Source organism: Bactrocera oleae, chromosome 2, assembly GCF_042242935.1.
Source record: "Bactrocera oleae isolate idBacOlea1 chromosome 2, idBacOlea1, whole genome shotgun sequence".
Classification (NCBI taxonomy): Eukaryota; Metazoa; Arthropoda; class Insecta; order Diptera; family Tephritidae; genus Bactrocera; species Bactrocera oleae.
This window is the reverse complement of record NC_091536.1, coordinates 81,406,363-81,550,541: the sequence shown is the minus strand read 5'-3', so window position 1 is coordinate 81,550,541 and position 144,179 is coordinate 81,406,363. Positions and strand designations below refer to the sequence as shown.

The 144,179-nt window shown below is 34.7% G+C and overlaps 11 protein-coding genes and 3 long non-coding RNA genes across 31 annotated transcripts in view; 5 read left to right on the top strand and 9 right to left on the bottom strand.

Moving 5' to 3' along the window:
- The window catches only part of amon (prohormone processing protease amontillado), a 57,530-nt gene extending 27,284 nt beyond the window's left edge, over nucleotides 1–30,246 (bottom strand). The window contains exon 1 of the mRNA XM_036371831.2: nucleotides 29,348–30,246. Coding sequence (XP_036227724.2) covers nucleotides 29,348–29,590 — 243 coding nt within the window. The 5' untranslated portion in view covers nucleotides 29,591–30,246. The remainder of the gene's footprint in view (nucleotides 1–29,347) is intronic.
- A 5,105-nt stretch (nucleotides 30,247–35,351) lies between these two features.
- On the bottom strand, nucleotides 35,352–41,416 carry LOC106619203 (epidermal growth factor receptor substrate 15 homolog). Of its 3 annotated transcripts, none has more exons than XM_036370750.2 (3): nucleotides 41,221–41,416; nucleotides 39,883–41,130; nucleotides 35,352–35,910 (listed from the first exon to the last, which is right to left on the bottom strand). In XM_036370750.2, exons 1-3 carry the CDS (start codon nucleotides 41,291–41,293, stop codon nucleotides 35,795–35,797), a joined length of 1,437 nt encoding a protein of 478 aa, XP_036226643.2. In that variant the 5' UTR covers nucleotides 41,294–41,416; the 3' UTR covers nucleotides 35,352–35,794. The 3 variants fall into 3 exon arrangements, with proteins under 3 accessions (XP_036226643.2, XP_014092682.3, XP_036226651.2); XM_014237207.3 differs by lacking the exon at nucleotides 35,352–35,910 and adding an exon at nucleotides 38,662–39,642 and having other exon boundaries at nucleotides 41,221–41,414; XM_036370758.2 differs by lacking the exon at nucleotides 35,352–35,910 and adding an exon at nucleotides 39,649–39,793 and having other exon boundaries at nucleotides 41,221–41,415.
- Nucleotides 41,417–41,950: 534 nt separating this feature from the next.
- On the top strand, nucleotides 41,951–43,200 carry Chchd3 (Coiled-coil-helix-coiled-coil-helix domain containing 3). 2 transcript variants are annotated; one of them, XM_014237204.3, is made up of 3 exons: nucleotides 41,951–42,057; nucleotides 42,135–42,286; nucleotides 42,484–43,200. In XM_014237204.3, exons 2-3 carry the CDS (start codon nucleotides 42,169–42,171, stop codon nucleotides 42,999–43,001), a joined length of 636 nt encoding a protein of 211 aa, XP_014092679.2. In that variant the 5' UTR covers nucleotides 41,951–42,057; nucleotides 42,135–42,168; the 3' UTR covers nucleotides 43,002–43,200. The 2 variants fall into 2 exon arrangements, with proteins under 2 accessions (XP_014092679.2, XP_014092680.2); XM_014237205.3 differs by having other exon boundaries at nucleotides 41,966–42,068.
- Nucleotides 43,201–43,255: 55 nt separating this feature from the next.
- Nucleotides 43,256–52,064, bottom strand: Alp4 (Alkaline phosphatase 4). The gene is made up of 4 exons (XM_014237206.3): nucleotides 51,422–52,064; nucleotides 44,942–45,177; nucleotides 44,206–44,886; nucleotides 43,256–44,146 (listed from the first exon to the last, which is right to left on the bottom strand). Exons 1-4 carry the CDS (start codon nucleotides 51,618–51,620, stop codon nucleotides 43,487–43,489), a joined length of 1,776 nt encoding a protein of 591 aa, XP_014092681.3. The 5' UTR covers nucleotides 51,621–52,064; the 3' UTR covers nucleotides 43,256–43,486.
- Nucleotides 52,065–58,633: 6,569 nt separating this feature from the next.
- On the bottom strand, nucleotides 58,634–73,689 carry CanA1 (Calcineurin A1). 2 transcript variants are annotated; one of them, XM_014237189.3, is made up of 14 exons: nucleotides 73,337–73,689; nucleotides 71,867–72,166; nucleotides 65,660–65,988; nucleotides 65,212–65,323; nucleotides 64,993–65,138; nucleotides 63,681–63,820; nucleotides 62,930–63,007; nucleotides 62,703–62,796; nucleotides 62,395–62,520; nucleotides 62,198–62,279; nucleotides 61,099–61,167; nucleotides 59,450–59,537; nucleotides 59,247–59,344; nucleotides 58,634–59,162 (listed from the first exon to the last, which is right to left on the bottom strand). In XM_014237189.3, the coding sequence occupies exons 2-14, from the start codon at nucleotides 72,003–72,005 to the stop codon at nucleotides 58,897–58,899; spliced, it is 1,767 nt and encodes a 588-aa protein (XP_014092664.3). In that variant the 5' UTR covers nucleotides 72,006–72,166; nucleotides 73,337–73,689; the 3' UTR covers nucleotides 58,634–58,896. The 2 variants fall into 2 exon arrangements, with proteins under 2 accessions (XP_014092664.3, XP_036226347.2); XM_036370454.2 differs by lacking the exon at nucleotides 61,099–61,167.
- Nucleotides 73,690–81,370: 7,681 nt separating this feature from the next.
- On the bottom strand, nucleotides 81,371–89,163 carry LOC106619188 (solute carrier family 23 member 1). The gene is made up of 8 exons (XM_070105830.1): nucleotides 88,964–89,163; nucleotides 83,006–83,619; nucleotides 82,829–82,949; nucleotides 82,513–82,768; nucleotides 82,297–82,436; nucleotides 81,861–82,230; nucleotides 81,673–81,793; nucleotides 81,371–81,608 (listed from the first exon to the last, which is right to left on the bottom strand). Exons 1-8 carry the CDS (start codon nucleotides 88,997–88,999, stop codon nucleotides 81,548–81,550), a joined length of 1,719 nt encoding a protein of 572 aa, XP_069961931.1. The 5' UTR covers nucleotides 89,000–89,163; the 3' UTR covers nucleotides 81,371–81,547.
- Nucleotides 85,045–87,230, top strand: LOC138855805 (uncharacterized). Its single transcript, XR_011394925.1, has 2 exons — nucleotides 85,045–85,263; nucleotides 85,336–87,230. It is a non-coding gene; the product is annotated as an uncharacterized lncRNA (long non-coding RNA).
- Nucleotides 89,164–92,985: 3,822 nt separating the features above from the next.
- Nucleotides 92,986–114,552, bottom strand: Bruce (BIR repeat containing ubiquitin-conjugating enzyme). Of its 6 annotated transcripts, none has more exons than XM_014237192.3 (41): nucleotides 114,199–114,552; nucleotides 113,419–113,732; nucleotides 112,294–113,350; nucleotides 111,453–112,235; nucleotides 110,391–111,393; nucleotides 110,097–110,329; nucleotides 109,815–110,036; nucleotides 109,363–109,536; nucleotides 108,792–109,206; nucleotides 108,464–108,724; nucleotides 108,209–108,375; nucleotides 107,900–108,132; nucleotides 107,727–107,832; nucleotides 106,314–107,407; nucleotides 105,987–106,220; nucleotides 105,703–105,914; nucleotides 105,357–105,640; nucleotides 105,114–105,292; nucleotides 104,816–105,049; nucleotides 104,592–104,741; nucleotides 104,411–104,525; nucleotides 104,267–104,335; nucleotides 103,770–104,200; nucleotides 103,335–103,694; nucleotides 102,998–103,265; nucleotides 102,700–102,920; nucleotides 101,435–101,552; nucleotides 101,152–101,364; nucleotides 100,896–101,077; nucleotides 100,318–100,832; nucleotides 99,798–100,246; nucleotides 98,249–99,727; nucleotides 97,100–97,402; nucleotides 96,853–97,031; nucleotides 96,358–96,790; nucleotides 96,059–96,273; nucleotides 95,793–95,987; nucleotides 95,361–95,725; nucleotides 94,782–95,268; nucleotides 94,226–94,654; nucleotides 92,986–94,157 (listed from the first exon to the last, which is right to left on the bottom strand). In XM_014237192.3, exons 1-41 carry the CDS (start codon nucleotides 114,383–114,385, stop codon nucleotides 93,276–93,278), a joined length of 15,450 nt encoding a protein of 5,149 aa, XP_014092667.3. In that variant the 5' UTR covers nucleotides 114,386–114,552; the 3' UTR covers nucleotides 92,986–93,275. The 6 variants fall into 6 exon arrangements, with proteins under 6 accessions (XP_014092667.3, XP_014092668.3, XP_036224894.2 ...); XM_014237193.3 differs by having other exon boundaries at nucleotides 97,100–97,369; XM_036369001.2 differs by having other exon boundaries at nucleotides 106,314–107,404.
- Nucleotides 114,553–114,849: 297 nt separating this feature from the next.
- LOC106619198 (leukocyte receptor cluster member 1 homolog) lies at nucleotides 114,850–116,220 on the top strand. Its single transcript, XM_014237200.3, has 3 exons — nucleotides 114,850–115,115; nucleotides 115,170–115,269; nucleotides 115,323–116,220. Exons 1-3 carry the CDS (start codon nucleotides 115,093–115,095, stop codon nucleotides 116,172–116,174), a joined length of 975 nt encoding a protein of 324 aa, XP_014092675.3. The 5' UTR covers nucleotides 114,850–115,092; the 3' UTR covers nucleotides 116,175–116,220.
- Nucleotides 116,170–118,305, bottom strand: LOC106619197 (formylglycine-generating enzyme). The gene is made up of 3 exons (XM_014237199.3): nucleotides 117,648–118,305; nucleotides 116,670–116,841; nucleotides 116,170–116,612 (listed from the first exon to the last, which is right to left on the bottom strand). The coding sequence occupies exons 1-3, from the start codon at nucleotides 118,177–118,179 to the stop codon at nucleotides 116,303–116,305; spliced, it is 1,014 nt and encodes a 337-aa protein (XP_014092674.2). The 5' UTR covers nucleotides 118,180–118,305; the 3' UTR covers nucleotides 116,170–116,302.
- Nucleotides 118,306–119,142: 837 nt separating this feature from the next.
- On the top strand, nucleotides 119,143–124,774 carry sle (slender lobes). Its single transcript, XM_014237198.3, has 7 exons — nucleotides 119,143–119,337; nucleotides 119,486–119,587; nucleotides 119,646–123,550; nucleotides 123,610–123,721; nucleotides 123,778–123,875; nucleotides 123,936–124,026; nucleotides 124,094–124,774. The coding sequence occupies exons 1-7, from the start codon at nucleotides 119,301–119,303 to the stop codon at nucleotides 124,648–124,650; spliced, it is 4,902 nt and encodes a 1,633-aa protein (XP_014092673.3). The 5' UTR covers nucleotides 119,143–119,300; the 3' UTR covers nucleotides 124,651–124,774.
- Nucleotides 124,775–125,264: 490 nt separating this feature from the next.
- jumu (jumeau) lies at nucleotides 125,265–143,052 on the top strand. 8 transcript variants are annotated; one of them, XM_014237195.3, is made up of 3 exons: nucleotides 125,265–126,210; nucleotides 136,442–138,514; nucleotides 139,209–143,052. In XM_014237195.3, exons 1-3 carry the CDS (start codon nucleotides 126,133–126,135, stop codon nucleotides 139,692–139,694), a joined length of 2,637 nt encoding a protein of 878 aa, XP_014092670.3. In that variant the 5' UTR covers nucleotides 125,265–126,132; the 3' UTR covers nucleotides 139,695–143,052. The 8 variants fall into 8 exon arrangements, with proteins under 8 accessions (XP_014092670.3, XP_014092671.3, XP_069961929.1 ...); XM_014237196.3 differs by having other exon boundaries at nucleotides 125,266–126,210; nucleotides 136,442–138,442; XM_070105828.1 differs by lacking the exon at nucleotides 125,265–126,210 and adding an exon at nucleotides 126,972–126,989.
- Nucleotides 130,346–131,565, bottom strand: LOC138855804 (uncharacterized). Of its 2 annotated transcripts, XR_011394923.1 has the most exons (3): nucleotides 131,271–131,565; nucleotides 130,976–131,122; nucleotides 130,346–130,909 (listed from the first exon to the last, which is right to left on the bottom strand). It is a non-coding gene; the product is annotated as an uncharacterized lncRNA (long non-coding RNA). The 2 variants fall into 2 exon arrangements; XR_011394922.1 differs by having other exon boundaries at nucleotides 130,346–131,122.
- Nucleotides 131,971–135,089, bottom strand: LOC106619194 (uncharacterized). The gene is made up of 3 exons (XR_011394924.1): nucleotides 134,659–135,089; nucleotides 134,399–134,493; nucleotides 131,971–132,610 (listed from the first exon to the last, which is right to left on the bottom strand). It is a non-coding gene; the product is annotated as an uncharacterized lncRNA (long non-coding RNA).
- Nucleotides 143,053–144,179: the final 1,127 nt, after the last annotated feature.

Here is a 144,179-nt window from a genome sequence, read left to right as displayed (position 1 = left end):
CGAGCGCACTGCTGCCGCTATGTGTGCTTTCACGCTTTGACGCTTTCGTCATATCATTCCATATGTTGCGTTTATAAAGAGTAATGTTAGAATTATTCTGAGCGAAACCAAGCTATGATGGAAAGCAATAACAATAACAAAAGTCCGCACAAAGTTTTATCTCATTGCGTAAACAAATACACACGCATACACAGAATTATCTATGTATGTATGCTTAAATACTATGCGTTGAAGTCAATGTTGTTGCTAATAAAGTCCTTGCCATTATTATTTCGGCATCCAAAGGGATAAACTAATATTTTTATTAGCACGTCTACACTTCATTTTGATGCGATAAACTGGCTTTAACGGTATCAAATAGCTTTACTATTTACCCAACCGTTGACGACTGCAACTTTGAGACACAATTGAATGTTATAGCCTGAGCTTGTGTATGTGTGTTTAGTAAGCATATCCCCATAAGCCTTTGGCTTAAAAGGGTATTCTAGTCGAGAAATTTTAAAAAATCGAAAATTTTTGTCATATTTGATAGTTTAGATATTTAAAACTATTCTCCTGTGATTTGTGTGAGTGATTTTTGAAAATTTATGATTATTTTTAAAGTTATTGTCGTTTAAGTGGCATGGCAACTCGGCGGGTTTAGTGTTAAAACTTTAAACACGTTTTTCTCGAAACTACTTTTTTGGTGCGCTCATCACGATATATCAAGTTCTAGTCCCTCGATTTTCTCGAAATTTTGATTAAATATTGAAAATTTCTAGCTTTTAATACGTGTAGAAGTCGTTACGAAGAAGACTCGTCCTTTTTTTTGAGATGTATATAAACAATATACTCTAAATTGAAATTTATGTTAGCATTTGTCGTTTGGTTACTCATACGCACCGGAGGTTCTTATTATTCTTGCTAAATTTGATATCACAATATTCTTCAAACGTAAACATTCCAGGAAGCACAACTGTTTGTACTTTTGATACATGAATAAACTTGAAAAACTTATAGTCAAATATAAATTGCTTTTTTTACTAATAACCAAAAAAAACCGAAATTCTGATCTCTACACTAGAATACCCACTTAACAAGTTTAGCTCTTTCTAAAGCTATAAAATATTCAAATTTAACCTGTGTTAGACAGTACAAAAATTTTGCTTGTTTGTTATTGAAAATATGGCATTGAATTATCTCTTAAATATTCAAAAATAATTCTTTATATGCATTGTATGATAAGGCATCAGAACCAATTTAGTTGACTCACCGGATATTTTAATGTCTTTAAGACTAACACTTAAACCACCTACTGTGCTGGTGAGAACCATTTTCCAGTCGCTATTCATTTTCTTTTCTTTGAATTCACTTTTTGTATGACGTATATAATCATCTCTTGAGATAAATGACAAACTTATGTGACAAGCAAAATATTGTATATAATCGAATGCCGCCAACCACGCACTATATAGACTCGATAATGACAGCAAAAGAGCATCACGCACCAAAGTCATTCTGTCCGCAGGCAAAAAAAGTAAAAGAAATCGAACGTAGCAAAACAGAGAGTAGTTAAGCCTTTATAAACGAGCATTTGTGCCGCTCATATTTCCCTCGTCATTAGCATCGACGTCACTACAAATTCAAGCGTCGATTTTAGTGGACAGCCATCGCACTTAGGTTGCATTCGTCAACATTCAGGTAATCACTCATTCATCATTACACCTTCGCACTGTATCCTTGTCTTTTTCGCTCTCTCTCTACATCGCTCTTGATTACAAGAGTGTAGAAGTATATGTATTTTGTAACGAACTCTGCCAGCAAGCTAGTGCAATAAATCAGCGGAATCAGGCTCCTGTTTCTCATTTTATTATTGTATGAAAATATTAAAAATACTTTCGTAGTGCTATGTTTTTTCTAAAAATTAGTTTATATAATAAGTATATTATAACCAAAATGTGTGGATGCTTAACAAGTTTTTTCAAAGCAAAGCTTAAATTATGCCACGACTACATTTTAGTATTTCAATAATAGTGTTTCGAAATTGTCACTTTCATATTTAAAATGCTTTAAAATCAGTGTGTATTTAACTTTATATATTAGATTTTGCCGTTAGGTTACTCATACGCACCGTCGCTCATAATTCTTTTTGTCGCTAAATTAGTTTTTTTTTAAAGCATATCTTTCAGCGGTTAGTAAGTTATTCGATTTAAATATTCAACAAAATTAATCAATGTATTAATATGGGTATCCATGAATAATAATAATTACAGAAAAATTTTGTTTTATTCAGATAATGAGGAGAAGTGCAGAACAATCTCGATTTGATAAAACTTATTGTATTGCTGAACTTCAAAAAAGCCATCAAATTGAATCTTCGGATTCCAACAAAATAAACGACGATCTCAATAATACAAGCGAGCTGAGATTACAAACAATTTTACAAAGTTAATCTTTACTATATTTTTCGATTACTAATATTAATTAAAGACAAATTTGATTTTCTATAGAATTCAGGAGATTTTCGTTCAAAACTTTTTACATTGTTTTTAGTGGACTTTAAATGAAATTAAGCATAGTATAAATATACAAGTTATATAAACAGTGTGATAGCTAAAAAAATCGTTGAATTGAATTTTCTGGTTAGTGGAATAACTTCCAATTTTGTTACTCATACGCACCGGTAGTCTTTATTACGAAAGTATTGTAAGTAATCTAAAGAGTCTACACTCGCACGAGCGTTATTAAAAAAGTCGAAAAGTGCAATATTTTCATTACTGGAAGTATCCAAGAATAACTCGGATTATAGCTCACGTTTTCACTAAACCTTCTGAAGAGGCACACCTAGTGTGAAATTAAGAAAAAATTTATTTTGTTTCATATTTCGATATTTTAAATAGTTTTTGAATTAGAGCCTGCTAAAGTGTAACCGCTCAGTTCAATCAGCACCATTAGTTTATTTTTAAGCGCGTTCTTCTCGAAACAGCATTTTTAGAATTTGCTAATGTAATTACTCGGAGGCAAATGATCCGATCACTATCAAAAATTTTCTGCATGTTCTATTTATAGTTATTATTCTCTATACAATGACCTACCAGGTTTTTTTAACTGAGCCAAAATCGAGTTTTGACAGACAAAAAATTGGTTAATAATCAACTTCTTTTTTTTATATAAACATGCGCATTTTGTCAATTTTTGATTACACTAGTTTACAGTCATTTTGCGACTGTGAATTTGCTGATTTTGGGTTGCTCAAACCGAAAATGTTAGTAAAAATTTCGACCACCATTTACTAAAATGACAAAAATAGCTGGCAAATTTTTGAATTCAAATTCGTATTCAGGACACCTCAAACACCCTCACAGACCTTATCAGTCGCAAATTTTTCCTTCAGATTTGTTAAGTAGTGTTATTTGGCTCGGCCCAAGTTCATTGAATAATTTTTTTATTAAGTTGCATCCATAGAGGAGCTGGAATCACTGCAGCAGTGGAGGACCTTTTTTGGGACGATTAGCGATCGCGTGTAACTCCATCAATATTAAATACATATTTTTCTTCAAAAATTTTTCAGTGTATCCTTAAAATATGTTTAAATTATTAAAATTTCAAAACAATTTATACTGTAAATTTCGTTTTTAATTCCCGAAAATCACCTTTTTTTAGTCTGTCACGCTAATTTTAATTTCTTAAATCAAATTCGCTTACCTTATCTTCATTCTATCAGAAGGCATTCATCAATATAATCGTGCTACCTTAATAACTTCTGCTGCGCAATAATTACAGCTGACAACACTTGTAAATATGGCAACACACTGAGTTGTTTACTTGATTATTTCATTTGTGAGTGGCGCATAAATAACTAGCGATAACTACAGGTAAATAGCAGATTAGCAATAATAACAGTTATTGCATTGATTAATAGGTAATTTAGGATCGAATTATGGTAGCATATTAATTATGCGTCATGCACACACACATACATGTATATACCACATATATTAAGCAATAAGTGTTAACTAATTTGCTGCATTCAGTTTATAAAAGTGAAGCAATTAAATAATTATTTAATATGGCTTGAAGAAAATTATTTTAAATCTTATTTATCTTTAGGTCAGCAAACGGATTTATATACCTTATTGAGCAATCAGGCAGACTCTATGCGCTTAAATGAAGTTTCATTGTACCTTAAAATGTTTGAAAACAATTTCGTAAGTTTTCGAAAACATAGCATTTTTTATTAAAGGATTCATTTCGAAAATTAAAAAAAAATCTTAAAATTATATTTTTCAATAAAATATTGCTCTAAGCTCATATAAGCTTTTATGCAGTTATTACCTCTTTGAATAACACTGATCCAAAAATAAAAATTTTCAAGCGTCCACCTTCAACATTTTTTTTCTCTACACACACATCTTCCATTTGAATGCGTTCAAGGTGTGTGGGTATGTAATCTGTAGAAAAAACAGTGAACTCGTACATATTTTCAAGAACTGTGCCAATTTGAAGTTTGCAATTGCAGCAAAATAAGCTAATTTGTCGACGCGTTTTAAAAATGTTTACAATCATAGAAAATAGACACGGATTCACATTTGAATGCATTGAAATATATTTTTAAAACGCCCATATATAAGCAACGGTAAATTCACTTTCAGCTTGTGCACCACGCGGCTTCATTGGTGTCAGTGGGCGCACACATCACTTTCAGTTGAGTTCACGCTCAAATGCCAGCGTGTCAATGCCACTCTACATATTATACACCTACATTCATTAAGTGTTCACATTGTATTCACCGTTAGTAATTATTCGGTATTGGTGAGAAGCGCGAATGTTAAGCGTGAAGGCGCCAAACTGACACGAAATTTATTTGTTCTAAATAACAAAGAATTTCAACATTTATTTTTAAATTTATTTTTAATTTTTATTTTTCGTACTGTATATGTTTGTGAGCGTGTATCTAATGGTATATGGCTTACGTTGACCTAAAAACAATAGTCAATTTATGTAGTTATGTCGATTTGCAGGTTTATGTAAAACTATTTGTTGATACAACGGCTGCTTATACTAATGAAAAGGTGTGAAAAATAAATATTTGTAGTAGAAATTTTTTGTAGATATACTGAAGTTGCAATGATGGCTTTAAAATGTATGTATGTATGTATGTATTTGTATAAAATCCAGTCAGAAAAAAAGCCATTTGCAAGTGGTCTTTTGATATCTTTGTGCCGACTTTGACACCATATACCAAATGAGTTTTGTTGTTTTTGTTCAAAAATTGATACATATCTCCAACAAAGTTTAATCATTTTTGTATAATCATACCAAAGTAATAGTTCGAAATACCTAGTTTAATTTTATATTAGGAACAAAAATATTCGAAATTTTTGCAAAAAAAATCAAAAAATAATAATTTAGTTAATTTTTACCACTTTTGAACTAATTTTTAAATTTTCTAACAAGCAAATATCGATTTCCTATAATTTTATCTCTCATTGAAAAAAATTGTATCATAATCGCAAAGATACCCCCACACTAAGAAACTATAGAAATTCAAGCATATACTTGTATGTGTATGTTTATATAGTTTATAAAAAGTAAGCATACAAATTTACACAATCGAGCTTATTTTTCAAAAAAATATATTTTTGAGAACACACTAATCTTTCAGATTCCTATAAAATGTTTCTTTTTCAATAAAGGTGCAAAGAACTTACCGCATAAATATTTAAAAGGAGTTAAAGCGCACCGCAAAAATATTTTATATTATCTCCTACTATGCTATATAGTAAGTCACTGAATAATGCAAAGCTTGAAACTTCACCCACAGGGATGCAGTCTCGGTTTTCTTGAAGTTTTGTTGCTTTTTTTTTATATTGTATCGCTTTTGCCTCGTCGTTTTGCATATGTTTCTTAAGAATTCAAGTCATAAATATTTAAAGTTACGATTCTTTTTACATTTTTGGCTTTGTTTACAACTAAAAATGACATTTTTACATACAGTATCTAATTTGTAAAAATTTAATTTGTTCCAGTTGACCGAACACAAAAGCGCACGCATACATACATACAGATATTCTTACATATATATTCGCAAATATATTATATATACTTTATACTAACCGAGCAACCAGCGTTAAAGGCAAATAATGAGAAATGCAAATTGCCAGCCTTCGCCAACTTGTGTTGTGAATAATTTAACAGCTCAACCTGTCAATACGTAAAACGTCGCATCGCACCAGCAGTTCGATTGTACTCAAAGACGAGCATTCATACCAAACATATTGTGGATAATTTATTTATTTTTAACTTTATAAGCAGACGCATGTTTAAGTGTTTTTTAAAAAATGTACGGTTTTTTCCTTAACACAGCCGCCATAACACACACGCACATAGACAAACAGACGTTTAAGGGATTAATGAAACATCGATAGCATATTGAGTGGTGTATAGTCGTACATACAATTCTCAAAGATAAAGACATACAGTTTGCCAATCAAGTGTCCTTTTCATTAATCACTTCAATCCGGTCGGCCCATTTGCTATACAATCAGTAAAAATTTAATGTGAATTAGATATACACATATAAATGATAGTATATTGTATATTCACAAAAAAATATCCAATATGAAGAGCTTTTTCAATTTCGAGGACTCAAACAAAAAAATTGTTGCAGATTTGTCGACATTCGAACGAAATACGTTCTTCGCGAACAAATCATAGCAATGAACTATTTGGTTTCGGTTTCCGATATTTTCTCATAAAGTTGCGCGGCATTTGCTACTACGAAGTAATTATTGGATTAGGTCACATATCACTCTATATAGAGTAAGTAAAAAAATACCGAGATTTCTTAGTCAGAACCTGTTGCCTATAATTGACTGTACACGCTTGAGAACGCAAACATATTTTACATTTTTATACTCGTATTATTATCATAATTGTAAAAAACTCGACAAACTCTCAAAATTTCCTTTAAGCACCAAGAGTTTGTTTATAAAATGATATTATATCGGGGACTATTGGTTCGTCAAAAGCGGTTAATTTATTTTGAAATAATGTGAATTCAGAGAACAGAAAATGGTTTCATAAAAGTACATATTGATACCTTGTCTATATCTTAATTGAAAATTGCAAAATATATTATACTTCAACTTTTACATAATTATTAATTTTTCATGGAATCTAATTTTTTTTTAGTTTTATACTTTTTGCTTCTGAATAGGTTATTAATGGGGTGAATAAATATATTGCAAGTTTTGCACCTAGTAGAGCTATGGTTGTCATGCATTTATTATAAACCAATTAATCTCTACTTCTCCGTAAGTCGAGAAATAAATTAATATTAATCTTTACTTGTTTTTTTACAATACTTTTTCAATTAGATTCGGTTGATTATCTGAGGCTTTTTCAAGCCTCGGCGTAATTTCAATTCCCTATTTAATTAATCATAAAACATGTCCTTACAATTTTCATACTAATTTACTCATTACACCATGCTCCTAATCGCAGGCGTTCCTCTGGGTAATAAAGTTACGTCAGGCTTTTGCTCGTGTACTCGTCAACGTCTTACAATACTTTAATCCAATTTTAGCTGAGTACAAATAAATTAAAAAAATTTGTCATTAAATATTAATTTTATCAACATGTGTCGACACCAATCAAAAGCTGATAGGTGAAAGTATACGCAACTGTCAATTAACTGTAGCATACTTACCCCTTCGGAAATTGCACTGAACAAATATACACATTACATATATACATACCTACCCACATACATATATACTATACTTGTAATATACAAATATATATTGTTATTAACTCTGTTTTGGTTCAATCCGGTATAACTACAAGTAAGTTACTGATATAGCCGAAATATGTGTGAGAGCGAGGTACCGTTAAATTGTTTACATAAATATTTCGCTAATGAATTGTAAACTTTGAGTGTGCATAACAGTATATTTTGAGAACATATTAAGTCGAAAAGCCAGACCAAGTGCAGTAATAAAACGTGCCTTATTATGGTTGCCATAATTAACATTGTTATTACAGTTATCGATGAATGTTGACAAGCATTGGTTAAGCAATAATTTCTCCAAAAAACTTTTCTTATACTCGTGGCAGGATAGTATTTGTTTTTTATGTTTTGGTGCTAGAAATCAGTAGTTAAACGAGAATTAGTGCTTTTTGAAGACTTGTAGCCACTGGGACACTTCGGCAGTCGTACGAACCGAACGTAAATAAGTAGTTAGTAATTAGTTAGGAATTGTTTAATTGGACATATGCCAATTTCGAAGACTTTAATGAAGCTTAATGATTGGGAAAATTCTAAAGAGGAAAAAAGTTTGTAACAGCCAGATATTATTAGACATAGATAAGGTTTAATTTGTACATATATTCCGAGACAGAAATAGCTCAGTAAATAACAATTTTTATACCCTCGTAACATGTTGCACAGAGTATAATAGTTTTGTTCACTTAACGGTTGTTTGTATCACCCAAAACTAAACGAGATTAATATGGAGTTATATAGTTATATTATATATAAATGATCAGGATGACGATACGAGTTGAAATCCGAGGTCTGTCTGACTGTGAAAGCGATAACTTGAGTAAAAATTTAATTATATCGGTTTTGCAGATGGGCATAATCGAACCACTGCCACGCCCACAAAACGCTATTAAACGAAAACCCAAAAAGTGCCACAACTAAGCACAAAATAAAAATTTAAAACAGTAATTTGGTACAGAGGATCACAGTAGCAAGGAGCATCTGTAGGGTAGACATTTTTTTTACAGTGGGCGTGGCCCCGCCCTCTAAATGTATATATTTTTCAAACCGCTAAAGCTAACTCAACTTATTATGCCATACAGAAGTTCTCATATACTGTAAAAATAGGTGAAATCGGACGTTTATGTTGAAAACTAATAAAACATCGATAACTCACTGAATAAATGCGCCACAAGCTTTTAATTTCCCAACCAGAATGGTAGGGAAGGATTTTGTGGTAGTCGGTGTAAAAATTGAACAATAGGCGTGGTTCCGTTCACTTTTAGAGGAAATCCTATATGTCAGGAACTGCTTGACATATATGAAGTTATCCCAGCATTTCTATCACACACTATGAAAACTATGAAATCGGATGACAACCACGCCTACCTACGATGTAACAAACTTTTAAATTCCATCTTATCCTTCTTATGCCCTAAAATTGTCGAAATCGGACTATAACTGTTCAAGGACCCAGTTATTGGCCAATATGTAAGAAATCTTAATGAATTTCAGAAAGAATCTCTTTCTAATAATAGTGCATATTCTTGGCTGTGATTATAAATAATGATTGCAACACTTTCTACTTTTAATTAAAATATATACGCAATCGTATATCACTTTACCTTGCGAGAGTATAAAATTTTCGGTTGCACCCGAACTTAGCCTTCTTTACTTTTTTAATTTTTTTTTTAATTCTATTCGATAATATCTCCCCAAAACTTTAATTAACTCATTTTTCCATCGAACTCAAAAGCAACATTTTTCAAAATGTTGAAAATTTTATACGCTGATAAATTCGAATATGTATTCTTAAACTCAAATGCGACTAACAAAAATTATCAGCACTGCAAAATTACCAAAAACGCCGAAGAAAAAAGTCAGAATATTGCCGACGGCAGTCAGCACCAGCTGGCTACACTCACTGATTGCTCGTTTACAAAACCTAATAGCGTTGTTATTATTTACTTATCACAAAATTTTTTATTATTCGTGTGAATGTACAAAGACCACAAAGTTAGTGGCGAGCGAGAGTACAGTTGGCGAAAGTAAGGAGAAATAAGTTGATTATTTACACCCAGCTTAGCGAAATGGCAAACCACATGAAGACCTAATGGCAAGTGTCAAACTCACATTGTCAATTTATGTAATTTGGGCGACGGAGCAGTTGCCATATTATTAAATTATTCAATGTTGATCTAAAATTTAAAAGTGAAAACAATATTCTCACTACAAATAAACGGTTGATAGGTAAGTTTTCAAAAACTTTTGGAAAGTATAGTTTGCCTTTAAACTGCTTTACAATTGTTATTGTTTTGGTTTTTTTTTTCTTATTGTATAAGTTATTGGTTTGCGTGAGCGTGGTTAACTGTCAAATTATAAAAGTATGGACCTTAGCAACCAGTTTCAATGCGCAGGGTATATTCTTCATTTAATTTATTCAATGCATTTTTTTTTTTTTTTTTGCTATTGCACTCGATATAATATTTATTTAGTTACCATAGTTCTATTAGCAATTTTTTTCGTGTATGTGTATAACCTATGAAACGCCAATTGTATAGTGTCTCACAACTATAGTTGTTGACCTTTTTAGTTGTTGGCACGTAAATTGAATAAAAGTCACCGTTTATTTTCCACTCAAATCGAGTTAAAAAGCTTTAAAATATACAGGAAAAGACAAATGTGGCTTAATACAGTTACTACAGAGTATGTTGCTACAGAGTATAATAGTTTCATTTACCTAATGGACATGACACTGCCCACTTTTAAGTAAAATCACATATTTCCGGAGCAAAATTCAATATTCGGACTTCGAACACGTCCACTTTCCATATAACCCAATTTAAAATTCCATATGATTCTTTCACTTTCCAGTACACAAATTAAACACTAATTAATATTATATATCGGGATAAACATTTGCACGAATATTTCCCTTAAGGTATGCCATATCAGGTCTAAAAATTGTCAAAATCGGACCATAACTCTTCAAGCCACCCAGATTACGGAAATGTGGACCCCGAAGCCCCGGACTTTTTCCAAAAAATATCGATCAATCTGTAAGATACGTTATTGAAATTCGGGGAAAAAGTTTCTTTGATAATAATATACTCTTATGTCAAAAAATGTTTGAATCTGAATATACCTAATATAAACTTCCAGTTGACTATATACGACATATGTGCTAGTTATTTTAATGAAATTGAGAAAGCGTATTTTTTTCTAATAACAGTGTATCTTTGTGCCCAAAATGGATAAAATCGAGCGAAAACTTGCCTTAGCCCCATATACTGATATTCCCGTTTTTGAAATATCCAGCTGACGTTACTTCATCTATATGTTTATATTGAAAATAAGCTCTCAAGTATGCCTGAGCAATTTCAAAAATTAAAGCCATCAGCCCTTTTATTTCTATGCCCCTAATTACTTTAGTATAATTTTAGCTGACGAGAAGTAAAATATAGTAATAAAACTAAGTGAGTCTATAACATTCTAAATAAGCTAATATGATCCAAATTTGATTAAAATCCATTCACCATTTCATCTAACAATGAAATTTAAACTTTTCACTACATTTATTAATATAAAGTTTTGCGAGCAGCTGAAGGTATTTCCCTAGTATTGATCCTTGCATTTTAAATGATGACAAGGATTGTTCCGTTTGGCCTCAGTATCAAACTTTTGAATATGGTTGCCACCTTGTAAATTGTTTTTTTTTTCAACAGAATAAATATATGTAGCATAAAACTAAACAGATTTAAAAATATATTTCCAACGATATATCTTCGATGAGAATTCGATATATTAAAAAACATACAAATAAATTATTTTCTAACTTTCAATAGAATTATCAATAATAAAACGCAGGTGCATAAACAATTAATTGAGAAATATTACTGCTGAAAAGAAAATATTCTTCCTGAAGCATTTTTTCGTTTTAAATTAAACAAATTTTCACTGTTAATCGGTGCGAATATTTATTAAACAAGAAAAAATGTTAACTTCGGATGCACCGAAGCTCTAATACCCTTCACAAATACAAACGATTCTTTATAAGAACTTGATTTTGATATGTCAGTTTGTATGGCAGCTATATAATTCGATCTGAACAATTTCATTAGTTTTAGTGAAGATATCTCGTCAAATGAAAAAGTTTGCCATACAAGCACTTGATTCCCATCGTTCAGTTTGTATGGCAGCTGTATGAGAGTAGTCTGATAACGGTGGCAGATCGATATCTCCAAAACTGAGGGACTAGTTCGCGTATACGGACAGATGGACAGACATGGCTAAATCGACTCAGCTCATGATGCTGATTATTTATATATAATATTATATATATATTTTATGGGGTCTCCAACGTTTCCTTCTGCTTGTTACAAACTTTGTGGCAAACTTAATATACCCGTATAAATATGGAATTACTGTTAATTATATTAAAAGAAAAGTATGCACATACCTAATTTTTGAGGACTACCCTAACATACGTATTATTCTGTATGCATACATATGTGCATGTGTGTTCATTTTAAATTCATTTTGCGCTTTGTTTACTCAATTCCATTGTAGCATGGTTCCCGTGCGTATTTACAAAGCGTTATGTGAATGTAATTCTAATTGAAAAAGGAGCATGGTTTTAGGCCATTGTTTGCCGAATAAAACGTGACTAAATCGACATTTGTAATATTAGTTGCTTTTAATGAACGGCCATTGGCGATTTGTGATTGCATGACTGCTTGCGTATTCACATAGACAAACAAATACATATAGGATGTACAGGAAAGCATGTATGGGGAAGTGTGTAAAGGGGCAACATATTTGTTGGTGCAGAGTAATTTTGAAATACATATTGCAAAAGCATATTAATCTAAAGTCTAAAGTTTTTCATATGAAAGTGGAATTTGCCAAGTGTGATTGTAACTCTCTTGTTCTCAAAGCCCTTGAATCCATATATCTAGATAGGAACCACATCACCGCAATAGCGCACAGCAAATTCCTAGAATTCATCAGATTGCTGGGCCTTTTTAAAAAGGTATATCTGATAGCGGAGAGGACACAATAGACCTTAGGCCGCGGTGCAAACCTCAATTGAATTCTATTCTATTCTAACTCGCTTGTGCCGCAAAAAATCACATGTAATTGAACAATTACAACACCAATAGCAAACAATATTTACAATTTAATATTCTAACAAGTTTGTTTGCCTAATTGAAAAATAGAATCATATGAGAATTTAATATGCGCAGTTGTAATAAGACTCCTTTGCTGCTATTGTAGGGCAGCCTTTCATATAATATTACCACGCTGTCACGTTTATGTTGCTACTATGTATATACATATGTACATATGCATGTGTATGAGTGCACATCTTGCAGCTAAAATCAATTTGCATTCATGTAATGGAAAACTCACAGATTAAAATAGAAGGAAATGAGAAAGGGTATTATGCAACAAAAGCAATCGATTAATATTTTTTCCATATTCAAAAGCAAAAATAAAATAGCAAAAAAATAAACGTTTATAGCGCTAATAAGAACGTGGAGGTGATAAAATAATTTATTAGCTATAAAGAAGAGATTTTGCACATAGAGGTGCCAGCGTCATAAATGAATCTGCGTTCGATATGTCGCAAAAATTTAATTCAATATTGTACTTCTCACGAATTTTTAAAAAAAATTTTGATTACAATTTCACAAACACATGGCAACCCTTCTCGAAAGTATCTTCGGTAGATAGCTTTCTTAAATCTGTTTAGTTAGGTGCAGCCACACATTTTTTTATCAATTTGTAAATTTCGAACAGATGACAAGCCTACTCAAAAATATTTTCAACATTGAGCTTTCTTAAACATTTTCAATTCGTAAAATTTTGTAGTCTATAATTTATATCGAGTTATAATTTTAATATGTACATATATGTGGCTAATTTTGTCGAGCTACATAATTTTGTTGAAACCAAACTGTTTTAAGCAACTCAACTGTTTCAAGAAGAGGAAACATATGAAAACATACAGAATAATGCTCCCAGAAAAATTTTGGGCTAAGTACTGTTATATTAGTTAAGTACTAATATATGAAGTACTAATATATAAGTTAAAAGTTTCATTGAGAAAATAAGTAATTTCAAATGACGATTCATTATCATTATATACTGAATATACTCTCTATAAAATATATATCTAAATGATCAGTGTGACGATGCGAGTCGTTTTAGCCATGACCGTCTGTCTGTACGTGCGTCCGTTCGTCTGTCTGTATATACGCGAACAAGTCCTTCAGTTTTTGAGATGTCGTTATGAAATTTGCACAAGTTCTTTTCTGCCTAAAAACCTGCGCATTTTTCGAAACCACCGATATCGGACCACTATAACATATAACTGCTAAACAATCGGAATTAAGTGCGTGGACGGAAAATTTTTTATTTTAAGAGATATTTAGCATGGATTATTATCTAAGGCAATAATGCAATATCCAAATATGGTCAGATATACAAGCTGAACGTTTGGAATCAAGTTCTTGTAATGAATTTTCACAAATGGGTATTATAACTTTTTAACTTCCCGCTAAGAAAATTTAAAATTTTCTAAAAATCGGAAAGATATTGGTTTCACCCCATTTGCAAAAATCGAGTTCTCAACAGATCTCGACGTTCTGAGAGTATGTCTGTATGTATGTGTGGATGTATGTGTGTGTGTGTGGATGTTTGTGAACCTCTTATAACTTTTAAACGGCTCAACCGATTTGAATAAACTAAACGGCATTCCAAAGGGTTTCATTGCACTTGAATTTCGTGTAAGTTTGGTCCAATCGGACCAGTAGATTTCGAGAAATCTCAAAAATAAAAATTTTGAAAAATCGTTTTTTTTCGAATTTCTTCCAAACGAATTGACCGATCGACACCAAAAACTAATCATTTTGACGCAAACCGGGTCGAAATCGGTTGATTTACTTGCGAGATATCGAAAACGAAAAATTTTTGCCTGCACTAATTTAACTTATCTGGTAATTTTTCGTATGGCAAAAGAAGCATTTTTAGGAAAATATATGAGTACAAACAAGCTTAATAAACTATTTATGCTCATTTTACTCTCAGAAAGTAAATTAATAAGCAAAAAATATTTACGGTGAACAGTGATGTCGATAGCTGAACATATTTTCTTTACTTCTTTAAATTCATGTTATAAATATATATATACATACTTACTAGCAGATACTATAGTTATTATAGATATATAAGTATACTACTACTTTAAATCCGTTAGATAGACAGAAATTAAATGAGGACTTTTAATACTACTGTAATAACAGAAACTTGTGCAACAAAAACTGATTGCAAACACGAGTAACAGAAATATAAATATGTATGTAGTTATATGGTAAATGTACGTAATTGTATTACCGTATTATCGCAGCAACTGCCGCCAGCTGCTTAAAACAACTCCAACAAATCCAACAGGTAAGTTTGTTACATCAGTAACTTTCAACGCCGCTCAAAGGATTACCAGCATCGCACCTACCTATATTGTCACAGCAGTATTTATAACAATGCTTAGACAAGCAGCACAAACTCACAAGCATATCCAAACACACACACACTCACACACACAGAGACAATGGAAGAACAGTATTAAGTTTCACACAAGCCAATTGAAACAATGTAAGCGCCTGTCGTTAAACAAACGACGACCGAGCCAAACAATGCGACAAAGTGACTGCAGTGACTAAAACTTGGACGTGAAGCGACGGCGCTTGGGCGAACTGCACGCAAATGCGCTTAGCGAGATTAGAAAGCATTCAAAGTAAAGAAGCTGATTTATAGAATATAATAAAAAAGTGTTTTTTTGATGCTTAAGTACTTATGGCATAAAGCATGTAGCAAATGTACACACACACACACACCACTACATACACACAATTTCATAGAGCAGATTGTTTGGAGGAAAATGATGGCAAATGGTTATCGCGCACGCACTTATGGTGATAAGGAAATCAATGTCATGTATGCGTCAGCGTGGGCTGACATTGATTGTAAATATTGCATATCTTCAACACCTATTTTGGTATGAAGAATTTGATTTACATAACTCTATGCATACACACACATATACACAAATATCTATAAACGCACATGCGGGCACCTCTGCAGGTTTAATCAGCAATGCATTGGGCAGCACTTAAGTACAAATTTATTAGCATTCATAAAATATTCACGTATGTGCAGGTGTAGGTATGTTTGTATTGTATATCTACATATGTAGAAAGCCATAATTCATTTAAGAGTTCAAATATTTTGTGTCGATACATCAAACCGTCAATGTGTTCACCTCTTAAAATTTGTGGTTATGCTGCATTAAAATACGTAAATACATAAAAGTATATGCATATATAAAGCTCTAATGACGAGCAGACAGACGGACATGGCTAAATCGACCCAACTCATCGCACTGTTCATTTATATGTATACTTTATAGCCTCTTCGACGTTTTCTTCTGGGTGTTACAAACTTCGTGACCAACTTAATATAACCTGCTAAGGGTAAGAGCATAACTAAAACCAAAAAAACTAAACGTTAACTTCGGTTACACCGAAGCTGCAATATCCTTCACAAATAAAAAAGATCAGTTCCATGCCAAATGTGGTAAAGATAGTTGTCCATACAAGCGCTTGACTCCGATCGTGCAGTTTGTATGGCAGCTGTATGCTATAGCAATCATATCTACACAATTTCTTCAGAGATTACAACGGCCTTGCCCTTCTGGACATAATTAAAAAGTAATTTATATAAGATCGTGTCGAAATTTTAGAACTAATATATGGCGACAACTCCAGGTTGTATAAAAACTGAGGCGAAAGAATCCCATATTAAAGTGGTTTATATAAAAGCGTGTTCTTTAAGCAACAAATGAAACTGCAAAATAATTATTAAAAGTTATAAGCTCGAAGTTGCTGTCAAGCTGCCGCTACTTGGCGTCTCACATAAAACCAAAATAGATGGCCACTATATATATCTAAACTATCAAGGCAATCTAAACTAAAACAATACAATACTATTTCACGGTTGTCTCTAAAGTCTCCAGTTTAGAATTAATGAAAGCGAAACAACTAACCAAGATATTTTCAATATCCATAGATTAAGATCGACATTATTATAATATATTTTCAAAAAGCAATTTCACTAAATCTCTAAAATGAGATCTTTCTTTTGATATCTTGTATGGTAAAACCATTTTTGAGAAATGACGTAGAGGCACATTACCTAATCAAAAATAATAAAATTATATTTCATTAAGTCTCATTTTTTTTTTTGATTATACGATTATGGAAAAAATCGTTATTGAAATAACAACAGTAAGTCAAAGTTACAGCAAAACAAGTCAAATGCAATTCACTGCAAATATAATATATAATATTAAAACTTCAAGAATTTCTAAAATTTTGAACCTCTTATACAGCGCTTTCATAATTATATATTATATGTGTTTCTATATTGACAATGAATTCAAAGAAAAATGAAAGCAAAGTCAAAAATAAAGATTGCAGCAAATTACGAGCATACAAGAAATTCTAATAGACTTAAGTTCATTAAAAACTTTACTACTGATATAAAGACACTATTTATATTATACCGTATTTGGCATTATGTTCACATGTCGATGGAAATTCCAACACGTATCTATAAAATCTTCAATTCTAAAGGTATTTCCTAAATGGTTTATTACCAATCATTTTATTACGCAAACAAATAAAGAAAACAACAACAGCAATAATAGTTAGACACATTAGACACATATTTTTACAGACGATGATTGCTCTTATCGTGTTGCGTTGACGATGGAGATTCTTATCTACACCACGCGTATGCCGTGAAGAAGACATGAATATTAAATGAATGTGTTAATCTGGATATTAATCAGGAATTCATATAGAAACTCTACTCATCACTTGGGACTCTATATTAAACAGCGATATGATTTCTTCAACATTACTGGTTTTCCCGTTTGTTATGATTATTTCTATTACTATTGATTCGAAGAAATGTTTCGCTTTCTGTTTAAGCACCATTTTATTAACTGGCTATTTAGCTGCAAAACCAAATGATTATTCTCATCGCTTCAACGCCCAAATTTAATGCGACTATATTTACCTATGTACTACCGCTGTTAATTTTTAAAAACATTTATGACCTCGATTTGTTTACGCCGATGATAATACGAAGACTTACCGACGTTGCCAATCAGTCAACTTTGTGGAAATGGCTTGATATATTCGATAATATTTGATGCTCTCAACTTAACTCGCAGCTAATCAAGTACATACGTATGTTAAGTTTTAGAAATGTTCTCTTGATTTTACCACTGTTTGTTGATAGATACATACTTATGTATGTTTATAGCTATGTTTCTTCATAGTTTAATCAGCATATTAGCCCTTCAAAGGCAAATAACTCGGTACGAGAATAAAGGAGTAAGACAGATCGTCTTTAAATTTTGATAATGCCTGCGGCTATCTTACAAATTGAAAGCGTTAATTAGAATTGTCTACCAATTTATTTACTCCATATTTTCCCAAGACTAAAAGAAAAAGCTGGTCAGAGTAACGATCCATTGGCTTACAGCAACACGAGCCTCAATTGTGTCCAGGTTCCTTTACAACACAAACACAACAATATTTGAAGAAAACTATTGCAGAGATCACAACAGCAATTGACTTCATTTAGCACAAACTCGAGTTTAAGTGTCGTTTTGCCCTTTAGCTTTAAACACTACTTACATGGACGGAGTTTACCATAAAAAAATCATGTAACTCATCTTAAAGGCCACATTTGTGATTTTGAACAAGAATTCTTCTGTTATATGTATATTGGTTCTATAACTATAACAGTATTTTCCAATGTTGGACGTTTATTGAAGAAAAACATATACAATAGTATTGTTCAAAGTACACACGAACTGTGCCGGTTTGGCGGCCAAGAATGAATCAAGCCAATTTTTGATATTTCATAGATGACGTGAACCGTATTCCTGTGAGGGCGTTTTGCATCGACCGGAGCAAGTTGTAGTCAGAAAGGTTAAAGTCTGAGCTATAAGGCGGATGAGACAAAACTTCCCAGCCGCTGTTTTCCAAATAGTTTTTAACCGGTCTTGCAACAGGAGATCGAGTGTTGTTATGATAAAAAATGTTTACCTCGTATCTAGTAGCGAATTCCGGTGGTTTTCGGCAATCGCTCGCTTCAATTTGATGAGTCGGTAGCATTTTCCATTAATAGTTTCATTACTTTGCCGCTATGGATATTCGGCTTTGCCGTTAATTTGACTGGTTGACCAGGATTCACATATGATATTTTGCGTTTGCGGTTGTCGTAATAAATTTTATTTATTATATTTTTTTATACGTCTTTCAACATCTCTTTGCTTTATTTCATATGACATTTAATTTCCTTGCTCTTGAATATATCCTACTGCTTTAAACGTTTAAAAATGTCTGCTTGTCTGACTCCCAATGATCCTGCGAGCTCTTCTTGTGTTTTTCAACAACTTTTATCGAGTAATGCTTTCAGTTCCACATCTACAAACATTTTAGCCGTTCAGGATGTTCTTCACTAAATCGTGCGCACCACGGGCATGTTTGCTCAGCAAAAGCATGTTCACCATAAACTTCCACAAAAATATGATGACTTTCGGCAGAGGTAATATTTTTTCAGGCACAAACTTCGACATATTTGAGTGAAAAAAAAATTGTTATTTACTTTGAAGCGAAGGACATATATTGAAAAAAAGCACAAGGACAGAAGCTTTCGAACGCATATTCGAAATGTTGGAACAATGGAGTAACAAACAAATAAGGTCATCTCTTGGCAAATATTTTGATTTAAACTCTGACTTTCCTAAACTTGTATTTAGAGAGCTTATGTAGAACGAGGCAACCAAGAGTACGGAGCTTTACCTATGCTATTCTTTACTAACATTTTAAATTTAAATAATCTTTACCACCGATTCATAATTTAAAAAAAATTATAGTGAAGGATTTCTTTTTGGATTTACTTTCTTTATTCGGGCTATAAATGTGCACGCACTATGGAAAACTTCCGAATAGCTACAAAGTATAACCAAGTTCTTCTTCTGCACTGCTGCCTAAACAGTATTAACACTGCTTCAAATATTGTAAAATGCATGCCCACAAATTCGGTGACTCTTTGCTTTTGAAAAATACCGTTTTGCGAAATGTGTACAACTACATTGTTCGATTGCGATAATTTTCAGCGAGTCTGTACTCTGACAGTAATAAATTGTACCGAGCTTCAAGAAGATATCTGATCTCTAACTCAGGTGAACAGTTACATGGACAAATTGAAAGACTGACTCGTTCTCTATTTAAATGAATTAAGGCATGCGTTACAGCTGCTATGGGAACAAAACTAACAGAAGGCTTGTGCAACACGTACCTCGGGCATAGAATTGAACTAAAGGAGGTTAATAAAAAGGTTTAAAATGTTATTTGCAATATACTTTTAGACATATCAATATCAGCAAGTATAACACAATGAAATTTAATCAATTGAAAGGACGACGATAAAGCAAGTAAGTCTTTACAGCAAGTAGATGTAAGGAAATTCAGGACACTTTACAAAACAAAAAAAAAGCGCATCTTATTGTTAATATCACAGTTAATCAGAGAAGCGACCACACAAATACTTTTATTGTTATTGCAAAGACTGGTTCCTTAAAGCTCATGTAGCTTTCCCCTCTCACCTTTCCGAGGCCTGCCTTTGTTGGCGCTGCCATTGGCAGAAACCGCGTAGGACTCCTCGAGAGCTGACAGAACAACGCAAAGAAAGCAGAGACGCACTCATGCTGTTCTGCGGAATGCGGATGATGAGGCTGCCAGCTCTTACCGAGCCAAGTCGACACTGCGGTGCTGCTCATATTCCCATTGCCATTACCGACTTAACTTTTATGGATGCTTTTTTTATATAAAACTATATATATATGTGTGTGTGTTTGCGTGTGTGAGCAGATATATTTTCTTCATGCATTCAATGGCGAGCGAAGATTTTCACATTTAATTAAAAGTAAAACTGCAAAAAAGAAATCTCAAAGAAATGTCGCAAAGAAAGGAAACCAAGCACCAACACAAGCTAACAAGTACTCGTATAAACATATGTATGTGTGTGTGTGTTTGTATGCGAAAGCAGAAGAGGCAAATTAAACTTTGGTTGGTGTATGCCAGCTCAGCGCCGCTATAAAGCGACAGCGGGGATTATGGCAAAGGCTTGGCAGTACTTACGCGCATATTACACTACCGCAGTGTTGTTGTTGTACTTGTTGAAACAAAAACATTGCAATAAAGTTCTGTTAAAAGACAAATGTTGACACAAATGTTGCTTACCGTCAGCAAGGGGCGTAGAGGACAAGAGGTTTGTGATCAACACGAGTGCAGAATGAAAACACTGCGGGGACTTCGCTGAACTACAGAGCCAAGGTTGACCTATTTGTGTCATTGCTTCTGCTGCGTAGCTACAGAACTGATTAGGGTGCAAATATGTTTGTATGTATGTAAGTAGGTGCGAGTGCGTTAAGTATTGCATCGATGACGATAACTAACGAAGAGGCGACGTCAAAACCAACAAAACACAACAACACATTTATAGGTGTACGGTATGCATCTGTTGAACCTCTATCGATTGGCAGCACACCACACCGGCGTTGAAACAGCACGGACGCTGACAGCACAAAAAACTGCGGCGGAAATCAACGTCCGGCGATCCGGTAATAGAAGAGCAGAAACGAATCTAATTAACGGTAAGTGTAGTGCAAAAAAACAACAAACATTTCTTTCAGCTGAGTGAATTGTTGTTCCAGCTGAGTTTTCCATTTCAGAATACGCAGTTAGAAAGGCAAAAACGTTACATGGTTTGGTCAGAAAGGCAGGCGTTGTGTAACTTCATACAAATCGAAGAGATATCGATGCAAAATAGATAGGAAAGGTATATGGAAATCGGTCAATTCAAAGTTGGAAAAATCATATTGGCCTAATTACTAGTATAAACAAGAATTTTATGCCGCAGAGCACGTTTCGTATATATTAAAATTAATGTAGTAGTACACATAAATAGCGCAGAGCAATATCTGCATCGTAAACATTCAGAATCAGAAGCTCAAATACTATGGTTGTATTAATATTGTAATTCCTTTTTGTACCCAGCACGGGGTATATTCAGTCTTCCATGAAGTTTGTAACACTTAGAAAAAAACGTGAGAAACTATACTAAATATACATATGTATATATAAATAATAAAATAGCATGACAAGCTGAGTCGATTTAGCCATGTTCGTCTTACTAAGTATATAAACGCGAACTAGTTTTCTGAGTTTTCGAGATATCGGTCTGAAATTGTGCACATGTCCTTTTTTCTTCAAAAGCTGCTCATATGTCGGAACTGATATCGGATCACTATAGCATATAGCCATCATACAAACTAAACGATCGGAGTAAAGTACTTACATGGAAAACTTTTTTATTTTACAAGATATCTTTCCGAAATTTGGCATGCTTTTTTGTCCTAGGCAATGTTCGCACAAATTGTGCTGATCGGATATCTATAGCATATACAGGTGTAGCTTCTTAATTCGACGAAATTTCAGGGTTCTGAAGAAATGGTAATCGCTGGGAGCCAAACCTGGTGAATACGATGGATGCTCAAGCAATTCGTACTTTAATGCGTTGAATTTTGTCATTGTTAAAACTTCTTTTTGAGCCGCTGCAATGTCTTGTTGAAAAATTATTTTTTTCGGCTGCAAAACAGATTTTTTTTTTACGAATTTTTTCATCCAGCTGATCCAAAAGACTACAATAATATTCAGAGTTGATTGTTTTACCATTCAATCACGATAATCAATCAACAAAATTCCTTTTGCATCCCAAAAAGCTGATGCCATAACCTTCTTTGCTGATCATTGTGACTTCACCTGCTTTGGAGCTGAATAACTAGCTTCAGTCCACTGCAACGACGCAAGAAATCGGTTTTATTATGCTTAAAACGCTCAAAAGTATGCTAAGAAATTTGTGTTCGATCCAGTTTTTGTTGAATTGTTAATGTGTGGAGCACTAACTTTCCAAACAGATTTCATATGTAATTCCCCATGTAAAATTTGAAGTACTCGTTTGTCTGAGATGCATATGGCATTAGCAATTTCACGCTTAGTCAAACTTGGATCTTCACTATAAATATTATAAACTTGTTCAATAATTTCTGGCGTGGTTACGGTTAAATTTCCTTTGCTTTCAAACCTTTCAAAATAAAGAATCTAATCCCTGCGCGATATACAATTTTTTTCATATTAAAAAAGTACTTTGACACGTCAACTTCAAATGTCTTGTAAACAAAAAATTAATTGACACGATGACTTGTAACTTTGCATGTATTCTCACGACAGATGTACCAAAAAAATTTGGTGCTAGTAGTGCTATTTCTTTGTGAAAATAGAAACTTTTCAACCAACCTGAAGTTGTCATACAAAATGATAGATCCTGACCAAGATTTTGTAAGAAAACGTTTTTATTTGTTTTTTGGTGCAACCGAAGTTAATGTTTTTTCCTATTTTTCATTTAATTTGAAAACATGTTCTCGACTTTGTTCGAGTGAATTAATGCCGAAGCAAACAAAAACTGTTTGTGTAATGATTTCAAAACTGTATATTTTGCGTGGCTTTTTCCATTACATATGGAGTAACTTTTAAGGGGTTAATTTTGAAACATTTTCCAGTCTAACTGCTTTATTTAGTGATTTGAAGACACTTTTTTGAAAGATAATTAAAATAAAACTACAATAAAATCTCGTCAATAACAGTTTCAACACCCTTGTAACATGTTGCTACAGAGTATAAGTTACCTAACGGTTATTTGTATTACCTAAAAATATTAGAGATAGATATGGAGCTATGTATATATATAAATGATCAGGATAATGAAACGAATTGAATTCCGAGTGACCGTCCGTCCGTGCAAGTGACAACATGAGTAAAAATTAACATAACTTGATGAAACTTGGTACACATGTTCCTTGGCACCCAATCGGGCCAATACCACGCCCACAAAACGCCATTAGTCGAAAACATATACAAGTAAAGTGCCATAACTAAGCTACTAAAAGTGCGATAAATCTATAACTAAATTTTACAACCGAGATTGTACAAAAGCACTTTATAGGAGTCGGTGTCAAATTTAGACAGTGAGCGTGTCACCGCCCACAGTTAAATGAAAACCCATATCTCGGGACATACTTGAGCGATTTCAACCAAATTTGGTAGATAATATTGTCTTAGCATTCCTATGTTCCGGTGCGAAATAGTGCAAAATCGAACCACAATCACGCCTACTTCCCATATAACAAAACTTTAATTTCCATTTGATTCTTTTTTTTCCAGTATAAGAACCAAACAATGTACCCAGATAAAATATTATAAAACGTTAGCGTCCACAAAGTTTATTGATCTATGACGGTATGTATTTGTCATTATGGTGGTATTAAAAAACGTTGACGAATGGATTAGAGTGATATTCAAGTGAGATTTGTAAACACCTGTAGTTCCAAGTGGACCAACCACCGATCTTCAGAGTATCAATGTTGGAAAAAATAATACGACCAAGAGACCAAACCGCTAAACCAAGATGTTAGTTCCTTTTTCTCTTAATTGTACGAGGTGTGTTCAAAGGAAAAGGTGAATTTTGATTTTTCGCAAGCTGTGTGCATTCGGTTAACGATATTTTGTTTTTGTTATAATCGGACACATATGTTTATCATGTAATGCTTGCATTAGGAGACAATTTCGATTAGTAGTTTGTTTTTGACAACAGAAATGGTTAGTCACGTTTTTGTGTGCTCTTCGATTTTAGACTGTTGAAAGAAATAAATCAGAAAATATGTATTGAATTTTGCATTAAAAATGTGCTCCAAGGCACTCGAAATATTGACTGTGGCATTCGGTGAGTCCACTTTGTCTGAAAAAAGTGTTTATAGGTGGTCTGATCGCTTTACAGAAGGCCGAGAATATGTTGATGACGATGAGCATGCTGGAGGTGCGACCACGTCAACAAGCGAAGAAAACATGGAAACAGTGCAAAAAAATTGTTGAATCACTATTAGGGAAGTTGCCAAGGATGTTGGCATATCAAACGGCTCATGCCATTCAATTTTTCCGGAAGGTTTGGGCATGAGACGTGTGGCACCGAAGTTTGTTCCGAATTTGCTAAATTTTGAACAACAGCAATGTCGCATTAGTATCGCTCAGGAGTTGTCGAATGACGTCAACAACGATCTGGGCTTACTTAAACGGCGCAATTTTGCTATTCCCAAAACTGAAGAAACCACTGAAAGGAACAATTGAGGAGATCAAGTGAAGAATCGAGGAAAGAGCTGATGGCCAAACCGAAAAGCGCTTCGAGGATTGGAAAAAGCGTTGGCACAAGCGTATTATATCCAAGGGGATTACTTTGAATGAGACAAAATAGATATTGTTAAATAAAAAAGTACTTTACGAAAAAATTCAAAATTCACTTTTTCTTTTGAACACACCTCGTATAATGAAGAAAAGCAAAATAAGACTTGCAATTAATTGAATTTTGTCTGTAAATCTTAATTACGTGGTTTCTTTGTTTCATTTCACTTAACATAAAATATCTAAGAAACTGTAGTAGATTAATTTCGCTAAAGATCTCACAAATCTTCCCAAAAATATCCTAATCATTAAAATCCCAGCGACGGAGAAACAGACCTATGCCGTTTGAACGAAGAGATATAGCAGTAGATTGTGTTTCCTTTCATAATAGCTGCAATTTTATGTAGAGTACCGTCGGTTTAATGTGAGCAAAGACCTGTAAAAGACTACTGTGACTGATGGCAGACTCCATTTTATATGATTTTTGGGGCCTTTCCAGAGAATAATAACAAAATTTGTTGTTAGGTATACCTAAATATAAGCAGCAGCGCCAGGAATTCTAGAAGCTGCCACCATATGTTAGAGCTACATTTTTGTTAAGGCATATAAGTACTATAACAACATATAAATAATAATGAATATTATCTATACATAGCAGCAAAATCGATGTCAATGAACGAAAAACATTCCCATATAGAAAAAATATATGAATATGCGAGTATGTATCCATGTACACAGTGTAAACAAATGCCACTCTGGCATTGTCAAAGTTGTGATGGATAAGTTTCCACTTTGTCAGAAACATGCAAAAGCAATCATAACCAGTTCATTGTGTCATAATCCTGCTCAGCTTAGGATAACTGCATATTGATAATCGTCGGGCATTCGGTACGCGGAATTCACAAAACCGTATAAAAAAGTGAGGTTTAGAGCTTTATGGGGAGCTTTATATAGGTATGTAAATAATACCATTACCAAAGCATAACGGCACCCACGGTTGATTGTGGCCATTTTACTTTCTCGTAATAGGCGCCCGTTGTCAGTTAATTGGCATGCGCTCGTAATTTGTTTACAGGTTACAATTTTTAAGCGACATTTACGTAAAGCAAGCGTACTAAAATCGTAACATTTCACTGAATTGTAAATAAAAACAGAAATAAAAAATTTTATATTTTAATATTAAAATGCGTTGCGTGTTTCACCGGGCTTATGCTTCTAACCAATGTCATCTTTCATAAGATATTTCTTCATTGTTTCTTAAAGAAAGTATTGTCTGTGAACGCGTTATTTTTATAGTCGTATTATTTAGTAGCTGTTAAAAAGAAAAATCTATACTTAGATGTTAATTACGAATATACTATCAACAGATCTATTACTAATTAATTTTAAAACTTTGAAAAGGATTTACAAAAAGTAGAGTAATACATATAATATTTTTTGAAATTCATAAACCTTTTCAATTACAAAATGTAGTTAAAAACCATATTTTGACAGGATTGAACTTTAGATCTTTCTGGATTTGTATTATAAAATTAAATTCAATGTTTTTGAGCAATAAAGAAGAAGAAGAAGAACTTACATAATTTACATATGCTAAATAATTTTCAAAATACTCCCGATGGAGGTGTAGAAGGTATTAATTCAAAGCAGATTCATTAAACAACAAAGGTTAAATCTTTTATGGTAGCATTCCAAGAAATTTTTCTTCAAAAATAGTATTTAACAGTCTTGCCATCTGACTTGAAATAAAAAAAAAATTTCCAAATTTCAAACAAACTTAAAATTTACAAAACAATGTGCCTAAAAAGCTTTAGAAACTTGAACTGCACTTGTTGTCACGTTATTCAAAATATTAATAATAATATATATTGATTATATCTTACTACAAAAGCATGATTGTGGAAAACAATTACATGAAATGGTGCAAAACATATGGTTACAGAAAGGAAAATGATTTGAAAGTGACGATTAAGTAAGACAAAAAAATCATTTATTTTTCTTTGAAAAAACATTCAGGATTTACAAACACATTTCTTTTTTTTTTTTGCTCTATATAAGAAACATAAAACCATGTTATATTTAATATCTACTTGTACATAGATACAACTTTGCACTTCTTAAACAAAAAGACTGCCAATATAGGTGGAATGGTCAGCCATTAAATGTAAAAATTATGGATTTATATGGAAAACCCTAGCGATTTTACATGAAAAATTCAACGTTTTCAACTGCCACTCAGTAAGTTATTTGGTTCGAATCTCAATTGTGGCAAAATCGTAAAATATAGAAAAAGTTTTATCCAAAAGCGACCGACCATCGGCGACGAGAAATTGCATATTTCTGTGCCTACTATAAGTTATTATGGGAAATAGTTATAAAATGTATTTTTACAAAATGTATTTATTTATAGTTGTAGAATGTGTGCCATTTTTAACATTTACGACTTAAAACAGTTTTTCCCTAATAGACATTTTTCCGCAGAGCAATATGTTGCAACAAAATCTAAGTGGATGTTTAGACTACTACTACACATACATATTTCGAACATATCCTAAATTCTGGTGAGAAATAAAATAAACAAAAAACAAGAAAAAAACGTTAACTTCGCTTGCACCGAAGCTAAAATACCCTACACAAATACAAAGGCTTCTTACAAGAACTTGATTCCGATCCTTCAGTTTATATGGCAGCTATATGATATAGTTATCTGATCTGAACAATTTCTGCGGAAATTGGATTATTGCCTTAAGCAACAATCCATGCGAAATTTCGTGAAAATATTACGGCAAATGAAAGAGTTTTTCATACAAGCACTTGATTCCGATTGTTCAGTTTGATTGGCCGTTCCGACAAGTGAGCAGCTTCTTAGTGAGAAAAGGACAGGTGCAAAATTTTAAATCTATAGCTTAAAAACTGAGGGACTAGTTTGTATATATACAGACATACGAACAGACGGACATGCCGAAATCAACTCAGCTCATCATGCTGCTCATTTATATACTTGTATACATTTTTTAGGGTCTCCGACGTTTTCTTCTAGGTGTTACAAACTTCGTGGCAAACTTTATTTAACCTGTTCAGGGTATAAAAATTAAAAAATTTGCACAGACAGACAGATTTGCGTGGGTTTTTGATATATAATTCCATGCATATACCATACAGAATATGCGGAAAATTTTCTTTTCATCTCGACTTCAATGAAACTGCATGGCTAGAGCGATGACTTTGTGGCTTATTAAAAACAATTTGGCTGATACACAAAACGTACACAGCTCGTCAGATGGAGGCTCAAACTTTGAAATCATTTTTTTTTTTCTGCTCTGGTCTTGCTCTTGTGGTTGTTTTATTATGAGAATAACTGCCGAAAAGTATGCTCAGCAATTCATTGCACACGCACAAAGCAATTTAAATGCAAAACCAATTCTCCAAAGCTATGAAAGCGCTGAAAATCACAAAAATACTCCAAACAACATCACATACGTGCCCGCCTGCCCCTCAGAGCTGTATACGCCACAAACACACACATACAGGCACATTGTATGAAGGCAAAGTGCAAAGTTTCGAATAGACATATATGGAAGTACATATGTATTTATACATATCGTTATATACATATGTACCGCAATGTGGTACTGCACGTACGCACACACATACAATATATATAAATATATATACATATTTATATATTTGTATGTATGGTTTCATGTAGACTACTCTTTAAACGCACTGAGGGGGAAGTGAAGTGCTTGACGCTTTTGAACTTTATTCATTTTTTTTTACACTTTTTCGTTACTTATTTGTTTTGTGCCTGTTGTTTTCTTTTATTTGCTTTATTGGCTTCCATTCGCTGCGTCGTTGTGTCGTCCGGCATTTCAAGGGTTAAATATGACGTTGTCATGTTGCAAGTGTGTGGAACCGAATTGATTTTTCCCACAGGCAAGGGACAAGGAAAGTTACAGCAACACCAAAAACAACAAAACACACATATGAGAGCAGTGATTTGAACGCATGAATGCACATTTTATGTTTAGAAGTTGCAACACAAAATTTTTGCACAGAAGAAATTTCCTTCGCACTTGCTTTTTCTAATCGATTTGCCAAGCAAACTTGCTCATGTGGAACTAATAGAGTTTGCTTTTCTATTTATTGGGCTCTATTGGATACTTACTGGTCCAATATTATCGAATCCGTAGCGCGCAGCCACATCGCCTGCTAGCTCATTGTCGACGCTGCGTTTAAAGCGCACCAGGAACGAGCTGGTGAATACGTCATTCTTCCCGTTAAACGCGGCCGGAGCAACGCTTCCGCCTGTGGCCACAGCGCTGGGCACATTAGTGACGAACACCACGACCAGCGCGCATACCAGGAACATTAGCAGGCCCGAAGGATTGGCCCATGCAGCAAAGACCATTGCACACTTATCGGACACCCTATTTATACTTTTGCGGCGCTTGTCACCGCTGCTGCTGCGTGCGTAGAAAAACTCACTATTTTACTTATTGTTGTGGCTACTTTTAATCTTTACCGTTATCGTTTGTGCTGACGTCGTTGAAATCACAAAATTTAATTACTATTTTGTTTTTATTAGCTTTTCGTGCTGAATTCTTTGCGTCCACTGCTCGTAAATTGTGCGCTTATACTGATTTATTTTCACCACGGGCAATTTTGCACTTTACACTCGCGAGTAGGCAACACTGCGCCCAAATTTGTACCAAGCAATATTTTGACACTTGCCAAATTTAGCTGAGACTAACATGTACACTGGAGCCAAACGCTTTCAATCACTTTGCAAGCACAGCTGATATTCTCTAATGCACAAAATGCTTCCACGCCAAAAAGTATGCTACTAATGTTTTCTATTCTCCTCAATTACTTTTCGTACTTAAGTTTATAACAATAATTCGGCTTACGGCTTGAATTGCACTACAATTTGCACAATATTTTTTGGCAGTTAATTTGTGCTCACACTGAGTTCTACTCAATTGTGAAAACGGTAAACTGTGTAGTGCCGTATTTAGCCGCTTATACGAACTTAACTGCTACACTAACCGAACGAAACTGTTCAGCATTTGCTGAAGCAACGCCATAATGAATACCAAACAATCGAAGCAGCAGCTGTAAAGCAGACGAAGCGACATGTCTGCAAATGCAGCAAAAAAGCTTTCGAAAGCTCACGTTACAACAATACGCCTGCTGCGTCCGCCCATCAAACCGGCTGGCCGAGATGCTAGACATGCACACACACATACATGAAGGTGTGTGTGTGTTAACGCTCATTCAACCCCACTTGTTGTGCCGTGCAGTTTGTTTCGTGTTGTTTGGTTGGTGGACTTCATTCACAGCATTGACAGGCAATCATCTGCTCAGCAGCTTAACGCCCGCTGCCTCCCCACGCACCGCGCTCCATTGTCGCGTCGTTTCGTCAAAGACTGCGAGTGTGAGTTGTGTTGTTTGAATGGCGCGCGCAGTGTAGACGTGGCCACGCAATTTGCTCTTGCGGTAGGTGGTGCGCCTAAATATATGCCTGACTGTAGCAGAACGCGCCAAAGCATATGAAAAGCAGCCGAGCAGCTATGATGTGTATACTAAATATAAATAGTCGTCGAAATATGTATGTTATGTAAATGAATAATAAATTCATGCGTATGTATGTGTAGATATGTAGCAGTTTTGGAGTGCAAGCACACATACACGTATACATGCATAAGCGTATATACATATGTATATATGTTTGTATTTACTTAACTGGCGTCGTTTTCATTATCAGCACGATTGTGTGGCTGCCTTTTTGTGGTGTTCGCTTTTGGCACCGTCAAGAGAGTTTGCTGACGAAGACGTCACCAATTTTTGCGTACACACCCCTACAACCCGCCCCTGTAGCGCATAGTATATTCTGCTGTTGTTCGCTTTCGTTCTCTTGTTGCCGCGTGCGATTATTTGGCAGTAAAACGCTTTTGCACACACCAACACTCACACGCACAAACACATCCTAAATTCGCTTCAAGCAAAAGTTGCCGGTTAAAATTCGCCACTCTTGTTGCTTTGATGTACTTAAACACCCCTTCGGCTGATTTATAACAATAAGTCAAAGTAATACTCTCAGCTTTATACAGTTTTTTAGTGACTAACTTCCGGTTAATCAAAAGCTGATGATACTTGAAATTAAACTTCCTGATATTTTGCACTTTTTAAAGGAAATATACCGCCTTATGGAAGCTGGGGGCGCCTATGCGCTCACTTTTGTTGAAATTTTTATTTAAAAACCTTTCACATATTTTTGTTATTTTTTAAGAGGTTATATTCACTTGCAAATCAGAAAAAAACGGTCTTTTTTGTGAATTTTTTTAAGGGGGTCTAGTTCTAGTCTAGTCTAGAGCATACCCATGATTTCAAGTCTCCTAGTCATCTGAAATGAAAAAAAAGATAATCAATCTGCAATGATGGCGCAATTGTATGAACTAGCGATATTTAAAAAAAAAATTTTAACCAAAGTGCGACTGTTTGAAAAAAAACGATTTTTTTTACCATTTTTTTATTTTTATTTTATTGTATTTTTTAAAAATAGTAAAAATTGAAATTTGGGAATGAGGCTAGTTCTACACTAGAATACTCCTTTAAGAGACATTTAATTTAATAAAACAAAAATTCAATGTACTTTAATAATCAGTGATACACTTTGAAAATTGTGGACCCCTTGATCCCGTAGCCGATCTCCAGGAAAACCCCCAAAAAAGAAGGTGTCTGGCGTTAGGGTATTTTTCTACTTAGAAATACCTGAAATCGAAAAGCAAAAAAGAAAAACCTATTATTACTGCAGAAGAAATCATGTAATGATCAATGGGCTAGTCAAAATTTTAATTTTTTATCAAAATGCGGCTTTACAAAAACAAGTCGTTTTTAGTGCAAAATTTACACTTTAGAGTGCTTTAATAAATGCAGATTATTATCAAAAATTTTGTTCCCTTCGTAATTACGTGAAAAATATATCTAAGAAGATCGTGCGAAAATTTCAAGTCGAGAAATTTCGCTCATCGACTCTGAAAACAGCTACTCGAGAAAAACGCGTTTAAAGTTTAAGGAACCGATTACACTAAGTTAAAAAATTCTTACAAATACATATCATATTTGCGAAACTACATATTTGACGAATCAAATTCAATTTTTCGGAGAATATTCTCAAACAGAAGTATGTACATTCACTATATATGAAAAACTAAAAATCTTTTTTTTTAATTCATATTTGCATAACTACCTGAGTGAAATCTGAATTAACAAACTCAAATTATTATCTATTTGATTTGCTGGCCAAGTGATCTGTGAGATATAGAGCTCAGATAGGAGGACATTTAGAGCCCAAGCTGCCATTTCCACTAACGTAATGTCAACAGCTGATCTTTAAGCAAGTTGTAGAAAAAAGTACATATTTAGAAAATTTATTTTAAAATATGGAAAAGTTGGGATTGTTCTTTTTAGACTTTCTCATATGTATTGTGATTATGATAATTCTAATATTTATGCCCTAAAACATCCTCTTTGTCGATAAAAAAACAAACGATAATATTGTGACTCAGAAAGTATTATCTCTTGCTAACAACCACTTTCGTGTATCATTCTGGCAAAATACGGTTAGCAATTCGGAAAAACTTGCCACCTATGATTAGTTTTAGACAGTGATGACATCGAAATGTCATCATAGCTGATTGGGTTTAACCCTTATGTTAGTAACCGGGTACCCACCGCGGTGTATTTGTGTGAATAGCTTAAAAAAAAATTCAATATTTCATTTTAAGCTCTCAAATCGTCGTTTTTTAATTTAAAAGAAAGGTATTTGTGAGTTTATTTTTTTTTTTTTCTACGTTGTTATTTTTTTTTTCCTTTAAATTGTCACTGACTATTAATATTTGAAGAAAAAAAAAATATTTTTTTTTTAAATTTTTAGAAAAAAAATTGTTTAATAAAATAAAAAAACGTCGGTAAAATTGGTTACTAACATAAGGGTTAAGAGGGCATGCAAAGAGGGGGTTAGAGTAATGGAGTCACATTCTTTAATTTTTAGATTATTTCTAACACACTCACCTTTCATTTCTAACATAACCGGTCTCAAAGTGGTCTCAGTTCATAATCGACAATCAACCTTCAACCACCTAGGATGCTCTAAAACTACTTGAAAATTTGCTTATACTGTTACAACAGCGCTTTCAACGGCGATTGTCGTTAAGAATTCTTCATGGATCGCGAGAGCTATGTCCAAAGGTATTCAAATCTTATATGCAGTACATAATATAGATAAAATCTGGTTGAAGGTTTATTTAGCATAGTTAGAATGATCCTATTTAAGTCAAATATGCAGCGTTTTGTGCGATAAATTGTTGCCATTTTTAGGGTATTTTCATTGTGCCACTCTCTTAGTAACCTTTGTGCCTTTCGATAAAAAGCCACTTCCTAGCCTCGCTTGTGGCGAATTTTTCACCAGCAAATCAATTCGCTTCATTCACTTGATTCCTAGGCTATAAAGTCGATGCATAAGAACCTCCAAATTAAGCTCCCGGACCCTCTGGCGAGCAACTATCGATGTCTGTGACCTGGTGTTGTCCTGATGGAACATAATTTCTTTCTATTTGCCCAAAGCTAACGCATTGAGAGTTTGGCCGTAGAGCAACTGATAGTAGATGATTTCCTACCAATCTCGCCAAACACATCCGACTAGATTGTCTATTCTGGCTTGGACAACTCACTGCGATTCAACCACGACCATTTTCAGTTGACGTTCAGACTTAACGGTTTTCATTATTTAATCAATATTTTCAACAGTTAGTCTTCCAGAGCGTAGTGCATCTTTCACATCAAAATTACTGATGATTAGCTGTTACAGGACCATAAACACTATTTACTTTTTCAGCGGCCAAGCTGGAGTTTTCGCTTTTAACGAAGAAAAACTGTGAAATATGGCGAATTTTCTCTTTGCTAGTGTCCATCTTTGACACAAGCAAACAAACAAATAACTGTCTAGGAATTAGTTTTCGTACGAAATCTTATCTTTCTAACGTCATATAGTGTAACCCGATCGGACTTATGCAACGGAGATATAGATTACTAAAATCATCTATTAGAAAAATAATGGATTTCTTTTTACTGGACCTAACATTAGTTGCAATGGATTTTTTTTATCCTGTTTTCTATAAATAGATACAAAGGCGTCTAACAATTGATAGAAAACTTTTCTTCTCAAACGGTTAACAAACGAGCATCATTGATTATTGATTTTACTACTATAATATTATTAGAATTCATTGAGCTTACGAACAAAAGGGTCAAAGTATTTTCAATTGCCGCTCTCCGATCTCCGCTCATTCATTTTGATTGTGTATCCTTCATTGAATGGATTACAGAATCCATACAACAGCTTCTTTGACATTAAAATCGAAACATATGCTGGCTTTCTTCGATGATAGTGAGGCGAGCTAAAGCGAACCCCAACAGACACACACAAACACAGCGAGGCTTATTTAATGTGTATACAATTAAATGGGGAAACAAGACACATACTTGCTGTGGAGCAGAGTGACGTCAAATGGACAGCAGACAAAAAATGAACACAAAACATCCACTTACCGACGGCCGCCGCACAACGCACTAACTCAGCAGGTTAAGAGGTTGCCAAATAACACACACACACACACACACACACAAACAAACACGGACTTAGGACAAACAAATTAAATGACAAATGCGGGAAAATAGCAGCACATGGAGCGAACTATCAACACAGCGGGTTGTGTAAGTATAAATATTACTCTACACACACGCACACATGCATTTGTAAATACATATATACAGTAGCAAATGGCTTTATGGCCAGCATTTCCCATAATTTGCGCAATCACAATTAAAATAAATGATTTGCGATAAAAGAAGCACCAACTTTATTGACGGCGCTGATTTGTGCTTATCAGTGAAATAATACCAGCGTATGTGTGTGGGCGTGTGTGCTTTAATAACAACGTGTGCACGAAGAAAATGTGAACATATGGCAGTGGCGAGCGACTTCAATGCATGGCCAATGATGGAGTACACAACAACAAACAATAATAAAACAATAATAGGGCATGCGCAGTGCGCTCCGTTATTTAGCGACAGCCAGCTACAAATAAACTTCCAACGAAACAAACCAATTTATGGATAATTAACAGTTTATTTTAACGGTGATTAGAGAGCAAAAATAATAAAAGCATTAACATAATGATGGAGCAAGATGAATATGACATGCGGTAAAAAAAAAACAAAAACAACAAAATTAATACGACGTACTGTAAAAACAAAAATAAACAAGGCGAATACAATTTACATACTACAACAACATGACATGAAACGCTGTAAAAACAGCAAGTTGAATATGCGCTACTGCAAAAGGAAAAAATAACAGCAGGATCAGTGTGAAAGCTAAAAGTAGCTAAAACCCGGAATAAAAGCAAGTAACAATATTAACAATAGCAACAAAAGAAGCAAAAGCAATTGATAACTAAATTTGATAAAGAGCACCAACATTTGACATTTGAATTGCAGCTTCTACTGCTTAAAAACAATTATAGTAAAATATTCAACAAAAATATTGCACTCAACGAAAGCCACGCGACTTGCAGCGGCACGATCGTAGCTTTAGCTCTTGATTTCTTAGAATTCTACGCAAAAGTCTTTTGCAGTGGCCCAAGTGGTATTCATGTAGTTGCTGCACTGGAAAAGAAACAGTTATTTTATATTTATTCAATAATCAATATTCAGTTGTTTTAAAATTTTATTAAGGGCTTATTAGGGCCAAGCAAATTCTTAAAAATACGCTCATAGCTCCGAAACTATTTTTCGGATCAATTTCAAATTTTTTGAGAATATTTTAAAGATGTGTTTATTGTTATTAGATAAGTATATAAACAAAAAAAATCGTTTTTTTGAACATCCCTTAACAACAAAGTACATTTGACAGCAAAGTAAAGAGAAAACAGCAGATGAAAAGAAGACCCGATTTATAAAACTTCTTTGTAGGAAATATAAGGTTGTCAAATATCTCCGCTTTTTTGCTCTTTTTTTATATTTTATAATACAAATATATATAAAATATTTTATTTTATAATACAAATCCAGAAAGATCAAAAGTTCAATCCTGTCCAAATATGGTTTTTAACTACATTTTGTAATTGAAAAGGTTTATGAATTTCAAAAAACTATTATATACGGTTGTCAAATATCTCCCTTCCGCTTTTTTGCTCTTCGTTCAATGCTTTATAAAAAGTGTTACAGTGATCGGATTTAGTTAAAATATGCGCCGTTTTGTTCGATGATCTGTTTCCATCTAGACGGCAACTTCATAATACCTTCCTCGTAGAAGCCCCCCTCCTTATTTGCAAAGAATTCGGACAGCCACTTTTCACAAGCCTCTTTTGAGTTCAACTTCACACCACCAAGGGCATTCGCCATGGACAGGAACAGGTGGTAATCACTTGGCGCTACGTCCGGGCTATATGGTGGATGCGATAAAACCTCCCATCCGAGCTCCCGTAGCTTCTGACGAGTCATCAACGAAGTGTGTGGTCTGGCGTTGTCCTGGTGGAACACTACACCCTTCCTGTTGGCCAATATATGCCATTTAGATAGTATTAAAAAAATTTTTCGAATTAATTGAAAGGTATAATCTACTATATATATTACATATACAAAAAAATTTTGTATAATAATTCTCATACTTATATACAATTTGTTCATCAGAAGTACATAGGTATGTATAGTGAACTAAAAGAAAACTTGTACAGAGAGATGGTTTGTCGTTGAAGTGTCTTATCTCCAAAACTATTAAAACAACAACAACAATTTGCATACAAAAGTGAAAAAGACCATTTTTTTAATTTAACATAATATAATTGAAATTTATTTTTAAAAAACCAGTTTTCTGCAAAAAAATTTAAAATCCAACAAAAAATCCATTTTCGAAGATCTAAATAAAACGTGCACAGTTTGCATAAATTGACATTTTAACACTCTTTAAATAAAATTAAAACTTTGTATGTGCACTCTATCATGGTTTGCAGTCTTTTATTCATATAATCAACCATATTTTGTGTAAGTTCATGAAGAACTGAAGAGCAGCCTTAACCTCAATTAAGGCCAACGCGTGTTCAATAGGATTGAGATCTGGACTCGGAGCAGGATATGACAGCACTTTTTTCACGTTGTACAACAACCATTCCTTAACAACTAAAGCAGAATGATTTGGGTTGTTATCCTGAATAAAGCAATAGCCACCATTAAAATTGATTTTAGCTGCTGACGGAGCCAAATTATTTTTTAATATTGCTTGTAAACCATTACTTACATAATTCCTTCGATAAAAAATGTTACCGACTGCCATTTGCTCTCATTGCAACCCTTTTGCTTCCATTGCACCGTACACCACACACTCTGACTGTCCGTGCTGACAGTCTTACATATCAATACTTCAGGAATGTTTTATGCCGCTACTACAACAACAACGACCATCAGAACAAAATAAATTAAATTTGGACTCATCGTTAAAAATTAGAGAATCACAAAATTCGTTATCACGTAAGTAAACGTTTCTCTACGATAATTGTGGCTTGTTACGTAGTGTATACGCTCTCTAAAATCGAGTGAAAGCATAAAATTCCGAACAGTTTGAGGGCGGAGTTTTACAATGCCAGCTGAGTCCAACTCCTTGGCGTTAGCGAAGACAGATAGTTCGGGGTGTTAATTGATACTCTGAGCAACTTTACGTTCAACCTTCACTGTTTTGATCGCAAAACGGCTCAGTGGAAACGAAATAGGTGTTAAAACACCAAACCCCTTCATAACCAAAAAAAAAATATATATATTTGATATATTCGTACGCTCTTCAATCTAATTAAAGAAATCTTAACAGTCAACATTGAAATTTGATAACAAGATGTCAAGTTTTTTGAAATATTCAACATATACTTATTTACCGTTTATAATCGGAAATCATGAATTTGTTCGAAAAATGAAAAATTAGGAATATACGTATAGCTCACAAATGAGTTTCGTAAGACAAATTCATGCTTGAATTCTCAGCTGCGTAAGCCCGACTGTCGTGGGAAATGATAGAGAAGTCGAATTCTGCCGCTACAACAACAACAACATAGAGAAGTCGTCTCTCCTAAATGTTCACAAAACTTTGAGAGTGAGATAAACACTACAGCGGGTCGATTTACAAGTAGCCAAAAATCGCTTTAAAAATCTAAAATAAAGGCATTTAATATGATGGAATAGGAGAGCTTTTAGCTGTTGGAAATAACAAATGAAATGGATTGGAATTGCGATAACTTGCTGTTGTGGACTAGTAAAACATCTACATTATATGTATGTACGAGTATATGCATCGTTTATATTTATTTTCATAAAAAAAAAATATTTTAATTATTTTAAGAAATAAAAAAATTGTGATTTAAAGTCTGAAACTTCGCTTTCATTAATTGGTATATTGTTAAATAGTTTTATAATTACTTATAAAAATATATATTTAAATAAAATAAATTGTTTGTTCACATGCTTGAGTATAGCCAATTTATATAAATATATAATAATTTTCAGCATAAATGAAATATGAGCGATCAATGTGCTTACTGTTACGAGGAAGCTCTTAAATATGAGGAACAAGCCGAAAATATAAGCTTACTTAATTAACTTTATGCGTACATGCATGTGACTTAACTTGACAATCAGTTCAGAAATGTCAAGGGTCTGCGTTATCAAGGATTTCCAGCATATTAACTATAAACTAAATAACTAAAAATATATTTAATGCATGTGACCAACGGATATCGGTTGTAAACTCTAATTAATAGAGTATTTGTTATTATTATTAAACAAAAACAAAATAAAATACTATAATACTTAGTTGATTATTCTATGGCTTAACAGTTAGATAGTTGTTCATCTTTCTCACAAACTCCTTCAATTAATTAACGCTATCAAAAATTATTCAACAGAACCCTACTATCACTAGTTCATACAGAACATATTTATACTTTCATCGAGGTGTTCATCATAACTTAATTATTTGCTTATGCAATTATGAATTATCATTATTTTCGTATACATACTGATGAACCATTAAGCATCATTGTTTTGTATCACATTTACACAAAATCATCAAAGCATAAATTTGTCATATAATTTAGCCCTAGAATTAGATGATTATTTTCACTTGAAAGTGAAATGAAGGCATCATAAATGCATGCTTAATAACTAGAGTTCGAATTTTTCACAAAGATTTCCTATGCATATCCTTAATTAAAAAAGAAATATACATATTTACTTTGTTAATTGCTAGATTGATGTTTTTTTGTTTTATTCGTTACATAAAAGCAATGCAATCGGTGGCGCTTCGTTTATATTTGTGGCCAATTTACTTCTGGTTATAGGGCTGCCGACTACGATCTATGATGACAAAAAAACAAAAAAAAGTATAATATACTGTATGCACTATTGGGAAAAAAAAACGCATTCCCTGCGAATTTTAGCTAAGTTATTCGGGATATTGAGCTCCTCAATTAGCTCGCATTTACTTCACATGTTATGTATATTAAACCTTAAAGAATTTGATACAAAGCACGACTATGTTTATTATGAATTCAAAAATTAGAGTATTTAATAAAAAAAATTAGATAATTTACTTACAACCGGAGGCAGCACTTGTAGAGGAACGAAGTGTTGTTGAACTAGAATGACGTTTGATTTTTGGCGAATAAACTGCTTTACTACTTGCCGCACTCGAAGAAGTTTGTAACGCAGATGAGGTGATAGTTGAGATTCTTTTAGATGCTCCGGCACTGCCAGTAGCTGAAGTCATCGAAGTATTCGTCGGCATAGAATTGTGTCTTTGGAGCGAGATACGTGACTTTGGTTGTTGTGTTGCCTGCATAATTTCATCATCAAGTGAAAAGAGCCAATCATCTGGCGTGTCATCCTCCAAAAACTTCATATAAAGAGACGAACGCTTTTCTTCACGATTTGGAATGGTGGACGTATTTTTTCGATTTAGTGCCGTATTATTTGTTTGTATTGAATCATTTGCAACTAATGTTGTTGTAGTTGTCGTTGTTTTAATTTCTGGCTTTTGTGTTAGCTCTACTATTTTTGATTCGACCTGTTGCGTGGCTTCAAGTAATAAATCATCAGAATCTGAGTCATTGAAGAAGTCATCTAAAGTATCGTTTGCATTTGTGAAAATATCGTTTATTTCAGCCAATTCTACTATGGATTCCGATTCTGCGGTTGCTTTCAAAAAATTCCTATTTTCTTTTTCTCTTTGAAGTTGCTCTCGTATTTCTAACTTCTTTTCCATTTCCTGCTTGCGTCGTTTCTCTGCTTCTCGTAGTTGTTCCTGTAGCTTAGCACAACGCTGTTTTAATAATTCGTCTGCACGTAGCTTTTCGGCTCGTCGCATTTGTATTTCCAGTTTTCGGCGCTGTTCTTCCTTTCGCACTTCATAAGCAAGCCGCTGAGCATTGGAATCGCTACGAAATCGTCCGATTCTGCTAATTACTTCTCTACTACTCGACCCGGCTGAAGTAAAACTACTATCTGCGGCATAAGCTGAATCTGGAGTTGCAGTTTCTGCTGGATCATCGGTGGAGCGACGGCCCCATTTCCAACCGACTTCAGGACTATTTGAGGAAAGTGTCTGCGATAGCAAACTGCCGGGCGAAAAACTATTATCGAAGCATTTAGGAGAATATTCCACACTGTCATCCAAATTGAATTTTTTGTGTGGCGGTGTACATTCGATACCTCCATCAGAACTTAATGAAGCAATTGAAGGCGTTTTAGGTGTTCTTAAAAGTTTGTATTCGTCACTATCATTGTTATTATCGATGCTCATAATTGTGGATGAACGCATTTTTCCTTGTAAAATATTTGGAGACGCTGAAGGTAAAAAAATTGTAATCCATTTACATATGCAGGTACAAAATCATTATTTCTCTACAACTATTGTTCCATATAATCTCAACATACTATCTCTTTTGTGATGTCGTCCCAAAGTAAGCGAACCTCTTTTTTTCAATCTAGGAGTTCCTTCCATTCTCATATATTCTTGTGTGAAATTCAATTTATATAAATATCATACTACATATATTGGATTATTAAAAAAAATTCGATTCAAAAAACAAACTTAACATAAATACGCGGTAACTAAAGACAATCATTGCCATAAAATAAAAGAATATGGTGGAATGGAACAGAGCAGTGTGTATACCTTCCAAATACTTTAGAAACAGTTGTTCTCTAGAGTTGCCAAATTTTTAAACGCAATATAGTTATAGTTTGTTGTGATTTGGTTAGTTCTTGTAATCAATTAAAAATTCTTCAACTAAGCCCGGACTACCGAAACTCCAATACATTGAAAGAAGGTGCAAGGGAACTAACGCATACACTCGGTACAACTGAGTGTAATAAAACGATGAACAATCACAATAATTAACCGAAAGTTGACTATAATAGTTATAATTTCCCAAAGTTTAACATATATTTGCTAAATGTTTGTTTGTTATAATTTTTTTTATATAATTAAATGTCATAAATAAGATTTAGTAATTTGATAATGGTAAAGGCAATTTAGCTGCTAGACGATACCTCATCATAAATCATCAGAAAATTGTTTATTTCCAATTATAAAAAATTATAATTTTTCAAAATGAAACAAGCAAATATTTTGATTGATACAATTGAAATAATAATGAAACAATTTGTTAATATGGCAGACACCGTAAACACAGCTGATTATGACGTTCCGTCGTGCGTGTGTTCGTTGAAGTTTTGGTTTTTTTATTTGGGTTGACGATTTTTGGAACTGTATGTTGAAAGTATATACTTATTATATATATCCTACAGTAATAAAAGTAACTAATCCGTACAATATATTATTTTAGAACCCTTAGTGTCACTGTCGGAGAAATTACTGAAATGGGAGCGGCACATTCAACTGAACCACGCTCGGTGTCGATGGAGAACCCGAACCCAGGAGTTATCGACATATCCGATGAGGTTGTGCAACGTTTAAAGAAGGGCATAAACAAACAAGGTATATACGATACAAATTGGTTTCCAAACGAAAAGTATATAGACCAGCCACTAAAAACAGCAATAATTCATTAGTTATCTGCTCAAATCTTATTGGCATTTGTTATGCAACAGTGACACTGCCGATTCGGTTTTTGTTGCTATTTTATGAAAGCCACTCACACTGGAATTAGTTTCAAATATTAATTATATTTTTAGCAAAAGAAAATGCTGCGTCAGCATCGACACCAGCCTCTCCAGTAAAAGATGTTCGCCCGATTCCCGTTAAGCCGGCAACACCACCAGTTGTAGTGCCACCCACCGTTGTTTACCAAGCACCTGCACCTCAGACAGTTTACGTTGCTCCAAGCGGTACAACAATCACAGCAGCTGACATGGTGCGTCAAAAAGAGGCTGAACTTACGCAAAATGATGCGATGTGGCGTCATCGTTTGGTTGAGCTTGAACAGACACTGAAGAAAACGAATACAATCATGGAAAAAGAATATTCCTCAGCACTTGAGGATGTTCGTCAACGTTTTGCTACAGCTTTTCCTGTACACCAATTACCGCCTTGTCAGGACCTCAAGGCACAAGTCATCGCTTGTTATCGCGCAAATCCTGGTCAGACTTTGAAGTGTTCCGATGAAGTTGCAGCTTTCAGAGAATGCATTAACTTAAACCGTATCAAAAAACTTGATGCTGAGGATGCAAAACCAATTGCTAAAGCAGCTTAAATCTTCGCCGCCTTATACTTGAAATAGTGGTTTATCGAAAAATGTGCTGTAACGAAATCACTGTGCTAGCCAGTCTTTTTGAAATTTCATTTTCAGTAAAATAAGTTTAATGGTATAAAGTATATGAGTGTTTAACTTCTGCTGAACATAATGTATCGCTTATGAAGTCCGAAAGTAAATTATAATTTGAAAACATAAATCGCTTTTTGCAAATGTGTTTTTTCATTGGCAATCCAAAAGTAAAAAACTCTTAGTACACTCTAATATAATCAAGTTTTATTTGTTTATTTTACATCTTAAAACAATTAACATAAATTTAACAATATTTAAAGCATATGAGTTCTACAAAAGAAATTAACAAGATTAGCCCAATTTGTGAATGGGGTTAAGGGAAAGTTATACAAACATACCAACGCATACATGCTTCGAATAACAGTTTGAGCACAATCACTAATAACAAAACAACTTTATTTCCTCAATTTGTTTTAGGAATAGAATGATCTCAACAAAGATAATGTAACCAAAATTATAAAACTGTGTTGCGCCACCTGACTGGAGCCACTTGAGCTATGCTTCTGTACCGTCTTACAACTGTCGTCCACATCTTTGGCAGGACCCATGCAACCGGCATAACTCATAACGTACGCTAGATAATTCTGCTCAAAAACACCACGAATCATATTCGATCCAGGTCCATTTGCAAACACTATAACATCCTCACCACCATGAGTCTCGTCTTTCAAAGGCAAAGTGGCTCGGTGACGATATGTGGGTGACATGCGTTGTAAAGCTGTGAACTTCTCAAGTGGCAGCCAAACTTCAGCGCCTACTGCACCGACGCTCTCATTTGCTAAATGATCATAATATCCTGGGCCATTGGCATAAGATATTGTCTCGTACACTACACGTTCGCTGGTCTTGTTGGCAAAACCGAGAATGTCCGCTCCACGCTTTGGATAGCCATTCAGGGTGACCGCGTGTGAATGGTCGGCAGTTACTAGAATTAAAGTTTCCTCATCATCTGTGAGATCTAACGCTGCTTGGATCGCCATATCGAACTCGAGCACCTCGCGCATAGCTGCGCGTGCGTAATTCTGATGATGCGCTTGATCGATTCGCCCTCCTTCCACCATCAGCATAAAGCCCTACAATAGGATTAACAGTAAAATGAAAAGGTCTACTAAATGAACATTATTTTCTATACCTTCGCATCATCATCCCGCTGCAGCACGCGTATAGCCGCCTCTGTCATTTCCTTTAGCGAGGGTTCACCTTCTTGACGTGCAATGGAGTAAGTGATGTGGTTATTCCGGAAGAGACCCAACAAATGATCCGTTTTCTCAAAGTTTATCTTACTTAATTCCGCTTGTGACTGCACAAATACGCGTGAATCATTTTTGCCAAGTTTCAGCCATTCGTCAACAAGGTTGCGACCATCTCCTCGTGCACACACTTTTTCGGAGTCGCCTTCGAAGCGCACAGTGTTCGGCTCGTTCACGCGTAAAGCACCCATTGGCGAAAGACCACCACCCAGTATAACATTAAACTTATTACCTGGCGCATTTTCTATCAGTTGGCGCGCAATATCGACATGCTTTCCAACTGATTCGGTGGGTACCTTAGTGTCGCACTCCCAGTCGCGATTATAGATGCGTGCGTACGTGGATGCCGGTGTGGCGTGTGTTATGCGTGTTGTTGTTACGATACCAGTACGTTTGCCCTCCGCTTGCGCCCAGTCCATTATGGATTTTAATCGACCCTGGTTGGCATCCACCTTAGAACGGGTCATATCCATACCTATGGCGCCATAGTCAGTTTTGATACCACAAAACATAGCTGTTGCAGTGCCCGCAGAATCCGGTACTTGTTTGTCCACATTATAGGTCTGGAAACCATTATATTTGCAAACATTAAGGTTAGAATTATTTGGTTCAACTAACCTTGGCCAAGCCAGTGTAGGGAAACTCATCGAACGCCAACATTTCCTCTTCACCAAAGCCGTGCTTCAAATATTGTCCCTTAAAAATGCGTCCAGCAGTTATTGTTGTTAAACCCATGCCATCGCCAACGAACACGATTATATTTTTGGCTTTCCGCGCCGGTTCACCTGTTTTTTTGGCCACTTTCATAGCTTTTCGGAGCTGTTTCATACCGATCTCATGCCAAAAAGCCGCGTCTAAATTAGTTGAAGAAATTAAATTATAATAAGTAAAAAATTTTTCATTTGAAAACAGTAGAGTACATGAGTTAATAGATAAATAAAGTCAATCTTAGTATTCCTAAAACATGATCTTACAAGGTGATTCCCTTATTGTTCAATGTAAGTCCGAATTAGATTGCACTTATTATTGTAATAACTTGTTATTATTGAATTAATAATTATATTAAGTTGAAATCAGTTTGATATGTATTCTATGTATGTAATATAAAATAATTGAGTCAAATTTGAATCCTGGATTAATTTAAGACTTGCTAATACTTTCGTTTGCGCATAATTTTTACGAGGGTTAACCACTATGTATTTGAACTCTAAATACACAATTGCTATTTATTAAGTTTACTTTTCGCTTGTGGTTTTGCCTGCTTTATAAATGATAACCGATTTTTAGGCACCCATATACATACTCAAATACGAGTATATATTATAAAAAGTAATTAAATTTTGTTCATACAAGTATTGTAAAGTAATTGCTTTACATCCAAAATATATTAGCTTTAAGCAGACGCATGTTTTAAAAAAGCACGTAAGTCGAGACTGCACTTCTGTAAATGCTGTAAGAGAGGTAACCGTCACTAAAAAAAAGTGATCGTTGGGATTTATTTAAAATATTCGTTTCTTATTATTAGTATAATATTAGAGGTATTAAAGGTATAGACTATCGGAATTTGCAAAAAAAATTGGATTTTTTTCCCGAAATTTTATACTAGGGGTTGTGGCTTCAGTTCTATATTTTGAAAATAATATGTAATTATACCCTGAACAGGGTAACGAAGTTTGTAACATCCAGTAGGTAACATCGAAGACCCTGTAAAATATGTAGATATATGATCAGGTGAGATGAGCTGAGTCGATTTAGCCATGTCCATCTGTCTGTCTGACTGTATATATGCGAACAAGTCCCTTAGTTCTGTGTTCAGTGAGATATTGAACCGAATTTTACACACATTCTTTTCTCCTCAAAAAGCTGCTCATTTGCCGTAACCGCCTATATCGTACCATATAGCTGCCATACAAACTGAACTATCGAAATCGAGTTCTTTTATGGAAAAGTTTTTTATTTGACGATATATCTTCACAAAAATCAGTATGCATTATTAACGGTATAATCCACCAAAACAACGGTATAATCTCTGAAAAATTTCTTCAATCGGACCGCTATAGCATATAGCTGCCATACAAACTAAACGATTAAACGCAATTATGTGGAGAAGTTCTTTTGGGATGGGATCCACAAACTGCCAGAAAGATGGACAAACATCGTAGCTTCCGATGGGCAATACTTTGAACATTAAATGTATAACAATTTTTTCACAATAAAGTCTTAATTTTCGAAAAAAAACAACGCACGAATTAATGCATACACCCATCTGTATCGAAACCAATTCATTGCGATCACTCCTGGGTTTGACAAGTGGTTTCGTGGAATTGAGTTGTGCAGTTTTAAGAAATTATTGGTAATATACATATGTGTGAACATATACAGTTAGGCCATTTCGTTTTATCGTTGCCATAGCCGCACGTGAGCAAGCGGCAAAATTTTGCCAGCAAAATGTGTTGTATGTGTGTACATATAATAGGTTTGTAGCACCATATTAAAATTTTGTCAATGGGACCTTCATTCAAGGTCAACGCATATCTGGTTTTTAAAGAAAAGCACAGTTATATACATATTCAAAATGTGATTTCGATATAACGAGGGAGTTTATTTGACTTTTAATTACTTTCGAATAAAATTAACATTTCATAGAAAATAAATTTGTTTATTCAAAGGAAAAACATTAAATGTCACTACAAGTACGTAAAATAAACATTTTGTTTTTAATACTGATAAATAAATAAATTCACATTTTTGTCGAAATTTATATTGTTTACCGCTGGCTGTTAATCAAGTACAACAGAAGCCGTTGACGCTTATTTCATATTTCATAAATCAATTTTGCTGTTTTCGTAAATTTCTTTTCATAGTCTTGTACTAGTAATGTAAGCAAATTTTGTCAGACGGAATATATTGAAAACATGTACTTAGAGAAAGGAATGCATTGTATGTACATATGTATGTATAGTTAAGATTATTTGTCAGCAGTAGTATTATATTTTGTTCTGACTACAGACGCTTTGATTCTCAGCAGGATAAGGCGATCTTTCATGTATTTCTAACATGAAATGAATTTAGCACTGCGAGTAAAGCTTAAAACTTATAGAACCTTCCGCTTGCTAGATAAAATGGGATATACATATCATATTCAAACCTGTTTCTTGAATGACCAACCCTTGGAAAATGTTGATTATTGACATACGATATTTTTGAGTTAACCGTAGTGATTAAGACCGCGCTTGGTTGTGACAAATTTAATTTTTTTTATTGCGCGCTACTGTTTTGTGGAATTAACTTCACCTTTGACTTCGAACTGCTCAGATGGTCTAACATTTACCACATATTAATTTTCAAGCTTACAATAAAAGGAGCACATAGAAAAAAATTTCACTACCCCACCCGTGCTGTGCACGTTCTGAATTTCTGAATTCTTTTGAGCGAAGAAAGTGGTTTTGGTTTAATTGTAAACTGAATACTCGACATAAAACTTAACTAAGTCGGTCCGTATTGCTGAAATATGTTAGTTATACAAGGGGAATCACACGAACAATGTCAATGTAAGAGAGCGTTAACTAAACAGGAGGAATACACTTGCGCAATTAATTAGAGATACTTGTTTAAGTATCAAGCTATTTATACTTAAAACAGTCTAAATTCAAATTTTATATAAAATAAACTGGCTCAACGTAATCACGAAGTCGTTTTATTTCTTAATTAAGCATCAAAGTATTCAAAATAATCAAATAATCGTTTGAATCAATGGGTCACGAACCCATACTTAAACAAGAAAAAACGTTAATTTCGGTTGAACCGAAGCTTTAATACACTTCACAAATACATAAGGTTCCTTACAAGAACTTGATTTCGAGACTTTATTTTGTATGGCAGCTATTTGCTACAGTGGTGCGATCTGAACAATTTCTTTAGATATTGCATTATTACCTTAGAAATTCAAAAGTTTTCCATGCAAGCACTTTATTCCGATCGTTTAGTTTGTATGACGGCTATATGCTATTGTGATCCGATAACGTCTGTTTCGATAAGTGAGCAGCTTCTTGTTGAGAAAACAGTTGAAAAATTTTAGATCGATATCTAAAAATTGAGAAACTATAAGGTATATTTATAGACAGATAGACGGACAGACAGATGGACATGGCTAAGTCAACTCTGCTCATCATGCTGATCATGTATATATACATTTTATATGGTCTCCGACGTTTAATTCTGGGTGTTACAAACTTCGTGTCAAACTTAATATGTTATACCCGATTCAAAATTCACCGTTTCCTTTGAACACACCTTGTATATTAATATACAAATATACTATGCGTATTTCCAGAGCCGACCGCACTTCACCTTTCGTAAAACAGATTGTGTTTTATTTTAATTAGTAAGATAAAAATCTCTGCAATATTTGCGTTTATCTGAGCTACATGATGAATGAATTAACGCTACTCTGTAGAATTTTTGGCATCTTACAATTATTTTGTTGCCGCGTAGTCCAGCAATATTACGCAAATGCAGAAAAGTTTTAAAATAATCTACACTTATGGAAAAATAACTTACTTCATACACGACGAAAGTTTAGAGGCACTTCAAAGTTTAGAGGCACTTTCGTCGTGTATGAAGTAAGTTATTTTTCTATAGACAATTTGATTTAAATTGTAGTTCAATCTAGTGTCAAATTTCGAAAAATATATTACATTTTTATATATAGATATTTCAATAGTTTATACTCTTAAAAATAATACACTAAATTCTAAGATTCTTCGCTTGTCATTTATCCGACTTGATTAAGCATATTTACATACAAGAAACTAGGCATCGCTTGAGTGTGTTATAAATATATCAACGTGTTATTTAGTAACTAATCAGCTCATTAATTAGACTCATTACATGTGAAGCAGAACTTGTAAGACACTTAGTACATACGTAGTATGTAAGCTTGTATGTCAAATATGTATATCTAAAGTCACATATCACTTAACTGCCGTATGTAGGTATGTGTAGATGTACATATATATGTATGTCTAAAAGTGAGAGTATATGTTGATAGATTGTATATCTTCTAAGTTAAGCTGCGCGAATGCCAACTACTATTTCTAAAAAATCCTGTGATAACTGCTTTAAGTGAGTTGTCTGTGGTATTCGCTTTCAATTTGTTCGATTGAGTGCGTAAATCGTACGACCTGACGGCTCAACTACGCGATTGGCTTTAAGCTAATTATACGAATTTTAATTAGTTACTAATTTCTTAAAATAGGAAAATATGCATTTTATCTTTTGCGGCATGAAAACTTATAAAAACCAGTTGAAACCAAATCAAATAGAAGACAGGTTGCAATTTGAATTTTCTACATTAGAAAATTACATAAATGTAATGTAGTGAGTTATTATGCAAACATAGATTTAAATAGTTATTTAAGTTAAAATGCGTAAGTAGAAATTTTAAATTTTCTAAAAATTATATCATGCGAGAAAAGTTCCAATAGGGATAGCGAAAATCGCTATGATTTCATAAAAGTTATAAATTCTAGAGAAACTGCAAAAATATTGACCAATAAAAGATTTGTAAATAGCTGAAAGAGTATTGAACATTTCTAAGATTGGAATTTTAACCCTGCATCTATGATATAGTCGACCTGTATGTTCTGTCAGAAACTCTTAACAACTACCAAATGGTTAATATCAAAATTTCGCGCAATATTTTCGATAAACTGCTCGTCTTGTATTATTATACACATATATTTTTTGACACATTTTCAACGTTTTCTTTCTAAAATACTTACAGTTTATTTACTTTATAAATATTTACTCTAAAAACAAAGTTTGTGTTGTCGAAATTTCAATTAGCTGTTATCGATCAGTTGTTTTTTTGTTTTGCTAGTAATTTTTGCTGGGAACATTTTTTCGAACAAAAATTGTTATGTACACGAATGACGATGCCAAACAGCCCAGAAAGTGTTCTTCAATAAAATTTTAAAAGCAAACTCTAGTATTGTATATTGAACGTCTATCTTATCATTAAATCAGCAGCATTAAATGAGAAGATATCAAGAGAAAATGTTTGCAGCACATTTTACAGAATTTTTCTAGTTCTCCGTCTTTATCTCACAAAATAATATGTTATACCAAAATCCACCAACATTTTCAATTGTTGCAGTGATTTTATTGCACAAACGGAATTACCTGCGGAAAGCTATATTGAAGACCATAATAAGAGATATTGAGCCGCATATATTGGCAGTTGTTGATATACAAGTATACTTGAAGGCTCTTCATAGTACTATTCACCATATTACAGAACGAAAATATAAATTTTGAAAAAAACATTGTATACCTTGCTTGCCTCTAAACTTCCAAACTAACTTGATCTTACAAATAACCTTTATTGTCTGACTGCCATAAGCTTACTTATACCCTGGACGCTGCCAAAACATCCTGGTAGTAGTAGAGTACAAAATATATCAATATATTGTATTTGTGGATCAACAATTAAGAACTATTCGAAGAAAGTGTTCTGGTAGCGCTAAATTCGTGTACACAGCTGTAAAAACTCGCGTTGTTTAATTACTAAAGTTCGTGACGGGACAAAAGAAGTGACTATCGCTCGAATTTTTATTTTAACACTTAAACTTCAAGTATTTAATATGCAAATATTTAAAAAGAAACAGATAATGCAAAAACTTTAGTAGCAAGTCGAAAAGAGCAGAAATATATAAAAAGTTATCTTCGAAATATTCATGAAATGAATTTCATTTGTAGGCCTCCAACTATAAATAACTATATTCATTTGGAAAAAATAAATAAAATACAATTTTTTTTTTATATAAAATTGTTTAATAATATTTATAATTCGAACATGAAATATAAGTTTTTTTTTTATTTTAAATTAAGATTCAATAATTTATGTAAACATCTGGAAAAAAAATTCAAAAATCACCCTAAACTTTCGAACATTTTTCATATAGATAAACAATGCAATAAAATAACAATGAATTTAAAAGTAAACAAAACCAAACACAAGCAAACGATTCTTACAACTAGTTAACTTGAAAAGTAGCCTACGTATAATAATATTGCTTGCCTCCGGGGTCAACTCACCTTCAATTCGCTTTTCATATTTTTTAGCATCGCCGGCGCCTTTGTTCACCTTTTCGGTGGTGGATGCCTCCAGTGGCACAAATTCCATGCCAAGATCAGTGGCGTTCGTTGTTTGAATGGGCGAATGTGGCACCACCGAGGCCGCCATGGCGTATTGACACAGTAAGGCACACGCGCATACTAATTTTAGACTATACATTTTCGTTTAAGGAATTCAATTGTATGCTCGTAATAATAGTTTAATTGACTATATTTCTTATTGTAAAAGTAGTGAAAAGTATCACAGCCTCGTTTGTGAGCGAAATCTTATGCGTTGACGAACGCGTAAACCGTTGCACAGGTGTAATTTCAAAAAAAAAATTAAAAAAAAAAACAAACACAAAAAGTGAATTGAAATCAAGCGTAAGAATATTTATTAAATTTCTGAGCACGCGGAAAGCCTCTAACTAAGCGTTAACTGAAGTAAATCGAAACAAATGCCGTTCACCGTTATACTGTGTGTTATTGTACTATATACTAATTTATTTTATTTTTTTTCTAACACAAGCTGCGCGATGCAAAGCCTCACTGAGTGTTGCCTTTAGTTGCGTATTAGTGTAATATATTCGCTGGAGTCACAGCGACTACTGCGATCTGTTCGAAGCACCGGTGCCGTTATATCATTATGATTCCAAACCGTCGACTTGCGATGAACCGCAACGACGCACACCCCTACTTATTGTCAACAATGTATATACATACATACGTGAACGCTAGAGTGCTTCAACAACAATAACAATAAGGGCAGTAACTTTAGCAAAATTATTGCTGCACTGCGCAAAGTTAACGCCTCACACGCATTCGCCAAGCTTTGCGCCCAAACCCGCGCCGAGCGTGGAGAGCATTTCGTAAATACCTACCTTAAATAACAAAAAGCACAACAACAGCAAGAATACTATCATCGTTCACGACAATAAACGAGCGCAATAACGTTGCAGCCACGACAGCGTGAAAGTGTCGTGACACGAACACTTGAATATGCTCGCGCGAAGGCGAACACCCGTCGTCTTGGCGGAGCGTGGATTGAGCGTTAGAACGTTAGAGCAATGGATTAGCTGCCTTCTAATCAGCTTTTCTACAGTGGAGCGAATTGTTCGGTGATGTTATAAATGTTATTATATTGTCGTGTTTACTTAGAAATTGACGTTTATATTCCTATGTTTGTACAGTTAGGTTTGTTACTACTCTCTCTTGAACATACAAATGGAAATTTTAAAAAATAACGGAATATTTTCAAGGCCATGTAGTTCATCTGTAGAGAAACAGCGCCGTGTTATGAAATCATCATACTTTCTTTCCATAAATTTTTTATAATAGTATTAAAATTTACTCATGGAGGGTCAATAAAATATATATTATACCAACTAAATCAAGTAAGGTGATAATGTTAAGAATCAGTTTGGAAGCATGTAAGATATTATGTCCTCTATGAGAAAGCAGCATTGGGTGCTCACAGCATTTATTTTTTTATCTCAGCTTACTCGCTGGAAAAGACGGTCGGATCCAAAAACATGTTTCGACGAATTTAAGGCATGATCCCATAGCCAATCCCCTGCAGGAAGCTGTCTGGCGGTAAGGAAGATTTTTTGATTGCATAAAATTGTCTCCGATTCAAAAACCAAAGCAATTTATTATTACAATAGATGAAATGATGGAAGGACTGGTCAAAATTTGTGCTTCCGAAAAAAGGAATTTTTATAAAAAAATTTACTCTATAGACTGACTTAAAAAATCTAAATTATTATTAAACATCTGATTCCTGCGATCATTACCTGTCAAATATATCAAAGTAAGTCGTGCGAAAATTTCAAGACTATACATATTAAATGTATGTAAGAAAACAAAAAAATTTGATTTTCAGAAAGCTATAACCCCTAAAGATGTTTCAAAACCCTTAGGTTAACAAAACTATTGATTTTCGTGTCGATATACTTGTATGTAGTATACACTGCATCAAAGTTTCATACATATGAAAAATTTTAAATATTACATATCTATGTGTGCAGACAAAAAATAATTAGCAAATGAAAATAAGAGCACCCCTAATGCAATGTACTCGTAACAAATTTATTCTTGTTATATTTATTCAAGTATACTTCTTTAATTTTTTTATATTCTAATAAAAGATTAGAAATTGCACTCAATAAAAATTTACTACCACCCAACGACTGGAGAAAAATGGAAATCAACGTAAAACGTTTTTATTTTTTTTTTTGTATTTATCTTGGGGATTACAATAGAGAGACCTCGGGATTTATCACGGCGTGACGCGCACGTGAGTTCATTTATATCATGCCGTTGAAATAATTACAAAAGCTTATTAAGTATAACGGCAGAGTATTTAACATGCAAATGCTTATAGTCGCAGATGCGCAAATGGAAAGATACACAAAAACTAGTCTCGTGAATTTGTCGTTAGGACAAAGAAACGAAAACTAGTAGTGCGCATAGTCTCTACAAACCATGTTACAAGTATATACTGTTTATACAAGTTTATGAACATAAAAATTTACGTACTGCTTCTAACTTTCGCTGATAATGTAATCAGTGTTATTTCTGATCGAGCTGTGTCATCGGGGATGAACAACACAAACTGAATACTTGGCGTATGTATATTTTTTTAAATTTAATGTTTTATAATCCTTAAAATTGTAAATATCAAAGTTTTCTAAAACACCATTTATTTGATAAAAATAAATTTTAGCATAAGGTATATGCCCTCCACAAACAATTTCCCAACCGTACTTTTTCTTCAACATATGCAATTAGATATTGTCGTTTTTTTCTCAAGATACACATTTTCCAAATGTTGAAAAGAAAAATTTATTAAAAAAACTAAGAAGAGTGTAAATCTTCTAAAAATATTTTAAATATTAAAGCTCCTTAATCACTTTTTACTCATATCCTTATTTTATTAACTGATTTTTTTTCAAACTTATTTAAAATAATTATTATCCGGTGGCATTGCTACACTAATTATTTTCAACTTTTACACCAGTTTAGTTGTACACTCATTTATAATAATATATTTATTTGATCAATTTAGGACCGTTTTCTCAATGTCTGGTTAACAACTATCTGCAAGTCAAGTTCTGGTTAACTCAAGCGAAAGCAGGCGTCATGGTTGAGTTAACCAGAACTTCAAATATATTTTAAACATTGAATTTCATCAGTCATTTCTCGAAAATTCAATAAAATATCACTGAAAGTTGTAAGAACTTTTTGGAATAGTCTAAATGATATCATTTAATATACTTATTGTGTCTATAACTATATTCGTGCGTTGTTTTTTTTTTAAGTCAAAGTCTATTTAAGAAAACCATGTACAATAGTATTTTCCAAAGTATTGTCCATCTGAAGCTATAACATTTTCCCATCTCTCTGGAAATTTATGGATTCCATCTCAAAAGAACTGCGTCGGCTTGACGGTCAAGAGTGAATCAAGCAAAGTTTTGCTACCCTATTATGATGTAAACCGTAGTCCAGTGAGGGCCTTCTGCATCGACCGGAATAAATGATAGTCAGAAGGGATAAGATATGAAATAGAAGGGAGGTGGAAATAGGTTGTCGTCTACTGCACAACAATTATAATATTTGTTCTTAATGTTTTGTTTCTTCTACCAAACACAGTAGGTAATGTAATAATACTCCGACGCGGTGCTGTAAAGTATATAAAATTATTATCAGCAAACAAAGAAGGTATTGCGTAAAGATAATAATATATTAGTGACTCTTCATGATAAATAAGTTATTTAAGCATATGTTTGTAATGAGGACAAATTGAGTATTTTGTTGTAAGAACAAATTCTATAAAAGTGCAATTATACGATACATTACCTCAAATGAGGACAGTTTTCGCAAATATCACAGACCTCATGGCTGATCGCCTCACATACTTACATATGTATATATTATATAGGCATGAACTCATACTAATATATAATATGTTTGTACAAATTTACAATACAATACCATAATTTTTAGGTCGTCAAATGCGTCAAAACGTTTCATTTATGTTTGCTTTATACTAAGAAAAAGTAGGTTTGCAATTGAAAGTTGCAATAACTCTTAATCATTTAATAGATAAACAAAGATATATTATATTTATAATAAAATAAATTATTTTAAAAACTCTATTAGACTATATAACTTGCGGGACAGTGTTGAGGAATTTGGTAAGATATGCAGTAAGTCAAATATTTTTAATGCTTTTTTCACAATTTATTCATATTCAATATCTGGACCAAGTGGGTAAAAAGTTTGCTGAAAAGTTTTTAAATTGGATGTTATTAGGTTTTATAAAAAAAAATTATATGTATATCGGAGAACTCTGCTCGAACTCGATTAGTTTGTACTGATATTTCGATTATACCAAACCGCCAATTTGGCTTGGAAATGACAGCACATACTATACGAGTATACCTTTTTGTTTTTGAAAACATACAATATTGCTTTGTAGAGTTCTTAAATATTTCAATAAAGAGTCGATGAAGTCTGGTTAGTGGAACCGTAGTTTAAATTATTGCACGTTTATCACTACGGGATTATTTGTGTTTCACAAGGTAGCGTGCTAAGGTCCTTTTTATATCTTATTTAATGTGCACACGAAGCCATTCATAGTCGTAAATGGTTATCAAACTAGAGTTTTCAAGACAATAGCTTAAGATTACGCCAAATTAATTGTTGCAGACAAACCCAGAAAGCAACGATTACGAAATTGACAAACTTTTTGAATGTAAAATTTAATGTCTCTGACGCATTTCGTTGTTGATTTATTGCAATTTTAATAAAACCGTTACATGGGGAGTGGGCGTGGTTATTTCTAATTTTACCTATTGTCATGCTGTCGTAAGAGTTGAATAATTTGGGAAATATATACATATATTAAACCTATTAGAAGTCGGGATCACGCCCACTTTAGAAAAAAATTTCAAACCACAGGTGTTCCTCATTATTTCAATTCGTTGTACCAAATATTTTGTATCTTAATTTGCGGTTAAGTTATGGCAATTATACTCTGTACCAACTTGTTGCAAGAGTATGAAAATATCCTTAACATGATTTTGATCGGTCAGTTTGTATGGTAGCTATATGCTATGATGATCCGATATCGGCGATTCCAACAAACGGGCAGCTTCTTGGGGAAAAAAGAACGTGTGCAAAATTTCAGATCGATATCTACAAAAATGCAGACAGACAATCTAACATGGCTAAATCGACTCAGCGCATAAAAGTCAAAACTGTAGCAATAACACATTAATATGAGTAACAGTTGATTGAAGGGAAAAACAACATGTGACCACTCACGATTATTGCACGTGCGAGATGTTTTCCAACTTATTGCCATTATTTAAGGCAAACATAGCGTTAAAAACACTGCCTATAAAAGCACTGAACACGTTTACCTACATTTATGCTATTTACGTATGTTTTCGAGACTTTGAAGTAATTAAATTTATTAAACCTTTGAGTACTATTTGTTATTTTTAGGACTCTATTTTGTTATAGCTAAAAGAAAGCACCGCTTGTTCGCGATTTTAAAATTAATTTTTATTGCTAACTGTAAACATGCCAAATATTTAAGTTTGTTTAATATGCTTTTTATCTGGAAGACGAGTGAATTACGCATGCTGGAATAAACCAACTCTGCTCTCTGTGGTTGTTGCTTTCTTAGTTATGGTTGCTAGTTTTGTTGTTGTTAAAAACTAAAAAAATAAAGAATTATGGCAGACTTAAATATTGACGAACTTGTTTAAAGATAAATAAAAAACATTACGACAAACAATTCAAAGCATTCCAAAACAAGAAAAAGATATTGCAATAAGTAAGAAAGTGCTAAATTCGGAGATTTTGGCAAGACTTTATATCAAAATAAGGAAAATATCGCCATGATCTCATTCATTTAAGGAAATAGGATACACTGTTATTAGAAACAGATGCTTTCTGAATTCCATTAAGATTTCTTACATATTGACCGATAGATGCGGTATAAAGTGAACCGGAGATTTGCAAATTTATTTGTTAGAAATATGAGGGCTAAGGGAAGTGTTAACCTACTTTTACCCATTTTCGGCATAAGTTATTTTCGTACGTACCGACGGAATTTAAAAGTTTGTTATACGGGAATTAGGCGTGGTTGTCAACTTATTTCGCCCATTTGCAGTGTCTAATAGGAATGTTTGTATAACCTCACACACCAAATTTGATAGAAATCGGTCGAGTAGTTTCTGAGATATAAAATTTCAGCTAATGGTGGGCGGTGCCACGTCCTTTGTCCAACTTTCACACCAGATCTTAAAAAGCCCTTCTACCATTCTGGTTGTGAAATTTAATGCTTGTGGCTCATTTATTCAGTGAGTTATAGTACTTTTAGTAGTTTTCAACATAATCGTTATATGGGTAGTGGGCGTGATTATTATACGATTTTAGTTTGAAGAGGTGATAGAATCACTTCTTTTCGGCGTGTTAGGTTAATATATCTTATGCTGTTTGGAAGATATTTATTGTACATTAAACCATTTAGGTGGCGGAGCCACTCCACTTTTAAAAAAAGTTTAGCCCTCAGTCCTTACCCCACACTTGTCTCTGTCTTTAAATTATTCATCTTAATTTGCGCCTTAATTATGGCATTTTAAAAGTTTTCGTTTAATGGTGTGGCAATGATCCGATTTCGCTTATATGCAAGTCCAAGCCCCTTGGGTACAAAGAAATATGTGTACCAAGTTTCATCAAGAAATCTTAATTTTTACTCAAGAGTATCGTTTGCACGAACAGACGGATTGACGGACAGACAGTCATCCGGATTTCAACTCGTCTCGTCATCCTGATCATTTACCTTATATACCATATAAATAACCGTGTATCTATCTCGCTTAGTTTTAGGTGATACAAGCAACGGTTAGGTGAACAAAACTATTATACTCTGCAGCAACATGTTGCAAGAGTTTAAAAATTGTAGAGTTGCACACCAAACCTGTTCACAACGCTCGGCAAATGTTAAACTCTGGCAGTTATTTGAACAAGATAACACTTTTTGCACCAAAACGTTGCGGCATACAAATAGTTTTAACTAACACGGTGGTTTCTCTAAAAACAATAATGTCTTTAATTTTTATTTTTTTAAGTATATTTTAACCTCAAAATAAATAAATTATTTATTTATAACAAATGAGCGTAACAACTAACAAAGTATTTTATTCTCTGTCAAGTATCTCATACAGCATAAATTATTTTAGTGCTACCAGTAAACGATCTCTTATTTTAGCAAAATAACAAAGGTACAAATTTTTTCTAAGCCAAATTAACTGAAATTTAAGTTATTCAAACATATTACAAGATAAAAAAATTCAATGCAGAAATAAATAAAAATGAGCATTTAATATTTAAGGCATATAGATAACTAAATGATAGTTAAAAAACCTATTAACTACAGTCTATTAAAATTTGCTAGCCGTTGAGCTGGTGGAGCGCACCGTCGCCGGTTTCACAACCTTCTTGCCGAGATTAATGTCGGCACTTTTATTACTTGTGCCATTATTATTACTAATATTGTGAATTGTTGTATCAGTATTGTTGTTGTTATTATTATTGCCACCGCCCACCATTAATGGACGTCGGGGAGGCATACGCTCATTAACCGCATCCAGACCCTTGGCCTCGGCAAACGAAGTGATTTGCTGCGTGGCACCCAATGTTTGTATCGCTGAAATTTTTCAAAAAAAAAAATAATTAAAAATTAGTTAGTCATAATAATTTGTCAAATGTATATAATATGTTAAACGCTTACCATTACGCAGTGAATCCTTGCCGCCAGAAAGAGCACCCACCGGCATAGCACCAGTTGCTGTAAGCCCCTTCAGCGCCAGTACCGACTCCGACTCCTCTCTATTTCAGTAAGAAAAAGTAAAAACAAATACAAGTATTAATTAGCGTGCAAATGTGAATAAATGTTTACAATTGCTGTTTTTTGCTGTTTTCCAAGTCACTCACCTCAACACCGAGAAGACGCGAGACATTTTGCCAATAGCTCTGATCTTGTTTCGTATGATCTCTTTACGCAGCGCCGACACTCCAGAAACTGTGAAAGAACAAAGAAAGAGTCGATACAAACATTATTTATCGTTAATTGATTGAATTTCAATTTTAGCCAAGCACTTTAGCGTCGCTCGAAGTCGAAGACAGGCGTTTAAGCACTTTGAAAAAGATAACTTGGCTTTGCAAATATTTCGGAATGTTGGCAAATTTGTACAAGCAGAGATGTATAAATACAATAAATATATATATTCGGAAAGTATAAGCCAAGTCTGAAACGCATTTTGTGCCTTGCTATTTACACATGTGTGCTGAAACCAGCTGTACAAGTTGTATTTAGTAGAGTTGTGGAACTTTACTAACATTTTTTCAGTGTCACTGAAATAAATACATATATACTAATTAACCAGAATTTGTGAAATCGTGTAACATTGGAAAGCAATAGTTTTTAAGAAAGCATATAGTTCTTGAAATCCTTTCACAATGATAATTATTATCAGGAAATTTTTATCAATACGTTCGAAATTATTTTAAAAATAGCTAGTAATTCCCCGAAGTGGAAATAAATTTTTTGTTTTTATATATTTTGGTAGCGACAAAACAATAAATAAACCGTCGAAATATGGAAATTCTCGGTCAACCTTACCCTGATCTAACTAAATGCTAGTGAACATGAATGGAAATTACTTGCTCGAAGAGTAAATTAGTGTTTGTCAATCGTAATTGATTATTAATCGATTAAAAGATAATCATAATGATTAATTTCATTCCAAGCGGTTACGAACCATTGCAATTCCTTTAAAGATCACATATTTGAAATATAGCAAATCATCGTGTATGTAACCACTATTATCATAATAAAGCAATAATCTAAAATAAACTTATCAAGAAATATTTCAACTACTTTTTTTAAGTTTATTGAATCTATTGACTTGAGCCGAAAAATACTATCTGTTTGAGAAACTTAGAAATTAAATTTGATAATTATGTAATATTTTCAGCGGTGTATTAGCTAATGTTTACTGTATTCCTTCTGCAAATCTTAGAGAGTTTCGAAACGAACAACTGGTATAAATCGAATAGACTATCATAATCAAACAGAAATTGAAGACAAATGAATCATTTACATTCTCTGGTTATACCGCTCTAATATGGTGTTCGCATACTTTCTTGTACTCAACTGGATAGTCTTTTTGATGTACTTGAAGACAAAAAAGCATAGCTAAAATATTATATAATATAACACAAGAAGTGACGAATCGAAAACGATCAGATATTAATTCGATTAAGTGACAATGAGAAATGATGTTTCCTTTTGAGATTTCATAAATTAGTTTGTAAGTTTTGAAGATGGTTCTAAATAAAATTACAGCAAGAAATTGAATTTTCTTTTAGATAAATTCCAAATAACACTACGCACTAGTCAAAATTATCTACGACACTAAAAATATATAACAGATATTTAAAGCAGCAACAATTTTGCATTTCTGCAGCCAAAGCGGACTACAAACTACATGAGGCATTTTTTCAAGCGATGGACTAGACAATTACTACGAGGCATATTTACTACTTTTACAAACAGAAAAGCGCAATTCTGGGGGGCTTACCTGGTTTCGCCGCTGGTGGCGTTGCATTGTTCGTGTTCATTGGTAAAAGAACGATTTTCTTGCGCAGCTCTTTGATTTCATAGGTTTGTATGTATATATATAAAAAAAAACAAAATAGATACGCATGCACACCACAAGTATATATAGTACATACAAAATAAAGAGATTCATATTGGAAAATTAAAATGTTTCTTTTTTAAACTTTTATTCTACCAGTACATTATTGTATTAATTGTTGTTGTACAATTTGTAAATGCATAATTACTAAGAAGTTTTACTTAGCTAGCTACAACTACAAATGCATTGTTTACCCACAACATAGATTTCTACGTACAGCGATAATCAACTCACTATAACTTGGATGGAACACACTTGAGTTGCCAGAGGGTTTTACGTTTGATTTATCACCTTAAAAGTATGTGCGCGTGTAGGCACATATTTAAATAAATAAATATTATAAAGTATTATGGAGATTATTTAATAATCCCTACTATAAAATACTCGCATAAAGTGAGGATTTTAAGCACGCTTTTATATTTTGTGACATGTCGTCCATTCTTAGTACTAGATCACATTAGATCTCAAGTAATTTATATATAATATAGATTATTGCCCGATTTATATCGCAGAAGCTGAGAGAGAGATCATTACATTCCACATATGGTGATAACGGGATACAAGATATCGATCAATTTCGGTATTTTTTGACAAAAATTGTCAACTATTGGTGATTAATGAATTATTAAATGGAAAGTAGAAGTGTTTAAGTAATTAATTTTTAAGAAGTTTTACACTACACTTCGAGGGAGTCAAATAATTTAGCGAGTTCTGAAGGAATAGTCTTCAAAGTGTTACAGCAAATAAATCACAATAAGGTGAGATATCAATCGTGCTTAAAATACCTATTCAATAATCATCTTTTGAACACTATACGAACTTAGATTTACAACAATATCCATGAAGTATTAAATGCATTATAACAAAGAATTTCAAAACATTCATTTTATGTCCACCCTTTTCAATGGTTTTAACTTTTGATTTCGGCCTCTCAAGTATCTCAATCGATTTAAAATTTCTATGATTTTTAGTGTTTTTTTACCTTCTTCCAATTCATCGTCCGGACCGGACACCAGTTCGTCATCCGAACAAATATTGAGAATATTCATCAGCATCTCGGTGACCTACAAAGGAACATATGTTTCTAATATTTCTTTAATTTCTAGAATTTAATGCACAACCAATGCAATTCTCGCACTCAAATGCATAAAATATTTATAATTATGGGCACTTAATTACCTTCTCACCCACAAATGGCAATGACCACGTGAATACATCCATGAAATTTGGCAGCCAATATGGATGCGGGGAACAATTAAACTGTCGGATATTCATAACGTTGTTCTCATACTTAAGTACAGCTGCCTTTTGTCAAGTGACATTTATGTTTTGCGGTGGGTTGCAACAGCGTCAAAATAAACCAAGAGGATAACAAAATATTAAATGCAATAAATGCCACCAAATCGGATAAAGGGAGGGGTGTATAATACAAAAATTTATGATCGCAAAAATTTTTACAAAATATGAGCATAAGGTGAGACAAATACCTTGTTGTTGTAGACGTCCAAATAATTGGGCGCTGAGAAGATGGTGATCAACGAAGGAAACCCGGTCGCCTGATTTTTGCGGTACATGCGGTAGCTAGTGTGAGCAAAAGTGTGTAAAATGGAAAATTAAAAAAAATATTATTTGTTAGTACTCATTTCTATATGCAGTTTTCATTTGATTTTTTGATTTCAAAAATAATTCAATTTTTATTTGCGTGTTCACTTACCCCGCATCTTGCGCCTCATGAGCACGTACTATAGATAGCAAATTATTTTTTTGCAGAAATTCACAGCAAGCACCATAACTAGAAATATAATGAAAACGCAAATTTAGAATTATTACAGTAATTTTCAAATATTAAAAATTAGTATGGATATTTGGGAATCAGAGCTCATAATAATAAATCCTTACATATCGGCTACATATTGCGCGACCTTTTCCACATATTTTCACTGTCAGTCTTAATGTTTTCATATAAGTTTTGAACCGATTCCGAAACTTTAATGAATTTTAGTAGGAACTTTTTCAGGACAGATTTTGTAACATATTTTCGGTTATCTTCCGAGGGGCGAATAACGTTAGAAATAACTTTTATGTTGGTCGAGGCGGGAATCGAGCCCCGATGCTATGTTCTTTGTACCATTATTCTTTATGATTACTTACATCCATACTTCTCAGAAAGTTTCTAGTATTTTGAAATAATACATGTTAAAGTAATATTTACGCTTTTCTTTTATATTACCTCCATTAAAAAAATAAGCAGAATGTTTCATTCTCCCGACTTGAGCTAACGTGCTATAAAGAAAACAGACTTTCTAGCTGGAATTATTATAACAATGGATCTGGCAGTCGTTTCGAAACTATTTCGGAAATAAAAGTGGAATCGGTGTAATTAACCATCAAAGTATACGCAGGACTCTACTAGCCGATATTAATCGAATCGTTACTAATGAGATACAATCCTCACTTAAACTCACCTGAAAAAGTAGGAACATCCTCTCACTGAATTATGAGAAAAAAAGTCACTGTTTTTTTCATTACCAAAATCTTCCAATGGATCAGACCAAAGCAGGTCGCACATAGGTCCAAAAGCAGGTGGCTCCCTAAATCTGTTCAACTAAAGGAAAAATTATGTTTTTACTATAAGATATTGAAGCGGAGTTAATAAAGTTAATAAAAAATATGTTTCATAAGACAATACGATATGGCATGCCATGATTATATTAATTACGGCGCTAAATCTAAGTCAAATTTAGTACTCAAATACAGGTAATGTCTTTCCGTTTTACAATATTTCTTCGTCGTTGCTTTTTTGCTTGCAATGCGTTAATTTTGCAACGAACAGCAAATCCCAAACCATAATATACTATTATATAAGTACATTGATCGAGAAATCTCTGTTTTCTTTTCAATGTGATATCAAGAAATTTTTGGAGAACACCCTCATTTCGTCTTTAACGCGGGTGGATGGTCGCATCTGATGAGACAAGTTTCTTGGATCGCTTGACGCACACTAAATACTGGCTTGCATGGTTCTTAAAGAAGACTCCTCAAAACAATTATTACGTTGCAAACATATGAACAAAAGCCGTCACACTCTTATTGGATCACTCACGAAATTTAATTAAGTGGCTTCTATATTTTTGAATGAAAAATATTTAATTGCTTTACACACGTCCACTTTACTTCAGAACTTATTGTGGATTTCTTCCTGATGTCTTATCCATCCCATTTTATGAGAAATTAACAAGAGTAAGACACGAATGATAAATAAATCGCCTTTTAAGATTAGCGATGTCAAAAGTAACGGATATAAGGATTTTGATAATTGTCTTAAAATCAAAAATATTTTTTTACAATATAAAAGTTGTGGCGCTACTGAATGCCGGTATTAAGTTGAATATAACAGCCATAAATGAATACTAAAAACCAGTATGCATGCATATACATATATACTATATACATATATGTAAGTATACAGTAGGTAAATTTAATCAAATATTGTGATTATACAAGGGGAAATATTGCTCGGCGCGTGGTTTCATTTTATTATTACCAACATTCATAAAACTACTAAAAAATTAAATAATAAATTAAATTCAACTTATTTAATATATATTTAATATATATAATAAATTCTTCAGTTTTCTAGAAAAGGCAGATTATTTTTCATGTCTGCTTGCCAAACAAATAATAATAAAAAAAATACACACACTTCTACCTACACATACATATACATATGCCAACATAATAAAATGAAATAGTGCATATTTATTTTAGACGAAATACCTTTTTTATATCATCTAGAGTGAAAATTTCTGGCGATAGTCCACCATGAATGCAAAGGAACTGTTGGTTTAGCAGCGCCGCCAATGGCAGACAGTCGAACGCGTCCATGCAGGCCTCATAAACATCTTCCGAATATTTAATTTTGCCTTCAATTTATAACAGCAGAGATTAGTAAAAAAACAACAAATTATATTATGACATAAATATTGTTGTCCGTACATTCTTGCTTAAATGTGAAATATTCTGTAAGATGACGGCATTCATGATTGCCGCGCAGTAGAAAGAGTGTCGTCGGATAGCATATCTTCAAGGCCCATAAATAAAGCACACACTGTGGAGATGGTGGGAAAAGTTTATAGAGGGTATATGTGAAATATCGTTAAAAGTCGTTGCGAAAACAAACATTTCCAAACATAAAATATATTTAGTTAAGTCATTGATTGAAAATACATGTACAATGTCCAAGGTTTATTCAAAATGTTATTTATTTATTTTCAAAAAAGTAACATATTCGCATTACATATCGAAAATAGCAGAGGGCGAAACGATTAAGGTGAGAAGTCAACTTTTTTATGGTTCTCCTCAAAGTCAAATTTCAAAATACATTTTTTTTTTTCAAATAAACCTCGTGGGTACATAACATAATTCAGTGTGCAAGTGTACCAACCTCAATGCTGAAATATCCCCGATCGACATAATCACCCAGAAAGAGATACCTAGTCGAAGCTGGTGGGCCGCCAACTTCGAATAGTTTGACGAGATCAAAGAACTGACCGTGTATATCGCCGCACACCGTTACCGGCGCTTCAACATCAATCATATTTTTCTCAGCCCGCAATAAGGCTGCGCCCTCGTTGATGATGCGCAGCGCAGGAGCCTCCTCCATTCGGCCTTCTTGCAAGAAATACGCACGCATGGCATCAAAATTCGGCTTCCCCGTTTTAACATCGTACACCTCGTCCATGGTGAGTTTGTGGGCAGGCGGAAGAGGCACATCTTCAAGGCAATAAAATGAATACATTAAGTGATTAGATTTTATATGGAAATACAATATGTAATACAAGTATAGTATATATACACTCTAGTAAAATATTTGTGAATATGTATGATAAGAGTGTATACATATGAAATAATAAACAATTGAAAAATAGTCATTAAATGTGGAAATTATAGCTCTGTATGTACTATGAGAATAGAAAAAGTTTCAAACATTTCAGTAATTGCATAAATTTACACTTCAATTCTTACTGAGAATAAGGAATTCATGAAAACAATTTTAATATAATTACTACTAATAGTAACTATGCCTTAATAGAGATGAATAGATGCTTTAACAACGCTTCTTAATAGCCAGCACGTGCTTATGCTATCAATGTCTCGTATATATAATATGTACATATATACACAAGTGGCTACAGAAAGTAAGGTGAATTTTAAGTTCTATCAAGCACTTTTTGTTTGCACAACAATATTAATTTTTTCGTTTTTAAAGTAATTAGATAATTTCGCTTTCAAGCGAAGTAATTTTTTGATAGAAATTAAGCAAACTTTGCAAAGACAAGTACCAGCGGAGATGCCAACAACGACAGCTGCTTCGACACGTTGGTAATTCGACGACTTGACTATTATTTTGTCTCATCAACGTATACACTTAACCATCAAATTTGTGAAAAAGACATTTTCGAAGATATGAATACATACATCGCTTTCGAAATAGGCTGAGTTAAAAGTAATGATAATCATCAAACATGAATGTAGAATCCTCAGCTACGTTGTCAAGCACTCTTTTGCGACTTCTATACGACTTTTTTTTTGGAAAAGATTCAGGTCTTTTGATACGAGTCTAACATTAACACGCTTCATACCCAAAACATTAACCAAAATATGTAGATGTTGAGATCCTCTGCTCTCTCTCTGATGGCAATGCGACGATATTCAAGCACTGTTTCTTTAATTTTTTCGATGTTATAGTAATTAAGAGAACTCGCTGACAAGAGTTTTCGATAACTTTACGACCTTCACTGAATGCTTTGTGAAACTTAAATATTTGTTTTTGTAATAAAAGTAGACTCCCCTGAATATAAATCCATAGCCGTGATTCTTTTGAAACACACAAAATTTTAAGCAAGCTTGTTGTTCAATTACATGGTAAAACTCGCCAGATAGAATTTTCGCTTCGTAAGCAAATAGCTGTCAACCTAATTCACATATGAAGATAAAACTTCACACGAAAAAAGCGTTTGATTATAATTCATTTCTCGAATATGTCTAATATAATATAATGTAATTTGATCGCCATATTTTCCATCATAAACTTTCAACAGCTCCTAATTACTTCGGACATGAAAGATTATAGTGCATAAATTTTTTTAAATTTTATATCCATATGGAATTGGCAGTTACGTATACCACCCGTATTACCTCATCGATCAGCTCTACATTTACCACTCCGCTGTACAAAAGGTATATGTATATAAACGCAAATTGGCTGTGACTTAAATGATATTGCAACATCGACCTGGCTTTCAATAAGAAAAAGTTATCCAATACATGCTTGCAGATTACTGCGGGTCTCTTTGTGGCGAAACGCCGCGGGACTATTTATATTTAACAAATTTGAAAGTATAAATTTTCGACAGCCAATAGATGTTCAAAGTGCTTTGCTTGCGTAACAGGTATTAAATTTAAACAAGATTCCTACACGAAAATGATTCGCGGCTCTTGGGCTTACTGTATCAATTGCACTTGTAATCTCTAAATTTTATCTTGCCTAAAAAGATATATCAAAATCATTAATTGATTTCCTTTCATTTCCAGGCTTTCAACGCTTTTTCAGATGTCACGTTCAAATGACATCCTTCGAATCAAAATTTGAGAAAACATCCAAAATTATGGATCTTTTTTGTAATCAAAAATATATTATGTAAATATATATTTGATACTGACGAATACAAATTAGTTTAAAATACAAGCTGGCCTATTTGACAAAGGTTCCCTTCGGCCTATATGGCTATGTACAGATGCGCACCGATATGTATTAAAGACTATATATTGTTAAACGTGAGCAAAGACATTCCCGACATATCAAGAATACGCGACATAATTTGCTTAAAAATCATCAACCACTTGTCATTTCAACGTGACAGTTTTGTCATTTCAAGAAAAATGATGTGCATCCGGCTAACACTATCTAGATACCCATCATACCAATGAACTGTCATATAGCAAACGCCAAATGATCCCAATGTGTTGGGGCACAACAAACAAATTTGCAACTATATATATATGTATGTATGTACAGATGTGTGTAAGCTAATTCAAAGCGATGTTATTAGTTAGTTACATGCGGAAAATCATGTAAAAATTCGCATTCATTTGACCGTCAAATATGTGTGCACACATTCTGTGCGCCAAAAATATTTAATGCCTTCTTGCAAACGATTTAATTGCCAGAATTGATGCTAAATACCAAGAGTGAGAATGCTAAAAGTCGACAAAGCGGAAAACTATAGCTAGTACAAGACGCTTGCATACGAAAATATTTATTGTTTTTAGTTTTTACAAACATATGGTAAAGAATTTTTTTGCTTTTTTTGCATTTTTAAATTTTGCCGGCGGCATTAGCATTACTATTAACCGTAAACAATAAAATTGTGCCAAACAGAAGTTCAAATACAATACTTAATAATAGCAAAACAAGTGAATCGGGAAAATATGTTACACCTTTGTTGTTATTTTCACTCTGCTATTTTTGCACAATGGTTACTCGCATGAAAACACACGTACATACATACATACAAATACCATATACACATATATATGTACGCATATATATGTACGCGTGTATAGGCTATTCGGACATGCTGCTGTTATTGTTATTGTCTGCTGTCACTGATTGTTTGCAATTTGTTTTTGTTGTCTGCTAGTAGTCTTTTGCAAGTGCCAAGATTCATTCAAGAAAATGCCGGAGCTTATAGCGCCCCGCCATCTAATGTGGTTCGTTTACGTCGTCGCCCAACCTTTGTACATCGTTGATCCCATAAACAATAAGTTTTGTGCACATAAACACTTGCACATACAAGTATGTACACAATAGAAGCATTGATATTAATCAATCGCAGCGGTTCGTTAATTTTATGTGTTTAATACTCAGTTCCGTTGCACTTGTATTCTCTATGTAGCATAGCATGCGGTCAGCATAACCATGTGGTCCTTAAACTTTTGCAGGGTACCCTACAAGAAACTGCTGATGGTTTTACCAATACACTCACATTTGTTATGTCAGTACCGACGTTAATTTACCCGTCAATTTACCGTCACTGTTGTTGTTCAAAAGAGACACTTACGATTTATATTGCTTACTATAGCTTTACATATGGTAGAATAAAATAGCTGCATTATTTAGTACTGTCACCACTGACAGTCAAATGAACAGTAAAATTACTGTAAATTTTTACGATTTTTCCAAAAGCAAATTCTGTTTACGTCGAAAAAAGACAGCATACATTTCCATCGAGTTTCGGGAAGTTGTGAAATACCAATGTAGCTTCTATTCCGTACAATAAACCAAAAGTGTTGCGTGCTCCTATACAATAACGTTTTTTGTGTAAAAAAAATTAATAAATAACGAAGGAGTTTTCAAATATAATATATGTAAGTTATTATTAAGTTTTAAATAAAATTATATTTTTAGTTAATTTTCATTTTTATTTAGGCATTTTTAAGTTCCGAAATTTCCATGAACTGGAGAAATGCGTACAGCAGAGCTATTGAGAGGAGGAGATGGCATCAAGTGAAAATTTCTTTTCATAATTTATTATTTAATGATATTCTTGCTGCACTCCTTTTTTATATTTATGCATATTATTATAACTAATTTTAATTAAAAGTTTTGAATTTATTAAAGAAATAAAAATTGTATTATATACTTCGCAAAAGAATTTTTCACTTGTGATAGATTTACAGTCATAACTGACAAATTGCAGCTATTTATGATCAACAATGACTCAGGAACAGGCATGAGAGCGAGTAGTATAGACGTATAGTTAATCAATTCCCAATAACCATGTGTTAAAGAGAGATGCAAACTCACACACATACGTTTGTTTTCATCAGTTTTTGCACAAGGCTCTTAAGAAAATGATAGAAACTTTGTTCTGCGCCTTAACAAAATTTTTTCAGCTGTGACTGTCATATTGCCTGTCAGTTGACTGTCACTGTTTTTGTAGGGTAGATTCTAAACACTTGCATATACACGCACACACACACCATATGTTAACAGCGAGGACTTTGATTTTTTAATACGTACTTGATTCAATTCCGTGTGAGAATACGTTTACTCTTATACCCAGCAACGGCCATTGCACAGAACAACTTCATATATAATACATATCGTTTAAGCGACAAAATTGTTTAAATGGAATTCTTTGAAAATCGAATACGATATTGATACGTTTAAATTCATTTCTAACACCTGCGGCTATGAATACTTACTTAAGTATGTACTTATGTACATATATCAAGTGATCAAACTTTACCCGCACTGGTTTATTTAAACCGCGCACAAAATGAGTTGCTAATTTTTTTCCCCTTTCGGTACAACCTAAGTATTTTATGTTCGTGTAATGTTGTTCTCTAAATTGAGGTCCAAAAATGAGCCGAAACCGAAAAAACATAATTCGCCGAAGCTTATAACAAGTGTATGGAATATTAGATTGCGCGTTGGCATGCTGGTATTGGCTTAGGAGCTTATCTTGAAAGCGATCATATAGATTGGTATTAAAATACGTGAAAATTATTTTTTTTATCAGTCCGCGTCAAATTTGATCAGATAATATCAATGATCATCGATGAGTGAAGGAACAAAATTCTGATAACCATTTAATTTCAGCGGACAATAAATCGAAGCGGTTAAGCTGGTAGATCAGTTGGATTCAAGAACCCAGATTGCTTAAAAAATAATATTATAAAATAGCAAAGAAAGACTTAGAAAAAGACATACGAATTTTAGAAAGCTTAGCACAGAGTTGAGCAAAAGAAATGTTTAATAAACGCTAGGGCTTGACTGCTGAAGATCGAAATGAGTACAACAAGGCATAAAAATGAGATAATTGAAATATACACATGTTTGTTGAAATACAATATTTAATTCACTAAACCGATGAAAACAAAAGCGGTCATGTAAATTAGAAAAAATCAAAATTTTGCGCTTCTTCTAATGCTTGTCTAACCAGTACGATGGCTACAAATAGTAAAAAGTAACGATATTAAATATTTGCACAAGTGAGTTTATTACTCACTCAAAAATTATTCTTCTAATATGCTGAATCACAGACTTTGCATTCGATTTCAGATAAAAAACGAATCAATTACTCTAAAACACCCTTAATCAATACTTTTTAGAAGTGGTACAAGATCGTGCAACAAGGCCGAACATCACTCCGTTTCTACGACTGTCGATATCTGAAACTCGGGTCCGTTTTCTTATTCAGCCAAGGGCTATCAACACGACAGCTGTGTCTAAAAATACAGCGCAGCAATAACTGAAGAAACAGAACCAACAAGTAAAGTAAATTACATATAAATAAACATCTCTTTTGTTAAAATTTTTTTTACCATTTTGAATCACAATAAAACATATTTTCGAACAAAAACCTGTTTCAGACCACATATTCACTGTGTGTTCTTTCTGTTGAATGAACTGAAGAGTAGTTCTACTTTTAGAACAAACATTGTATAAAATCGGAGCCTTTCTTTCTAAAGTTCTTAGCTATACGTTTAACTTTTTTATAACAATAACAATAAATGAATAAAAAAATTAGCAACAGTTGTATTTAAAGTGCTAAAGTTTTGCAAAAAAATATTCAAAACTCACCGTCAACGATGCGTTCCCTTGTCTTTGTGTATTTGCTTTCTGGAGCAGGTGGCTGTTGCTTTTGTTGTGATTTTTCTGTTGTCGCTTTTGTCGCTGTGACCGCGCTCTTTTTCTTTATAGAATTTCTGGGCGATGACATATTTTTATTTTCAAATTTTGTTTTTGTATACTATACTCCACAGCGGAGATTTATTTTTGTTATTTTTATTTTTTTTTTGTTTTTGAGTATTTAATTTGGCTTATTTTTTTCGTCTGGTATTTTTCTTAAAATTTTCGATTCAGTTTTTGTGTTGGCGTTTTCTAAAATATAAATGCGATATTTTTTTGTCTTCATTAGTATTTTTAATATATTTTTTTATATTTTCTCTAGTATTCTTTTGCATATTTAATAGCTTTATTTAACACTTTTGACATTAGAACAAAATCACATACCAATACAGCGTTATTTATTTATTAATTTAAAATTTCTTGAATTTTTTTTCTTTTCTTCTATTTATTGTTTTTTTTTTTGTTTTTGCAAAATAAAATCTTTGCTTGTGTTAAATTTAGCAATTGCACACCGTATTTATAAAATTAGATATCCGATATATGGTATATGTACATATGTACAAGAGAAGGAATATGCGATAAGTCCGAGTAAAAGGAGGCACCGTTAATGCAACACGCTAATTGTGTCTCCCATCATTTGCAACCTATGTGTGGCACATACACCTGCGGCGTATATGTACATATATTATATACATACATATATACATATGTGTACATAATATATGTAAGCATATATGCAAGGGTTTAAGCTAATTAATTCACTGACGACTTTAGCGCACATATATTTCAGTTTAATTGAATATTTTCAACACCACCAACACAAAGGACACTAGACGCAATTTTGCACGCACACCAACACATACCTATACACAAAGTATTATCACATCTAACGGTAATAAATGCAATTTAGTATGGCCTTAACCGAATTGCAATTGACGAATTTCAAATCACTTGAGTAAAATAAACGAACAGATTTTGGCAACTGAAAATCGTATAAACACCCCTACCCTTAAACATACAAACACTCGTAATTATATATTTTCATAGGCTTTTCTTGTGCATCATTTAATTTATGCCCATACAAATGTAAGTGTATTGTAAATATACGAATACATTTCTACACACACACACATACATTTGTACATAAATTCACTTCACAGTGTTGTTGTTGTATTGTTGCTTTTTGATTTGAACTTGAACTGCTTGCCTTCAAAATTTACAACGCGTTGCCAAGATTTCACTCACATTAAAGAAATAAGCAATTTTATAAATAACTTAACAAATTTTCTGCTTGGAATAAAATTAAACGGCGTTCTTGTTGTTGTTGTTATTTAACTGTGATTTTTAGAAAATCGCCCTTTCACTAGTTTTTTTTTAATTTATTTTTTTCAAACTACATTTACGGGCACTTTATGCGCTTACCTTTTCTTAAGTTTTTTACCAACTTACAAAAATATTTTTCTTTTGAAATACATAAAAGTATATTTTTTTTAATATAGGTATATATTTTTTTTTTTTTGTTAATAATTTTTTTTTAATGTTTTTTATGAATTAAAAGTTGAATTTTCTATAAAAACTTAATTTATTAAATAGCACAAAAGAAAACCGTTAGTGGACACCACTTTTTGTTCAAAATTGTTCAATACGTTTTAACGCGCCCGCTTTTCAATCTCAATGTTTAGCGGCTGCCTGTTTCGAAATACGAATTTACGAAATTTTATGCGTGTTCCACTTTTCGCGATCGAGCATCGCACATCGACAGATTCTCGGATTTTCGTGAAAGGAAAACGCTGAGCATCTATTATCGCCCTTGAATATGTGAAATAATGATTTTTGTAAATAAAATACATTGAAACATTCGATTTTTCTCACCATACAAAATCACATAGTAGCTCTCCGTGTGTTCGCTCTCACGCTCGTACGGTTAGCGCGAAATCTGTACGTGGATACGTGGGTAGAAAATGTCTGCATACATGTTATACCTTGAGTGGGTGTGATCGCTTGTTTGATTGTAATTCGTTTTAATTTAATGACGTCGCATAGTAGTCCAGTCTCCAGGTTCAATAAACATTTTGCCATGTCTGCATTTGTTTTGGTTGATAAATGGTCAGCGCATGTACTCACATCGTTTATTTTACTAATCTGATTCATTGTAACAAAAAGTGTTGTCAGCCATAACATCGTGCTGCCTTTCTAGGCAATACTGTGCCGCATGACTTCTTGAAAATATAATTAAAATAAATTTAATATTCCGAACACACAAACATCTCTTCAAATTATTCTAGTATAAACGCAAGGATTTTTAAAAAAGACTTTTCATTGAGTCCTAGCAAAATTTTTCTCGCAGAAATTATCAAAAATTAAATCTATAAGAGTGAATGCCCGAATCATCAGTTGGCTACTCAGAGTCTAATTCTTCCATAATTTCAGATTTTTATGGTATTTGGAACCCAAGCACCTAAGTGGTTCACACGATTGCAACATTGAAATATTTTGTTTGTACTTAATTCTTTAAATTAATACATATCTCAGGTTCCAAAAGCTTGTTTTACTTTATATATACAAATTTCGAAATTTAATCCCGTCCAAGAACATTTCTATGATATATAAAAACAGAAACGATCTTGTGCTAAAACTTGTTCAGACTTGACCGCAAGCGCCCGCATCTAAGCCTTACAAATACAATTACTAAGAAAAATGTAACATATAATTATATACAGATATACTTGTATACATATCTCACATCCGATGGCATCAGTTGATCACATTGATGGCTTGAAGTTGGGTGGGCGATAAATTATTTTTTATTGGCCTCCTATAGTATCATGGACATTCCCAAAGTAAAATAAATAAAAATGCATAGAAGACAAAAAAATCTAAAAACGATATTTTTTCTCCCAAATGTATGTTTGTATAGGTAGTTTGTATGTAGGTACAATATATCGCAGTGTTTGTTGTTAATGAAATATAAAACATTAAAAGAAATTTTACGTTTTTGAAAATATACAAGCATACATATATATATCTCATATGCATACATATGTATATATGTAAGTTTATGTATGTAGATATATATATTACACACTGCGAACTTTTTTATAATAATTAATTTATAGGGGCACCGATTTAATGGATCTACAAAGCCCCCGCCAATCCGCAAACTCACTTGACTTAATTTAATATATCGCAAATAAAATCGAAATTCATTCAAATATTTTTAGTATAATCGTTTTTTTATGACCGAGTATGGAAAGAATGCTGAACTAAATTAAAATGTCCTTTGTAAGCGAGTGACAAGAAAATACTCGCCTTAAGCCTACGGAAGCATATAAAGCATTAAAACAAACTCGCCTATTTTTTCCGAGTTCATCATTCGCTAAAAATCTAACTGTTTATTTATTCTAAAATCTGTATTGTTAAAACGGCACTACTGCTCTTTTACTTTACTCTATTACTCTACAATGTAGCAATCTGGAACAGGTGCTGAATCGTGTCCGTAACGTATAAAAACGAGCAGAAAAACACAAGGCCTATTCAGGCAAAGATTCTATCCTACCCAAGAATTGTCGGCTACAGCTTTGTCTAAAGTTTATACATTTTCATATACGTACATATGCATGTACATATTTATGTATATTCATATTCATAACTCAAAATACTATATGCAAAATATGTGTGAGTTCAGCTGTATGTACATACATACATATATAGAATATTCGTGTGTCGGACATTTGTGTTGAAAGGTGAAATGTTTTGTCTTTGACGATGGAATAATAATATGTGACAATGTCACTGGCTCGACTTATTTTCAATAACAACAAATAAATACATACTTGTAAAAATAGTATATTTTTCAAGTATTTAGAATTTTCTGAAATACTCTTTGGCAGCCAATAAGCCATTATAAACATTATAGAAATTAATAGATGTGCGATTTACTTCGCTAAGATCGTGTAACTTCATTTTATTATTATCTATATTAAACTAAAAATCTTAAACTAATCGAAGCCGCTTGCAAAATTAAATTATTTTTATTATTTAAAGCTGTCCGTCATGAAATCACATTTTACTCCTACTTTTAGGCCAATTCTTGGGGTTTAAAGATTATTCTAAATAATAAAGCAGTATTCCCATCACAACCACGAAAAAGTATAGTTTGCTCGAATAGTGTGGAAATGTCCATTAATAGATCTGAAGTGGACAGGATAAGTGTTGCAATTGAGTATTAATACTATACGGTTACTGCCTTATAAAAAAGCCTAGCATATCAATTGGTTTCTATTTTAGATAAAGCGGCTCATTTATTTTTCTTAATGGACTAGTTCGGTGAAGACAGTTTAATGTTTACATATACCTGCATATATATTCGCAAAATTTAACGTCATACATAATATAAATTTATGTATATATTTAGATATCTATGTGGCACCTAAATAAAATGTGTTAAAAAAGTCAAAGAAGCGCCCAAACAATTTCACAGCGTTCAGTTCAGCTTTCGCGCACCGCCAAAATCTTAGTGGGACGTCGGCAAAAGAGAGGAAGTCACACGACCCATTGCTAACAAAGTGGTCAGTGCAGTGGTGCCAGTGACACTCGTGGTGGCGTCGATGTGTTGAAGGAAGGCAACCGAATTTTAATATATGTGTTTGCATGTACGTGTTTGCACCATTGTGAAGACGCAAAGATTTTGGCACATTTGATTATAAAAATCAAAACGACAATTTAAATTTCAGTCGTGAAAATTTTGAATATATGGGTAAAGGATGAGAGACATAAAATTTTATATTAAAAACGATGTCGTTTTTTTGGTCGAATTTCTTCTTCCAATTAGGGTATTTGCCGTGAAGTTAATCGAATCTGTGACAGAATCTGAAATGATATATTTTTTATAATAAGGGTTGGGTTATAGGTATAGGGTTGACAAACTGTATATAAATAACAAAATTACCGAAATATTCTTAATTGTTAATCTTTCAATCGAACAGTGCGTTTATTATTCCTTATATTGCAGTTGACCTTGGCCACCCTGTATTATTGCGACAAATATACTTTCTTGTAGACATGTATAAAAATTGTGATATTTTTGGTACTGTCTTAGTATTTTCGTCTGATTATTTATAAAAGGGTATTTTAATAGAGAAGAATTGCCAATATGAGTGAGGATAGATAGATTTGTAGGCCTACTTTTAAAACACTTATACCTTCGTATTTATTTTAAGAAGAACTACAGACAATATATCAATATGTATGTATGTAGCCAACTATATTTAATATTTTATTTACTACTTATTAACTCAAACAGAAAATTAATATATATATATATAAATTTATATATGTATATAGAAATAATATTTAAAATTTCGAGTATGTTTCAAATCCCTAACGCTAGAGTCGTAATATATGTCAAATCAGATTTATCATATGCTTTTTTGTATTAGTAATAGAGTTAGAGGACCAATCTGCTGCTTTCATCATGGTAAACTTAATAACCTAAATTGACCGTATTAAAAATTTTGAGCCATAGGTTTTCATTGTCTCGAGAAAAATAATTGAAATGGCAACAAATGTCAATTGCTATTACAAATTAAGTCCAAAAAGTGTTTTCATGAATTACTCCAGAAACGAAATGGCAGCCATTATCATTGGTCCGATTACCATTCTCATTGATTTGACAAAGTGAGAACTGTTATAAATTATATACAGGTTGGTTGAAAAGTTTCTGCGCTCGAAATGAAAAAAATACTGTTTTTGGTACGAAATATATTTTTTCATTCAACATATTTTCCCTTAACTTCAAAACACTTATTCCAATGATCCTCAAATAATTTTATGCCGTCCTTATAATATGACTTTCCCGAAGCTCTGCAAAATATCCATCTACAGCTGTAATAGCTTCTTCATTCGACGAAAATCGCTTTCCATGAAGGAATTTTTTCAGGCTGTGGTTGCGGGATTTGGTCGTCCTTCGCGTGATGCGTCTTCAAGTCAATTACGACAACGTTTAAATTCACCAACCCAAATTGCAACGTTGCGTTTTGAAGTTGAGGACTCCTTATACACTTCTAACAATTGTTCATAAATTTCCTTTGCTTTCAAACCTTTCAAAATAAAGAATCTAATCACTGCGCGATATTCAATTTTTTCCATATTAAAAAAAACACTTTGCCACCTCAACTTCAAATTACTTGTAAACAAAGAATTAATTGACAGAATGACTTGTAACTGTATATGTGTTCTAACGGCAGATGTACCAACTTGAGAAAAAAAATTTGGAGTCAGTAGTGCTATTTCTTGGAAAGAAGAGAAACTTTTCATCCTACCTGTATAATATATTAATAATACAATAAACGAAATCAAGATTTTTACTGAAAAATATCAACAAAATTAAAACCTCAAGAAGTTTGTGTAAAGTTGAATTTATACTGAGGCTCTACCAAGGATATGTTTTCATGAGGATTAAACACTTTTTATGAAGTTAATATGATCCTACCGAGGCTTTTCGAGATCTTTACTCGCTGGGGAACTGTAATTTCTAACTGACTAGTAGATTGTAAAAAAAAAAATCAAACTATGCTTAATATTATATTAATATCAACATTTTATTTAAGCAATACACATCTGCGTCGCTTGCCAGAAAAAAGTTCGCATCACCATATGATAAACAGATATAGCCCGTATATCAGATGGTTGTTTAGTATTTATAGATTTTTATTATATAGGTATTTTTCAACAGCCAAATGAGAACAATCACATTAGCAGCATTTCAATAAGATTAACTTGAGCAAATCGCCACTGACAGCCTGACAAAGTATATGTATATCAGCGATGAAGGCAGATTTTTGTCTCGGCTAAATTTATTATTCTAGCAGATAATTGTAGAATGCGAACAAATTACCGCAATAAGGCGGGTCGAAATTTATCTTTGTTTACACATTTATGCTCTAAGCTACCTACATATCACATTTTCGTGAGAAATAATAATAATATTTTTGTTATAAAAATATTTCAAGTGATTTAACATCAATGCAGTCTACTAACTGCTCAGCATCGTAAAACCTCTTATTTTATAGCTTATATTCGTATTTGTATGTATGAATATTTGAGCATATCTCACTTGTACTCATGTAAATATAATATATTTTTGTGTCAAAACAAAAGCGTTCCAACCTAACCAAGAGATTTATTGCAAATGCTCACACATACAAAGATACCTAAATACACAAACCACACATTTATTTTTGAAAAAAAAATGCATGTACTTAGGTGAAGACAATTAGAAATAATTTGTGTTTATTTTCTTAAAATTTAAAATTTTACTAAATGCTCGTACATATTTACTCGTATTTGTTTTCGTTTGCAGGTGTCACATTGGCAGCGAGTATATTTGGGAACTACCATCCATAAATGACTCATCCTATGAGTAATTTTGGTTAGATAGTGCTTGATTTAAAAAATATATACATACATATATATATAAATAAATTAACTAGGACTTTAGCGTTTTATGTTAACACTGCGGCAAGCACATCCTTTACTTCACAGCTTAACTGTAGGAAAACTGTAGACCGTCCAATTCTTAACTCAATCCACTGAGTATATACTATATATTTCATATCATTTCTTTTATGTATGTATTGTTTGACTATACTCTATGCTCCAGAAGCAAAATATTTAAATACACATATTCATTGCAAATAATATACAATATCTAATATGCCTACATTAAATAATTTATTTTCAATGCAAGTTAAAATAAGTTAACATAAAAGGGGTGCATATAATAAAGTCACAGTTACAAAAATTTGTAAAATAATGCAACTTTTTATATATGTAGTAAACCATCAAAGCTCAAATTTTTGCTTAAAATTATTAAATACCATCAGAAAGCTTAAATTTAAGCTTTTACAATTTGAATAGTTTTAAGCTCATTTCAGACGCTACCTGGAAAAAGCTTTGCAAAAGTTTGGCTTTTATAGCAAGTGTATTATCTACTGGCACACTGGGGTTCATTATTCATTCTTAAATAGTACGCTATAAATATCGTTTGTTTACGCAAATTTTACAATTCACAACGTATTTTTAAAAATAAAGAAATTTATTATGATTAATATTTAAAAAAGTAAACTTTTGATAAGGTGTTATAGGTATACTATAGCTAATTTAAGACATCTCCCTTGTCTTTAGATATACATATTTGCAAGGTGGACATGTCGATTGTTCGATTGCGCGCATTTTTTGGTAGAACTATCCCTTACTCCAATTTCATTAGATTGGGAACGAGTCGGTACTCCATTGCCCTTTTGAGCTGTAGCGCTGGACCTCACGTGAACACGGCAAGCGCTGGTCAACAGTCAGAACCTGTGCGGCTTCGAGATCTTTCAGAGCCAGAGTGAACCGTAAGAGGTGCTCTAAACTACTTCCTCTGTGCAAAGTACATCATGCCGCAATTATAAGTGCTCTGACTAGCCACTGTCCAATAGGCTCACACGCGGTAAGCTAAATACTTTGTCGACTGCATGTTACATACAACTTGGAATTGAGGAACGCACGGTAAACGATGCACTTGCTTCTCTATTGGCCAGTTTATGCTAGACTGAGATTGAAATATCTCGGTAGACACACATATGGCGACCCTAGTGCAGTGGCTGGGATTGATATAAACCGCCTTAACAAATTTGTGGTAAACTCAAAAAGCTCCGACGATCTATAAAGATCTGGTAATGCATATTCAGAAGATTTTGGATATAGCAAAAGACCAGCGCTTCTCCTTTAGGTGCAACCCTACTATCTATCCTAACCTAAACTAATTCACTTGAGAGGAGAACTGTGTAATCTAAATTTCATTTAGATATCTTTGTTAATGCAAATACTCTCTTAATGCATGCTGATGGTACGACAAATGGCTTTACACAGAAAGTTTGTATTATTTAATATACTCGCGAGTACATACATACATATATTTCAAGCAGCAGAACTACATCGTTTTTGCAAACGCGTGCATCGGACTAAACTGCGCTGTCTGTTCTTCTTTCTGTAAATTGGTTTAGGAACTTATACGAACGGAAATGAATAGGACCTGATATATTTGCTGTGTGTATAGTATTCTTTCACAACTTATGGCGTAGACAACACCCGATGAAACGCATCTTTCACGATTAAGAACGATTCAGTAGAAAATCTATTGGGCTTCGATTAATTGTCGCGTAGGCATAGGAGCTCTTTGACATGAATATATTCCACTTGTTCCATTTTTTTCTAAAATCTGCGCTTTCACATGTGAGCAAAATAAAATCCTGCTAATATCTTGTTATACTGGCATATCGGACCTATCTCGTTTTTCAGCGAATTAAAAATTAATAGATATGCCGTACTAAATACAGAGACTCCGCCTCTGAGATAGAAATGGTACGGTTTTCTAAAAAGTTTTCAATGAATTATCAGAAAAGACGAAATATCTAAAAGAAACTGTAGATTTTATTGTAACTATTGTTATTTGGATACATTTCTAAAGGATTTCAACTTACGTAATAGTTTAAAATACATACATAAATACAGCGAGTACATCCCAAGTATTAAGTACAATATATTTTTTTTATACACTTACAGTACAATTATAAACATAAAAATGTAAATTTAGCTAGTCTTTTGTAGTTTGTATGTTGGTAAGAACGGTACGTAATAAGTCCATTTCCATCTAAGAAAGTAATATATGAATACATTTATAAATATTTACATATGAAAAATCAGACTGTACGTACTTTCTCAAAGTCTCCATGCCCCATGGGAAGTCATAATCCGTAGCGGTGCCATCATTGATATTCGCATCGCCCAGTGGCATTTCATTGGCCCATTCAATAAGACCTCGCTCCTCAGCAGTACCTGCAAATTAATTGAAATAATATATATGTATGTATACAAATTAATGGAAGTAATTTATGAATATTACCTGGAATAATGTTATCCAAGAAACAGCCCAATAAGCCACCCACAAGAATGGTGGTGCCCAACAGAACCGATAGGGTCGAATCAACCGTTTCATTCCCAGTATTAATGGCGCCCGGATGTTCCTGCATCCACTTACATAAGACCATGGGAAAGAAAATCGATAAGCCAATAATATAGAGATTTCGCGCCGAACGCAGATCCACATATTGTAATGTAGAAAGTCCAAAAGCTATAATCATGCCAAACATGACACAAAAGATACCGCCAACCACCGAATCCGGTATCATTATGAATACAGCGCCAAATTTGCCAATTACACCTTGCACGATCATTATCAAAGAGGCCCACTGTATGACACGACGGGAACCGACCTATAATATACGATGTATACACAATGATTAGTATTTACTAAATATTTTATGTAGTTTCAAACATACCTTGGTGACACCAATGGCTCCCACATTTTCGCCGAAAGTATTTGTGCCATTTCCAGCGCCCCAAATACCGGCTAGTACCGTACCCAGACCCTCAGTGCCAATACCACGATTAATGGCATGTAATGGCGGAGAATGTGCTCCTACAAACATGTAATTCAAAAGCAACATTGAACTTTTCGTGAGCTATTTAACTACGATAAAAATTTAGTTACACACCTGACATCTGAGAAACCGTTGGATAGTAACTGAGCGACTCTACAGTACACGCTAAAACGCCCGCCAACATACCCAATACGCCAGACAATGTAACAGACGGTAGTCCGAACTGAAATGGATACGGCACATAAAACCATTTGGCATTGGTCAAGACCTTTAAACGCACATCTGTGCGTGAGGGGTGTCCCTCTTCAAACACATTGGTTGCGGTTAGAATTCCACAGAGACCCCACATTATAGCAATAGTCATGAGCACCTTAAATGGATATATTTTAATGGAAAACTTAAGAATAAACAGTTAATACCTCTTACTCACCGGAAACATTCGGAAAATTTGAAAGTTACGTATTTCAATGCCATGACCTTTGCGGTAAACTGGAAACGGTACAGGTACATTCGCCATTATCTGTGAGAACAACGTTAGCATGGCTGTGGTACTAGAGTAAAAATCTTTTAATATTAATGACGTTCGGAAAACATTTTCATTTCTTACCCAACAGCAATACCCCAATGCTTAGACGCAGTTTCGGCAGCGTGTTCGAACAGTGTTAGACCGACCAACGAAACAGTCGGGACTATAGTAAGTGGCGTTACGAAGCGTAAAATTTTCCCCACAAGACCCGTATAGCCCAGCACAACCTGAACTAAGGCCGATACAGCGATCGCACCCGATAACTCACGCATACGTATCTGCCACAATTCCACACGATCCTCCTCTTCTAAGGCGTTAATCTCTTCGACCGACGGACATTTCCATTGTGGCAACGCGAGAATTGCTAAGGTGGGTACCAAAAATGATATTGTACCTCCTTGTACTATAGGTAAACGAACACCCCAGGTGGCTTGTAGTAGAGTAACGATGCCTGTTACGAATATCATTGTTGATATTATAACACCACGATCAGGATCCTCATCGGACATACATAGAGCGGGTGTCAAAATGAATGGAATGGACACGATAGCGCCAATCATGGTCAGATAATGCTGCAACGCTAATAATATACCCAAATACCATGGCGGATTTTCGTTAATCGCATATAATAGTTTGGGCTGTGTCTTTTCTGTATCAGATTGCTCATTTGCTGAAGGACCATTGCTGATCGGTGGCTGTGGGATTAAAAATAAGTTCATCTAATTAACAGAAACTAAAATAAAAAAAATTAAAATATTTTCAAAGTATAGACTTAAATTTGAAGAATTCATAAATTACAAAATTGCTCTGATTCGAACATATTACTTTTGCAGTAAAAAGTCTTTAATCAAAAATCTAAGCTCTTCCATCTCAAAGTCGATCGCTTTTAAACTGTTGTAATTGGTATTCCCGTTAAGCACCTCCTCTTTCTAAGAATAAAATTTATAATTTACAGTGTAAAAAAATATAGCTTTAGTGAGACAAGATAAATTGTTATTTGTTTACCTTTATTTGCACTATCCATCGTGTTAAACATTTATGGATAAATTCAATTGGCACGTAATTTCTACCCAGGGAATGAATACAATTTTAATATTATAATTGTGGGTAATGCATATTATTGCATATTGCATTTAATCAAATTTGCTAATGATTTGTCGACAGATTTTATAATTTGTCTGATTTAAATTATAAAACAGTAATTTATGCAGGAAAATACAGGGTGGTTACTATATATACGAGTTCTGAGTAGTGGTTGAATGGGTGCCAACTTTATTTTATAGTATTTCCATGATATAAAAGATCGGTCGGTGAAGCCGGTGTTTAACGCATGCCAAATTAAACTTAATTTGTAACCCCTGCATAATTTAAAAATACTCATAAGGCTGAAATGATAATTTAAAGTATCGTCTTCAACTTGAGTTAAGTAAGATTTGGCCAATATCAATCATGTCCATTATAATGAAGATGTCACAAGTCTGCTAAGGCAACTAATTTTGATACCAAATTATTTAACTGAGTCGCTAAAGTAGTGAACTCTTTTAACTAAAGCGAGTCGTAAGTTACTAAGCATAAGCAGCTCCTTAGGCCTCTTACGAGATTCACCCCGAGTTAAAGAGGCTTTGCGTGCGCGAAAGTGATAGCGATTGCGTAATGCACCCACCACCTCCCCATAATCGACTAATAATAGAAAAGAGTAAAGTACTAAACAGAGCTGGAGTTAAACTTGGACTCATATATTAAAATCTTCTTGAAAGAAAACTTCGAAATTCGTTTAGAAACCCAAACCCTATATGGTAAATGTTAACAACCTTATATCTATTGAACCATTGTGTGTTTAAGTGCTCGTGTGCATTCTCGTGTCTAACACTTAATAATTTATTGAATCACTAAAATATTGTTTGCATAAATTAGTAGCCTTGTTGAATCCGACTTATCTAGCGGAATATACCTATAAATGTTGTTGTTGTGGTTGCACACAAACTACTACTGTCACGCCGTTAACACCACCCTGTGCTATTTCTGATTAATTAACTCAATCTCGTTGACTTTAATTGGTGACTGGCTGTCGCTTGTCGCACTCGTATATCAATGCGCATGTATGTGTGTGTTTGAAAAATGCACGAGCCGCACATTGTTGTCGCTCATATTTGGCCGTGTGTCGTAACACTAGAAGCGCCAACACATTCTTGGTTGCAATATTTCAACAAGAAATCGATAAATTGGCAATTCATTGAGAACTTGTGAAAGTAAATCAATTTACACAATTATACTAATTCATTTATTTATATTCGCATTCGTACGTGAAGTTACGTTTACTAGCATAACGTCGTAGATAAGTAAGAAAAGCTTCTATTGAATTTGGCCGGAATGGCATCCAACTCAATTGGAAAATATTTCTTTTGTTGCAGTGTCATGCGGTGAAACCGTTACACCGTTGCACCTGTCAACTTATTGATGTTATTTGGAAACCATTCCAGAATAACTGACGCATTTAAAACGATTTCTCTCATAAGAAAAGACAAGACATGACCTCTGAAATTCATTTTTTTTTTAAGAAATGAACGGACAATCATTTGACGGTACTCGATAAAACAATGGCGACGACACATCCCACGAAGCAGTTGTTCGAAATCAGAAAATCGAACCGGAAGCTGTGTATATAACGCAGATTGATGATAGTGTTTCGGATAAACCCTGTGGCCGGAAAAGTTAAAAACGTTAACGTCCTTCGACCACTCCGACCACAATCTGAGAATAAAAAAAAGAAACAATAAAGATTTCCCACTGAACTATGTTCGGGCTTACTGTATTGGACATTTTCCCAAATGGATAAAGAATAGAAAACTGTGCCACCAGATTTTTCAATTCATACCTGAACTTTTTGTAAGAAATATTATATAATGTATTGTAGGGTACAATACGAAAAGGAACTGTTTCACCTGCTTTCACTCAGCGTAAGCTACATATATGCATACAGAGCCATTTATGGCATACCATGCAGTAGACGATTTAATCATAAGTACCTTCCTATAAAAAAAGTAATATTGCAAAAGTAAGATAACTTTTTATTTTGACTATAATATATTATCACATATACATTTTTCTTTCTTGTGAGGAGCAAACAAAAATTAGAAGTATTAAATATACTCGGGGATTTTCTGCGCTTGACAAGAATTATTTACAAGTAATTTGTTTTAAAAAAAAGCACATTTGAAGTAGTATCTAGTGCATTTATTTAATTGAAATAATGTTTATATTGTAATGAAGTGGTGTAATCTCTTCAGAGAAAAACCGACAGACGACGAACTCCGCTTTGGAATTCGTGACACAATTAAAACAGGTGAATAGGTTAAAGATGTGAATAAAATAGTGTTGTGGGATTTGCTGAATTGTGGCTGATGCCGTAGACATCTAAGTTGGTAGATGTTGTGTAATGTTTTCAGAGGCACTGAGCAAAAAGCGCGCATTAGCACAAAGTAGTTACTTACATAAGTCGTTGAATGATATTGGCGATTCCACTGATTTGCTCAAAAGACTCTTTGTCACAACCATATATACATGATTCAACACAGAGAAGTTTAGAACAATGAATTCAAAATTAAAAACCAATCATCCCAGTGAAGGAGCCTGGTAGAGTCAGTAAAAATGTCTATTTATTTCAATAATCTTGTATTTTGTTATAAGAATGTTAGCATTTCTAATTAAGAATATGTACCATATTTAATTTTTATGCTCATGCCAAATTTTTTCAGCTGGAAGTTGTTGAATTGAAATGAAAATTTTCTAAAACTTTTAGAATAGCAAATCGTACAAGCAACTGTCTAAAACAAGAATTGTATAACACTTTTATGAGATATCATCATTATCAATATTTTTAGAACTAAAATTGGAACCCACGACAGCTTCTCGAAGTAAGTTTATGGAAACAAAAGAGAGTATATACAATAAAATCAAGCCATGCCAGTGCGTATATTTACGATGTGATCTTTGTTAACCTACAAACGTATTTTTGTTCTATTATCCTGTGAGAAATTATGAACTATGAGTATTTGACACAGTTTTAGTAAATGGACCATAATAGACAAATGGGTGTTATTTTGATATTTGATATCAGTTCAAGATTTGTTAACTAAAAGCAAAAACTGCAAATAAAATAGCTCAAAATTTTCCCAATTTAAGATAACATATCTTTTAATGATTTAAGAAGATTTATTTATAACAAATCATACCCAAATAAAGCAGTCCGCCAAGAGTCTTTGCGATATTATCCGCAATGGAGTTTTTTGGACGCAGAAATAACTAATTTAAGGAGTTAATTATTTTTTATATGTGAAATGACTTTACTCACCCCGCTATGCTTTTTTTCACCGTCTCTCTAGCAGGGTGAGCACTCTGCACAGGAAGTCTCAATTGTGCACTTTGTAGTAAGCGCTGGTTATCTAATGTTGAACACAATTATTGTAGAATTGGATATTGTTTCAATTTTACTTGAAGAATCAATTAATCAATTCTCTTTATTGTCAATTGCACACATTTTATTAATATCAAGATAAAGACAAACGAATATAAATACATAAAGATATATGTACCAACTATTTAGGTCCAGAAATAGTATACACAGACTTACAGCTATTATAACGGGGCACTGGGCTCTTTGGCAGAGTATGCGCTAAAAATGGGACTGCCTTACAACAATATTTGCCGCAGCTGCAATCTAGAAGGGAATAAGAAATAAGGGAATAAGTTCTCCACTTTCTCTGTGAATGTCCAGCTCTATCACAAGCCCGACACAAAATACTTGGTAATGGTTGCCCACTAAAAGCATAACGGATATAAGTAGTTTCATCGAGAGCATCTAATGGCTTAAGCTCAGCGATGAAACGGAATAGCACGATTATTGGGTACTACAATCAAAAAAAAAGTGCATCAAAATGACGCATCCAGCGCTTAATGACCATAAGGTGGCAGCACTCCTACCTACCTACCCTATATGTACCTATAGGTTTATATACAAGTAAACTGTAGACATTCAATTAAGGGCATTTTTGAATCAATCTCTTTAAGAAACATTGTAATATAGCGACTTCTTAAAAAAAGCTGTCAAAAGCTATATATTATATCCACTTGTGTGAAGAAACTCGATTTTTTTTATTTTGCATATATATCGGATGTACACATACTATTTAAGAATATTATCCGAAAATTTAAAGTTGATCCGGCAAATAGTTTCGGAGATAGGAGCGTATTTGTAAAAATTTGTAACCTAATTGGCTGTCAAAACTTTAAGCGCGTTTTACGAAACGCTATTTTCAGAGTCGGTGTGCAACTCGATCGGCTTGTAATATACACATGACCGTCTTCGACATACTATACTATACTAGGAAATTCAAATATTTTCAAAATTAAACGACAATTATTAAAGTGCATGAAGTTCTATAAATGCACAATTTTTATTTATTTAAAATAAATTTAAAAAAAAAAAAATCGAAAAACACGCGTTTTTTCTGACTCGCAAATGGATATATTGTGTAACTCGTTAATATGCAATATATTTGTTTAAAATAAAAAGTCATATAATAACAAATTAATATTAAAGTAATTAAGACAGCATATATGTAACTTCCGATCAATAGTACACACAAATATGTCCAATTTTAATTTCTTTCTTTATTCATGTTTTAACTCTGTAACTCTCGTGTAACAAGCAAAATCAAATGTCTGTCATTCAAATAACGAAGCACGTGATCTAAATAGTAAATATTAACACATTTAAATGTTTATCAGCAATTATGATTTAGATACATATATTTATCTTTATTACATTTTTGGGCACTAAACAGTTTTTTTTTTGGTTCGCTAAACACATATTCATTTAATCTTATGTACATATGTACATACATATATAATATATAATATTTTTAAGGGCACAAGAGACTAGTGGTCGCAGTGCATTCTTCAACTTTCAATCTACCTATGTACATACGTACATATATATGTATATATTTATATATATATTGACAAAATATTTTTTCTTACAAGATCACCATCCACTTTCACATTTGTCAACTCCATTCCGTAGCTTTTGTTGGTTTATTACGACTGCGCGGTATTTTATTATTTAAGGATCACGCTCAAAAATAACGGATTTTACAATTAAAACTCGAACTGTAACGAAGCGCTGCTCACAACCGATACGAACCGCCAGCGGCTGCGTTACTTTGCAGAATGAGAATCGGGTGCGATCGAAAGGTTTTCATCTCCCCAATATCAGCATGGCGCCAATTTATCGCGATTTGTTGTGTATACTGCACTGCGAGTGCTTGTAGTAATTCTATTTACTTTACCCTTACAAAAAAAAACCGAACACAATGTTCACATATAAATATAAAAAATAGAAATAACAACAACTCCATTGATTTAACAGCGAAGATTCCTATATACTTCTACATCGATATTATGAGAGAGTTTTCTTTTGAAGAAAAATTTCAACTAAATAGTAGTTGCAAAATAAAAATATATGCACATATTATACTTGTATGTACATATATATTTATTTATATTTATTTTAGATCTACATATTTGCTAATTGTTTTAATCGAAACTTTGATATTTTCATCCATACAAATGTAAATTAATTAAAATGTGATTAGCTAACGCACATACACTTGTACATATGCATTGAATACACAGTTAGAAAAGCTTTATATCAAATGATCGACCCACAAGTGTAAGTCGACTTCGAACGTCTAATAAAATTTAAAAATGTATCACTATTCATATTGCCAGCCAGAGGACGATGGCACTGGAAACAAAAAACAAGAAAAGAAAAAAAAACGAAAGCTATAATACCCTTCACAAAAACAAATTCGCCTTACAAGAACTTGGTTCCGATCGTTGAATTTGTATAGCAGCTTTATGATATAGTGTTGTGATCTGAACAATTTCTACGGATAGTACAATGTTGCCTTAAACAACAACTCGTGCCAAATTTCGTGAAGATACCTCGTCAAATAAAAAAGTTTTCCATACAAGTACTTGATTCCGATTGTTCAGTTGGTATGCCAGCTATATGCTATAGTGGTCCGATATCGGCCGTTCCGACAAATGATCAGCTTCTTATAGCTTAAATAATAAGAAAAGCTTAAAAACTGAGGGACTAGTTTGTATATAAACAGACAGACGGACATGGCTAAATCAACTCAGCTCATCATGCTGATCATTTATGTACATATATATTTTATGGGGTCTCCGACGTTTCCTTCTGGGTTTTATAAACTTAATATACCCTCTCCAGGGTCTAAAAAACGTTAACTTCGGCTGCACCAAACTATAATTCCCTTCAAAGCTGTAATATTTTGTGAAACTCATTTTCCAATAAAAAAGTTTTTTAAACAAAACAAGTACTTGAGCTTGATCGATCTGAACAAATTGTTCAGAGATTGTGCCGTTGTCTTGCACAATAATTCGTGCCAAATTTCGTGAAGATTATTGCCAAACAAAAAATTGTCCATATAAGGGGAATTTTGCTCATCCAGCGGTTTCGACAAATTTCAGATTGAGATCTCAAAAACTGAGAAACTATTTATCGCATATACAGATAGAGAGTGTTAGCTCGTTACGCTGATCATTGATGTATACATGTATATATATTTTATAGGTCCTCCGACGTTTCCTTCAAGGTGTTACAAACTTCGTGGCAAACTTAATATAGCCTGTTCAGGATATAAAAATTATCATATCGGCAGAAATCTATCTGTAGCCGATAGCACGTCTGTGTGAACATTTATAAAAAAAAAGTTTGTTGAGAATAAGTTTTACGAACCTTTCAATTTATACCAGAAAATATGTAGCGGCACTAGGCTAATAACAGTATAGTGCATGCATTACGCATAAACCGAAACGCTATAATGTCAAAAACTTGATGTAGTTAATAGCTGAAGAAGGAGAGATAAGATAAGTTGAAGGCAATCTTTTATTACTTTATTCACCAATTTTTTATAAGAACGTTGGATACTTCGGTTGTCAATAAAAAATAACAGACGACTAAAATAATCCCAACCCAGATAAGTGTCGTAAAGATCTTAAAGATAATATCACACCATGATAGTTATCTGGGTATGTACAATAATTTGAACATAAACGAAGCGAAAACACAAGCATGTTATTATTTGAATAAACTCTAACGTGTCCTAAAGATTGGCGGTTATTTACTAGCGTTTATTGTTATTTAGTTTATCTCGGACAACGCACAATTTCTGTGTAGTGTATTTGGATTCTTTGTTATATATAACAACTTATAATAACATCTCATCAAATTTGACATGGACTGACAAAAAACTCCATTTTCACATATATTTATACAAACATATTGGCTCCTGAGCCAATACAAGCATGCCAATGATAAATACAATTTTCCATACATTTGCCATACTAAGCCTCGGCTGAGTTGGCCTTCAATGCCTTCAGCGAATTTAATTTTTTTCGGTTTCGGCTCATTTTCGGAGCGCCATTCGTTAGATTGTTTAACAGTTATGAATATTACATAAAACAACGTTTTGCCACCCGTAATAATACGTTTGATGAATGTCGGATTCTCAGCTACGTTGTCAAGCATCTCTTAAGCGATCTATACTTGTCGTTGTTTATAAATTAAATTATTATACAGATTCAGAACTTTTGGAACGAGTCAAGCTTTGACACGATAGATATACATAAGAGATGTTGAGATCATCTGCTGCCAATATGACGATTTTCAATCACTGTTTCTTTAACTTTTTCGATTTTATCGTCATCAACAGAGGTGGATAGACGACTCGTATACGACAACTTTTCGATTACTTCACGACTTTCACTGAAGGCTTTGTGTCACTCAACTGCTTGTGCTCGTGATAAAGTAGATTCCTCAAAATGCTTCCTCGACATTTTCTAGTCGTAATTCCATTGGAAACACAAAATTTCAAGCAAACTCGTTCGTCAATATTTTACATGGCGAAAATCGCTAGACAAAACTTTCGCATGGGAAGCGCACCGCTGCCAAACACACACTTATTGATATAGGGAGAGCAAACTTCTCATGAACATGAAAAAAGTTGTATTGATTCAGTTTGCGCGCGCAGTTTATATGGACCAGTCCGTGTCAGTTTTGATGATGTACTGTATCTCATCAAATATGGTTATTCAAACTACTTACATGTAGTTTTACGAATCACATCCCAAACACTAAATGTACGCTAATTAGCGTAAAGCAAAATAGACAATACGACAATACGGTATCAGTCAGATATTTCAAAAAAATCAAGCCTACCTGGTCCAACTGACAGCACTGAAGAACTTTACAATGAAAACCGCTGATAATACGCTAGATGTCTTAATAAAATTAACTTAACGTTATTCCGTATAACTTCGGATGACTTCACAAAAGCTATATATTTCATACAATAAATTAATCGGCATTCTTGTCGAAAAGATTTGCTCTCTACATCAAAACTAGGGATAAATGATTCCCTGTAATATATGTAACTATACTACAGAAAGCATTATTTTTGCAATAGATAGACTTTAGGGATTTGTATCTGATCTGTTGCGTTGTATAAGTGCGATCGGGTTACGCAATATGGCGTTAGAATCATAAGATTTCGTACTAAAAAAAATCGAATTTTTTTGTGATTACTTTGCTTAGTATTGTTAGAGCATGCATCAGAGATCGGCAATAGCAAAAAGAAAATACGCCATATTGTACAGTTTTTCTTCAATAAAGGTGAAGATACAAGGCAGGCGGCTGAAAATGTGAATAGTGTTTATGGTCCTGATACTGCAGCCGCAAATTTGACTTCGTCGATTCCATTCCGGTAATTTTGATGTCAAGGATGCACGTCTCTCAGGAAACCATCAGGATAACACCAGGTCACACACATCGATAATGGCTCGGCAGAAGCTCGGAGAGCTTGTTTGTGAGGCTCCTAGGCAAAAGTTTGAACGTGAAGAAAGTCTCGACAAGTAGAGCGAGTTGAGCAGTCGGAGATTTGTGCCTTTAACAATAAAATATATGTAAGCATTGGTTGGTTGCGTTCCAATTAGATTTGAATACAGTTTATTTAAAGTAAAAGACACAATTCATTTGTTTGCAACAAATTGATAAAATCGTACAATTGTATATAAACAAAAGATTTCTGTTTTATTTGATTTTATAAAAATGATTTAATAAAATTAATAATAGTAGAATTAATTGGATAACACACACACATACTTAAAATTGATTTGAAATAAAGCACATACAAGAGGCGTCGCTGCCACAACTACAAGTACGAACCATCCATCAACTGACTACCGTCATATATATTTATCAAGTCTATTCCATGAAATCGCCCAAATTGGAATTCTCAAATTGTGAATCGTCAGCGTAAAAAAGCGATTGAACCAGATCGGCATTGTAGTTGTACTCGCTGGCATCGATCTGAATATCCTCATCGGCATCGTCATCCTCAGCACTTGGTGTTGTTGCCGCCTCAACGGTACTCACCTTGGCAGTTACCGGAACTGGAACTGGCGGCTGTGGTGGCATCACCATTGTCGCATCGTTCATACTATCGAAATCATTGCTAACCTCAACCGGCATACTCTGACACAATAACGTTGTCAGGCCCATAGTTGTAGTCGATGCAGATGGCGATATGCCCTCCGCGGTTTGGCTTGAAATACTTTGCCATTCAGCGTTGACCACCGAAGTATTTGTTCTTGCCGGCAGTTGTATAACAACTGTATTGCTACTATTGCTGTCACTACTGCTAGCGGGAGTCGGTGTGGTGGGGCTATCACTGCCACTAATCGCATTTACGTTCTTGTCTTCACTCTCATGACGGCTGTTATCGCCATTGCCGTTACTACCCGATTTAGTACCGATCGCAGGGGCAGTTGTCGTGGACGCAGTGTTCGCCGCTGTAATGGTCGTTGCCTTGGTGTTGGTGGCATTTGCAGCGCTGGTGGTTTCAGTCATTGCCGGCAGATTGACATTCGGATTGAATGGTGTGTCAAGATCTTCCAAGCCCTCTGGCACTTTAAGCTTTGCGAGCTCTTCGCGCAAATGACGATACTGACGACGTAAGACCATCGAATTAAATGATATGGTCCGACTGTTGCGTTCACTGTACTGCGGTTTGCTTAGCTCCTCAATCCAATTTTCAATTTGCGCGCATATTTCATTGCGTTTGAGCCAAAAGTGGGTATGAATCACCTGTAACAAGTCAGATAATGGCATGCATTTAAGACCAAGTAAAAATAGGTGAAAACAATTTTATTTACATCTTTAAAGCAAGGACTGGGATTACGTATTTGTTCCAGCATCGCCCATCGTACGCACGCTTGGTAGATGTTGCTGTTGTATTCGCGTGAAGAATGTGTGCCACTAGGCGTACCGCGGCTACGCTCAAAGCCAGGCTCATTGAAATACGGCTCCGGGACTAAAATTAACGATTGAATGGATACCAGAACTTGCAGGAAACTAGACGTTTGCGCATTCCATTTCTCTTCAGGTCGACCGTGCCAGGTGTTGAGCACGGATAAACAAACCTTGCCGTCATTATATAAATTGGGATTGAAGCGCACCGAATGCCGGCCCGTTGTTTCCAAATTGATCATCATCGGAAGGTTGGGGTAATCGGGCGGGAAGAAGACGTCAAATTCAAAACAACCATTCGCATATGGCGTGTCTGCGGGCCCCGTAATCAATACCTGTAGCAAAAAGAAAATTCAATATAATATATTTGTTGTATTTGGAAATTAAATTCAAAGTACAAAAAAGTGGTTTTTGGTATCGCAGCACACTCATCTTAATTTATAAATATTAAATTATACTCACTTTCATAATATCCAGTCTATCGGTATCACAGCGTACAAAGACGGAGCTACTGTACGACAACGGTAAGCTGGTCGAAAGCGTCACCGCCTCTTGCGCCAAACGCTTCACACGCGACGGATGATAACGATCACCCGCCATGCGCACCATCTTCTCAAAATGATGCGAAATGACAAAACGAAAGCCGTTATTCTCTGCCTCCACAATCATCTCCGCAGTGTCGAATTGCAGCTTCTTCATCACCTCCAAATAGCACTGCTCAATAGACTTACTCTGCGGCACGCGTTCAATGTTACCACTACCACTTCCGCCAGCCTCACGATCCAAGCGCTGCTGATTAGCGAGCGCATCTGCATTGGTTGTCTTTTGCACCAGCACGGTCGTCTCTTGGATGTCGGGTATAAGTAAAGCAAGCCCCTCGTCGTCACCGTCATCAATGTTGACGGTCACCTGTTGCGTTTGGCCCTTTATATTGGACTTCTTATTAACCCTACAAACACACAAGCGAAATTATTATAATATAATATATAACATATATATAGGTTACTGAGTATTAGCGTTAAAATATAGAGGAATATTTACTTTAAACGTTTTGCGTATGTATCGACACATGTCTTCATATTTAAGAGCAGCTCAACAATCGCAGGCGAGCTTTCGCTTTTATTCGGCGACGGCTGCAGCAGTGAAACTAGTTCTGGAGAGAGCGATAGTGCTCTCAGCAATTGCAAGATGGCGCGATATAGAGGAATGTGTCTGGTTATATCCAGTACGGAATCATTTCGCAAGTAGGAACTTAATGCCGGAATGAGACACGACTGTTGGAGTAACACCAAAAATAAGGATGGCAATTCACCGGCTACTTCAGTAATTTCATGATACGACATGATTTCGTCCGATTGTAAAGCGGCGGGGATTTTGTCGCCGGGATTTATATAACTCGAGAGTACCTGGGGGAAATCGGATATAACAAACAATATTCCAATTGTTTTTGTCTGCATGCTTATTTATACGTACTTGCAGTAAAACTGTTACGTGCTCCTCTTCGCTCTTTTGCCGCAACAAGGCCTGTTCCACATTCCATGACTGTGTCGTTGAGCCCGTACCAAATCCAGTACCCTTGGCCCAGTACATATGCCCCTTGTCATCAGATGTACCCAAAGAGTCGTCGACATTATTACTTGACGATGTTCGAATGCCGCTGGTAGAAGACTGTTTTTGGACAAGAATCAATTTCATTAGATAAAACATATTTATATTCAACAGCACTCAGCTGATTTTACCTCATTTTGTGGGCTGACGATTTGATAATTTTGCGATTGATGGGTAAATACACTCAGACAATTCAAAACTAAATGCATTGCGCCCACTTCGATGACCATACGCCGTAGTAGCATACCATCGTCTGTAGTCAGGGGTGAGTTGTCCAGCAATTGGCGGAATACCTCAAACGGCAATGTTGGAAGCGAGGGAGCCACAGATAAGCTGTAAATATCATCTGAAACAAAAAAAAAAAGTTAAAAATGTAGATTTTGAACTTTCTTTATGCCATAGCCTTGTTTCGTTGACGACGTTCACTTACTTCCTTCGCCGTCGCCAGTAACTCCGAGCACCAGTCGCAATAGACATTGAGCACGCACCTTATCGCGCAGCAGCACATCCGAGTAAGGTGGCAAGCGCAAAAAGAGGCCAAACGCTGCAAGTGAATGTTGCGGCACCGATGTGATTGTGGTGTGTTTGGATGTGGGTTCGGTAATTGGATCCTCCAGATCTTCGTATATTTCATCATTTGGCTCGAGTTTGACCCAATCAGTCATAGGTGGGCTCTTCTCCTTCTCCGGCAATGTGGTAGGCGTTTTGCGTCCGGCACTGTCCGGATATACTGTGGGCAAATACTGGGCGAGCAGCGACAAACCGCCGCGACTGGAGAAACGCTGCAACGGCGATGGCAGCGGCTCAATGTCAGACGCCTTAAGCACAGAGTCCTCCTTGATTTCGACTGGCTTGGAAGGTATCTAAAATATAGAAAATATGAAATAATTATCAAACATAAAAATGTCGTCATAAAACAGCATACCAGATTCAGTGTGATGCAAGGGGTTGACAACGAATGGCCTTTGCTATGTAGGGCGGCAAGTATTTGCGATATAGTGGTATCACTGGTAATCACAATTTCCGGACAATCTGAATGCACGAGTTGCGAGCAATTCGCAATAATGGAGCCAGGCGTCAAAAAGTCTTCAATACTGAAGAATTCTGCAAATATTAAAAGTGTTAAAACACGAAGTTGTAAAACGATTTAATTTTTTTTTTATAAAAATTACTTGGGAAATTCGGAAAAAGGTCTTTGTTTTCCTTGCTTGCTGCCACCTGATTTTTCACATCTTTAATGCGTTTGTCCTTCGCTGTGACCCCGGCTGCCACGCTCAAGAACTCCATGCCATTCTCCAAACCATTGAAATTAAACGGAATGCTATCATACACATCGTTTTTCGACTTCTCATTATCTTGCTTAACACCCAGCTCGCCATTGTTGGTGGTTGTCAAATTTATGGTGCCACTCATTGGCGCGTTGTTCTCTCCTGGACGCGTTTCTGCTTGCATTGAGGAAAATAGAATACTGTAGACTACAACACGCAAACATGTCAATGGTGCGAAGTGTGGGTAACAAAAACATAAAATGCAACAAATAAAAGCAAAACACGAAAATAAAAAAATGAAAAAAAAATATGTATGAGTTACAGCAACAATGAGAAAACAAATTGTGAGTCAACTAACTTATGTTTTATTACAATTACACTAGCATAGAGAAAAAAAAACGACCGCATGTAAGTTAATCAGTGAATACGAAAATAGAAATTTGTTCTGATTCAATAAGCTATGCCAAATTCCGGGAAGTTTGCTTATCAAATAAAAAATTCCGTAGAAGAATTTGATGTGGATGTCAGTTTGTATGGCAGTTATACGCTAAAATGAGCCGATATCGGTGGTTCCGACAAATGAGCATTTTCTTACTGAGAAAAGGGCCTGGGCAACATTTCAAAGCGATATCTCAAAAACTGTGAGAGCAGTTGGCGCATATACAGACAGACGGACATGGCTAAATCGGCGCAGCTCGTCACGCTGATCATTTATATATATACTTTAAAGGATTTCCTTCTGGATGTTACACACTTCTTGGCAAACTTATTAATATACACTTTTCAGGGTATAAATATGGATCATAAGCTTTCTAATATCTAGCAAATACAGAGTATTCAAAAACGCTGCGGTTATGCAATGACGGATGAAACAAATTCCGGCTTCTTTTGACTCAGCGACAAAACTAACGAACGAATTGAATTGTGTCTGTAAGCAATCTCCAAATCTAAAGTATAAACTAGCGCGTAATAGTTTTCCTAATTAGCTATGCAAATAAAAGCTTATGAATATGTTATTGATGGAATTCGAATTAAGCATCGCGTCCAACTTACCAGAAACACAATTTTGTAGTATCTCCTGACACTTTGTGTTCGCACTGACACCAAAGAGAAGATGGTGCGCATTGACGCGCTTAGATGGATGATGATTAACCAAGGACATTGACACGCTACTATTGGCAGCGCTAGTTGCTGTCGCCGCCACAGACAGTGTCGAGGAATCGCGCTTCTGCAACGGTTGTTTACTGCGAACCGACACCAGTATTCGTTCATTCTCCAGCAGCAATTGCAAAACGATTTGTCGCGTAAAACCAGATATGGTGGTCTTGCCACCCAGCGATCCCAGCATTGGCCTACGTATTACGGCAATCAGTAAAGTGGTAAGAGTATCTTGATTTTTCGGATGACAAGCGCTGACGCGCGAAAAAAAGTTGATGGTGGCACGTTCCATGCGTATGAATGCCTGTTGCATCGGTTCCTCACCGGCGTACTCCATGGGTCGATAATTGCATAGCAGCTCCAGCAACGGTTTCCAGAAGATGACACCTTGCTGCGTGCCAAGCCAGTCACGCATATGACCCTCGGCACAGCATTCGGAGAAGAAGTCCAACACCTTCGGTACATGTGCACAGTTAAGTAGCGGCACAACTACCTCATTCATGGCTATATTGCTCTCATCTACGCATTCTGCTTTATCAGCATCTGTTAGGCAGGCGTTTGAGGTGCTCGATAATTGTGTGGTTGTCGACGAACTCGATGTTGAAGCGCTGCTATTTGTGGCGACTGTCGCTGAGGTGCTCGCCAACATTTGCGGCGGAGATCTTTTCACCTCCGGCAACAAAGCGCTGCAATATTCATACAAAGCGTAGGCCAATAACTTTGGCAAACCTGAGTCCACCAACTGATAAACGGCAGATGGCGATTGACAGGCCATTGCTAATGTGCTCAAGTAGACCGGCCGTTGTAATAATGTTGTTAGATTGGCTGCAGCAACGCTGGCGAACCATGCACTGCCGCTTTGACCTTTGTTATCATCGGTCAAACCGCCTCTTATGCCACTATCGGGCGCGATTGCTTGTGCGCCCGCCGCCGCCACACTTGTACTTGAACCGCTGCTGCTATCCATTGCATTTGTTTGCTGCACCTTCACATTCAGTTTGGTGATCAGCTGATTGAATAGCTCCGGCTTGATGCAACACAGCGAGCATAACAAAGAGTCAAAAGCCACTTTGAGCGGCTCTTCATTCTCCAACGTGTCTATCCAGTGCATACAGGCGTCAAAGAGATCGTTGGTGATGAGTTCTTGTAAATTCGGCACATGGTTCTCCGCATGCACTGACCACAGTATCGAAGCTACGCACTTAACAAAGCCGCTTTGTGGATTATTACAACGCAATGTGCGATTACTGAAGTTTTGGCGCAGCTTTACGATCCACTCGAGTAGCACCTGTATCTTGTCCACCATATAATCATCTCTGGTTGTGGCCAACTCATAAAGTAGATTGCAAATGCTCTCATTTGAAAGCTTGTATGCTGAAAAACAAACAGAAAGCGAAAAATACAAGTTACTACGAGAAAAAACAAAAATAGCTGTACATCTTACTTTGCGGTGCTGTACCCCAGAGCAATATGCGAATTATGGACAGGCACAAGTTACGATTGTAGGCACCCAGCTTCAATAAAACAGTGTGCAGATTTTCTAATGCGGCGTTTGGTATCATTGGCATAATGTTCATTAGTGAGCAGCAGGCCTCCAGGAAACCTGGGTAGGCGGCCGAAGCACCGATCACATCGGCAGCCAACTTTTCATCGTAGATAAGTGCAGGCGCTTTGAAACAGCGCGCCAGTATGCGCATCCAGCCAACGCTTGTCTTAGCGAATGTGTCCTCATCGTTGTTTTGATCGAAATTGAAGACACCACTACCGGCTACACCGACACCAACACCATTACTGCCACTTGCACCGCTGCCCAACGAATTGGAATTGAATGCAAATATTGTATTGCCCAAAATGGCAATTTGTGAGAGACCAATGTTGGAGCTGTCTTTCGGTCTGCAGTAGACAAAAGAAAAGTGGTATTAGAACTAAAAAAAACATGACTAGAAATAAATACGCTGACACACCTATACAAGCGTAGTACGACACTGGTAGCGATTTCCGGCTTAGCCAACTTCAAACGTATGCAAGTCATACCTGTGGTCGTAAGCGGTGGACCCACTGGTATTGGGCCCAAACCATAATCACGTGATATTTCCAAAGCAACCGCGAACGGACACGATGCCAATGTTGGGGCGTGTGGCTGCAATTGTACCTCCTTCAACAGTATAGCTGTTGGCAGTGTAATTGTCAAATCGACGTGCGATTCATTTGGATAAAACATATAACTCCAAGCAGGTGTGCGAGGACGCCTATGCGATGCCACCGGATTCATTATTAAAATGTCTGCTGAGTGTGTGGTGTCATGCTCGGCGGATATGGTACAAAATGGCGCGAAATTTATAAGGCCATCCTGGAAATGGCGCTGACTCTGTGCAGAGCTGGACGAGGAAGATGTCTTCTTTCCGTTGCCATTAACACACGCATGGGAATGCAATTTGAGTTTAGTGTTTTTAGTCATATGTTGCATGATCAGCGAAATCTGAAAAAAAAAATTTAATGTTAAACAAATTATTTGGACAATTAGTAGTTGTGGCGCGCATACCAATCCCGGCTGCATGTTTATTAGAATCTTATTCAGTCGCACCAAATTTTGGCAAATGATTTTGATGCCGCCCAACTGCGTGAATATTTGCACAGCCACAGAAACTTCCAGCACTTTTGAAATATACCACAAAAATGGCTCCGACAACTGCAAACGCGGCAAAGCGTTGCGCTGTATTGTGCCTGTAAATAAAAAGCGAGAAGAACATTTAAAGATTTTACATTGCAGATATTGTCACAAAGAGTTCGCTACTTACTGGTTTCTAAATATTGGCAAATCGATGCCACAATGAGACGTGGATTCGATGCTTTGTCATATAGTGTAATGAGTAAATTGAAAACGGCATCGGCGGTGCTTTGTGGCTCATCTAGCAAAAAGTTAGAGGACGAAGCCACTATGGTGAACGATGAGCTGGAGCAATGTGACAGTGAACCCAATAAACGTTTCATTGTGGGGAAGTGTCGCAGTACTGTTGGGAATACAGACAAATTTATAAGTTACAAAATAATTTATATGTATTTAAGTATTGTGATTCGCACCTGTATCGGCTATACAAGGCGTCTTCGGTCGGTGGCCTTCTATATTTAATTGCTCTGCCTTGGTTTCATCAGTTTGGCTTTCACTTGACAATTCTTCCTCTTCTGGTATAGGCACCTCCTAAATAATAAAACAATATTGTAATAATTAAAACAAATAAAAAAGTACTTTCCGAAAAATACCATATGATCAAATATGACTCGGACAACCCGAATCGATAAAACAAAAAACAATCTTTCATGTGAAGTTTGATCTCCATATGTCAATAAGTGTGTGTTTGGCAGCTGTTTGTTTATGACGCGAAAAGTTTGGAGATTTTTACCATGGAAAAACAAATTTAACCGCTTTTAAAGTTTACGTGAAATTTTGTCTTGCGATAGAATCACGGCTACGGAATCGTTGAAATCACGTAGGATTGTTTTGAAATTTTTTTTTATTGATGAAGGTCGTGAGGTCGAAAACTTGACAGGGAGATAGCAGAATATCTCAACATCTCTTATCGAATGACTCACACTTTGGCTAATGTTTCGGGTACGAAGCGTGTCAATGCTAGACTCGTATCAAGTCTTTTTCAAAAATGACATCCTGTAGAGTTATCAAAAATGATGCTTGACAACGTCGCTGAAGACCCTGAAGACATTCATCAAACACCTAATTTTTGGTGACGAGACGTGGGTTTATGAATATATCGTCGAAGCTGTCCGAAAATCTAGCGAATGGCGCTCCAAAAATGAGCTGAAACCGCAAAAACCACTCAAAATCGTTCGAAAACAAGGTGATGCTGACCAGTGGGTTTGATGGGGTGTCCGTTCCCACGACAGTCGGGTCTACGTAACCGGAACGGACCCGAGTTTATTCCGGCCAAGGACTGTCAACTCGGCAGAATTCTGCCGCTACAACAACAACATTACCGTGGTGTAGTTCACCATGAATTTGTACTACAAGATCAAACCGTCAATAAGAAATACTACTTGGACGTTTTAGGTCGTCTACTAGAAGTAATTTTTCGTAAACAATCTTATTTAACATGATTGTGACTGACTTTTTTACCAAACACTAAACAAAAGTCATTGCTTAGTTTAGCCAGTCTTTGTTACTTTTTCTTGTCTCCGAAGCTTAAAAATTTGCTACGGCGTCCATTAAAAGTCATTCACTGAACGGCCATATCAGCCGTGGTTTATAATAAAAGATATTTTGAAGAATATGGTGTTTTTTTTTTGTCAGTCCGGGTCAAGTTTGATCAGATGGTATATTGATTTTGACTTACACTTGGCTGCCTCGGCAGTTCGGTCTCCGCCAGCGATGACGACAGTTTCAGTAAACTAATTATGAGCGAGTTATCTGAGAGCGTAGTATTCTGTTTGGTGCTCTCTGAGCCCAGCACATTGGCGAAGAGGTTGCTAAAAGTACTCGTGGCATTATTGCAATCAGTTGAGCGTTGACATTGTAGCTTATCGCCGTTAGATATATTGTTATATACCAAAAATGCTGTAGAATGAATATAGAAAAGAAATAGTAAAATATCAAAGCGTCTTAAAGCGTCTTCTCGAGCCAACTAAACTTACAAACACTTTCGATAATGTTTAGCGCCACATTCAAATCGGGTTTGTCAGTTGGTATTAAGAGCAAGTCTCGCACCAACTGGCTTTGGGCATCGATTGGACCCTGCTGATTAGCGATTGCGCCGCCTGGCTGCACCAGCTGCAATATTACATGCAATAAAGTGTCTTTCAGCTTACGACGGTTCGAAACAACAGTAAGCGCACTGCTTTCGCTCTTCTTGTGTAGCCACATCAACAACTCATGCAGATTCTTGCAAATTGTAGGACCGGCCTATAAAACGGGACAACAAATTACAAAAAAAAAATAACTCGCATTTCACGCTACAAAGTGTAGACTTACACAACGATTTGTAATGATTGACGAACTCATGCCATAACCGGAGAAGAAACGTAAAAGCATCTTCTCGAAATTCTCATCGTTAACGATCACTTCATTGATTCGTGTCGAATCGATGTCGTCATCGCCCAGCGCTTGCGAATTACACGCCAAAAACAAGCACTGGAAACCCAGACACCAAGTGCGAAGTTTAATGTCGTTATGCCATGCCAACGCGAGCAATAGCCCTTGCACGGCATGCGCGCCAAACGGTATCTTCGGTATGTCGCTCTGAGTGATGCCAGAATTGTAGGGTTTGTCCGACAATTCACCATTTAAAGTCAGCCACATTTGCAACACCTGTTCCAGGTGTACCCATGTATCCTACGCAAAACACAAAAAAACAAAAATGTGCGCTTAAATAAAACTTTAAAGAATGTAAATATAAAAGCTACTCACTTGCAAATGTAAGTGTGCAAAAATGCAATCAAAAACATTTTTAAACATCTTATAAGTGTTTTCACCGCAACTATACTCCGGACTAGACCAGATGTCCGTAATATACTCTGGCCAAACGGTCGCCTCCGGTGGCGTCGTAATAAATTCATTGGCCAATATTTGCGGCAAAGACGAGTACATATCCAAAGAGGAGACCATTGTCAGGCGGCGCAGCTGAATTTCCACATTAATGTCAAGACCAACGTCCAAGCGTGCGTCCATGGCGCTGGATATTGACTTGCAGAAATAGTTGAACGTGTTCTTATTAATGGCGTTGCTGTCCTTCTTGGTCACCGTTTTCGAACGTTCGATAATATCAATGTCGTTCAGTATGTCATCCAATTCGGTGTCTTCGCATTCGATTAACGAAGGCAGGTAGGAATATTTTACGCCTAATTGCAAACAATATCATGAAATAAAATTTAAAATTATGCTTTACGCTTTAGACAGATACATACCATCAGAATACTGTATATCATTGCCAACGGATTGCAGTTGCGAATTTACAGCCTGTGACAAGTAATGTGCTGAACAAATACACAAAATATATATTTATAAATTTAATATAAAAAATCTTATATAATCTAAGTTGTATTACTTACAATAGTCGGAGAATAAATCTTTTGTTTCCTGGACACCCTCCATCGGTCGCACACCCTCCGCATTGACAACCACATTGTCATTGTCTTTGAATTGCTTATCGGCATCAAGTAGATCCTACAACAAAACAGGAAAGCATGCAAATAAACAAATAAATGGCAAGCACAAATTATATGTATTTACCTGTAGTAAACAGGTGATCGCATGCACAGCCCAAGGCTGTTGCTGATCATTCCACACCGCTTGCCGAATGAGTTGCTCCAATTGCGTAGTTGTAATTATTTTTGATAATTGTACGGCGGGACGGCATGCAGACACGAGCCGCGCAATGACCTGCAGACATAAAAGCACATTACAGTAATTAATTGAAGAATTATACACAATCGAACAACGCAGAGCTAACATACCTTGCATGTTAGGAGAAATTGATCCATATTACAGGTAAAATCCATTTCCAGCAATAATGCGATCAAACCACGAATCACAATCAATATGTTATTTAAACGTATGGTCTTTAGCCCCTTGTCGAAGTTGTTTTCAGGTTCCTGATTGGCTTCCTTGGTGGGCTTTGGCGTTATATTTGCCTTGTTGGTTTTGTTCGGTTTCGGTTTGCCTGTCATTTCCATGAAAATGCCTGGATGCTGTGTATAAATGATGAAGCATGTGTTATATGTACTTGCTTTATGTAGAAAACATTTCAATTACCTCATTCTGAATCATGAAAATCTTTTTGCCCCAATCCGTATAAGGCTGCACGCTGTATTTGTTTTGTTGCACAATGCGTTTCTTGAAGCAACGCAACTGTTTGCCGGTTGTATTTGTGGTTTGTGAGCGCGTCTTGGTGAAATCGGTTTCACAGCTCATGAAATCCCAGCGACTCGATGCTAATTGGCATAAAGCACAACCAATTATAGTGTTAATCAAATTTATAATATTATTGATACATACATTTATCTTTGCGTTCGTTGCTATCATCCAAGCACACCGATAAAAATAACAATAGCCACGTGATTAGCTGCAGATCCGATTTCGACCACAAGCCGCCAGAGCTGGCACCACCGCTGTCATCTGTGTCATCAATACGTGTGGCCGTCGCTTGGCTTTCTTGATATCTAGGCGAAATGGGTGCCAAAAGCTTTGCCAATGTCTTCAATACTGCGTCGATAACTATTGAACGGCAAGTGCCCATTGCGATGCTACGTCTTCCCAAATAGGTCAGTAAGAAGAAAATGCTGCAACAAAAAATGATTGTTGTACAACACTAATACATTATCTCTTTGCTGATATTGTTTACCGGTCTTGTGGAAAGATTTTACTGTTCTGCGAAGAAAACAAATTGCAGAAGATGTCCGCCAGGAAATCGCCCCACCAACTCTGGAAGCAGCACATGCGTACCAGCAGCGAGCAAGTGGCCAATTGGATGTGTGCATCGCCGTATACCACCAACGAATTGAACAGCATATTTGCTACATCCATTGTGAATAGCTGGTGAACTGGCAAAATATTCTGTGGGTAAAAATTATATAATTAGTAAAATTGCATATTATTTTGAGATTGAAAAATATTAAACATTTGTACCTTTATGCCATATTCTATGGAAAAATGCAGCAAAATCTCCACTAAACTTTGACCCAAAACACGCAGTTTGTCACGTGATGCCAACTGCAAAACATTTCTTAAATTCGTATTCTCCAACGAGCCGGCAGCAACTTGAGCCGTAACAGCACCGAATGGCACTGGATGCAGCGAATTCTCCAAACGTCCAATAACATTGCGTATAATATTAATTTGATGTTGCAATAGAATGCATTCCTAGAAAGCGCAACGAAAATAAATGCACCAGCGAAATAGAAGAAAATCGTACAAAAAACCATGCATTGCATGATTCAAATGTTAGAAACTCACCTCATATATGGTGACTACTTTACTATTGTCCACCGTATTAGCGTCCTCTTCGCGTTGCTTGTGAATGAACGCTTGCATATGCGCCACATTTGACATCTCGCAGTTGAGAATGGGTGTCAACAGCTCGATTAACTTACAACTAGCCAAACTATAACGACAATGCACATCCTCGTACAGCGACGTCAACGCCTTTATCTGTGCCTGTATATTTTGTGCGGGTTGTTTCATAAAACGTAGCAGCGAATCGCCGTAGCCGTCGTGTTCCAAGACAACAGCGTGTCCATAAAACGAACCAATTGGAATTTTGCATTTCGTAGCCGACATACCGATGCGTCCGATTATGGTGATTTTCATGTAGCGACAAATCGGTGGTGGTTGAAGATCACTCAGAACCAAAGTTTTCGTGCTGATGTCAGAGGCGACCACTAAGCGCACGCTGTCGGCCTCCTCATCAAAGCACCAGATGTCAATGTGCAGTGATGCCAGTTCGTCGCATGCGGGTATAACCAAATCGGTCAGTAAAATGGGTGAGCCGAAGTCTAAGACTACAAAACGACGTGCGCCGGAATGCATACGATCAATAACGACCATTTGTTTTGGCGGTGGCGCCAGCAGCTTATGCCAAGCAAAAACATTTGTTGCATTGGCATTCGAGTTGTCACTGCCAATGGCCGGAGCTTCGGCATTAGTTGTTGAAGTTTTGTCTTTGTGCTGTGCTTGCTGCGATAGCTTTTTCGGTTGTTGCTGTTCGGCCACAGCAGGCGTTTGTGGCGATGTATATTCTGTGTTGTTAAGATGTTGTAGCTGTTGTTGTAATTGTTCTTCTTGTTGCGTAGCTTCGTAGATGATTTGTGTAGCCATTGTTATAGCCTTAGCGCTGGCTTCGTTAATTTTCGGATCTGAATTGGCTAGAAGACTTGGATTTGAGAGCATTGTATCGTTATTGGCATAGTTGCTGTTGTTAATACCAGCTGAAGTGGCTTGCAAATTCTCATCGCAATACTCAATGTACTTGCAAATGGCTTTGAATTTTGGCAAAAGCGGCATACACTTTTTGATTTTGTCATCGATGCTGTTGGCTGGATTGAAATCTACTGGTGGGAAATAAATAATATTAAAATAGTAGTCCGTTGATGTTTTAGACAGTAGCTCAAGATAGAAAGTTTTTGCCTTTACAATTGAGATTAGGCACTATAAATGCAATGTAATTTTGTATGGAAACTATGAAAATCGCAAATTTGTAATAAATCATTTGAGCTTTGTATTTTTCTTTTGGCACTGCACTATTTTTATAGTGGACAGGGTATATTAACTGCACGCTCGGAATCAAGTGCTTGCATGAAAAACCTTTTCACTTGTGAAGGGCTTTTTAGCTGCGGTGCAAACTTTTTTTTTTTTGTTTTATTAACTTACTACATATTCCGTTTGGCTTCAACACTTCTGCGACTACATCATTTTCAGCTTTCTTAGCGTTTACTATCTTCATATGTTTATCCACATTGTATACCAGATCGTTGACCTAAAAGCGATAAAAAAAAAAAAAATTAGCTTTACATTTGATTTGTTATCAAGCGCATTTTGCCTACATTGTAGCTTTCCGGTTCTTTGGGCATGTCGACCATCGGCGCGACGATTAATTCCTCCATATTGATATTGGATGCGCTGCTTGCTGAAACTGTGTCCATATTATCGATACGCGTTGCCTCCGACGTCGATGCGCAAGTGTAGTGTAATTGCTCAACCTCCAATAAGCCGCGCAGCTGATTACTAACACTCTTGCATTTGATCAAATGCGGAAACGTACGAAAATCCACACCATCTATATATATATATTAATACATTTAGCACAATTTAAGACACAAATGCAATATATATGTATGTTACGTTGCACTTACCAATGGAGCAGAGCTTCTTAATATCTAACCCGGCGGCTTGCATTAGACCTGCATTCGAACGAATCATATTCATTAGCGAAGAGGGCAGTACAACGTTACTTTTATTTACATTTGGCAAATCGTAATCGAATATTTCAGGCTCGAAGGGAAAACCATAGAGACCAAATCTTTTTTAAGTATACCAACAACAACAAATAAAAACATATAATAAATACACGGTTTACAAATATTGTCATATTTTAATAATTTCTATACCTTGTGCTAAGCAAAGAGCAGTAGGGATCCCAACGCACATCGATCTCCTTTGCAATTTCTGCCAGCAATTTAACACACAACTCGGATATACCATTGTGTGATTCTAGTGTCGAAGTGGCACAAGCGAGCATGGCATACCAACGCACAACGCTGGCGAACTTGGCGCGCGGTAACTCATTGAATGTGTTCGCTACGGCGTCCTTTATGGCAACGTCGAGGGTGGAATGTGACTGCACCTCAACAGGCAGACTGCATATGCCGCTGAAATGTATAAACGTTCATTATATAATCTATATATTCATTTGCATTTGTTTATCGGCTAACTTACTCAGTTAATATAAGTATCAGTTTGACACATTTGTGTGCCATTGTGCGATTGCTGTGTATAATGCAGTTGCGCAACATATTTTCGAGATACTTTTCCGACAGGCAGATACATTCGAATTGTTGAGCCATTAAGTCCGTGTTTGTTGAAGCTGTATTTTTATTAATTTGCCCTTTAATGCGTTCGGATTTTGGGGAGCGAAAACGATTTAAGCGTATAAAGCATATCCACGTAAGGATATCCAAAGCCAGATTTTTCTCCAGCGTTGCTGAATTCGAATTGCTGGCAATTTTGAACAGATTCTCAAGCAGTATATTACTCTCGAGCATTGCTATTCTTTGCAAACGCTCATTGGGAATGCGATTTTGACTTTTCACGCCGCGAACATTGATGGAAATTTCATGCAGCCAATCACAACCTGCAAAAAAACAAAAAAAATGTGTTGAAGTGAAAAATTTATATATATATATATATACTTTAATTTAGTATTACAATAGAAGAGCTAGCATACTAATAGTTACAAATAAAGCTTTGCATATGCCATTTTATTAATACAGAACTAATAATTGCATACCAATGTAAAAATCAAAACGTGACTTTGATGAGCTTGACGGAAACGAACTGGTGTTGGTGTTGCTGGCGGATGCATTTGAGCTTGCGGTATTATTTGTCATAAAGTTATGTGCTGTGCTGCCGGCAAATGATGATGGTAACGGTAAACGCATTAATGCACCTTTACGTACAGGCACTGTCATTCGTTTGTGCGAATTTGCAAGCGTGAATTACAGCGATGGGCGTGATGCAGGAAGATGGACAAGTGAAGCAATGTGGGATGACATCGGATGATAGTGAGAGCATGTCACGTTATTGATTTAATGAGTTAATGTTTTGATGGAAGCATGAATTAGTAAAGAAATATATAAAAACAAAAAAATAAAAATCGAAATTGTTAGACAACAAATCTACAGGATACAACTGCTTGCTCTATAAAAATCGAAGAAATTTTACATGTATGTATGTACTTGCCTCGCGTCTTGCTTTGACCCTCCTTGGCCGGATCCGACATGGTTTTAATGTGTAACAGAAAATTACGCGTGCGCGTCTTAAACAGTTTCGGTGATGTCAGTGTCACTGTGCCGCCTTGGTCGCAAAGATCAATGCACGAGGACAACTCAATTGGACCAGCAAGTATTTCAGCATTATGTGTTTGTAGATATTCTTCACTCAGAACAGGATTCTCATTGTTGCCTAATAACAAGGCGGGCACAAGTAAGTAGTCAGTGATAAAATATATTAAATGCCGCTTACCATCATAACTATTGAAAGTCAAATCAATGTTGTCATCCATAGCAGATTGCTTATAATTTAGGTGTGGTCCTTTCATGCGATAGCCAAATCCGCTGGTATTCTGCTTTAGTAATGTCACTTGAATTGCAGCCGGATTATGGCACTGCTGGTAGAGTGAGAACTTCAAATCAATATGCCCTAAATTCACCGGTTGCACGAGGTTAAGTTCGATAATATGTTCATCCCAAGTGGTGCTAAAGAAGAAAAAAAAAATAATATATTTCCAATTTATAAAAACTTTTGAGATCAGCTCACGCATCGTTATGTAAGCGCCACGTTTTCGTGAATTGCGTATCGTCACCATGGCGTAAATGCTGTGGCTGCTTTCGCTGTTTCTGCGCCTGCACTAGATCATTCCAGCAACTCGGCACTTCGGCAGTATATAAGGCCAGCACATCGTCAAACTGTGTGAGTTCGTAGAGCGTTCGCAAATCATCTAGCGAAAGTTCGCTAGTTTTGTATGCCAACAAATTGGAGGTGGAGGCCGCATTAATAGAAGACGTTGAGGGTGATGGCGACGATTGTGACAAACTATTATTATTTAGGCTACCATTTAAGCCAGAACTACTGCTCGAACCCTGGCCGCTGCAATCTATTTTAATATTGCTGGCGGTCAATAACGATTCAATGCCAAAATATTGGTTGTCATCCGTTAAGTGCTCAACTCCGATTGATACTGAACTCGTTGATGTGGATACAGTTGGCGCCACGTTTCTGCTTAAGCCATCCGGAACAGTAACGGATACTTTGGATAACGCAATATTTCTATTTCCGGCGTCCGTATTAAGAAAGTCATTTTCACTTGGTCTTTGCGGGTACGTTGTTACCAAAGCAGTTTTGCAATCTTCTTCCATTTCTAGCATTTCGTCGCCAGACTCATTCTCTGCATCGTTTAAGGAATAAAATATTAACGACCCACTACGTGTGCAGCCACACAGGCGATCCAGGCTGCGACAATAAGCAACCGAAACGAAATGTTCGCCTTCCTCTTCAACAACTGTTACAGGTTGAAAGTCGGTTAGGGAGTAAATCTCCATGCTTCCGTCAGCACATACGACACAGAGCGCACCGGAATCTGTGTTGAAGCTATTTTGTTCATCATCTGATGTTTGAAAATTTGGTAAAATACACAATTGTTGAGGACACTTTGTTCGACTGAAAGTGACCGCCAAAGTATATTCATTTGAAATGGCCGAATCTACATAATCGAAAAGCAGAAGCTGAGCAGCTACCGCTTCCGAATTGAAATCGGCATGATCTGAAACAATTACATATAAAAACAACAAATCAATTTACTTCGAAATAATTCCTGTATACCTTCCATTCGTTCATCATCCAAATCCATGTCTACTGTTGCCATAATTATCTTACTTGACGTTTCATTAGGCGCTTTTGTTTTTACTAATTTCACTAGCAGCTGTTTGCATTTGCCATTTACTGGCAAAATCTCAGCGATTTCGATAACTTCTCGACGGCCATTAGCGGCACCACCGCCAGCACTACTGCACGCTTCGCTGTCCGATACTAGCGCATTCATTCTTCGCACACTTGTACAACTTTCAACTACACAATCAATATCTTCGCTAACAGTTAGCTTTTGAACGATTGTACTACTATTGCTGTTGTTGTTGTTATTACTTTTGTGTCCATTGTTATTATTGGTATTATTTTGCTGTGCTGCTAATGTCGCTGCCAATAGCTTCTTCTTGAAATAGCTGGGGTCCATTTGGATTTCATTGGCATTCAACGATACATCACTTCCGACTCCTACCCCGACGCCGATTTCATTGCCGCTTCCCCCATCAAGACTTTTTTCCAATAATTGTGAAAATATATAGCTATGTGATAAGTCCATTTTCATGAGTTCATCCTCCAATAAATCGTTATAATCTGCTTTCAGACTCTCAACCTTATCGCCCACCACACAATCACCTTTCTTCAAAGCAATTAACTCCGATACAAATCCGTTGCTGTCAAAGCCATCTGCGTATTTTTCAAAATCCGAAGAAAGGGATTTGTTATCATCGTCACGCTGATCGTATTTGTCACTCAACTTCTCACTGTTGGTGCCATCGCCTCCACCTCCACCATTATCAGCGACTAATGAAAGAAATTTATGATTATTTTTGTGAATATATTAAATTATTATTTTATTTACCTTCAATTAACGGCGACTTCTGGTTTGTGCCAGCATTGCCGTTGCTATTAATGCTTGCTTTACCGCTTCCAGATCCAGTACCAGTGTTACTATTTCCAGTGTTTTCCTGTACGCGATCACTCTCCACAATATTTAGCACCACCATGCGAAGTAAATATTCGCCGGTGTTTTGTCGGATGCTCATACCCAATACGATTTTTGAGCCAACTACACCTGCGCGTAAAGTCGACGTGGAGGAACATTGTACTATGCCACTGGCGGTCACATTACCACCTGCAACTCCACCGCAACCTGTATTCCCCCCTCCGCCTGTTTGATTTGCGGTCAATGTGTTAATTTTACATTGCGCACGAGCATTTGGCAGAACACATATTGCGGTCACACGTGCCCACTTATACCCTTCATCACAGATATCCTTCATTAATGTAGCAATATTGAATGAATGCATCTTCTTCAGATGTCGCTCGATACTCCAGATAGTAATCTCCCCAGTCTGCGTGCAACTTGTGCATAATACGTTGGCGTAATCACTGTTTGAGATGACATCGAAACCAAGACCCGGCGCAGACACAGCTGGATTAGTTGCGTATGTCACTGATAATGGAACATTTTGTGTGTACTCGCCCTTGACGAACGGACACATTGGAGAATGGCGTTCATGTTCACTCCACGGTTCATCGGTTTTCTCCCAACAAACTAAGCAAACGCTACACGTGAAGCACATGGCTCGATCCTCGCCAGATGATGATGGCTGGTGATAGAAGCCGGCTTGTGCCATTTGATCGGGTAAAGCCCACTTGTAGTCCATATGTGGCCATTTTTCGAATGTTTGTCTGCGCACAGCTTCAGAATGCATTAGCACACGCTGAAAGTTACTTCCATGCCAACTCAAATCCGGTATTCGAGATCCGGAAAGTAAATCAGTTAGTCGTTCATTTATAGCCGACGCTATTGCCAAGGCGGGAATGTGACGCTCTAATCGCTTCAACATAATAACTACATTATTTGCCACCAATTTCAAGCTTGAATACGATACTTCCAAACATATTGTGTTCCACTGCAAAAAATTTCAATCAAGTTAATTAAATAAAAACTAATCAAAACTATGTATGTTTTTCGTCTTACCCTCTGAGCTTTGATACCCTTCTTAGCGTTTGCTTGTGCATTTTTTATTTTTTCCAATAGTTCATTACTGACGTCACTAGGACATTCCAAGCCTTCTTGTTCGAGATCCTTGAGACACGTCTGAAAAATTATCGCTTCTGACAGAAGCAATTCTAATTTGATAAGATCATCATTTTGCAAAATAGGTGGTTGTAGAATTGTATCCAATAGCAAAACACCATTGTAATCACCACGAAAACCCAAATTCTGTCCATCCCAAAGGAGTATTTTCTCCTGCAGGGGCATGTATTTTCCTCGTACGTTTCCATCGATGGCTGCAAAAAATATATGCAGTTACATGTAAAATTACTATCAATAAATTAACTAGAAAAACTTTAAATAGTAATGAACAATATATATATTTATTTGCAAGATAATTATTTTTCTGTTTTTTATTAAATATATCCAATATTTTTAGGTACGAGGATTCCGTTATTAGTAATTATAAACAATCATTTTATTGAACTTCTAACGGGTAACGGATCAGCAGAAACAAAACCAAATATGAATCGTTATTGCAGCAGATGTCGAAATGACTTCAAAACGGAAAAGTCCCTCCCCATTCTAACTGCGCACTAACACTGCGGCATGTTTTTATTCGTATGCAATACTTAGCCCCTGCCCTTCTCTACTTTTACTTCTATTCAGTTAACAACAGCACCTTTAGATATCTCCAGACATAAATTCAAAATCACTTTCCTCCACAACTAAGTGAACAAATTCACCGAATGTTATGCTTACCATTTCCGCCTAAATTATAAGTCTGTAAAATAACTCCTGAATGTACATCGAGAATTTTCACTTGATTACTGGAGTCGAAGACAAGAATTACATTCAAGTGTGGATGGTAGGCGATATTACGCGATTCCTCGACATTACCAACGTCCAAATAGCCATCCTGTTTTAATACACGTTGCTCCGCGGCCATAATTTCATCGAATATAGTTTCCCGATTGCGGATACTCTTGATTTTGACAACAATTTCACAAGTTTTAGAAACTTTTCCTATTGAAAATTATTTTTTTACAATATTTTCTCGTTTTCTGCACTTCGTCGTCTTTTCTCATTAATTTCCGCCATCGAGTGAGAAACGAGAACAAGGAACTGTCATCGTGTGAAAAATAAATTAATTCAAAGTTGCCAAGTTTATTTACTTCTCATACAATATAAATATTCTATCCGATTTTCTGATTACTGAGCTTATATACTTCTAGCTAATAATATTTTTTCTCGATTATCATTTATGATATTTTTTCAATAATTCGGAACTTTTTTATACACACAAACAGAAAAAATCATGCTAGCATCTTAATATGCATTTGCACTTTATAAAACGGCAAGGCCGCTTTCGTTCTTAATACGTATATATTGATGATAAAAAAAATAATACTACGTAGAGACAAATAATGTCTTCCTTTTATACAAGAACATAATTCCACATTGACAAAATATTGAAAATCTCTCAGAAATAAGTTGTATACTGTGGTATTGCTGTAAGGAATGGGCTTTGTGATAAAATCAGCTGCTATTTAGTTATTGTGAACAGTTAATTACAAGAAGAATTATTGAAAACAAATTCGTTTGGAATCGCATATTTATAACGTAGTAAATTCAGTAGTTAACTTTAAAAGAACTATGAATATCCTTCCAAAAAAAAGGTGATTATTTTATTTAACTTTTATTTTCCAATATAACACGTTGTTATCATTAAGATGGCACGTTCGAACAAAGGACAACATTGCTCGAGTAAGGCGTGATGAGGCCACAGCAAAAGAAGAGGAACAGAAACGTCAAGAAAAATTAATATTAGCGGTATATAATTGATAAGTTCTTGTGATGTATAAAAAGATATTGTGGAATTTCAGGAAAGCGAAGCACGCATAAACTTTTTGAGAAAAAAATCTGGTGTACCCATTTGTTCGATTAACACGGAAGAATCTTCAACAAATAATGATCTTTCCACACCAAGTGGAAATAATATTGTTAATCAACATGTTGATTTATTTTCTGATTATAAATCACATATCAAAAAGACAAATAAGGCATTAGAAGATGAAAAGAAAGAAGAACAAGAGAAATATGAAAAGCAAATAGGGTACTTGACATACTTGGGCCAGGATACTAATGAAGCCTTAAAATTACGAAGCTGGTATGAAGTAGCACCAAAACGATCAGAGGTCGGTGATAGTAACACCATTGAAAAAGATGTGAAAAATAAACAGTCACAGGATCCTTTGACGTTGATTAATGCTTTACTCCCTAAAGTTGAGCAAAAGAAAGTAGTCTGTGTAGAAAGTGACTTAAAACAACGTTCTCGTGAAGATATTTCTACACCGGATACTTCTTCTCCATCAAAGAAAATAAGAAAGTATGAAAGCATAACAGAAAAATTTAAAAACTCAAAACAGAAAAAGTCAAAGAAACACAAAAAACATAAACATAAAAAAGGAAAGGTTAAAAAGAAAAAGCGTTCTAAATATGAAGATAACGAAAGTGATACGGAAGAAATACAGCGAATTAAACATGAAAAATTAGAAAAACTGCGAAAGGAACGCCTAATACGAGAGGCTAGTGAACGAGCACGACAAGAGGCATTATTAGCACCGATAAAACCGGTACAAGAATTTGATAATACTAATAATATGCCTCATCAACGAATAGTACAAAAGTATAACAGCCAGTTCAACCCGGAAATAGCAAAGCAAAATATGATTTAATGATCTTGTCCTTGCTTTAATAAAATTAATCTATCTATAAAACATACACATATTACGTGAATTCACTTTGTAGTACGCACACTACTTAAAATAAGTTATTTTAGCAGCTCTTCTTAATTAGCACATACTTATCCATCTTTTGCACAACGGAAGCCCAAATTTCCAGATGAGCTATCTGCTGTATTTTGCGAACGAGCAGCACATCGATAACGATAACAATACGATTTATGGCATAAATAAGAGCCTCCTTTCTTTACGTATTGTGGATTAGAACTGACATCGTCTTTTTGCCAACGATCTTGGGTCCATTCCCATACATTTCCGACCATATTATGTAAGTCGTAATCATTTTGGCGAAAAGTATTTACAGGAGCGGTTATTTTGTAACCATCTTCAGATGTATTTCCGTCAGGAAAATCGCCTTGCCAAATATTTAGCCTAAAAAGACACCAACATTATGATTTATTCTTAACTATCCGTTGTTTTTGGATTTACCAGTGCTTTCCAAGAGGTGATAATTTGTTTCCCCAAGGGAAAAGTTTACGTTTCTTTCCACCGCGACATGCTACTTCCCATTCTGCTTCAGTTGGCAACCTTTTTCCCGCCCACTTACAGTAAGCCACAGCGTCATTCCAAGAAACATGGACTACTGGATGTTCCCACAAATCTTTGGGTAACAAATAAAATAAATTGGGTAAATGTATAGTTTAGGTCCCCCAACTAAGGAGGCCTCAAAAATGATTTTTTTTTAAATCGTCTAATTTTTACGCGAAGATTACAGATCCGTGAGCGTAAAGTGAATTTTTTCAATAAGTTATGTATATATTATATTTACAAATATATACATATTTTTCAAGTAATTTAGTTGTTGTTGTTGTTGTAGCGGAAAAATTCTGCAGAATTCAGATCACTTAGCTGAAATTACCAGTTCAGCGAGTTAAACATTCTCTTATAAAAAAAAATACTGAAGAAATGTAACAGTAACAATTTCTTTTGCGCCGCGAATGGTATGAACGCATATCGGAGATCGTCGAACTCCTTTCCGCACTTGCGGTCTTCGGCCGCGCTTCAAAAAATCAAACCTGGTCGGTCCAACACCGGGGTGGACATAATTCAATCGCATCAAACTTCTTTCTGCACTGGCTTAATTTAAATGTATTATAATTTTTTTACTTTTAGGGCAATTTATTTTTGAATAAAAAAAATATTGTAGAATTATTGAAAAAATGTACTTTCCGCTCACGGATTTGTAATATTCGAGTAAAAATAAGACGATTTAAAAAAAATAATTTCATTTTTGAGACCTCCTTAGTGTGGGGGATCTAAACTATACATTTATCATAAATTGTTCTTGAAATATCATATATACATACTTATATATGTATATAATAGATATTTATATATGTATATAATACATATGTATATATGTAAATATATATATCCAAAGTAAAATTTACTAAATACAACACTAACCATTTATGCTATTTTTCAGTCCATGGGGATTTCGCCACGAAATCTCCTTAACTTTAAACCACCATGGAGCACTGACAACACGATAGTCAACATATTTTTCCTGCATTTCTGGTGTCAAAAGAGTTTTAAATAGAAAGCTATCACCAAATATCTCTGTTTCTGTAGTATAATTCGTTGCTTTCACAAATTTATTAAAATCTCTATTGGACACCTCAAATTTATCTATATAAAATTCGGATATCTTAACAAGACGTTCCGGACCCTCGCCATCAGTTACAAAGTGAGGCTCATCAGTTCCTATTAAATAGTTTCCTCCTGGTATGAGAGCCATTAACGGATCTTCTGGATAGTAATCTCTGTAGTGTAAGCCATCCTTTTTGTTTTGCTTGCAAACCGGGATTTCATTTTTAATTTCGATTGGCGTTTTTATTTCGCTCGATTGTCTATCCAAACCTTTATTACAACCACAGTCGGATATTACCCAAATTAAAAAACAGTGAAAACAAAGAAAAGCTAGAAGAGTTCGAAACATTTTCTTCACCACCTGAATATATTAATGAAATGGCCCTTATTAAACAAAACAAAACACTTCATAATCATTATTATATACTTTATACACTTATCAATATTATTGACGTATGAACAATAATGGCACATTCACATACAGCTCTCCTCGCTTTGCTTGACAATTGATACTCTAACCAGAGAACATAAATTTAACAACGAAGCGAAGAAACCAAAGTGTACCTCAAATGAAGCTTTGCTTTCAGGGTTTCCCCTTTTGCTTGGCAAAGCGTACAAAGATTAGAATTTCCCAACATTATGCTTCTCTTTGCTGCGTTTCGCTTCGATGTGATCGTACTCATACAAAAACATATATCGAACTTTACTGTCTGACGCAAAGCGAAGCAGAACTTCTATGTGAATCAGACATAAGTGGATCGCATACAATGGAAATTATACACCTGGAAGTTAAATAAGTGGAAACAGTATGTTGTATACCTATATAATCCAGTGAATTCGGACATGTGGGAGATAATCTGAACACATTCGCTGTTGATTCAGTTGAGAGAACTTGTAAGAAATTAAATTCCAGAAGAATAAGTTTTTATTTTGCTGTCAAATTGATTTATTGGCCTGAAATGTTTTGGAACAAATTTTGTAAAACATATTGAACAAAGAAATATTCTCGATTTTCATAATATCCTGTAAGTTCGCTTAAACGCATTGTTCTATATTCTTATTTGATAGGTTTCTTGTTGCTGTAACAATTGAGAATTTTCTAATATATCCTGCAGATAGGTTTAGATATAAAAGTATGTACCATTTTAATATGTAAAGATATGTATAAGGTAAAAAGCTCGCATAAAAGATTTTCATAAAAATAAGTCGGAGGATTATTAAATTATAATTCATTGATATATTATCTGGCAATAATTTCATTTCGATACTGTTTTTGCAACCATGTAGATCGTAAAAACCGTTTAAAAGTCAAATTTCGGATAAGAAGAAGCATAGATTTCATGTGAAATACATTGCCATTGATTCCGATAGTTGCACATGTAAATTAATTGTTCAGTTTATTTAGGAAAATTTGTTTTCTCAAAAGCTCAGCATATTATTAATTGTAGTGAGAAAATATAACAAGGCGTTATGGAGAATTTAGAGGACACATCCACTGGTGGACGTGGTAAGTTGAAATTGGGGTTAAATATTGTTTGGAATGCATTTAATTGCATACCGTTTTGAGGTAACGGGACAGATGTGGTATCTCACATATGTATATACCTACATAAATTGTCTAATTTGAAGTTTGTTTTTCACATTTAATTGCATAGTGACAAGATCCTTAAGAAAGCGTTTAACGTCAGTGGACAGCGATGCAAGCAGTAGGCCGTCTACACCACAACTAACTAAGCTTACTTCAATACCAGAGACAAGTAAGTACATATAAGGAAGCACAATTTGCAATATCCAAATTAAGCAATACGATTTTAGGTTCCCCTTCTCGTGCTTTACGTGGAACACGACGCAACTCCACTACTTCAAGTGCGACGCCCTCAAAAACGCCAGCCAAGTCTAAAACTGCTACAATCAATGAGTCGAATGAGGCTGAGAATGTTCCGGCTAGGCGGACCACTCGGAAAAGCAGTGTTTCTGCAGCAGATATACATACGCCACTCAAACTGAGTCCGGTGGATAAATTCCAATCAAAAGGAAATGAAATAAATACTAAAGGGACGCCTACAAGACGTACAAGACGGTTGACATCACAAACAGAAGTAGAGAAAACTCCACGCTCCGGAGCTGCAAGGAAAAAGCCTGGACCGAAATCTCGACGCTCCAAGCAAGATAGCGAGAGTGATTCCGATATTGAAGTGATTAATCTGGAAGATGAGCCAACGAATCGTAATGAAAATGTTAATAGTACCACTCCAATAATAAAGGAACATTCAACGAAAACTCCAGTAAGAATGTCACCAAGATTAAAGGCAAAGAGTGTGTCTCCAAAAGATAGCACAGTTATTGAAACAATTGATTTATTAGAAGACACCAGGGCACCTAATGATACTGAGGGGTGTGACGAAATTTCAACTGTTTACAAGCAAAATGAAGCGAATGAGAAATTTGAAATTTCAGACACAAAAATGAAATTATTTAATACAAACGAAGGAAAAGAAGTAGAGTTGGAAAGTTTAGATTCGCCTTTAACTGAAAATAAAGATTTGTCTAATAAAACCGATAGCTTTGAACATAATGCCGTAAAAGCTGATACCACTGCCAAAAGTCCTCACACATCTTTATCACCGTTGAATACATCAAAACCCGTTGTTGAAAGCGTTCATAATGACGTAAAAACCACTGCCAATAGTCCTCACACATCTTTATCACCGGTAAATACATCAAAACCCGTTCTAGAAAGCGTTGTTATTTTGGAAAAGCTTTCGCCTAAGGTTATTAACAAAATGTGTGGTAAAACATCTGCCGTTAGTTCACCTCGAAACTCGAAATCTGTAACATTCACCGATATGGAGGTTGACGAAGAGGTGAAGAGTTCTTACCCTAAAACTCCAGCTTCGATTAAAAGTAAAAGCTATATAGCAATGAATTCCATAAACGACTCAAAAGATCAGTCTTTCCAAAGTGATAAAGAGTCTAACGGTAGTTTTAAAGATGCAAGCGCAGACATGGAAACAACAAAAGACAAAAACGCACCTGAAATGGCAAATGATTCAAAAGATTCTGTTGAATTTCATGATGCCACAAATGACGTTGAAGAAATAAATAATATTCAAGAGGCAGACAAAAGAGTAAGCGAATATACGCCTCAAAAAAGGAAGCTTTCCACAAAACTGCAAAGTTCCACTCCAATGTTAGATTCGGTATCAAATTCAAAAACTGAAACGGAAAAGTTAATAATCAATTCACCAATAATAACAAATACTTTCGAAGAAATAGGCATTAATGCAGAAAAAGTTTCTCCTGTAAAACAAGATGAAACCACTACATTACAGGATAACCAGAAAGACGTAAAAACTAACGATAAAAGTGTGTCGTTCAAGATAGCACCCACAAACATAAGTAATGACAGTGAAAAAACGGACGATTTGTTTTCGAAATCATGGACACATAATGTAAGTGGTTGCGCAACAACGGATGGAAAAATTGACACCCTCGCCATAACTACGAATGATGAAGAGGCAATGCCTCAATCATTAAACGTTGAAGATGACTTAAAAACATCACCAATTGTTGATACCAGAAAGGAAATTCCTAAAGAAAATAATGAACAGAAAGAGGAGGAGGAAGAAGATGCAGAAAGTTTTCAAAAATTAGAATTTATTGATGATGAGGCAATGGATGTAGACGACAATTACCAAAGTGGAGATTCAATGGATGAAGAAGAAAGAAAGGAAATGTTGGAAAACGAGATTTTAGATGAAGGTGAGTCGATTGGTAGTGAAGACACCGAAGAAAGTAATGAGGAAGATGATGAAGATAATGCTTCGTTTGTAACATCTGATTCAGAAGAATCCCTACTTGAATATTCAGATATTGATGAGGATAATGATGAGGATTTTATAGATAAATCCAAAAACTCTAATAAAAAGAATTCATATAACCGTATTTTGATAACCAGTGAGAGCGAAGATGATAGCAATCCAAACTTTTCAAAGACTAATTCGGACAAAACAAAAGAAAATAATAAATCGAACCAAAGAAATCGAATCTTATCCTCCAGTGAAAGTGAAATAGAGCAAGAAGCGGAAATACATTCCGTACAGACGAATAGCAAACGTAAAAGTTCCGACAATTCAGAGAAACCACTAACTTTCGAAGTTAGCAGAATGATTGATGATACAACGGATGATGATGATAATGACGCTAAGGAACCTTCAAAACCGCAACATACAATGGAAGCAACCGTTAAAACTAAATCAAAATCTTCTAACGATCAAGCATCGGAAACCAAAAGGGAAGAAAATACGCAGGAAAATGATAAAAGTAATAATATTGTTAATGATGGTAATCATGAGGAAAATAGCCGACATGAACAGGAAACTAGGAATGAAACAGAATTAAATACTAGCCAAGGAAGAGATGTCGACAGCGAAACAGCAAATGGTAATGGCATTTCCGAAACAGTTGAGAGTACCATTTCGTCACCAACCAAGCAGAGTAATAGACGAAGTCAAAGTTTGTCAAGATCCATATGTCAAAAAATTGCAGATGACAAGAATGAAGAACCCCTAAAAGCATCAACTGAATGTGACGAAGAAGTTAATAATAAACCCGGTTGCGGTGTACTTACAAGCCACATTAACATTAACACTAATACCTTAAATCGTAGTATGGAACGCTCGATTCGAAAATCTGCATCTTCTATCAATTCCAGTCATAAATCGAATAAAACAACCGGAACAATCGATGATGCTGACATAATTAGCACCGAGAATAAAAGTAATTCAAGTAACGATTCTGATTCAAGTGAGAACATAAATGAGCGATTGATAGTAGATGAAGGCACCAAATCAGATGATCTTGATGATGTGCAATCACAAAATGAATCAAACGATGACGAGAATATTGATGGTGAAGATATTGAAATACCTGAGACGCAAGAGGTTGGCCAGGCTTTTGAAGGGGACTCTTCAGATGAATCGTCCGCTGAAGAAACTGTTGATGAACTTACCGTTGGAAAATCTGGCCCAAAGTTAAAAAATTCTGGTTTAAGCTTATCTTTCTGCCAAGCAAAACAAAAGCGTATAACTGTCAAAGATCGTATACGTCATAGCTCCTTCTCAATTGGTGTTACAAAAACCGAAGATATCAATCAAATGGAGGAATCCGGTTCTTCTGAGGCAGATAAAAACATTGATAAACAAGATGAGGAGGAACTTGAAAAGTTGGCACATTCCTATGTACAATTTTCCACTGAGAACCGAAAACGGAAATCAATGTTGTCGACTTTTGCACAGAATAATCAAGAGTTCGAATGCAAAAAGATATCGAAACGTAACAGTTTACAACCTATATCGAATGAAGATTTTAATCCGTCTAAATCATTGCTTGAAAATATTGAAGAGCAAAAGCGTAAATTACAGAGTCAAAAATGCGCCCAGAAATCACGCTTTTCTAAATCTTTTTGCGATTCAATTCAGTATGAATTGGAGACGCTGGCTGATAATAGCGATACAGACGTTACAAATAACACAAATAAAAGTTTACAAAATGCATCAAAATCGCGGTTATCTAAATCTTTTTGCGGACCCATACAAGAGACTGCTAAAACAGAAGTGGATAACAGTTGTTCAGATTTTGGACATATTTTGGATCGATGTGATGAAATATTAGATGCCGCAAATCGTGCTAAGTTAGAATGCAAGCAAAACTATAAGAAGGTATTAACGAGCGAGTATATTTTCAATTAAATATTTCTTATTTATTCATTTAATTTCAGAGTCGACTAATAATTCCAAAATCTAAAAAAGAGTCAAAACATTCATTGCCTTCGGAAGGAGAATCAGCAAATGATGTACCCGAGATTAAAAAAGATATAAAGCAGTCCAAAGGTTTGTACATCACAACAAGTCTTAAATATTTTATAACTTTCAATAATCCATTACAGAAAAAACAACATTGGCATTGGAACAGGCTTTCAAAGCTTCGGCAAAAATTATATTAAAAGAAGCCAGTAAGCCTAAGAAGGAAAAACTATCATTGCCGGTATTGTATTAATTTATCTTGAGATTACAAGGTATTTAATTTCACAATTTTGTATTTTAGTTAAATGAAGAGACATATGCCGATAAACGTCTTCCTATGCAATTATTAGAATCGATTTCGAATTCGCAGTCGCATACTGAAACAAAAAAGAGTAAGCAAAAGTTAAATTACACATATTTTGCGTACATATATTCATATACCTTTTTAATGCAATAAAGGTAAGAGAGAACGTGCACGTGAACCGATTGTACAACGCTTAAATAGTGCAACAGGTGAAATTGTCGAGGAAGTGCTTAGTCCTCCAAAAAAGAAGAGAGCCATACTAAACAGAATTGAACTACCTACTGGCATAGTATTGGAAGAACCGGTCACACCGAAGAAAAAAATAAATAACGGTTTTCGCGAAAGCCCCATTACTCCGCGCACACTCGGTTTTAAAGTGCGTCACATTCTAACTGCTGGTCAGGACAAAGTGCCACAATTGCCAACCTCCCACAGTGGCGGACGTAAACGTAAAGAGAAAATCGTTGATCCCAAACTCGTATTGCCCAAACCGCAGTGGTCGCAGTCGGGTGTATTTTTGGAAGAAGTTTTGCCCAACGCCAAAATGCAGGGTGTGAATACTATGCAAACCTGTGGACCAGGTGCCAATTCAGCAACTGTAAACGCTCTAAATTTCAAAACTTCGACCCTGTTTCGAAATAATGTACCGAGAGAGACCTCGCATGAATTGCTCAAACGTAAAGAACGTCAGTATGTTCGTAGTCGTTTTTAATTTAAAAACGAGATTTAAACATGTCATTCGTATACTTTCATTCGTTTCTTGTTGAATATGCATAATTATTATACTTAATATACATTTTTTTGCAATAAATATTGCTTCATATTATTAATAAAAAGTGTGTTTGTTTTTGTAGTTTTTAATCATTCGACAGTTTGAAATCCCCAAGTTCAAAAATAAAGCTCATAGGCGGGAGATTTAGTATTTAAAATATATAAGTATGTATATGATAATAGGCGAGTTAAACTATAGTTATATAAGTTAATATAAATAAAAATAAAATGCAGATTTAGTTTTGTATAGAATTCTGGACTACAGATTTAGGGGTTGAAAAAAATATAAGAATTCAATTTTCGTAAATTACTCGTAGTGTGCAAATTGAACATCGATGTACTAATTTTCCCCAGGTGTGAAACTATATGAAAATCTAATAAATTTTATTTATTTACTAATTTGGCAAGTATTTAAAAAAAAACCATACTTAAAATATGGTAACCCGTAGAATGTATGTACAAAGCGAATGAAAACCGACGGCGAACGTTAATTTCAAAAAGTATTCATTCGGTTGAATTTTGTGTACTCTCCGTTCTCTTTCGAAGTTGTGTTGCGTTGTGCTGCGCGCAGAGCTGCTATCGACGCTACCTGCTCCGCGCGCAGCGCTGTCGGTTGATATGAAATTTCTTCTCAGCAATGCTCTCAGTTGATTTTGTGCGCTCAGTGAGGAAGTGCGCGCTTTTCTACAAGTTGTTCGTTACGTTTGGATATTTTCAGTGTGATTGGATTTTGTGCCCAACGACTGCTTGACCGGCCGGCTGCGAATTTGGAACGAAAAACAGTGAGACGAATGTGTGTGGAGAGGAAGGAAAAGAAACGGAAGAAATACGAAGAGCCCGCTTAATTTTTGAAAAACACAAGAAACGGTTTAAGGCTAACCAAAAGCCCATGTGAAAAATGTTATTGTGTATATATTTTTCATTTATATCGCAAGCCAATGTAAGAACTACTCATAACGGAATTGGCAATTAAGAAACACATTTGCGTAAAACTATTTTGTTCTTTTATGAAGTTAAAGTTTAAGATACGAATTAAACCAATAATATGCACATAACATAACAAAGTAAACTATTGAAGTATGGCTAGCTGTGATTAACAACTTTGAGCGCGGTAAAGAAAAACATTTTGAACAAATATATGTGTAGGCAATGTGCGAAAGTGTATAGAAGACAATGCGAATAAGCTTAAGTAGTAAAACAATTATACATGCCAATACGTTTCTGTGAGTGTGAAGTTGCGATTGTGTTCTTTTGTTTGGCACCAGCTCCGCCGGCTCCCTCGTCATGTAAACGGTTCCGTTAAATGTACATACGTTCTTACGGAACGTCACATATTTGTTAAGAACAACTAAATCGTGGAGTTGATTCAAGTAAATTGCAACATAAAGCAAAAGACAAAAAAAAAAAAGCGGCAAATCGGTGAATGATACAAACTTTAAAAATGTTCGAGCTGGAGGATTATTCAAGTGGCTACCACGATGCAATCCTTAATAAGTACGCCGTAAGTATTACCTTCTTTCGGTTTCAACACATCCACATATCTTTCTTTATTTTACCATGGCATCGCCGAAATAGCGTTTTTATTCAATAAAAAATTTTGCAACATTTTAAAGGTTTTATATGTTTGTTAACACGATTTTCTTCTCTTTTTTTCTCTCTCGTTCTTCCGCAAAATTGTATGTGCCAAGTTTAATTTGTTTAATATATAATTGTTCGTTATTTCTTCCCCCCCCTTTGCACATTGTTTGCGTTCGTCGCTCTTGTCAGTCCGTTATTTTGTTCTGTTTATTTGCCTTTACTATTACCATTGCTGCTGACTTTTATTTCTACTATTTTACCATTCACATTTGTTCGCAATGGTTTACGTTCGGCGCTCATTTTTTGCTGCAAAAGCTAGCAGCGACTGCCCGCATACAATTATCGATTCTTTATATACTCGTATCTGCCGCCCCTACCTTTTTGGGAGTAAACAAGCTGTTAGCAAGCATCAACACATGTGGGGTCTCTGCCACACTAAAGTTATCGCCGTCGGCGCTGAATCGCTGCTTTGATGCATTTTCATCAAGATTATTTTGTTTTTGTTTAATTTTCGTGTTTTGTCTGTGCTTTTGTGCTGCTGCCGGCCGGTTTTTGTGTTAATGTCATTTGTGTTCTCATCTCCCTACTGAGAGAGAGAATTGCGAATTTTCTTCGCGAGCAGAGAATTGTAAATTTTGAGAGAAGTTTGAAATTGCTCACTATAATGAAAGTAAAATTAAGTTTCTTTGTGTCCACGAATGAGTAAGTTTTGTATACATGTATGCATGTGATGTAGATTAAAATTTATGCATATGTAAAAATCGTTGCGATAACAAACATAACACTAAATTGAGCACATTCTCGATGTTAACTAACATTACGAGATGCCTACATGCAAATAACATTTATTGCGAATTACTGTTGAGCAAATACAACCTGATGGATTGTTAGGCTTTTAACTGACCGAACGTTGTAATTTGTTAATATAAATTTGTGGCCAAAATAGACCGGTAATTTATTTTCATGTATCACATCGTGAATCGTGGTAAAATATTTGTTAATGTACGAGTTTTTACTGCTGCGGTAAATTTAGAGATATGCATTAATGTAAATACCAAATGAAAGCAATTATAAGTGGAAGTCTGCAGAAATCGCGCCAAAAGGAACGGATCTTTTGTCAGATTGTTTCTTTTTGTATTTTGTATGCACGTCCGTCGAACCGCTAAACCGCTGTTCCCCGAAAAATTTCCCTATTGTGCTCTTTTGGTTGCTGAATGCCGACTTGGTGCATACGTAGCTCTGTTGGCCACACAAACCCATTTGCGAATTTTATCCAACAATATTTTATAACAAATTATGCATGTGTTTGTGTGTAAGTGCGATTCCCCTCACTAACTGTTGTATGAGTGCATGTGCATTTGTAGGATCCACTTTCCTCTCTTTGAGCTTAAACTGCTGAATTATCTGTGTCATTTTTGAACTAACTCATACATGGAATAATCAGAGAAGGAGCCACAAAGCGCTCAACAGAAACTTTTGTGAGTGCCAACAACAGCATATGTACCTTTGGCCAACACGAAAAAGCACATCGGTTTTATTGTATTGTGGAAAATGTAAACTCTTAGCTTATATCTGAGTATTGCCTTCTGTTTTATTTTTGCGGCGTTTTCTGTTTACACCGTTTCGCAATGTTTGAATCTTATTCGCTTAATTCTACTTTATTTCTTAAGTGAGCTAAGTGCCACTGTATCTACTAAAGCATATACTTACATACATACTTATATTATATAACGTGGTTTCTGCTTGCCAATATTTCTTGCTGTAATTAAAATTTTGGAGCTTCACTCCAATGAAAAGTTTATTGCACTTATATTTTGCACATTATATGTAGATATGTACAGGCGAACATACAGATGTACATACATATGTACTTATATGGAATAAGACTTTGCATTACCTTGGTATAGTAGATGGTATAGCATATGCGAATAAATTATGTAACAACTATTTAAAAAAAAATAATAAAAAAGGTTTTAAATTGATCGTTGTATGCATGTATGTGAGTAAATTTGCTATCGCTTCGATTTCCTGCGTGTTACGACTGATATACATACGTAAGTATGTATGTATGTGCATTTTTTTTTGCAAACACAAATCTTGTATTTTTCTGACTTTCAGAAACTCAATTACCATGAGTATGTTTGTGTACATACTTATACTTATGCATTGCACGTATGTATGTATGTATGTAAGATATTGCTGGTACTTGTATGGGAGTAATACATACTTTTATATTAAAACACTTTTATTTGTTACTTAATTTTTTAGTCCATATGTACATATGTATTTATTTTATATTATTAACGTTAAAATGAAAACAAAAAAACATAGTCGCATGAAAACGAAATCGAACGATTTTGGTCAAAACACAAAAGCTAAAAGTTAATAGAAATGAAGAAACGAAAGAACAATGAATTACCTTTTTTCTTCTTAAACTGTCTTCATTGCTGTAAATTTAACGCTTTTATACCTTTAACAGGGTATATTAATTTTGTGACGAAGTTTGTAAAGCCCAGAAGCTGCGTCGATTTAGCCATGTCCGTCTGTCTGTTTATACGCGAACTAATCGCTCGGTTTCTGAGATATCGATCTGAAATTGTAAACGCGTCCTTTTCTCTCAAAGAAGCTGCTCATTCGGCGGAACCGATATCGAACCACTATAGCATATACATCATACATACATACATACATATATATATGTATGTAGCTACCATACAAACTGAACGATTAAATCATATGCTTGTATGGAAAACTTTTTTATTTGACGACATTTCCTCACAAAATTCGGTATGAATTAATGTCTAAATCAACGGTACAATCTCCAAAAATAAATGTTAATTTCGGACCACTATATAGCATATGCTTGTCATACAAACAAACAAAAAGATAAAAATTCAGTACTTGTATGGAATCTTTTGTGTTTGTATAGGGTGTTATAGCTTCGGTGCAACCGAAGTTTATATTATTTCTTGTTTCTGAAGCATTTGGATCATTTAGAAGTATTTTACGATGCACATACTTACATTTGTATATTATAAATCCATAACTAGTAGTCCTGATGTAGATATGGGAATATTAAAAGAATTTCCCTCTAAAATTATCCTTTATATACACCTTCATACCTACAATTGGTGTGAATGTACAATATAAATATGTATGCATGTATATAGTCCAAAATGGAATCGATTACTGAGACTATTCCGGAAATAACAGTTTTACGCCCATTAAGAAATTAAATTATTACATAATGTAGGATATACATACATACATAAGTACATAATAATAGCAGAGACATTAACCTTTTTGTGCTCTGCATATTTGATTGCTTGTGTCACAATTACAGATTTCAATTTTAATGTGGGCCACATTCTTTAAGATCCTGTATTTGCCAAGTTTTACATCTTGGGGGTTGTTTTACAAAACTGTGTAAAATTGCATTTTGCTTCTCTCATACTATTTTTGGCATTCGGTAAATTTTTGTTTTTTTTTTTTTGCTTTTGCGACAGCTGAAATGAGGCTGGTATAGGCTAGTAATTCTATATAGCAACACATATGTATGTATGTATGTATGTATAGAAATATGTGTGCTCATTCAAAGATGCGAATGATAATGTCCTAACTACTGTATTTTAAGGATCTTCTTAGAGGTGATTGTTTCTTTAAAATTTTCTACCTGGATAAGAAGGCTACAGGGTCATGTTTACGGGTTGTTGGAAAATTTGCAGCGTGTGAAAGACTTCAACAAAGGTTTGGAAAATCGCTACCATAAATCACAAACACTCAATTGATTAGGCTGTCTAGAACACATGTGCTTGACCTTGTGTCTATTATAATCTTATATAATACATTATATAGATTTTGGAGAAAGTTTCAAACAATTATTTCGCAATGTCCAAAATAGAAAATTATGTAAATTGAAGAAATATGTACTTTAAACATTTTTCAAAGTTGCATTGTGTACTGACCTTGCGGAAAAAGTGAAATTAGAATAGAATTTAATTTAACAAGGACAGTACATTAATAAAAATCGTTCGCCTTTATCAAAAAAAATTTATGGCTTTGTAAATAAACACAGTATTTTAATGTAATTACTTTCACAATATGAAATTCGAAAAATATTTTTACAAATAAATTATTTTTTACATTGAGCAAATTTGAATGAAGTTCTACTAATATATCCTACGCACATTTTAAGTATACATACACACATTTGTATGTATGTATATCGGTCTGAAAGTTCACATGCACGCTCCTGCTGGCACTTATGGTATCCTGTTGAAATATGAAACTTATCATTTCTGTATCGTTCAAAATGAATGTTATCGATTTTTCTACATACAAATATGTATGTATACGATTTATATAGTTATATGCATTCGAATTCTTTATATGCCTCCTCGTCCAACGACCCTGAAAGAAGTGGGAGTAATCGAGTTAACATCCAGACAAAGCATTTTGTATGGCATTCTGGAAGGTCACAGTGTTATTTTTAGTTAACATGCGTACGGCTATATACTTGTGCATATGTACATAAGTATGTACGTATTTCGCTCTGTATTCATACTACTTGTTGGCATATGGCATTGATAAGAGACTGTAATTTTACTCCCATTTTAATTGTCCTGCGCGCCAAAAAAATTACATTAGGGCGGTTGGTTATACATATCACACAAATTCTCTGTACGTACGGATGTGTGTGTTCATGTAGCTCATATATGTACATATGAATATGTAAATGTATTCATTTGTGAGTATAAAAGAGCAGCTGCAACACAGGAAACAGGCTACACACTTTTTCGATTAAAAACCGAAAAGGATTCCAAAGAGACCGACAACTGGATAGGGGAGAGAACGAAAATTGTGTGTATTTATTAATTATATGTATGTAAGCTTGTAAACTTATTTTGGCTACAGTAACAGGCGCATCAAACGTTTTACATTATGTGTGTTAGTATATTCACAAAAACATTTATACATACATACCTTTCGAACAAGTAACAAACACGGCGATTTGACTAGACATTTTCAAAACACGAACAAGGTAGCAGCTAATCGTTCAAAGGCAGCTGGAAGTGCAGCGAACACGGCCGGCAATTGATAGTATAAACCATGACAGTTGTTCTTTGGTTGGGGTTGAGAATTACGCCTGTTGTGTATACGAGTGTAGTTGCCATTTAGATAGAATTCATACAAAATTCGTTTGAGGATGAATCTCAAGAAGAAATTTCTAAATCACTAATTTTGTAGCAAATAAAGAATAGTGGTAGTCAATTCTCGATAAAGCATGATCACCTACTTATGCGAGATTTTAAGTTACTTATACAGTTTGTACATAAATATAATAATTATTTTTGAACTGGGAGAAGTAGGGAATATTATGCGTTCGGGCTGCAAATAATTATTATGATTTTTGTGGAAATATACACGATGTCGAAAAAACTTGCAAGGAGAGAAAAATTCTGGAAAATTGGTAAACGAATATGCAATGTTATTTAGAAATAAATATTAATAATAATTTTTAGTCATAAAAATCGACAACGCAAATGAGGTTCGATTGACGATTTCCTTTTTAGACATTTAATCGGACTAACACTAAAACTGCAAAATCATACAAATTTGGCGTTCGTGTATAAGCTTGAAATAATTTCTCTTTGCTGTAGAATACTACTTTATCGGTAAAGTATCGAAAAATTTGAATTTTTTGTTTTATTTTATTTTATTTATATAATTTTTTTTGAACGGTAAAATAATTTTTTATGTGATTGGGTGAAAAGCAAATCAAAATAAATTATTATTATTAACATCTATATACAAATGTATGTACATATTAAATTAATTCGTCCATTTCCATAGAAATGTAGAAAAAATACTATTATTCAAAATGTAAAAAGAAAATTTGCGAAATCCTACCAATCAACAACAACAGAGGGGGTAGTAAGTATTATTACCGATGGCAACACTTTGTTTGAGCGAAACTCCATTTGTATTCGCTACGCTCTGCAGGCTCAGAATTAAAAGTTGACGACCGACCGGTCTGGAAAAATAGTAGTGGTTGAGTCTGCTGTGTGAATGTGTTTTGTCGGCAACTGTACCCAGTTTCATTGTGCTAACACTCAGGCACACATGTAGACTAACATAGACGGTTGCCGGTAGATTTGTACATGCGCTCTCGAACATATTAATGCGCCATGTGTACCTACGAAGCGTTGGAAATGACGACTCGGTAAACATTCTCATTGCTGTTGTTGCAACAGACATTGTTGTGTTCGTCCGCTCTTCTGTCCTCTGCCGTCTTAGCCATTCTCTTCGCACTGTTATTTCAACTGTTAATAGATAAATACATATGTATGTGTATATAAAATGAGAGAGCGATTTTGTAAATTCAATGGAGATGTAAATGTTGCAAACAAACGAGAGCGTTACACTTGGATCTTCGAAAATCGAAATATTGCAATTAATGTTGCGGCAACATTAACGTGTTGCTGAAACATTTTATACAGGCTGTCTCAAAAAGGTGGGATTGAAAATTGACATAATTAGAATAAATATTTTAAATTCTTTATACAAGTAAGATTTTTTTCATAAACAGGAAGTTGAATTTTAATCTCTGTAAAAATAGAATCTTAAACTTAAGGTTTATCTGCTTATTTGAACATTAAATTATGAGCAATTACAAATTATATACATACATTGTTGTTGCATGAATTTGCGATTATTTACTAATGTATTCACTCTGCCATGCACCGTCGAAAGAAAATAAGGCATGTCTTAAAGAGTTCTAGAAAAGTTGGTCATGTGCAAATTTTCTCATAAACAATTAAGTTCGTTCATAAATGAATCCAACTTAAAATCGAAAAAAAAATTTAAATAAAAAGTTGCGCGGGCAAATGTATCAACCTTATCGACAGTCGATATGTTGCATGTCAGCCCTACATAAGCACATACACACACATATGTAAGTATGTATATTCCTCAACAATCAGCAATTCATAAAAATCGTTTAGTCTAACATTATGAGCAGAGTGTGGAGATAAGAGATGCTTTAATGCACCAATATGTGGATGTATGTATGTCTGTATGTCGGTATGTCGTTGAATTAGTGTCATACTTCACTTTGGAATGCTTTGATCAACCTTTTGCTTCCTTTGCTTGGTAAGAAAGGGTAAAAAGTCTTGAGAAGAAAATGCATGGGTAACGTTAAATTGCGACAGCGACTTGGCTGCTGACACGGCGAAAATATACATGTATGTGTGTAGGTATGTATCTTTAACATAGTGGCCGTGCATTGTGCTCATTGGAGAGCAGTTGTTTGTTTTGGTTGGCGCCCATCTGTGGCACAAAGTTGACATGCAAAAGAACAGCGCTGCCATCATTCCTCTCACCCCTTTACTCAAAAAGTCGTTTGCTGTTTTGTATTTTATTTTGCTCTTGCTGCTTGCACTTGTATTTCTTAATTTGCTTGTTTTATTTTTTCATCGTCTTACTTTGAAGTCATTTTCATAATATTCACGTTTTTGTTTTTATCATGTTTTTGGAGACATATCTGCATACATATGCACATACACCCATATACATAGTTATGTTAGCTGCAACTGCGCTTTTCCAAGGGGTTAGTCGGCCGTTTTTTTCCACATAGTCCATATTCAGGCTTACTTACGATTAGTACAATTGAAAACTTGTAGCAAAGCAAACCAAACAACAAGTTAACTAGTAAGAATAATGCTAATATTGATTTCGAAGATTTTATTCAAAAACCTCGAATGGAGAAATGACTCCATCAAATGATTAGCAATAATTACAAGTGCAAATAATAGGGCTTGTGCTTTGGTGCGGATTTTAAAGATTTCGCGTTCATTTGTTTCTGATGATACTTAAGTGTAGTGTCATATGTTAAAAATGTAAATTGTTTCTCTTCACAATATGAGTTAATACTTTTCAGAAGAAAGCATCAATAAAAAAAACAATAGGGGGTTCCTCAAGTTGTCTGTCGGTGATGTATAATTATTACTCTGAAAATGCTTTCTGGATATTTGTTAATAATTTCATTGATAAGCGCTATTACCACTTGACATTGTTTTACAATTGTTATTGACAAAAGGGACTATACTGACCTATATATGTACATACATTTCTAATATGCAATTTGTAGTCCAGAAAGGCATCGTTCCAACAACCCCAAAATGTATGGAATGTTCCACTTGCCGATCTGTAAATAAGAATCTCGAAATGAATGTGCAGAGATACCGAATTCTGAATGATATAATAATCATATGTAAATATGTATAAGTATTTATTAAAATTTATTGTATATGCTTGTACTGGGTGTATGCATATGTACTTATGTATGCATAATATATATAAATATACCTACACTATATAATTGCACTTTTTCTGCTATTGCGATAGCAGACTTCATAAGAAACCAGTTCTTTTCAGTCATAGCTTAAAGACAAATTATGTTTACTGATTCAATAAATATTTATAACTGCTACAATCATTGAGCCCAATAAGAAAAAGATAATTGAAAGTGAAAATTAGTAACTAATTATATAATTTTCTACTGAAGATTTCTACAAAGGAAAGTATCCATACATACGTACATATGAGCTACAGAGCGCAACTGGAGGAATCCCATGAACGGAGTTTTCGATGGTCTTAAAAATTATTTAGTTAATCCCTGAAAAGGATTGTAATGTACTTATGTACAACCGCATATTTTGTTAGATGTACAATGGACTAAGTGCTATATTTTCAACGCAGCTGTACACAATGCTAACACTTTCCACCTGGGTTCTTTAACATTTGCCATAATTCGTTTCCTTTCAATTTTCGTTGCCTTTTGTTTATTTTTCTTTTTATCAACTTTTTAAAGTTGTGTGCTAAAATTGGAGTTTCCTTGCGTCTATTTGTATTCGTAGAACTTTTGTTTACATATTACTTATATCAATGCTCGTGTTAATGATTTCTCGTTGCGCGGGAAAATATCCTACAATTGATTGTGCACATGTGTGTTACGAATGGTGAGCAAATGGATATATGTAATTTTGTAATTTCGTGCCCAAGTGTATATATGTTTTATTATTCATGCATTGTTGGTTGCCAAGATATTTTTTTAACTTCAGTTTCTGCTTAGGTACCTTGTTATTTTTATACAAGTTCAAGCGGTGTTGTTTTTTTTACGATAAACATTCATACATACAGACGTAACTTCTTGCTTGCTGTATGTCTTCCCAGGCAATAACTTCGAGGAAAAACATACATATGTACATACAACTTGATAAATTCACAACGGCTCAGAGGCACCCTTGTAACTGCCAAGCAAGGCACAAAAACGTGAACAAATTTCTGCGAAATGTTATACTTCTAGAATATAGATACATACAAACGATTGCTTGCACATTATGTGTGTATCTACTGGTAAAAATATATATATATTTGTGCAGGTATAAAAATGAAAAGAATTTAGAATTGTTAGCATGTTTATGTCTTTTTGTGTGACTTGCTCATTATCTGGGCAAGGCTGGTTCGAAGTTTTTCCGTATTGGCATAGGTTCATAGGTTTGGTGTTGTTGATATTATTTATCAGCTCAGAACACGGCATTTTATTATATTAAGGTGTGAGTGTCTGAAATGGAAAATGCGCCTAGTCAATTTCTTCGTGTTTTACGCTTTCCTCTCTACTTCGTAGTGTTTTCTGATTGCCTGGTTTCCATGTAAATTTATTGAAAGATGTTTCCATGTGATTTCTTTTACTCATACCAAATAAGTATATGTATTTATAGATATAGTATATACATACCTACATTTTATACTAGAACTTCAAAAATATGGATAATGATTTGAATATGGCAGGGCCGTAGGGAGAAATTTGCGGCCCGGGGATGATTGTAGTGAATTGTTAAAGAAAAAAAAACTGCAAAAAGTTGTTGCAGAATAACGAACGCATGAGAACTGCGGGTCCGGGAGTAATGGTCCCCTATCTTACCCCTTCCATCACTGGATTATAGCAATATATTTTATCGCGCCCGTAATTATTAACACTATATTCATACATATACATATGTATGCAAAGAGTATTACTTTTACTATTTTAACAGTTTTATTTCCAACTCGTAACACAGTCTAATTTAATTTTTCTTTTTTTGTTTCCCAAGGAAACATCGCGACCGACATTGGATCTATACATCTCAGACTCGTTGCAGGACATGCTGGACGTTGACATACGCAGCGAAATTTCGAGTGTAGTGGGGGGCAGCAATGAATTCGCTTCCCTGGTCAACGATCTGCCGTCCTCTTTTGATCACGCTATCGACGCAATTTCTTCTATACACAACAGTAGTGGTAGTAATTTAAACGCTGCTGCGCTATCTTCCTCCACAAACAGCTTTTCCTCTTGGCTGGGAAACATCTCAGGACCGTCATGGTCATCATCGAACGATTACTATGTCGATTTGGGCGCTTGTGTGGATCCTGTGTCCGTAATGCCATATGTATCCTCATCATTGCTACATAAATCGCCGAAAGTAAATTTAAATGCGAATAGTTTACAGAATTCCGTATGTTCTCCGCCACCCGCGTCACCGAACGTAAACGAAACCAAATCACATTTAACATTTTCACCTGCCCAATTAAAAATTAGTGCCGGTGCGATGCGCAACGAGCAGCTTTATTCACACATACCAAAGCAGATAGTGGCGATTTCATCGACAGTGACAGCCGCTACCACAGCGCCGGCCACATTGGCGACGAATTCAGCGCTGCAACGTAAAAATTCAAGTGCGGTGGATACAATCAAAAAGGATTTAGGCGTTGAGTTGCGCAAGCTGACTGCCACAGCGACTGATGAGAACAGAGTTACTGCCACAAGCAACAGTGTTGGAGGCAACGTGAATGGTAAGCAGACTGCAAATGGCTCCACAAAAAGCACCAGTAGTGGAAACAGTAACATCAGCAGTAGTTTGCTAAACTCCAATGGCATGCTGAATAGCACGACAACGAATACCATTAAGCTGGCGCCCGGTATTGGTGGTCTAACTTTTGCCAACAGCATCGCTTACAATAAATTGAAGCAGCAATCTAGTGCGAAAACTATACAAAATGGACAATCAGGCGCAGCGAACAGCACGATTATGCTCAAACGAGAACGTGACTCCAGTCCGTTGCAAAATATAAATGTTGTGAATGTCAACGGTAGCATTGGCGGTGGTCAACAACATGTCACAAAGTTGGTGGGTCGAAATGTACAAAACTCTAGTTTTACACCAAAAAGCATTGCATCTGTACACTCGCCGCTGATGCAGAATACAAGCAATTCGATCGGTTCGCCGTCGTCGTCTTCATCCTCATCGCACTCGTCTCCGTCGACGGGTTCCAGTGGTGGTAGTTTTACCGCAGGTCTCATACCAATCACTGTCAACAGTAGTTCAGCCAATACGTCATCATCCTCTGCCAGCACCACAACTATTACAACAATATCCGTAAAGCCGTTACAACAGCGCATCAAGGTGGCACCAGTAGAGTCTGAGTTTCCCAAGCCTGCATATTCGTACTCTTGTCTCATAGCAATGGCATTAAAAAATTCCCGCAGTGGTTCCTTGCCCGTATCAGAGATATATAGCTTTATGTGTGAGCATTTTCCATATTTCCGCACAGCACCGAGCGGCTGGAAAAATAGTGTGCGTCATAATCTCTCGTTGAATAAATGCTTTGAGAAGATTGAAAAACCCGCGACAAATGGCAATCAACGCAAAGGCTGCCTTTGGGCAATGAATCCGGATCGCATTGTGAAAATGGACGAAGAAGTGCAAAAATGGTCGCGTAAGGATCCCATGGGTATACGCAACGCAATGGTGCATCCGGATCATCTAGATGCATTAGAAAGGGGCGAAATGAAACATGGCAGCTCTGGTGATTCAGATATCGAATTAGATAGTCAATCGGAAATTGAGGAAACTTCCGATTTGGAAGAGCAAGAACTCGACGACACCATTGTGGACAATATGTTTGTCGAGGAGGACATTGAGGAGGATGAAATGATGAGTAGTGGCATGGGTATAAATAATTCGGATGCGCTTAGTGAGTCGGGTGATGTGAGCGGCTGTGGTGCTGGCGAGGATGTCCTTGGCATGCAACAAAATCGAGATTTTGATATAGAGGTGAGTTTGGAGACACACAAAATTAAAAGAATGGAGAAGATGGTGCAAAGAGTGCTTAAGAGTGAGCAGAAGGTACATTTGCCATTTTTTATATAGTTTTTAATCTTTTTCGCTTGTTTCTTATTAAGGCTTTACTGCACAATAGGAAATAAATTTTTTTTTTTGTAAGTTTTTAAAGAGTTCTACTCTCTTTTGGAGTATTGTATGTTCTATGCGATTGAAATAAATGAGATAGTCTCTTAAATAGCGTCTAAATGATTTGCGCAAATTATCGCAATAGTTAGTCAATTAATAAAAAAACAGCTCACTGTAGCATTTGCATTGTTTATTTGTGCTGTATCCTATTTGAGTTTGCTTTTGAGAGCTTAAGGCCATTACTCGAGTTTTTCTGTCGCCTGCAAATTTTCAGTCCGAACACACACGGTCAATGTATATACATATGTCCATATTTACATAACACAAAACCAGCAGTTTATTTTCCTACCGTTATCCTATCAACAGTTCTTTTATTTTTAACGAAAAGAAGTTCCAACAATAATAGTTGTCTTTCGAAAAAGTGGCATGTGTCACAAGTACTAGCATGATCAAATAAAAATAAAACAGAAGACTCAAATATTAGTTGAAGATTTGAATATTAGTTGCTCAATTTATGTTTAGCTTTTAGCCGACTTGTACTTGTGTTGTATATATTGTAATTATTTGTTTTCGTTTTTCCGAACATTTTCTTTGCATAATAACAAATCATTTTTTTTTCTGTTTTTTTCAGGTCGAAGATATTTACGATGCAATTGATATTGAAGACGATAAAGAGACGATGCAACGGCATTTAACCGTGAATACATCCGACATAATTGAACTGAGTCCTGCCGATTTGAATGCTGCCGCACAGTCGCCGAAGCGTGCCCGCCTCAATATAAACTACTCCATCGGTCCAGCCGGTGAGCTGGAGAAGCAAATTCAACAACACAAACTGCAACAACAGCAACAATTGCTATTGCAAAAACAGCAGCAAAAACCAAATCAACAACAACAACATATACAACATAGTATCAAACAGTATAAAGTGCAGCCACAGCATATTGTTGTGCAAACGATAAGGAATGGTAGCAAAACAACATCGATACAGGCGATTAATACAGCGACAGGCACCACAATCGGCAGCGTAAGTGGTGCCCTCTCCACCCTGTCACAGATCAATGGCGCAATATCAAACAATCGTCGCAAAATACAATTAGTCAACCGAATTGTTTAGAAAATAGGAATTTAAAAAATTACTTCACACAAAGAGCCACTCAGGCATTTGTTCCTAAAGAACAGGTCTCGGATAGTGAGAACATGAAAATATTCATTTAAAATATTATAATATGATTATATTTAGTATAACAATATGTAACACAATGTATACGCCGATGAACGTAAGCGCTTAGTTACTCGCAATTACTTGAAAAAGTTGTGACATTTGCGACAAAAATGAACAAATTATAATATCTACAGGACCATTATTTAAGTCCCGTTAAGTTCTTGTTCAATATTAGTTTTATTCGTTTTTGAAGCGAATTTGTTATACATATTTCAAATACATACATATGTTATCACACGAAATGCAAAGGCAGAAATTTCCTTAAACAAGGTTTTTAAAATCGTATGTGTCAAACACAGTTTTTACTTTGATTAACTACACATTTTTGCTTTGAAAACGAATACACTAGAAATATTAACAATACGAAAATTTGCTTAAAAATACGCTTAAAATGTTGCGTTTACTCCGCATTGTGTTTATGTGTTCATAATGAATTAAATGCTTAAGTTAAAAAAGCATAATATCAAACATATAGCTGTAAATGCGATTCCTGAAAGTTATTTTTGCAGTGAAATAATTGCAATTTCAAGGCTATGCATGCTCGCTTTACAGTTCACAGTCTGTGAATATTAAAAATACAAAATATTCATAAAATTCGTGTGAGCTCGAAATCGAAACATGCAATTCTAAGTTCTACTCAATTATTTCAATAATTATATTGCAATATGACTTGTATAAAAAAGTGTCCAATATTTTATAACTATAATAATTTAATCTTAACAGAAGTTTTCTTTTCTTTTAGGTATTTTGTTCACTTTATATAAATTCGCTTTAGCTAAGTCCAAATTTCTAATGAGAAAATTTAATTTAGCTTTAAATTCTTACATACAGTAGTTTTATAACAAAAATTTTTGGACACATCAAATTTTATGAACTTGACAAATTAATAAGCATAATTTTGTAGCTCTTCATTAATTTTGCCAACTTGATCTCTTTGTTTAGTAAGCTTTGTTTTTAAACGATTTTCGACAACATTCGAAAAACGAATGATTTCTAATTCTGAATTTTTAGTGGCGCGAACACAATCGAAGCAAACGCCGCCAGAGCCAGGCAGTAAGGTTAAAAAAAGTGTATTTGCTTACAGTAGGAATCTCATATGAAATGCGTAGAAACCATTAGGTAAAATTGGTATTTTTTAAGACATTCTTTTCAAATAATGAATTTAAGGTTTGTTTCTGAAGTGCTAATAGCTGCTAACTACCACAAAGAGAAGAAGAATGCGAAAATGCCAAGTTGCTCGCACAAAGAATGAAGCAACGAAAAAAGATTAAACATGAAATCAGCCAGAAAACCTTTGATTTTTGTTTTTAATAATCACATATCAGCACTTGAGTATTTGTTAATATATTGTTATTTTCACAAAACTATTCAGATAAACAAAATCAAAGCAAATGCGTCAAATATCATTTGTTTAAAAGTTGCGTTTAATAGCTGTTTCTTCATATATCATTAGCTATTTTTTGCTAGCAGAACTTTACCTAGCAGCTCGCTCAGCTGCTTACGCTATCAACTTGCGCTCTCTTCTGCTAGTTTCTTGGATTTAGAAATGCTTTTCCAACAAAAAGTTGGCTAGCTAGTGATACTTAGCCAGGCAGAAACAAACCCGTAATTATTTTAAAGGAATTCTTTCGCTGTTGAAAAAAATCTTTGGTGATAAGATAACTGCTTTGAGTTTGGAACTAATTCGGGCGCTTGTTTTGATTGGGTACAAAACCATATGCTGTAAATACATACTTGTATAATACAAACGGAAACACACAAAAGTTTTGACTGAGCAGAAAGTCTCTATAATAATAAATATAATATTATTTTTGTACCTGCTGCACTTGTACATACATTTAAAAAGAGGGAGAAACAAATGTTTGGGTTTGTGGGACTTTCGAAAACTTAATGGACGATTAATATCATATAATATAATTTAGTTTTTAAGCGGCTCAAGAGCCCAAATTTTGACCAATCAAAAACAATGTGAAATTGTGAAATGCAATTACCATACATTTTGTAGGCGTATTTACTAGGAATATATGTTTTATTTCATTGGAGATAACTTATTGATCGGCTCTGGTATATGGTCTGTGTACAGTTGCATTTCAAGTCATTCCTCACATCATTACCTTTTATAGATTCTAAATAAAATATAGCATATTAAGTCATAAATACATATGTAAAGCCAATCTTGCCAGGTCAGTATTTAAGTATATTCAACTGAAAAACAAAACAAATCTGCAAACATTTCTTTTTAATGTGCGGAACTACGTTCATACAATAGCATATACATATATGCATATATATAATTAATAGTAATGTATGTAGATGTGGCGCGGTGGGTGTTTTACTTACCTCATTCAAACAGTCAATTGAACAAAAAATTCATTAGAATATATACAAAAATTAATAGTAACATAACCTCAACTTACTACAATATTTTGTAAATATTAGTGTTAAGGTTCCAACTAAAGTAAATGCATACTGTAACTGCATAATTTTATTTTAGATATATCAACGACAACTACACCAAAACTCGATAATTCGTTTACTCTTTGCATTTGTAATCGCATTTAATGAAAAACTTTTATTTTTTTTCTCGAAGCAGTGATTCGGTTTGCCGAATGCCCAAAATGACAAATATACAAGTACAAGAAGTTTATTAATATAATATTTTTTTTTTTTAGTTGCCGTCGTCAAACTTAAATGAAATAGTACAAATTTAATTTATATTAAAAACGGAAACAAAAACATAACATTCAGTGGCGAAAAACGTAGTTCTGGTTAAATCTTCATTATAATTTTTACGTTTTCACGTAATCGCATTTAAAGTCATTTACTATAGCACATATGTATATATCTACATCAACAAGTATGTATGTATGTATGTTATGAAATTGGAGCATTTGGATATGTTTAGACTATTGTATGCTAATGCATTTTTACGCGTGTGTTGAAAAATATTTATACACATAGACATATGTATGATATGAAATGTCATGGGTGATGTGGAATGTCAGCGTGCGTTTAACTATAGACCGTAATATTAGTACGTAAGTTTGTAATAGTATTCTTATTTTTATATCACACTTAGGTAAGTAGAGTGTAGTAAGGCGTAAGGCAATTGCGAATTGTATGTGCAAACACATTTCGTTGTGGTTTGAATATAGGCGCGAATGTTTCCTTTTTTGTAAATGAATGAATTTTTATATCTCAATACACAACAAAAATAATTAAATTAGAAAGGAAGCTAATTTTTATAAAATTGTTAAAACTTATTATTTAAAGTACATATATACAATGAAAACAAAAAAAAAAAAAAAGAAATTGAAAAATTATATAAAACAAATAAAAAAAATATATGAAAAGCCATTAATTGTTTTAATTATGATTGAATTTGCCGTTGTCTTTTATTATATACGGTTTTCAACCCTACTGCCATTGGTTGAAGTTTTGAAATTCAGTATCGTTATCAACTCAACCCGTCAACACTTCAACCAAATTGAGTGTTGTCAAACTTTTTTTTGGTAATACAGTTTTCAACTCTGCCTGTGGGGTTGATTAGAGTATTAAGTATCAAAAAATTTCAACTGCTACCAAGAAGTTGTAGTGGAAATTAGTGCATTTATTTAGGCAAATTATTAACGGAAAAAGATTAAAAAAAAAACAATTTTTGTTTAAAATTTTAAACTATTTTATTCAGTTATTTTGTACAAATACATAGAATCACTGTAGAAAAAATTGAATGAGGCAAGCTACAATTTGAAAACAGTAAAAATCAAATTAAGGTACCTTGAAAACAAATTTCAACTGAGTGGAGATAATATATATAAGGATATAAGGATTTTCGAACTTCACCTGCCAAAACGATTTATTTTGTAAAAAGACAGCTTATAAAAAGTTTTCAAAAAGGATTAGATACTTATTAGGCAGATGTAGCTATTTCTATCAAACGAATAACCAAAAAACTCAATCTTTCTGCCAAAAGTGATTTTAAAATTGAAGCTTTGATGGACTCAGCAGACATTAATAACCGATTTGAGAGCACTTCTTTGTCGTTTATGAATGCAATTAAGTTGTCTATAAGCAAGATAAATCGTTAACAAAACAAAGGGTTAGAATGGAGATAGTAGTAGCAACGTCGATATTCGACGGAATCCAACTTTTCTCAACATATGTGGGCATCAAGTATTTCGGAACAACTGATGCAACTCAGCTACCGAAAATTGGATGTGATAACAGAAAACGAAAGTATTATCTAGGCAATGACGTGAGTATAAGGCAAACAAGGGAAGAGTCGATTTAATGGACTCATAGATCGAAATCGACTCAGTATTAAAACATAAAATATGTCAATCATAATATTTTACCAACTCTTCAACATGGCTATAA

Excerpts from the sequence above, each read along its gene's own strand:
- LOC106619203 (XM_036370750.2), bottom strand. The coding sequence starts at position 41,293 with ATGAGAATGGAAGGAACTCCTAGATTGAAAAAAAGAGGTTCGCTTACT. Across the intron at positions 41,131-41,220 it reads ACGACATCACAAAAGAGATA|CGTCTCCAAATATTTTACAA; the intron begins GTATGTTGAGAT and ends TTTTACCTTCAG. Across the intron at positions 35,911-39,882 it reads TACAAGTGCTGCCTCCGGTT|TGCAGCAACTACATGAATAC; the intron begins GTAAGTAAATTA and ends TTTCTTTTCCAG.
- Chchd3 (XM_014237204.3), top strand. The coding sequence starts at position 42,169 with ATGGGAGCGGCACATTCAACTGAACCACGCTCGGTGTCGATGGAGAAC. Across the intron at positions 42,287-42,483 it reads GAAGGGCATAAACAAACAAG|CAAAAGAAAATGCTGCGTCA; the intron begins GTATATACGATA and ends TTATATTTTTAG.
- Alp4 (XM_014237206.3), bottom strand. The coding sequence starts at position 51,620 with ATGTATAGTCTAAAATTAGTATGCGCGTGTGCCTTACTGTGTCAATAC. Across the intron at positions 44,887-44,941 it reads CCTACACTGGCTTGGCCAAG|ACCTATAATGTGGACAAACA; the intron begins GTTAGTTGAACC and ends AATGGTTTCCAG. Across the intron at positions 44,147-44,205 it reads AGCGGGATGATGATGCGAAG|GGCTTTATGCTGATGGTGGA; the intron begins GTATAGAAAATA and ends ATCCTATTGTAG.
- CanA1 (XM_014237189.3), bottom strand. The coding sequence starts at position 72,005 with ATGTCATCGCCCAGAAATTCTATAAAGAAAAAGAGCGCGGTCACAGCG. Across the intron at positions 62,521-62,702 it reads TGGACGTCTACAACAACAAG|GCAGCTGTACTTAAGTATGA; the intron begins GTATTTGTCTCA and ends ACTTGACAAAAG. Across the intron at positions 59,163-59,246 it reads CAAGGATTCACTGCGTAATG|CGATACAAACATTGGGTGCC; the intron begins GTAAGCGTTTAA and ends GAAAAATTTCAG.
- LOC106619188 (XM_070105830.1), bottom strand. The coding sequence starts at position 88,999 with ATGGAGTTGACAAATGTGAAAGTGGATGGTGATCTT. Across the intron at positions 83,620-88,963 it reads TGAAAGTGGATGGTGATCTT|CCACCGATCAGCAATGGTCC; the intron begins GTAAGAAAAAAT and ends TTAATCCCACAG. Across the intron at positions 82,769-82,828 it reads AAATTTTCCGAATGTTTCCG|GTGCTCATGACTATTGCTAT; the intron begins GTGAGTAAGAGG and ends TATCCATTTAAG.
- Bruce (XM_014237192.3), bottom strand. The coding sequence starts at position 114,385 with ATGGCCGCGGAGCAACGTGTATTAAAACAGGATGGCTATTTGGACGTT. Across the intron at positions 113,351-113,418 it reads AGGGTATCAAAGCTCAGAGG|TGGAACACAATATGTTTGGA; the intron begins GTAAGACGAAAA and ends AATTTTTTGCAG. Across the intron at positions 104,201-104,266 it reads TGATATACAGTATTCTGATG|GCGTAAAATATTCCTACCTG; the intron begins GTATGTATCTGT and ends GTTTGCAATTAG.
- LOC106619198 (XM_014237200.3), top strand. The coding sequence starts at position 115,093 with ATGAATATCCTTCCAAAAAAAAG. Across the intron at positions 115,116-115,169 it reads AATATCCTTCCAAAAAAAAG|ATGGCACGTTCGAACAAAGG; the intron begins GTGATTATTTTA and ends GTTATCATTAAG. Across the intron at positions 115,270-115,322 it reads AAGAAAAATTAATATTAGCG|GAAAGCGAAGCACGCATAAA; the intron begins GTATATAATTGA and ends GTGGAATTTCAG.
- LOC106619197 (XM_014237199.3), bottom strand. The coding sequence starts at position 118,179 with ATGTTTCGAACTCTTCTAGCTTTTCTTTGTTTTCACTGTTTTTTAATT. Across the intron at positions 116,842-117,647 it reads ACTGAAAAATAGCATAAATG|ATTTGTGGGAACATCCAGTA; the intron begins GTTAGTGTTGTA and ends TGTTACCCAAAG. Across the intron at positions 116,613-116,669 it reads TCACCTCTTGGAAAGCACTG|GCTAAATATTTGGCAAGGCG; the intron begins GTAAATCCAAAA and ends GTGTCTTTTTAG.
- sle (XM_014237198.3), top strand. The coding sequence starts at position 119,301 with ATGGAGAATTTAGAGGACACATCCACTGGTGGACGTG. Across the intron at positions 123,551-123,609 it reads GCAAGCAAAACTATAAGAAG|AGTCGACTAATAATTCCAAA; the intron begins GTATTAACGAGC and ends ATTTAATTTCAG. Across the intron at positions 123,722-123,777 it reads AGATATAAAGCAGTCCAAAG|AAAAAACAACATTGGCATTG; the intron begins GTTTGTACATCA and ends AATCCATTACAG.
- jumu (XM_014237195.3), top strand. The coding sequence starts at position 126,133 with ATGATACAAACTTTAAAAATGTTCGAGCTGGAGGATTATTCAAGTGGC. Across the intron at positions 126,211-136,441 it reads CAATCCTTAATAAGTACGCC|GAAACATCGCGACCGACATT; the intron begins GTAAGTATTACC and ends TTGTTTCCCAAG. Across the intron at positions 138,515-139,208 it reads TGCTTAAGAGTGAGCAGAAG|GTCGAAGATATTTACGATGC; the intron begins GTACATTTGCCA and ends TGTTTTTTTCAG.